The sequence below is a fragment of the Pristiophorus japonicus genome, chromosome 20 (genome assembly GCF_044704955.1).
Source record: "Pristiophorus japonicus isolate sPriJap1 chromosome 20, sPriJap1.hap1, whole genome shotgun sequence".
Taxonomy (NCBI): domain Eukaryota; kingdom Metazoa; phylum Chordata; class Chondrichthyes; family Pristiophoridae; genus Pristiophorus; species Pristiophorus japonicus.
Window position 1 is genome coordinate 34,082,444 of NC_091996.1, and position 144,179 is coordinate 34,226,622.

A 144,179-nucleotide genomic window follows, 5' to 3' on the forward strand; every position below is an offset into this window, starting at 1 on the left:
GCATCCACCCAACGTGCTGGCATGGAAGCTCAGACTGTTGTCATGCAATCTCAGCTTGCTGCCATGCAAGCTCAAATTGTTGCCACCATGGCTCTGGAGACCACTGTTCAAAGGAACTACCAGGGCATCACAGCACTGCAGCAATCTGCTCTCTAACAGACTACTAGCATTGCTAAGGTGGCACCCCAAAGAATGGCAGTGGTTCCATGGAGTCATCATCATTATCATAAGCAATCTCTCAGAATCGAGGAAGACTTCTTCCACTCCTGAAGTGAGTTCTTTGGTGGCTGAACAGTCCAATACGAGAGCCACAGACTCTGTCACAGGTGGGACAGATAGTCAGTGAGGGAAGGTAGTCAGTGAGGGAAGGGGTGGGTGGGACTGGTTTGCTGCACGCTCTTTCCGCTGTCTGCGCTTGATTTCTGCATGCTCTCGGCGTTGAGACTCAAGGTGTTCAGCGCCCTCCCGAATGCACTTCCTCCACTTAGGGCGGTCTTTGGCCAGGGACTCCCAGGTGTCAGTGGGGATGTCGCACTTTATCAGGGAGGCTTTGTGGGTGTCCTTGTAGCATTTCTGCTGCCCACCTTTGGCTTGTTTGCTGTGAGGGAGCTTTCAGTAGAGCACTTGCTTTGGGAGTGTTGTGTCTGGCATACGGACTATGTGGCCTGCCCAGCGGAGCTGATCGAGTGTGGTCAGTGCTTCAATGCTGGGAACGTTAGCCTGAATGAGGACGCTGATGTTGGTGCGCCTGTCCTCCCAGGGGATTTGTAGGGTCTTGCGGAGACATCGTTGGTGGTATTTCTCCAGCAACTTGAGGCGTCTACTGTACATGGTCCACGTCTCTGAGCCATACAGGAGGGCAGGTATTACTACAGCCCTGTAGATCATAGCTTGGTGGCAGTTTTGAGAGCCTGGTCTTCAAACATTCTTTTCCTCAGGCGGCCGAAGGCTGCACTGGGGCACTGGAGGCGGTGTTGGATCTCGTCGTCGATGCCTGCTCTTGTTGATAGGAGGCTCCCGAGATAAGTGAAGTGGTCTATGGAGTATGAACCTGCTGTCCTCTCGCAGGGTGACAGTATTTGTGCTCATACTCCTGCCACACCACCAGTGCCCTTGCTGTTGCCTGTCAGCCAGCCAACTCAGACTGCTGCAGCCCAGGCCGAGATGGTGCAGTCTGCAGTCGAGCCTATTAGGTCCAGAGCTGCTCAAGGTCACCCTCCAAGGCCATCTGCAGTTGTCTCTGCTGAAGGTCAGCAGCCTTGCTGTAGCCACTGAGGAAGCACATCAGAGGGGCACTAGGTCAGGCAAAGACACACGGAAGACAGGGATTGCACAACAGTGATTTGTTTATATTTGTCTGCGGTATGGCATGTTTTAATTTATAACTTTTATTTTTGCACAGTGGGGAAAAGGACAATGTGATGGTCAGTGACAGAGGAAAGGTAAGGAATGTGTGACTGTTGATGAATGGGGAATTGGGGTTGAGCTTAGTGGTATTGCTCATTCATTTTTTGTTCACTTAGAGGGACTGTCTGGGTTGCAACCTTCCTTCCTCTTCTGCCTCCACGTGGTCCTGCTCCTCAGATTTTCACTTGATAGGTGATGGGCAAGGGCTATTCCCTCATAATGGAAAGGTTGTACAGCACGCAGCAGAACATGAGAAATCCTGAGACCTGCTCAGCCGAGTACTGCAGGTGTCCTCCACAGTGGAATTGTTGCTTTAGTGTGCCAATGACCTGCTCTATAAGATTTCTTGTGGCAGAATGACTCGCGTTGCATGCCTCTTGTGCACGTATGCGTGGGTTACGGATTGGAGTCGTGAGCCACGTTGCCAGCGGATAACCCTTGTTGCGCAATAGCCACCCTTTGGTTCGCCATGGGGATTGAAATACAGCTGGCACAGAGGACTGCCGAAAAATGAATGGATCGCGATTGCCAGGACACCAGGCATTGACCTGCATGATGCGCTACCTGTGGTCACACACCAACTTCACATTGAGGGAGTGGAATCACTTTCTGTTCAGGTACTTGGCAGAGTTGACATGAGGCGCACGCAATGTGTGCGCAGTCAATGGGACCCTGCATCACGGGGAAGCCTGCAATCCTTTGTGCTAAGTCTGCCTGCTCGTCTCTGGCAAGCCTGAATGAGATGAAGTTGTCTCTCTTTGCAGTGACATCTCTTATTCAGCAGTGCACTGGAAACTGAGGAGCCAGATGAATAGTTCAGAGCTGCAGACACCTCGACAGCCACAGGCTGTATCAGGTGGCAGATTTCAGTGACAACCTCTTTAGTGAAGCGCATATGTCTCGAATATTGGTCGTCACTGAAGTGCAGATAGAGAATTACTCCATAAACACCCTCTGTAGACATAGCCTCCTGCCGAGAGCCCTTCTTCTTCATCTCCTTCTTCTCCTAGCAGCTTGACCTACTCTGTCTGGCCCCTGCTCACTGATCTGTGCAGAAGCCTTTGTCAGCAAAAAAGTATTTCAGCACCTGCCACACCAGTCCCTGTAGACTATTGAAACTTTAACCTAGAAAACATCCAAAATGCATAGAGTTGCAGAAACAGTCGGAAGAAATAAACCAGCAATTAACCTGCAACTAATTCATGATCCCTTTAAATAGTGCTGGTGGGGGCGGGGCTGGTCCTTCATACTGTTTAACATCGTGTGCAACTGTGCAAGTTTAAGTTATAGCAAGGCTGAAGCGTGGAGCTCCAAAATGGAGCATTGGCATCAAATCAGCATTACACATTGATGCCATGATCTGCCTGCTTTGCATGCTGTCGGCGGATGTTAGGTGCACGCAGGGTAACACCTTTATGAAGATGGCATCCTCAGGAAGAGTGCGTGCCATGGATGCCATTTGACACTCAAGGGGCCTCGTGCGCCCGAAAAAATGATCTCAATTATCTTTGAAACTGTGCTATTCATCAGGTCACCAGCGGCAGGCCAGGGCCATAAAAGGCGAGCGGACCCTGGAGCAGCGTGGCGGCATACCACTTCAGGGAGCAGTGCAAGCTGGTGCAAGAGGGCGACTGGATTGGACATCACTATGGTCCAGGTCGGTGATTGGAATGTGGGCAGGTACAGCAGGAGCGGCAAGATCGTGGAGTGACACGTTTGGGGCCTCGGAGAGGTGTGAGTTCGGGGCCCAGCAGAAGCGAGGGTTTTAGGGCACCCCGGCCAGCCCACACTGCGATATGTGTGCGTACAGCAGAACTGGTCTCCAGTCGTCTTGGTTAATCCTTGCCACTGGACCAAGACTAAGCTCTGTCAAGCCCGTGTGGTGGCTGGTGTGCAATGGCCACCACACGTTAAAAAAATCCACGCACAGGCATCGTCCACCTTTCAGAATGTAGTTCGGGACCGGGAATATCAGGTCCTTCATCGAAACACCTATGAACTCATGTCTTTTTGATGTGGAAGTCATCCTCGATACGAGGGACTGCCTAGGAGTTACATACAACTCCTCCATGATTCAATACAACTCAAAACAGACATCAATAGCACCAAACCCGCAACTGAAGAGTTATGAAACTGGCTGATCAGCAATTTTTAGTCAGATTTTGTCTTGAAACTGGATGACCAAAGCTCGAAATGGCCGATAGAAACGTTTCCATAGTCCTGCGATTGCACTTTAATCAAACATTTATTCTAATTATTTTTGGAAGTTAAATAACTGTACATTTATCAAAGTTTAAAGACAAGAAGTTTCAACAAGTTAAAAATCATAAAGATTTATTCACAGGCTTTTAAGCTTAAACATACAGCTTCTTTTACATGCAATAGAGTCATCCTTTAAAGTCATCATTATAGGTACAAAGTGAGTATGTCATATAATTAAAAAAAATTGTATCTCATGTGCCAAACTAAGTGCTTTTTTTTGACAGAAAATCTATTGAGTAGCTTTATTTAAGAAAAAATTACAACTTTATTGTGCCCTTCAGTCAAGTTAACTTTATAGTGTTACACCCCTTTTTCATTACCACAGTGACTATACTTGAAAAGTGCTTAATTGACTGATGCGCTTTGGAAAGTCCAGAGGTTGTGAATCACACTATATAAATACAAGCTGGACTAGACTATTCCAACACACTCCTGGCTGACCTCCCACATTCTACCCTACGTAAACTAGAGGTGTTCCAAAACTCGGCTGCCCGTGTCTTAACTCGCACCAAGTCTTGACCACCCATCATCCCTGTGCTCACATCCTACATGGACTTCCGGGTAAGCAATGCCTCAATTTCAAAATTCTCATCCTTATTTTCAAATCCCTACATGGCCTCGCCCCTCCCTATCTCTAATCTCCTCCAACCCCACAACCTTCTCCCCCCCACATCCCCGACATATGTCTGCGCTCCTCTAATCCTGCACTCTGGAGCATCCCTGATTATAAATGCTCAACCATTGGTGGCCATGCCTTCTGTTGCCTGGGCCCTAAGCTCTGGAACACCCTGCCTAAACCTCTCTGCCTCTCTTTCCTCCTTCAAGACGCTCCTTACAACCTACATCTTTGACCAAGCTTTGGTCACCTGCGCTAATTTCTACTTATGCGGCTCGGTGTCAAATTTTAAAAACCATAATACTCCTGTGAAGCGCCTGGGGACGTTTCGCTACGTTAAAGGCGCTATATAAACACAAATTGTTGTTGTTGATTCCGAGAACTAAAGCAAATTATTTTCCTGATTTGAATGTAGCAATGTATTTATTGAAATCTTTGTGATGTAAACCGGAGGGGTAGCGGTACACAAATAAAGTAAGCAAACATTTTTTTTGTTCAGGAGAATTTAGACAAGAAAAATTGAAATTTAACTGCATTATTTCTTGCCTAATATGTATTTACAATTTAAAATTTTTTGGTACAAAAATGGCAGCCTGAATCACTTTAATGTAGCTCTAATATCATGGTATAATCGTGATACTAAACTGATTTCTGCTGCCATTTTGCATGTAAAATATTTAAAATTTAGTTGGAAAGGAAAGTGATGTTGCAATCAGTATGGATCAAATACACACACAAATGTACTTAGGCCAACTATTTTTAAATACATTTAATTTTAGTGATAATTTTCAAAAAGATAAAACAGGCATTACAGAAAAGAAAACTTGTTATACCAGTCACAAAATCTAGAAAAAAAACCAATACATTTCCTCCATTCTCCAATGTTGATGATTTGAAAGTCTAATATTTTTACCTAAAAATGTTTAATTGCAAGTCATAAATAACAAATTTTACACAAGGAATGACATTAACATTTTACCATTATTAGCATGGACTAACAAAGTCTTTAAAAAGGGATTCAGTCATAAAATCTACACAAAATACAGTTTCTAATTGAAATCATGATCCGTTCCAGGACTGACTCATCAATGTATAAATAGAAAGCCAGGGTTAGGTATGGGCCCTTCGCTAAGTCACAAGATTCAACCCACTGTGAATGGGAGTTATCCAGTCACTTTGGCCTGATTGTATACCAAGGATTGGAAAAAATAGGAAGCAATCTTACCACTTAGGGTGGTTTACATTAAAAAAAAGGCCAGTCAGTTCCTGAGATTGAGTTAGTGGCTTGGCTAAAGTAAGAAAGGCTCACTCTTCAAAAAGTCAGGTCATAGTGCTCAAGACATCTGGCTAGCTACAACATAAAATCTGTACTTCAACCCCCATAACATGAACCAATTTAACTCCAAGGCTGTATAGAGTAACAATCAATATTTGTAAATATTTACAAATCCAAGTTCACACATTGATAATACACAACCGAACTATGCTCATGTTACTGTCGGGCAAATATTATGTTACAAATGGTTTAAATTGTTCGAATGTCCCCCTTGCATGTAAGGGAGAAAATTAAATGTAATTAAATGCAGAGGATGATAAACCTCTTATAACATGCTGCAAGCAGTGCATCATATCACCATCCCCTACGGCCAAACTCAATTACACATCACGTCCCCATAGCAAGAATGTGCCGGTCAGGGTCCTCACTAGAAAGTTATAGGCTCCCAAACCAATCTCCCCCAAAAATATACACAAATCTGGTCTTATAAAAAAAATTTGGAGTGTATGTTTCAGATTTTCGTTAGTGATGTCCATCACATACTATACCTGCCAATCGCAATGCATTTATGAATTTCAAAGCATGTGAATAATGAACAAAGACAAAAAGCTAATGATCTTCAGGGTCAGTGAAGATAATGTGTGTGAGATGCTTTAGTTACATGTATTGGATGTTGGATCTATAATCATTAACAATTGCACAATACTATGGATCATGACCTCCTTGCAAACCTAACCAGTATCACAAGTTTTATTTTAATGACAGAAGTTTCACTAAATTCCACCATTTTCATACTGATCTGGATCACCAATGTGCATTTTGCTAACGGATTAAAACAAATTATACCCCAGCTACACAAAGTGGCAAAACTTAGCCTGCCCCTCATCTGATGTAAAAGCAAAATAGTGTTGCCACGTGACTCACCTTTGCTGTATCATGGAGAAGAACAGCACGTACTATTTTACAAATATCAGTTTGTGATCTAACAAGCTCTCAGTTCATTTTGAACAGTCAAAATAAAACTTTTGTATCATCACCGGACTCTCCATGATGCTCTTTGCTGCCAAATCTACAACTGTATTTGCGTTGCAATTCTAAATTTGCAAAGAAATTTGGAAAGAGGAAATATCACTTTATAAGCCAGGGCCTTTTGTGGCAATCTTACAACCTAAGTTACATAGAATATTGCAAGATTATCATTGCGTCCTTCATGATGAACCACAGCAGAAAATCCCTGTGCCACAAATTGCAAAAAGCTGTTAAGTGACATTACTTAAATAACAGACGTGTGTCAACCCAAAGTCATGGGCACAGAGCCTTAAACAGCATGGCCAAAATAGACACCCGGATTAGGGAATCAGCTTTCTAGAGTGCAGAGTAGAAGCAGTTGGCACTCCTAATGACCCCGCTGGAATATATTTGAACCACGTGCTATAAAGACAAACAGCTTAAATTTGTTCCCTTAGAAAAATAAATTATATCATATCAAGTCACTGTACAGGAGTTGTTAGGTTTTACAGTGTCACTGAATATCATGAAGAAATCTGATGAAAAAGATCTGACTGAAGTGAAGCTCTCGTGGTCTCAGTCATCGCTTGGATTTACGAGCAAGTCTATTATAGGGAGCAGTTCGTGACTTGTTACCCGGTACTTTGTCTGCAGGCTTATTATATGAATAAGCTGGGGGTCCTGTATATTCGGCATCTGGGTTTTCAGCCATCATTTTAAGCTTGGTTTCAATTGCTTTTATTTTTGCGCTAATGCTGCAAATAAAAAGAGAAGGCCATTAGAACAAGATTAAAGCGCTTTAATCTACATTATATCCTGTGGCTTTGATAAGTCAATAGCAACGTGACTTTCAAAATCAAGTAGTTGGCTATTAACATAATAGCTTAACATATAATTTGGCAGACTTCAGTAAATGCAGATATCTAATGTAATGCACCAAAATGAAAGCTTTCCTAAAATGTTTGAAGTTTTCAATTGAATACAAAAAATATACATTTTAAATGGAATAATCTTGTTGGCAGAAAGGGTTACATTTTATCAGAACAGCAATATCTAGAATTTGATTCAACCAAACTATATGGCAAGATTTTTTAGTAATTGTTTAAATCCTGAAATATCATGCATCAAAACACAGTGCCGTCAAATCATCAAACTATAGTTAGTAAATGGCACCCATTTTGTTTCCTTCTTCTGTGGACCACGCTTCAAATTATAGCTACTGTAGAGGGATGTGATCAGGGCCCGGGGGAGGCGTGAGTTTGGGGCCAGGGGCAGTATGGGCCAACCCACACTGCTATATGTGCGCGCACTGGGTCCGTGCAGCAGAGCTGGTCTCCAGTTGTCTTGGTTAATTCTTGCCACTGGACCAAGGCCTAGCTCTGTCAAGCCTGTGTGGTGGCTGGTGTGCAACGATCACCATATGTTAAAAAAATCCAAGCACAGGCATCTTCCACCCTTCAGGATGTAGTTCGGGTTCTTCATTGAAACATCTGTGAACTCATCCTTTTTTTGGGGCGTGGAAGCAAGTCATCCTCATTTCGAGGGACCGCCTATGATGAATGTAGAATTGATTATTTTTGTGATTAATTTAAATTTGATCTTTTTGCCCATAAAAATATATTAATTGTAATAAATTTAGAGCAATGACCCCCATGTCCCATCCCCACAATATTTTTTAGAACATAAGCTTACAATTCCACAGTATGGAGTTGGAGACATTCTATTGGGACTCCACCAACGTAACACTGCACAAGAAACTCACTCGGGCGAACTATGTAATTTCTCTAAACAGGAACTCATCTAGTTGTAGGCTAGAATATTCAAGTATGGTGCAATTTTATAGTAATAAAAATAGTCACTGTTTAATATGGATCTACAAAATGCATCACACCATTTTTAAACTAGATTCACATATCACTGTGAAAGTTTACTACTCTTTCTGTAAGATATCAAATAGCAAGAGGCTTTAGTCCTTATTCTGCTCTTGCACTTTTTTGATTGCTACTGCCTGCTAACCATGAACATCTCAAACCACAGAGGCCAGAAAGTATCTGTCTCTATATAGTCTAATAACAACTTATTTATTGGCTGCGAAAAACCTTAAACCACTGCCTGCATATTCTTGTGTTAGCTTCTCAGTGTAAATAGCATCTGGTTTATCATCTCCTACCATGCGCCATCAGAAGCACTGGTTAGAGTGAATAGATGTGTATCCTGTGTGGCGGGGACGTTAGAGTCAGGCTCTTCTCAAATTTTTTGTTAAATGCATTGAGGTTACATTAAAACACTCCAGTGGGCCTATGTGGTACATAATATACTTTAACTGGTTGATTTGTCCCCTCTGTTTTGAAGTTTTACAGAGTTGCAGAGAGGGGGAAAAATATCAGGTGGCCAAAGCAGGAGTTACTATCCTTTCACCGTGTCCATCTAATTTATATTTGACTCCCCGTTGGAGTGGAACTAAACTACAGAACCAGTGGAAACCTGTTCAATCTTCGTCATCTCCAGACCAGATCCAAGACCACCCCAACCTCTGTCATCGAGCTACAGTATGCGGACGACGCCTGCATCTGCGCACATTCAGAGTCTGAACTCCAAGTCATAGTCAACATCTTCACTGAAGCGTACGAAAGCATGGGCCTTACACTAAATGTCCTCTACCAGCCTGTCCCCGCCACACAGCACTACCCCCCCCCCAGTCATCAAGATACACGGCGCAGCCCTGGATAACGTGGACCACGGTCCATACCTCGGGAGCCTCTTATCAACAAGGGCAGACATCGACGACAAGATTCAACACCGCCTCCAGTGCGTCAGTGCAGCCTTCGGCCGCCTGAGGACAAGTGTGTTCGAAGATCAGGCCCTCAAATCTGGCACCAAGCTCATGGTCTATAGGGCTGTAGTGATACTCGCTCTCCTGTACGGCTCAGAGACGTGGAAAATATACAGCAGACACCTCAAATCGCTGGAGAAATACCACACCAACGATTTCTCCGGCATATCCTGCAAATCCCTTGGGAGGACAGACGCACCAACATTAGCGTCCTTGATCAGGCCAACATCCCCAGCATCGAAGCACTGACCACACTGGGCGGGCCACATTGTTCGCATGCCTGACACAAGACTCCCAAAGCAAGCATTCTACTTGGAACACCTCACATGGCAAGCGAGCTCAAGGTGGGCAGAGGAAACGTTTCAAGGACAACCTCAAAGCCTCCTTGATAAAATTCAACATCCCCACCGACACCTGGGAGTCCCTGGCCAAAGACCGCCCCAAGTGGAGGAAGTGCATTTGGGAGGGCGCTGAGCACCTTGAGTCTCATCGCCGAGTGCATGCAGAAACCAAGTGCAGGCAGCGGAAGGAGAATGCGACAAACCAGCCCCACCCACCCTTTCCTTCAATGACTGTCTGTCCCACCTGTGATAGAGACTGTAATTCCCGTATTGGACTGTTCAGTCACCCAAGAACTCATTTTTAGAGTGGAAGCAAGTGTTCCTCGATTTCGAGGGACTGCCTATGATGATTTGACTTCCTCCTTCCTTCACACATTTTTTGTTAGTTATGGCCTTGCTCAGTTCTGGTGTGTGCAGCTAAAACCGATCTAAAATGCTTTAAAAACACACAGTTTCATCCCACCCCCCACCTCGCAACACCAATTAACTCACCTCCTGAAGGTCTTGCCTTCTCGTTGGGCTAAAGCTCCGTGGGCACTGGTAATCTAAGTGGCCCATTATTTCTGTTGGGAGTCTTGACAACGAATGTCAGCAGGCTATTTGACTGTGGCTCCATCTTTGCTGAGCCCAATCCTGTCCTCACCAGAGATCTACACATGGACATTTCCTATAGGATTTATTGGGTATTGACCAGGAGCAGAAATTCTGACTGATTATTTACCCCTTTCTAACCCGGGGTACCAAGGCCAATTTTAGCATAGCTATCGTCACTCCAGCAGAGTTCAGCTAAATCCACGCAATTCTTGGACTAAATCTAGGACCTTCTTGGTCTGTAAATTCAACTACTCACTGAATAGACTCAGTGACCAGAGAAGCTCAAGATATGTAGTTCTTGCAATAAGGGAATAAAGCATTTCTACCTAATTTGCTAAGTCAGTTGGTAGCACTCTCTCCTCTGAGTCAGAAGGCTGTGGGTTCAAGTCCCACTCCAGAGACTTGAGCACATGATCTCAGCTAACAATCCAGTGCAGTACTGAGGGAGTGCTGCATTGTCAGAGGTGCCATCTTTCAGATGAGATGTTAAACCAATACCCCGACTGCCCGTTTAGGATGTAAAAGATCCCATGGCACAATTCTAAGCGTTCTCCCCCGGTGTCCTGGCCAATAATGATCCCTCAGCCAATATCTCTCAAACAGATTATCTGGTCATTATGTCATTGCTGTTTGTGGGAGCTTGCTGTGTCCAAATTGGCTGCTGTGTTTCCTACAATACAACAATGACGACACTTCAAAAGTACTTCATTGGCTGTAAGCACTTTGGAACGTCCAGGTCGTGAAAGGCGCTATATAAGTGCAGGTCTTTTTTTTATATTAAAAGCTCCACAGGAATCACTACTCCCATTTGTCTAAAGGCGACTCAATTAAACAATGGTGTTTCTTTTACTAGACACAACTCACATTGCATTCAGTAGAATATGAGTGAAGACCAGAGACAAATGTAATTAGAATGGGCACTTGGTTAAATTTGCAATGAATCAGTTTAGTTTCTGTTATTGTTTTAAATAACATTTTATTCATACAACAGCATACAGCTATGTGGATGTATGAACAGAAGCACTGAAGCACAGCAGAGGCTCTGTACAGTGACTGCCTGCACCCGTCAAAGTTCTAACTTGCATCAAAAAATGAGAGAGGAAGAGAAGATATTCGGGGAAGAAAAGGAAAAAAGAAAATGTATTTATAATCGCTTCTTTCACATTCTCGGGTTGTACAAAAGCACTTTCTAGCCCATTAAGTACTTCTGAATTGTAGTCACTTGCAATACAGTCAAATGCAGTACAGCAAGGTCCCATAAACAGCAATGATCAGATAATCGAGTTTGGTGGTGTTTGTTGAAGGATAAATGCTAGCCAGGATACTGATAACACTTTCATGTCCTTCTTCAAATAGTGTCATGGGATCATTTACATCAATCTGAGAAGGCCTCAACTGAAAGACGGCAAAGTGCTGCGGTACAGCAGGACCTGGGGATACTTGTGCATGAAACGCAAAAGAATAGTATGCAGGTACAGCAGGTGATCAGGAAGGCCAATGGTATCTTGGCCTTTATTGCAAAGGGAATGGAGTATAAAAGCAGGGAAGTCTTGCTACAGCTATATAAAGTATTGGTGAGGCCACACCTGGAATACTACATGTAGTTTTGGTTTCCATATTTACGAAAGGAGATACTTGCTTTGGAGGCAGTTCAGAGAAGGTTCACTAGGTTGATTCCGGGGACGAGGGGTTGGCTTATGAGGAAAGGTTGAGCAGGTTGGGCCTCTACTCATTGGAATTCAGAAGAATGAGGGGTGATCTTATCGAAACGTACAAGATTATGAGGAGGCTTGACAAGGTGGATGCAGAGAGGATGTTTCCACTGATGGGGGAGACTAGAATAAGGGGCCGCCCATTTAAGAGAGAGATGAGGAGAAATTTCTTCTCTGAGAGTTGTAAATCTGTGTAATTCGTTGCCTCAGAGAGCTGGGACATTGAATAAATTTAAGACAGAAATAGACAGTTTCTTGAATGATAAGGGGATAAGGGGTAATGGGGATTGGGCAGGAAAGTGGAGCTGAGTCCATGATCAGATCAGCCATGATATTGAATGGCGGAGCAGGCTCGAGGAGCCGTATGGCCTGCTCCTGCTCCTATTCCTATTTCTTATGTTCTTATGCAATCTCCGATAGTGCCACATTCTTTCAGCGCCACACTTAAATGGCACCGTGAATTATATGCTCAAACCTCGGTAATGGGGCTTGAACTCTCAATCTTCCACAAAACCAAATTTGTGCTACTGGAAAATTAGATGTTCCATTGTAAGTATATACACAATATAAATTGAACACTGCCACTTTTCAGTTCTATAGACTTTCCAGGACCGAAATTGCCCCTCCCGATAAAGCCTCTGGTTGACTGAAAGCGGTGACCACAAAATGGCGGCCATTTAAAAAAATTGTCCTTCCTCAGGGTTGGAGTGATGCAGGGGACCCACTCCGCCAGTTTTTTCACTGTGGCGTGCATGCGCCGACCGCTTACCAACTGTCGGCGACTCCTTCCCGAAATTGCCCTGCAGCCAGGCACCTCCGCTTGGGTGCCAGGCCCCTGGCCCAGCGAAACCCCCGCTGGTGGTCCACTGAAAAATATGCAGAGCTCACAGCGGCCCTCCCATTTGTAAGGGGCGACATGTTGTTATGCGCCGGTGCAACGGTCATCGGCACAACGTTGATGACTGGTCGGGGTGGCTGAGCCACTGCAAGGCACTTCCGCCGCGTCATCCGCCCCGACCAAAAAGAAAATTCAAAGAGACGAATATTGACGGTATCTCTGCCTCATAGATTGCGGCGGAGAAAAACTTCAAAATGCGGAGGGTGCGGTCTGTTTCGGGCGGTGGGCAATTTCGACCCCTGCATACTTGTGACTAACTGGCTAAAGAAACATTCTCTACATTACCTCAGATTGGACTGGACTGGCTCAGTGCTCGAAGAAGGCTCCAGACTTATTGGAAGAATCTTGTCATTTTTGTACTGATCATATCGCTGCATAAAAAAATAAGAGGAAGAAATAAAGATGATGAGCTTTTGTTTGGCCAAAACCTCTATGCACTTTCTATCAGTGGATAAAAACTCAAGCCTGAGATCTGCTTTTATCAATTTGGAGCAGACAAAAACAAAGACTGACTAAACAGTAAAGACCACAGTATATTGTAGTGCAAGAGCAGTTTGTTTCTGCCAAGTAGTTACCCAACTTGCTCGCAGAAACACCAACAGTTACAATGGAATATAGAAGAACATAAGAAATAGGTGCATGAGTAGGTCATCTGGCCCCTCGAGCCTGCTCCGCCATTTAATAAGATCATGGCTGATCTGATCATGGACTCAGATCCACTTCCCTGCCTGCTCTCCATAACCCTTTATTCCCTTATCGCTCAAAAATCTGTCTATCACCTCCTTAAATATAGTCAATGACCCAGCCTCCACAGCTCTTTGGGGCAGAGAATTCCATAAATTTACAATTCTCAGAAGAAATTTCTCCTCATTTCAGTTATAAATGGGCTGTCCCTTATTCTGAGATCATGTCCCTATGAGTGGAAATATCCTCTCTGCATTCACCTCTCATTATCTTATATGTTTCGATAAGATCTCCTCTTATTCTTCTGAACTCCAATGCGTATAGGCCCAATCTACTCAACCTATCTTCCTCAGTCAACCCCCTCATTTCCAGAATCAACTTAGTGAACCTTCTCTGAACAGCCTTCAATGCAAGTATATCCTTCCTTAAATATGGAGACCAAAACTGTACACAGTACTCGAGGTGTGGCTTCACCAATACCCTGTACTGCTGTAGGACTTCGCTGCTTTTATACTCTATTTCCCTTGCAATAAAGGCCAATATTCCATTTGCCTTTCTGATTACTTGCTATACCTGCATACTAACTTTCTTTGTATCATGCACAAGAACCCCCAGGTTCCTCTGTACTGCAGCACTTTGCAATTTTCTCCATTTAAATTATAATTTGCTTTTCTATTTTTTCTGCCAAAGTGGATAACCTCACATTTTCCCACATTATACTCCATCTGCCAAATGTTTGCCCACTCACTTAGCCTGTCTATATCCCTTTGCAGATTTTGTGTGTCCTCCTCACAACTTGCTTTCCCACCCATCTTTGTATCATAAGCAAATTTGGCTACATTACACTCGGTCCCTTCATCCAAGTCATTAATATAAATTGTAAATAGTTGAGGCCCCAGCACCGATCCCTGCGGCACCCCACTAGTCACGGTTTGCCAACCGGAAAATGAGCCATTTATCCCGACTCTGTTTTCTGTTAGTTAGCCAATCTTCTATCCATGCTAACATATCACCCCCAACCCAGTGAACTTTTATCTTGTGCAGTAACCTTTTATGTGGCATGTTATTGAATGCGTTCTGGAAATCCAAATACACTACATCTATTGGTTCCCCCTTATCCACCCTGCTCGTTACATCCTCAAAGAACTCCAGCAAATTTGTCAAACATGATTTCTCTTTCATAAAACCAGGCTGATTCTGCTTGATTGAATTATGCTTTTCCAAATGTCCCGCTACTGCTTCCTTATAGCCCCTTGATTATCCACTATTGGGATGTTTTTAGTGTCTTCTACCATGTATATTCTAAGTGTAAACTGTGTCATAGAAACATAGAAAATAGGTGCAGGAATAGGCCATTCGGCACTTTGAGCCTGCACCGCCATTCAATAAGATCATGACTGATCATTCCCTCAGTACCTCTTTCCTGCTTTCTCTCCATAGCCCTTGATCCCCTTAGCCGTAAGGGCCATATCTAACTCCCTCTTGAATATATCCAATGAACTGGCATCAACAACTATCTGCGGCAGGGAATTCCATAGGTTAACAACTCTGAGTGAAGAAGTTTCTCCTCATCTCAGTCCTAAATGGCCTACCCCTTATCCTAAAACTATGTCCCCTGGTTCTGGACTTACCCAACATCGGGAACATTCTTCCCGCATCTAACCTGTCCAGTCCCGTCAGAATTTTATACGTTTCTATGAGATCCCCTCTCATCCTTCTAAACTCCAGTGAATAAAGGCCCAGTTGATCCAGTCTCTCCTTATATGACAGTCCAGCCATCCCTGGAATCAGTCTGGTGAACCTTCGCTGCATTTCCTCAATAGCAAGAACGTCCTTCCTCAGATTAGGAGACCAAAACTGAACACAATATTCCAGGTGAGGCCTCACTAAGGCCCTGTACAACTGCAGTAAGACCTCCCTGCTCCTATACTCTAATTCCCTAGCTATGAAGGCCAAAATACCATTTATCTTCTTCACCGCCTGCTATACCTGCATGCCTACTTTCAGTGACTGATGAACCATGACACACAGATCTCGTTGCACCTCCCCTTTTCCTAATCTGCCGCCATCCAGGTAATATTCTGCCTTCGTGTTTTTGCCCTCAAAATGGATAACCTCACATTCATCCACATTATACTGCATCTGCCATGTGTTTGCCCACTCACCTAACCTGTCCAAGTCACCCTTGCAACACCTCAGCATCCTCCTCACAGCTCACACCACCACCCAATTTAGTGTCATCTGCAAACTTGGAGATATTACACTCTATTCTTTCATCTAAATCGTTAATGTATATTGTAAAGAGCTGGGGTCCCAGCACTGAGCCCTGCGACACTCCACTAGTCACTGCCTGCCATTCTGAAAAGGACTCGTTTATCCCGACTCTCTGCTTCCCGTCTGCCAACCAGTTCTCTATCCACGTCAGTACATTACCCCCAACACCATGCACTTTGATTTTGCACACCAATCTCTTGTGCGGGACCTTGTCAAAAGCCTTTTGAAAGTCCAAATACACCACATCCACTGGTTCTTCCTTGTACACTCTGCTAGTTACATTTACTTTGGTATAGAAATGGTACCACAGTTCTCAAAAGGGTTAAACATTCACAGGTCTACATATGGCGCCGGCACTGAGCTTCCAGAACCTAACAATTGTCCATGGCAACCAATATAGATCTGCAAACAAGTGACATGAAAGTAGCAATACAAGCACAATCCTGTGCTTCCAGCAAGAAAGCAGTACTTGAAGGAAGTGCAGATCAGAGGTAGGGATACAATACCTGATTTCCAACCTGTGCTCCCTGCGAGTTCTCAAACACAGAATTTCTTGGGAAAAAGCTGCATTCACATTACTGGAATGCATATATTCATCCATGTTCAGATCAAGTTGACTGAGTAGAACATTATGTTCATGCACCTCTAGGTAAATGGCAATCATGCATAATTAAACAGCAGGTGATTCTGAAGCTGCACTGAATGTCAAATTGGCATGGTGGTACAGTAACTCAAACTACTCTTAAAAGTCAATGGGTATTTGATGGATTTAAATCTCTACACAATGCGATTATATATGGTGTGCATGTTTATGTACAATTTGTATATCATTCAAAAATCTACAAGATTACATGCATTTTGTAATACGATTAGATGTGAAAAAGGAGAGATTGTAAAGTATGTATGGGGCATTTGGAGGATTGTGCTGATCTACAAATATGTAATTGGCTAGCTCTTCACCAGTGCTATTGCTGAACTGTCTCCTCCTGCCTTAGTGAGCAAGTGACTACTGATCAGATTAGACTATTGGCTTAAGTATCCCCACAGAAATGCATTTGGTATCCTTGCTCGGAAAACATCCATGATCTGCATTGAGCCCTGACTTTTAATAATTATGAGAGGTGTATTCTAAATAGAGTTGGCTAAATTTAACTAAAATTATGTATGTGTAATCCACTGGATATCATATATCCTAAGTTATGTATCATTTCTCACTGCTTCCTTTGTTGCTTTTGGATAAGGCAAATGTATTAAGCAACAATGTTTAGCTTTATACACATAAGAGCTAGGACATTACTTTTACTCCTGGTCTGTGAAGTAATAATCTCCCACTGTACATAGGGTATTAGTTGCGTACACAATTGCTGAACAGATTGCAGTGTTAAAGAGTGTCTATCGTTATCTAGCATATAATTATTTTGGAACATTTACAAAAGAAAAAAAATAGGTAGAACACAATTAATGAATGAGTAAAGACACCATAATGATGTGTCTAACTGAAATTGACATCTGAGTGTTTAAGCAAAAGATATAAAAAACTAGTTACAATAGTTATCAAAATGGAGGCTAGAATTTTGAATTTAGCTGTTGGCTTCCCCACCCTGAAATATGAAAGTTAGGGTCCCTGCTCCTAGTCTGGCATTGTAGGGCCTCCTGAAACAGCATCAGCACACTTGGCTTCCTCAGAAATGTTTTATTTGGCAGTTGTTCAAACTTACTTTCCAGGCGGAACTTTTGAAATGTCCTGCAGCTGTTAACTGCTCCTTACCCATGCAATTTTCATGAAAATAGCCAGGATCCCCAACATACCCAAGTTATAGGTCATAATTAGAACTCTATACAATGTTCCCCATTATTTACGACAGCATTCAAACAGAAATTAGCATAGTTCGATAAATTAATCAGCCTATATGACTGCTGCAATCAACAATACTGAACATGACAAAAACAATCTTTGCTGGGAGTCTGTTGAAAGGAACTAGAGCTGCTCTCTTGCTTTCTCCATTTCATCTGAGTTAACCTTTTAAGAACCAGAATTAATCAATTTTGAAAACACTATTGATTTAAGGTACAAGACCAGTTCCCCCTTTCTCCTCCCCTCCACCACCCACCACAATGCAGACTCAGATCGCTGACCAGCTACACAACTCATTGTGACATATTCCCATGTTCTTACCTCAACAGTTTTAATCTGAAAATTGATTGCAATGAAAGCCTTGTCTGAACTTACTCACTTTGGTATACACCAGACAGCAGTGCGCTACAGTCAGTATAATGCACTGCTGCATTCTACAATTTGTTCATCACAGCTGTTGGACAGATGACAGTACTGACAAACTGTGCATTTTGGGTAGAACTTTCCACAATGACTAAATTTCCACATATATTTCACTAGTGAAATGTTCTGTCCATGAGACACTAGACAAGAGTACCGGCACATCTCCTCTCCTCCCTCCTTCCTCCTTCCTCCTTCCTCCTCCCTCCTCCCTCCTCCCTCCTCCCTCCTCCCTCCTCCCTCCTCCCTCCTCCCTCCTCCCTCCTCCCACCCCCCCCCCCCACCTACTTACAAATCGCTTCTAACTCAGACTGTTTAAGGGGAGGTAAGATAACCATATAAGGGGGATGGGAGTAGAGGGTTATGCTGATAAGAGTTAGACGAGGAAAGATGGAAGGAAGGAGGTTCTAGTGAAGCATAAACGCCACATGGACTGGTTGGGCCGAATAGTCCGTTTCTGTGCCGTATATTCTATGTAATCCTATGTTCGGGTACAAGTATCTTCCAACATCAAAAATAGAAATTTAGCTAACAGATAGACCTGAAGTAGTTAAAATGTTGGCAAGGTTAAGGATGGGATGTCAAACTGATACTTTAGGTATGAATTGTAATTTTATTTTTGGATAGATATCAGAAATGCTTACAAAATTAAAACCTGAAGTAGGTAATGTACAGACAAGAGGGTTGAAGAAAAGACCTGGATTGTTTAAAGGCACATATTACAGCACTTAGTGCTAACCATATGGGGCTTCTGTTCATTCAGCATGGTAAGGGTTAATGTAAGCACTCAGTGACTAAAATTATAGCCCAGAAAAGCAAACCAAAAGACTGCACTTTTAAATCTCAAATCCCTTCTCAAAAATCTACAGGATAAGACTTTTATATGTTTATGACAAATTGAGAAAAGTTCAACAATAGTATTCACCTTCATTTGTGCATGTGCCCAACGCACTACCAGTTTCTTAGAGAGAGCAAGCTTGCCATTTAAGCACTGAATGGCTCGCTCGGCTTCCTAGAAAAATAAAACAAGGGGGAAACTAAGTTAATAGTGTTTGAATAGACAACATTTGTTTCTTAAAAACCTCAACACTGATGTATAATTTATTTGAATAACTCTAGGTTTAGTAGGTGTCAGCCTTGGCTCAGTGGTAGCACGCTTGCCTCAAGAGCCTGAAAGTCGATGGTTCAAGTCCCACTCCAGAGATTTGAATACATAATCTATGCTGGCACCTCAGTGCATTACTAAGGTAGTGCTGCACTGTCGGAGGTGCAGTCTTTCAGATGAGACGTTAAACCAAGGTCCTCTCAGATGGACGTAGAAGATTCCATGGCACTATCTGAAGAACACGGGAGTTCTCCCAGTGTACTAGCCAATATTTATCCCTGAGTCAACACCTAAAACAAGATCATCTATTTCACTGCTGCTTCTGGACCTTGCTATGCATAAATTGGCTGCTGTGTTTCCTACATTACAACAGTGACTACACTTCAAAAGCACTTCATTGGCTGTAAAGTGCTTTAAGACGTCCTGAAGTCATTAAAGGAGCGTATAAATGCAAGTTCTATCTTTCTAGTAGATGAAAGTGCAAAAATATATTGAGGAATGGCAGGAATTGTGTAGCTCTGTACAGATCCAAAATTTTTAGCAGTACCCTACAAGAAGGCATTTTATAAATTTACCCAGGAAGTGTTTTGACAGATGGTTTCAGAAACAAAAATGATTCAAATGTGATAAGAAAAACAAAAGTAAGCTGAAAATGTATTCATGTAAAATTTATTGAGGGCTATATCATTTAGTATTTTAAAACAACTTCAGTATTTCCTAGAACTATAATATAATGTTTTGATTACAATGATAATTACTAAATAATTATTGAAAAAAATCCAATTGGAGGTTGAACTATTGTAAACTAAATCAAACACATGACTTTTAGTTAATGAAAAAAAATGATCAAAGCAAATTTTTTATGTCCCAACACCATTCCTCAACCACTAGCCATGTGCCATATGATGGATTATATCTGAAAACTTTCATTAGACAGAATGCTAACTCAATCTGGACAGGTGACAATCGCCAGCATCCTCAGACGGCTACTTTCAGTGTACTTTCCAGTGCAGGAACTATTGCAAGTATAGAAATAACCCAACCATTTTGATTATACAACACACTCCAGTCGTGAGCTGCAACAGAATCATGCTACTCAGACAACATTTACAAGCCACTTGAGGTGCAATCACTGTTTAGGATGTCATCTTAACCCCCTTAATTGTTACAGCTTGGATATACTCCAGGCCAGATATACAACACTCCAGCTCAACTGCTATTTTATATTAAGTATATTCTGAACGGTGCACGAGACAGTATTAAAATTAGACTCTAGAATCGAGTTTATAAAAGATCATCTATGCTGACTCCACTTGGAATCTATACATTATCTATCCTGCTAATTTTAAATACTACAGTTACTTAATCTCAGACCTATCCCCAGAGCAAAATAACCATTCAGCCTATAACATGCAGATTTTGGATCAGGGCTTAAGGCCAGTACAGCAAGTTTCTTAATGGACTCGCAAATCAGCTTGCTTTGTCAGCTTAGGGATCAAGCCATTTTTCTCAGTGGAGCTGCTCAATGTAGAGAACTTGAGAATAGTTAAGTAGTAGGCTTTATGCAATGCTGCTTTTAGTCATCATCACAAAACAAATCCAATAGAAATCATCCCGACTGGACCACCAATGCTAAACTTCTAATTCTGCCAAGATGCCACTTTCACCATTTAAAAAGGTGAAGCTGCAGCCAGTATGTTTTTAAAATTAGAAATTTTGGAACAAACAGCCAGTGCGAAAGAAATGCAAAAGAACCAGCACCCTGGATATCCGTGGCCTAGAGCTCACGGGGCCAGCAGCTAGTAATTCATGAGCTCATTTGTTTTTAATCTCTCAACATTAAAAATTGAAGAACTTGCCAATGCATAGTGGTAAGAAGATAATCTGATAGGAACGTTAAGAGACAAAAGTGGCAAGCTTGTTGTGAAGAGTAGGTGATGGCAGACATAATAAGCAAATACAACGCCTCAGTTTTTAGAGGAAGTGGATATTGGGTATTGGAGAACAGTTGGTGGATACTATTTAATAAAGAGACAGACATAAAGAAGTTACTCAAGGTAGACAAATCACCTGGATTCTGCTGGCTCACATTCGTCCATTGAGAAACTGGTCAAGAAATAGCAGAGGCGGAATATAATTTTCCAAAATACTTGGACAACGGTAAATTGTGCTAGAGTCCTTCAAAACGGAGGTAAGCCAGAAAATTATAGCCCAGTTAGTCCAACCTCAGTTGTTGGTAAACTGCTCATCGAGACATTACTAAGCAGGTGGAGAAACTGGAATCATTGCGACTTAGCACAGATGTCCAAAGGTTGTGCTTGATCAACCTTATAGAATTCTTTGAAAAAATGACAGAGAATAGAAAAAATAAAATTTTGTTGATCTGGTACAACATATGGTTGATATGGATTTTTAAAAATCATTTAAAAAGGTACCACACAAGAGACTGACGGCAAAGATAATGGCCCATGGAGTTAAAGGGAATGTAGCCACATGAAGAAGTAGTTGGAGGGTAAGAGTAACAAACTTTCTGTGACTGGAAAGACGTGCCAAGTAGTGTTTCACATGGATCGGTGTAGGATCTGCTCTTATTTACTACATAAATAAATTATCTGAATTTAGGGATTGGTGGACCAATACTGAAATTTGCTAATGACCCCAAATTGCACTGTAGGTTGTGAAATATTGTAAGAGGACAAAGAAAGACAATGGTATAGAATGGGTCAGAGAATGGGCAGATGCAGTTCAATGTAAAATAATGTGAAGTAATACATTTTGAAGGAAGAATATTGAAAGCAAATACACAGGTCCTTAAAAAAGGGGGCCAACACAAGTACACAAGGCCATAAAAAGATCATTGAATCCATGGTATGTCTTGAGGTATAGAATACAAAAGCAAGGTGGTAATATTGGAATTGTACAAGACCTTAGTTAGATTGTACTTGGAAGTACAGTTCTGGGAACCCTAGAATAGGAAGGATATAAAAGTAATAGGAAAGGTGCATTGTAGGTTCACTCGGATGTTACCAAGGATGAGGAGATAGAGTTATGAAGAGACTTGAGAAGTTTGGGCTTTTTTTTACTAAAGCTGCAAAGTTTAAAGTGTTACCCAATAAAGGGCTTCAGGATTATGAAGGGCTATGATAAAGGTAATAGCAATAGATTGTTTCTACAGCTTAGCAAGACAGTTAACAAGCGGGCAAGAATTTAATGTGATCACAAAAGGTATTAAAAGGGAGGATAGAAACTATTTCTTTACTCAGGCAGTGGTTACAATGTAGAATGCGCTGTCACAGACCATTGTTGAGTCAAATTTCAAAAATGCTTTTAAAAAAATTAGATAATTGCTTGAAAAAAAATATTAAAAGGGTATGGAGAGCAAGGTAGAGGAATAACCACCAACTTGATGAACCAAATGGCCTATTTCTATGCTGTGATAGTCTTTGTAAATAGGCAACATATAATTATAATTAGACAAATGCCATCTTAAATATTTTAACCGCTTGTTGCCCCCGGGCAACCAACCCAGATAATTCCAGGAATGAGGAATCGAAGTTCTAAATGAAAGGAAGTTCAGGTTGTTTTCTTTGGAAAAAAGTCTTTAAGGTGACCAAATTATAATTTCCAGAAGTCTGAAGGACTGACAATGCTAATCAAGGCAATGTTCTTAATACTAAAAGACTTGCATTTATATAGCACCTTTCATGACCGGACATCTCAAAGCGCTTGACAGTCAATGAAGTACTTTTGGAGTATAGTCACTGTTGTAATGTGGGAAACGCGACTTCTTGAAGAATGTTTTCATACAAAAGATGTTAGTAAAAAAACTGGTGCAGTAAGTCACCAGAGAAGACTATTGAGGCAAATAGTATAAATTGGGTCAAGAAGCAACTGAAGGCATTTCTTAATAGGGCTCAAAGGATATGACAGGTCAGTCCCAAATACTCTACCTTACAAAACATTGGGATCCACTCCTGCAACATACACAACCCTAATAACTTGACTGCAAGCGAGTGAATCGTATCTTTTGCTTTTAAACACAACAGGCTTTTTGTACCTACACTTGTTGAAAACAGGTCTAGAATGTGCAAACAACATAACTAACAAGTCTCATTTAAACAATATGGTAAACATAAATCAATATTCAAAACAAGACTGGTTGTCCTCCGCAGCCAAAGCTGGTTTTGATTTGACGTTTTTTTTCTTTGAAGGAAAATGCTAAATACATCTTATTAGCATGGAGAGGAAGTGAAGTCAATCGAAAAAAAATACCTGAGGGAGGGCACCTAGGGTCACCAATTATTAAGGGCTGTACAGTTGACTGGTAAACAGACTTGCTGAGGAGATTTTCCTCATGTTCACTGCAAAGGTCATCTGGTCTTTAATTTCCTTTGCTGCTACTTGTGTTCTAATATTTGAAACCATTTCCAAACCAATGGTTTACAGAATCTCCAAACTTATATACGAGTGGTTTGTGACAAATATAAAAAGGAACCAGTTTCTATATAAATATTTTATGAATGCATTCATTTTCAAACATCCACAGATTGTGAATTTTATATTACATCTAGTTTAACATTTAATACTGGAATTAAGTCAAAAATAAAATCTCATTACCAACACACTACTCAAAAGTGAGGTTTGAAAGAGTAGGTAGCTAGTTGAATTTTTTTTTTGCCACTGAAGTAATAAACATTAACAAAAATTAATCTTAATTCAAAAAGTTCTAAGGGAGTAATATTAAAGCAGCAAGTTTCAAGCATCAAGTCATTACAAATTAGAAAGCATACAGTATATGCTGTAGGCGAAGATGGTATTTGGCTAATTAAACTTAATATTTAATTACCAAGATGTTGTACATTCATTCTTAATTCTCCTCCTCCCTTGCAATGGTATGGAAATGCTATTGCAGCAGGGACTGTCTACAGAAGTCTGTACAAGTCATCTTGCTGGTTGTTCTCAAAGCTGGGAGCTGTGTTGCTTTTTTTAAATTTCCTGGTATGAGCCATTTCATTACAAGTTAAGCCACAACAGAGTGTGTGACCTACTTAATCAACTAATGTCCGAAACTTTATCGAATTAATTAAGTTTTCAGGATTATGAGGGGTGATTGGCAAAGTTGTTTTAGGCAAATTGTTCCAATACTGGGGAACTAATAAAATGAGAGTGAAGTCGGAGGCAATAGGCTGGCAAGTTATTTAGGAAGGCCACTAATGTGAATAATAAGTGGGTGGAAGAGACAACTGGATAGATCTGTGGCAAGAGAAGGGATTGAAGAACATGGTGAGAAGATGGGTGGATGAGAAATTAAAATTACACTGTAAATATGATGGCTGAAATGAATGACATTAAATATGCACATAAAGCAGGTATTTGGAAAAAAAACGATGCAGCTCCCTAGTTAAATAACATTGGAGCACTTCTTGGATTGGGGTTTCACATAAAATTTAATTGCATTAATAGTTATAAGTCCGGGTACACAACAGTATTACGAACCAGACTTCTCTAATTCCAAGTAAGTAGAACCAACATAAGTAATGAATTAAAAAGCCATGATTGATCTGAATCTTTAGTGGCCCCAAAACAATATTACTGTTGGAAAAAAATACCTACCTCTTTTGTCTCAAAGTTGACAAAGCAGTAGCCCCTAGGCTGCCCCTCAAGTGGACCCGATTTGTGAAACAGAAAGTCAAATTGCTTTACTTTTCCAAATTTCTGGAGTAGCTTTAGAAGGTTATATCTGTAAAACAGGTGGGAATGCTGTTAATGTGATTGCGGTTGTTGAGTCAGAATTGAATATTCGCACCACTGAAGAAAGCTGTAGATCCACACATAATTTGAGTAAACCCATACAATGTAGTCCGAATTGTAAATTCAAATAGGTGGTTTTCTGTATTTACTGAAGGCTCTATTTAGGGCTGTGCTCCTTTCTCAAACTGGAACATTTTGTTAAGCTTAGGTAATACTAATTTACAGAAACCGCTTGCCAGTGTGAGGGATCAGTACTATGCTACTTATGGTCATCAGATAAAAAAAACTCAAATATGATTCAGGCAATTGTTCAATGACCAAAGCAGACATGTTAGCAGCATAGTTACTGTATGGGAGATGTCACAGGAGGGGGTGGTTAGTGACAGGAAAGCATATAGAAGTGTAAAAGGTTGGGGAGAGATATTTTTTAAAACCGAACCAAAAGGACAGAGAATGGAAATATGTGCTAAGGATAGCATGACAGGGAAAACATATTTATTGTACTTTTTCCTGCTGGCAAGTTTACAGTAAAATGATTGACCAATATCCTTGCATGTAATCTCCTTCATGTGGAGTCAGCCGTGGCTCAGTGGGTCCCACTCTCGCCTCTTAGTCAGAAGATTGTGGGTTCAAGTCCCACTCCAGAGACTGGAGCACATATATCTAGGCTAACATTCCAGTGCAGTGCTGAGGGAGTGCTGCACTGTCGGAGGTGACGTCTTTGGAATGAGGCATTAAACCGAGGCCCCGTCTGCTCTCTCTCAGGTGGACGTAAAAGATCCCATGGCACTATTTTGAAGAAGAGCAGGGGAGTTCTCCCTGGTGTCCTGGCCAATATTTATCCCTCAATCTACATCACAAAAAACAGATTATCTGGTCATTATCACATTGCCGTTTGTGGGAGCTTGCTGTGCGCAAATTAGCTGTCGTGTTTCTTACATTACAACTGTGACTACACTCCAAAAGTACTTCATTGATTGTAAAGTGCGTTGGGACTTCCTGAGGTTGTGAAAGGTGCTATATAAATGCAAGTCTTTTCTTTTTCTGCCTTTTTCCCTCCCTTCAAACAAGAAGCAGAGCGTTTTCACTTGCCAAGACTTCAGACTGTTTTGGTTTTTGAGTAGCATCAAGTTTGGGATTCTGCACATTTCAACTCTGGACTATTTTCAACTCATTTCCTCTTGTTGCCCCTTCCCCCCACCAAAAAAAAACACTACTGTTTATACATTGCAACATAAAACAAGACACACTGGATTGTTGTTGCATTGAAAAAAAACGTATCTTGGTGAATCTTGGACAAAGGTTTCTGGCTAGCCTTTGATCCTGCAGACTAGCCTGGCAACAACAAGCTGACAGTACACTTCCTACCGTGCCATTTCCAGTAACAGTCTGACAGAGAAACAAGGTACAGTTACAATCTAATAAAATCAGTCCAATGACATCCCCTGTCCAAATCTTTCTGGAAGAACAAGTTAAATTTTTTTTTTTTGAGTGCAGCCATTGATTTTCAGGCCCAATCTTGTGTTTCCAGGACATGGTCAACAGCAGCAATGGATTAAACAGCTGCAAACACAGCTTGTCGATCAAACAGGTCATTTCCACACAATTCACTGCCAGGTTTCAAAAGCACTTATCAGCCTCTAATTTTAAAAAGCTATTGTAGTGAAGGTGACCCTCTTTTGTTCAGCCATTAGACAGCAAATTTCTATAACTTTTTGGTATCACAATGCAAAAGCCTCAACTGGGATGTTGATAACAGATCTATATTGAAAGCTGGTGATGAAAAAGAAAAAACAGCCAAACACGACATTTAATAAGACTCATTTTACCCTGGCTGACATGACCTCACTAATAAACATACGTTACAAATTTCAATCAACACAACCTTATTTTTGTAGTTTTTCTTCCATTCTTAGTATACAAAGGATTCCCATTCTCTTGCTTAGAATCAAACCGTACTAACATGACTTAAACAGTCTAACTGTGTTGATAATCCAGATGCAGTAGGTTTGGTGGGTATATTAACAGCTTCCCTTATTTTCCCTCTAGCAATGACCTTCACGTAGAGGCGCTCACCCTTCCCAGCTACCACCCACTGTGGCTGGGCAAATTTGTCGTTTTCCCAAAGGGAGCTCAAGGCGTAAAAAGTTGCAAGGAATGCACAACACAAAAAGTACAGATAAGGGTGTCAAGAGTCTAGAGACAGACTGAATTTTAGATCCATTGATTTATGGCTCGTGTCATATTTTAATAAAAGCTACAGAAAGATTGCATGCATGGCAGAGATCATCAGAAGCCAGGGGAGGGTTGGGTAGAAAGAGCGAGCTCCGGTTGTGAGATAGAGACAGGCATTTCGAAAACAGATGGGGAAACAAACACTTCAAGAAAGGAGAGAAGGCAAGGCACCGGTTTAAAAAAAACAGGGCGTAGACAAATGTTCATAATATACAACACAGATTGCAAGATAGAATTGTTAGAGAGATAATCATACACACAAAAAAATAATAGGGAGTGAGGGGTTAATGAAGGACAGCCATACCTACAGGTAACAAGTCAAGGTAGCGACACATTTTTAGAAGAGATGGCGATATAGAAAGATACTGGTGATACAGATTAGGGCAACCAAAGAGACACAAGGAAGATAAAAGATCACAAACAAATCAAGGAGCAGAAAGAAAATCGGAGGAGGGGATGGAGGGATAGATAAATAATGAAATAAAGGGGGACCAAGAAAGACAAAGCTCACGGCACACAACACAGAGATTGGGGCACACACTCATTGTGAGCAACATCACAGGAGATCTACCGGTCTATTATTGTCTGACCATTCCATTGGCCCAGAGTATGCATCACCTTCTAGCAATTTGAAACTTCTTTGGGAATCACATGATCAATGCCATTACTTTTCCAGACAACGATGATCCCTGTGCTCCTTTAGCAATTGATTGCTCCACCGGACTCGGGTTTCTTCATCTCCCTGTAATGGCAGCCACTCGGGTCTTCTCTCTTCCCAGTCCTGCTCCCACCTTGACCTTACTGGCCCTGCACTGCTAGTCCTTCTTGGGGATATTAGGCTTTCCTACTCAAACTAATATTTAAAAATTAATACAGCGCTTGACGTCAGCCACCTGGCCCAAACTGCAAAGAGGCAGGAACTTGCCCATCTGTGTTCTCTGTTCTGCCCATCAACAATGCTGAGCCACAGCATGGGAGAGCTATTCTTGCCTTCCTTTAGTTCCCAAAACCCCGCAGGGTTCCCATATGGTGTTCAGAGGCACTATTTTCAAAAGATTTATGGAGAGGGAGTTCTCCTGACATTTATACAACACACCTAAATACAAACTGCTGAAGTAGACAAAATTTTAAAAAGATATTATGGAGCAGTCCCAAGTTGTACAATATTTGCACAAAAAGGCTTTTTGAAAGAGCTTGAGTATTTAACTTAAATATCTGAACAACCAACATTGCTTTGATCTGCTTCTAATAACAGTCATAGCTGCAGTTACTGTGAAGTATCCAAGAGCAAGTTATGGCAGTGTTAATATAGTGATTCATTTAAGTTATTTCAGTATAGCAAACATGACAACCATCGGAATGTTCTCTCTCTCTCCTCCCCCAACAAAAATCTCTCCACGATCCTCTCCTCCTCGAAGACCGGAATAAAAGCCACCTCTTTGACCAACCCTCCCATCATCATACAAAAGCAAAATACTGCCGATGCTGGAATCTGAAATAAAAACAGAAAATGCTGGAAATCTCAGCGGGTCAGGCAGCATCTGTGGAGAAAAACAGAGTTAATGTTTCAGGTCGATCATCATCAGAACTGGTAAAGTTTGAAATATAACAGATGCTGAAGGAAATGCAGGGGCACTGAAAGCAGGAGGGGAGGAAAGAACAAAAGGGAAGGTCTTTGATAAAGTGGAAGGCAGGAGAGATTTGACACACCAAAAGGGATGTTGGGCCAAATTGAGATGGTAATGGAATAAGTTAGCAAACAAAAGATTAGTCTACATAGAGTGTGAATGGTGGAATAATTACCAGCTGCCGTGGGAAATAGAAAAAAATAAAAAGGGGCCGGGGGGGTGGGTGGAAATGATTGTAAAACAAAGGGAGGAAAGGGAACAGAAGATGGGCAGAGGTTACGGTCTGAAATTGTTGAATTCGATGTTGAGTCCAGAAGACTGTAACGTGCCTAAACGAAAGATGAGGTGCTGTTCCTCGAGCTTACGTTGAGCTTCATTGGAACAGTGTAGCATTCCGAGGACAGAGAGGTCAGAGTGGGAGTGGAGCAGGGAAATAAAGTGACAGGCGATCGGAAGCTTGGGGTAACGTTTTTGGGCTGAACGAAGGTGCTCCACAAAGCACCAGGTCATCGACCTGAAACGTTAACTCTGTTTCTCTCCACATATGCTGCCTGGCCCGATGAGATTTCCAGCATTCTCTGTTGTTACCTCCTATCATCATCTTTGGCTTGACATCCATTTTTTAATTACAACTCTGCGAAATGCCACGGAACATTTCTCCATGTTAGAAATGCTACATAACGGCAAGCTGTTGTTTTTTTGAAAACACAGGAAACATTTAAAAAAACAACTAGGCGCAACATTAGGGTGTATTTAGGGTCTTTTGGGAATGTATAAAATAAGATAGACTAAATGGCCTTGGTCATCCATAATTGCCTTGTGATGAAGGACATTATACGAGCACCCCAAATGAGATCAACTAACTCTGAACCAAACCTAGCATCTTCTGATCCGTATGGCTTTCTTTGGAATAGAGGAGGCTGAGGGGAGATTTTCTTTGAGCTGTATAAAATTATGAGGGGCCTAGATAGAGTAGAGTGGAAGGACCTGTTTCCCTTAGCAGAGAGGTTAATAACCAGGGGGCATAGATTTAAAGTAATTGGTAGAAGCTTTAGAGAGGAGCAGAGATTTTGTGTCACGCAGAGAATGGTGAGGGTCTGGAACTCCCTGCCTGAAAGGGTGGTAGAGGCAGAAACCCTCACCGCATTCGGATATGCACCTGAAGTGTCATAATCTACAAGGCTGGAATCTACAAGACCAAGAGCTGGAAAGTGGGATTAGGCCGGATGGTTCTTTTTCATCCGGCACAGACACAATGGGCCGACTGGCTTTCTTCTCAGTCATAAACTTCTATGAACCACTCCAGGCAGCGCCTTTCTCACTCAGCGAGTTCGCAAGTAACAGAGACAATAATTAGCTAAACATTTTTGAACAAGGAACACCAACTCCTACTAAATTTTCTAAAATCTTTTTGTTACTAGAACTTCGAAAATGGAATTTCACCTGCCATCATGGATAGATGTTATTTAAAGAGTCTAAAAAAAAAAAAGAGAATTGCAACTCAGCCTTGGCTCAGTGGTAGTGCTCATGTCTCAGAGTCAGAGGTTCCACTCCAGAGACCTGAGCACATAATCTAGGCTCAGTGTGGTATTGAGTGAGCGCTGCACTGTTGGAAGGTACCTTCTGTTGGACGAGATGTTAAACAGTCTGCTCTCTCAGATGGATAAAGGAGATCCCATAGAACTATTCAAAGAAGAGCAGGGCAGCTCTCCTGGTGTCCTGACCAACATTTATTCCTTAACCAAAACCACCAAAAACAGATTGTCTGGTCATTTATCTCACTGCTGTTTGTGGAAGCTTGCTGTAAGCAAATTGTCTGCCTCATTTCCCTACATTGCAACAGTGATCACACTTCAAAAGTACTTAATTGGCTGTGAAGCACTTAAGAACATTCCGAGGTTATGAAAGACACAAACTATATAAATGCAAGTTCTTCTTTCATTGGAATGTTTCAGTACAGCTGATAGATGTAGAAATTAAGATGCTAGTGCTGACTGGATTAAAGGCAGTTAAAAAAAAAACTGTTAAAGAACGACTGCAAATGCACAGGAAAGTGAAAAGTTTAGCAAGAAAAGATATGCTCCAGGAAATATTCCTACGTGGATTGGTTATTGAAGTAGGTGAGGATTTAAAGATTTCACTTTAAAAAAAAGCATATATTCACGACAGTTATTTCAAATTATCTTCAGCATAAAGCCAAATGCAATAGGCTTAATTCAAAGCTGACAATCAGAGAATACATACACCTGCTTTCTAATACATCCAACTTTTAGGTGACCAATTTTCACAAAATTAAAAATGTGAAAGCCTTAACAAGGGGAAATCCTTCCTGTGCATCTGTCCACATTCCTTGTGCCGTTGTTTGGTGTTTTTTCCCCAAAGTTTCAACTTTCAGTTTCTCTCCTTAAGGCAGTAACATAGACTTTCAACGCGGAGAGAAGAGGCAGAGCCTTATCCTTTCTTCGCCTGGTATCCACAAGTATGCAACTCCAGCAGGGATTTCTGGTTAACTATCTAATATGGGAACCTCAATTCTTCCCCACTCTGGTCCAGGCAGGTCACCTTGCTGCTCTCTGGTGATTGGATAACCTAGCTGAGGTCAAGGATTGATCTGGAAGCTTCCTGGTCCACATGGCCAAGTTTCACACCACACATTGATTGTATACAACGAATGAGCTTTAGCAGGAGTGAAGTCAAATTCATGTTGACACCTTCTGGGAAATTCTTAAAATGATGAGGCTTTTTTTTTAAATCATATTTTTTGGATTTTTTTAGGCTCCCCTTTGCATGTTATTTACATATTTCTTATTCCTATTTCTTATAGAAACATAGAAACATAGAAAATAGGTGCAGGAGCAGGCCATTCAGCCCTTCTAGCCTGCACCGCCATTCAATGAGTTCATGGCTGAACATGAAACTTCAGTACCCCCTTCCTGCTTTCTCGCCATAACCCTTGATCCCCCGAGTAGTAAGGACTTCATCTAACTCCCTTTTGAATATATTTAGTGAATTGGCCTCAACTACTTTCTGTGGTAGAGAATTCCACAGGTTCACCACTCTCTGGGTGAAGAAGTTTCTCCTCATCTCGGTCCTAAATGGCTTACCCCTTATCCTCAGACTGTGACCCCTGGTTCTGGACTTCCCCAACATTGGGAACATTCTTTCTGCATCTAACCTGTCTAAACCCGTCAGAATTTTAAACGTTTCTATGAGGTCCCCTCTCATTCTTCTGAACTCCAGTGAATACAAGCCCAATTGATCCAATCTTTCTTGATAGGTCAGTCCCGCCATCCCGGGAATCAGTCTGGTGAACCTTCGCTGCACTCCCTCAATAGCAAGAATGTCCTTCCTCAAGTTAGGAGACCAAAACTGTACACAATACTCCAGGTGTGGCCTCACCAAGGCCCTGTACAACTGTAGCAACACCTCCCTGCCCCTGTATTCAAATCCCCTCGCTATGAAGGCCAACATGCCATTTGCTTTCTTAACCGCCTGCTGTACCTGCATGCCAACCTTCAATGACTGATGTACCATGACACCCAGGTCTCGTTGCACCTTCCCTTTTCCTAATCTGTCACCATTCAGATAATAGTCTGTCTCTCTGTTTTTACCACCAAAGTGGATAACCTCACATTTATCCACATTATACTTCATCTGCCATGCATTTGCCCACTCACCTAACCTATCCAAGTCACTCTGCAGCCTAATAGCATCCTCCTCGCAGCTCACACTGCCACCCAACTTAGTATCATCCGCAAATTTGGAGATACTGCATTTAATCCCCTCGTCTAAATCATTAATGTACAATGTAAACAGCTGGGGCCCCAGCACAGAACCTTGCGGCACTCCACTAGTCACTGCCTGCCATTCTGAAAAGTACCCGTTTACTCCTACTCTTTGCTTCCTGTCTGACAACCAGTTCTCAATCCACGTCAGCACACTACCCCCAATCCCATGTGCTTTAACTTTGCACATTAATCTCTTGTGCGGGACCTTGTCGAAAGCCTTCTGAAAGTCCAAATATACCACATCAACTGGTTCTCCTTTGTCCACTTTACTGGAAACATCCTCAAAAAATTCCAGAAGATTTGTCAAGCATGATTTCCCTTTCACAAATCCATGCTGACTTGGACCTATCATGTCACCATTTTCCAGATGCACTGCTATGACATCCTTAATAATTGATTCCATCATTTTACCCACTACTGAGGTCAGGCTGACCGGTCTATAATTCCCTGTTTTCTCTCTCCCTCCTTTTTTAAAAAGTGGGGTTACATTGGCTACCCTCCACTCCATAGGAACTGATCCAGAGTCAATGGAATGTTGGAAAATGACTGTCAATGCATCCGCTATTTCCAAGGCCACCTCCTTAAGTACTCTAGGATGCAGGCCATCAGGCCCTGGGGATTTATCTGCCTTCAATCCCATCAATTTCCCCAACACAATTTCCCGACTAATAAAGATTTCCCTCAGTTCCTCTTCCTTACTAGACCCTCTGACCCCTTTTATATCCGGAAGGTTGTTTGTATCCTCCTTAGTGAATACCGAACCAAAGTACTTGTTCAATTGATCCGCCATTTCTTTGTTCCCCGTTATGACTTCCCCTGATTCTGACTGCAGGGGACCTACGTTTGTCTTCACCAACCTTTTTCTCTTTACATACCTATAGAAACTTTTGCAATCCGCCTTAATGTTCCCTGCAAGCTTCTTCTCGTACTCCATTTTCCCTGTCCTAATCAAACCCTTTGTCCTCCTCTGCTGAGTTCTAAATTTCTCCCAGTCCCCAGGTTCGCTGCTATTTCTGGCCAATTTGTATGCCACTTCCTTGGCTTTAATACTATCCCTGATTTCCCTAGATAGCCACGGTTGAGCCACCTTCCCCTTTTTATTTTTACGCCAGACAGGAATGTACAATTGTTGTACTTCATCCATGCGGTCTCTAAATGTCTGCCATTGCCCATCCACAGTCAATGTATTAATAGCTTTGGCAAATGTTAGAGGTGTCACTAATCTTCATGATTTAGTCAGAAATATTCAAAAACAAAGACTGAAATCAAAAGCATGTTTTTATGTATTGGCACGATCTCCTGATGGCAGTCAATAATAGCACTGCCTGGCATGGTACCGAATTACAGATTAGGATTGTCCCAGACTACTTGAGTTAGCTAATCTCGGTAATCTCATCGGAAGCAGCAGTTCGGGTGCTAAAACTGGCTTCAGCACTCGGCGTTCGGGCCGGCAGGGGGAAAGAGAGAAAAAAAAGATGGGAGGTCCACTTCACATTGCTATCCACGAACGCCAGGAAAGCCACCACGCTTAGATGGTACGCATCTTTCAATATTGATGGAGCTTAGTGGGGTGGGGGGAGGAGGAGATAGCAAAGGCACTAAAGAAAACGGTGTCAAAGACTTAACAGGAGGTGTCCCAAAATGGTGATAAACGTTACATACACCCTTGATCAAAAAGAGAGAAAGGTATAAGCCCAAGAAGTTATTAACTAGTTAGTTTTAGGACTGCTGCGGGTAAACTTCCAGAATCCATCACACAGAATGCAATTAGTGAACTTTGAGAAAAAAATGGGATAATTGGGGACAGTGCATTGGTGCAGGACATGTCAATTACATTTTTGGAAGAAATTAGTATATAACGGGAGTTGTACATATGGATTTTCAGAAGGCATAAGTTAAACTGCCACATAAGCAACTTGCTGTGAAAATTAAGGTACATAGCATGAAAGGAAATATAGCTGCATGGAAAGAGGGAAAGCTATGGAAGACAAAGCAGAAAGTAGCGGGGTGGGGTAAATTAATGTTTCTCAGATTGGCAGAATGTGGGTTGTGGTGTCTCCCAGTAATCTGTTCTGGGCCTTTATTTGCTTTCCATTTATATACAAATCATTTGGATATAGGCATGAGGAATATAGACGTTTGCTGATTAGGGGGTATTGTAAATTGTGAAGAAGAATGCAAGAGATTTGCAAGAGAACAGACAGGGTAGAAATGTGTTGTAAAAGTTAATGTAGCCTAAGCGGCAAGATTTTTAACAGATATCGAGGGGTGCAAATACTTGGAACTTTAAAAGCTGGTAGAATAAACCAATGAAAGGCAGCAAATGGGATTTTACAAAGGTATATAAAGGGACATTGCATACAAAAGCAAAGTGGTGGTGTTGCTGAATTTGTGCAAGACGTTTGTTAGACCAAAGTTATATCATTTTGGGTAACCCTAACCTAGTTACAAGAAGAATATTAGATTCAAGGGTACAAGATATGTTTGAAGAAAGGCTTCCCCACCCCAGCAGACCCCCCCCCCCCCCAACCACCACCCACCCCCAACTGAATGGAGAATGACAATCAGGGAATCTACTAGACTTTTTAAAATTATGAAAGGTTTTAGAGAGGGTAAAAAGATGGTTTTTACTGGCTGATGATATAGCAACAAATGCACAAGCCGAAACTGAAACATGATGGATGGCCCCATCTGCACTGCAGGAATAAAAGGCAGCCTTTAAGAGAAACAGAGTCAGACATAAACAGCATGTGTGGGGTAAACAGCGTGGATGTAGCCAGATTTGCTGACGATACAAAGATGGGAGGAAAAGCAATGTGTGAGGACACAAAAAATCTGCAAAAGGACACAGACAGGCTAAGTGAGTGGGCAAAAATTTGGCAGATGGATTATAATGTTGGAAAGTGTGAGGTCATGCACTTTGGCAAAAAAAAATCAAAGAGCAAGTTATTATTTAAATGGAGAAAGATTGCTAAGTGCCGCAGCACAACGGGACCTGGGGGTACTTGTGCATGAAACACAAAAGGTTAGTATGCAGGTACAGCAAGGCCAATGGTATCTTGGCCTTTATTGCAAAGGGGATGGAGTATAAAAGCAGGAAAGTCTTGCTACAGCTATACAGGGTATTGGTGAGGACACACCTGGAATACTGCATGCAGTTTTGGTTTCCATATTTACGAAAGGATATACTTGCTTTGGAGGCAGTTCAGAGAAGGTTCACTCGGTTGATTCCGGGGATGAGGGGGTTGACTTATGAGTAGGTTGGGCCTCTACTCATTGGAATTCAGAAGAATGAGGAGTGATGTTATCGAAACGTATAAGATTATGAGGGGGCTTAACAAGGTGGATGCAGAGAGGATGTTTCCACTGATAGGGCAGGGCAGACTAGAACTAGAGGGCATGATCTTAGAATAAGGGGCCACCTATTTAAAACTGAGGTGAGGAGAAATGTTTTCTCTCAGAGGGTTGTAAATCTGTGGAATTCGCTGCCTCAGAGAGCTGTGGAAGCTGGGACATTGAATAAATTTAAGACAGAAATAGACAGTTTCTTAAACGATAAGGGGATAAGGGGTTATGAGGAGCGGGCGGGGAAGTGGAGCTGAGTCCATGATCGGATCAGCCATGATCTCATTGAATGGTGGAGCAGGCTCGAGGGGCCGTATGGCCTACTCCTGTTCCTATTTCTTATGTTCTTATGTACCTCAAGACAGAGGGCTCAATTTTTCCCAATGCCGTTTTTTGGCGTCTTGCCAGAGTTACGCCCAACTCCGCCCCCAAAAAAGTATCAAGTTTCCCCGTTCTATTTTTTTTAATTGGCGCAGTGCAGCCTGTCCTTTAGCTTCGGGGGGGCGGTGGATCCTAATGTCTGTACTGAAAAAAAGGATGCCCCCTGCCCCCTCTGTACATGCGCGTGAAAAAAAGAGGACGTTTTTGATGCGATTCTGATGGGCGCGCATGCCCAGTACAGCTCCCGCTCTGCATTCGGCCATTTTTAAAGAGTTAGTTGTGTGTGAGAACTTTAATTCTCATTGGAAAAAAATCAGGGCTGCAATACAAGATGCAAAGCAGCTCAAGGACCAAGAATTTCTTACAGGATGAAGTGGAGGCACTGGTTACTGTAATTGAGGCCAGATAGCACGAGCTGGACACCAGCAGAGGTCACATAAAAAGTTTCACCAAAAGAAAAGAAGAAACACTGGAACCAACGTGCAATGGTGACCACCCAGAGATCTGGAGGCCAGTGCAAAGAGAAGTGGCAGGACATTGGTCAAGTAGTTAGTGTAAGTAATATTCTCATTTATTCAATGGAATTGCAATTGTAAATGTGACCAGCTGTGTATGTCCCACCCAGCAGAAAGACCCCCTCCCTAAAATGTTATGTTTCCATCTTTGCAGAGGAAGGTGGCACACAAGAGAGAGAGCACTCAAACAGGAGGAGGCCCGGCAAATCTTCACCCACTGACACCATGGAAGAGAGGGTCGCTGCGTTGATGGGTCTTGCCTGGTGAAAAGCAACCACCACTGCACAAGCTGGGCCCACACTCGAGGGAGGGGGCAAATTCCACAGTCTGGCTTTGCTAAATGTTAAGTACTGCGCAGGCTAGCCATGCTTCGGTTCATGGCGATGTCTCAGTCAGCTACGCTTCAGTTGATGCAACGTGCTATCATTCATCGGGCCCTTCAAATCAGCCTGCTGCCTGCACTGTGTGAGCCTACGCATGTCAACCTGCCCCCTCCTCTGCTGCTAACCATTTGTCTTTTGGATCTTTTGCAGACTTGAGGCCAACCCTAACGATGCAGAAGATTCAGAAGCGGACGAGCCTGAAGAGGAGAACATCTTCCGATACCACCTTCCAGACCAAGAGCATGGGGGTTAGGGTGAGGTGATGTATGAAGCCCCCCACTGTTGTACTCACTTTGGAGGAGGTGTAGGTGCCGCCCATTGAGCTGCCAGCCCCTTTCCTGAGTGGTACGAGTGTTACTGGGACATTCCATGGTTTCGCACAGTCCAAGGTTGCGGGTCCCAGTGGGATGCAGCAAGGCACACCCAGGGCCCCACTGTCCGAGGCTGCAGGTCCCAGTGGGATGCAGCGAGCCACACCCAGGGCGAGGAGGGGAAGGAGAGCTCAATGGCGTTCTCCTGAGGTGCAGGATTTAACAGATGTGTTTCAGACGATGGCAATGAGTGCGGAGAGCATTGACCTTACGCGATCACTCATGGACACCATCAGTGGGGTGGGTGATGAGGTATCGGGACTGTCGGGAGAAGTAACAACACTCTCACGAGAAATGGGAACACTGTCCGGGAACATGAGGGAGGGAATGTATCAGGCAGCAGAAACTGTCAGTGAACATGAGGGAGGGAATGTTGCCGGTAGTTGATACACTGTCAGGGCACATGAGGGAGGGAATGTTGGAATTAGCTGCTGCAATAAGGGAACACACCCAGACCCTGTGCCCATTGACAGAATCAACTGCCACTCCCATCCCTAGACCAAGCAGGGCCCTCCACATTACCGCCTGCCCCCGCCCTCCCCAATCAAGAAATGCGCATACCCAAGATGTTTGAAAGAATAAGCTTAGTACCAACCAGAGAAACGCTGCGCCACCGCCTGCGGGCAGGGGTGGAGTCAACAAGACCAAGCGTAGTGGGCTTTCTTAGAATAAGGTGGAGGAGAGATGGGTGCAGCCTTTCTTTGCTGCTGCTGTTGTTATTGTTCTTCAATTAAAAGTGTTGTAAGTTATGTAAATTTACAAGTTTAAAAGTTTGTAAGTGATCTTAACTGAAAACTTTAAAGTTTGATACAAGAATATTTTTATTAAAGTTACGTACCATCAAATGTTTGTTAAACTTTTGAATAAAATATATTTTAAATTATAACTGAATCATTTACATTATTGTTCCATTATTAACAACTTTTTGAAGTAAACAAGAATAATTTCTATTATGTGTTCCATTAACACAACACAATATTACGGAACAGATCCAAACAGTAAACATGGTCCATTTGGAATAGGCTTCCTCGTCCTCCTCCAACTCGTCATCTGCATCTTCCTCCTCATCATCAGCCACTCTCATCTCAGGTGGGTCTTCTACTACCAGCTGCTGCAGCCTCATGATGACTAAGTTATGCAGCATGCAACACACAACAGTGAACTGACTGACAATCTCAGGGGTGTATTACAAGTAGCCTCTGGAATGGTCCAGGCATCGGAAACGCTGCTTCAAGATGCCAATGGTCCTCTCTATTATGCTGCGCGTCGCAATGTGCGACATGTTGTATTCCCGGTCAGCTTCCGTCCAGGTTAGGGGCGTCATGAGGCAGGTGGCGAGGCCGTATCCTTTGTCTCCCAGCAGCCAACTCTGTCCTTCTGGCTGCTGCTGAAACATGGCAGATATAACACTCTCGCATAGGATGAATGCATCACGGTTGCTCCCAGGGTGTTTTGCATCAACTGACATGATGTGATGCATGTCGTCACACACGAGAAGCCCACAGCCCTTTCACGCAATGCCTGGGCGGTCATAGGGAACTCTGTGTAGTCATTCCTCTGGACATATAGTGCAGCAGTCATCTGCCGAATGCAGATATGTGTTGCATGTTGAGAAATGGCGCACACATCCCCAGTTGTGGTCTGGATCAATCCAGATGCATAGAATGAAAGTGCAGCTATAACCTTGACTTCAACTTACAAAAGCAGTCCTCCTGATGCTTCTAGGTTGCAGGTCTGCTTTTACTAACTCACAGATCTCAGTTACAACTTCTTTGTGGAAACGCAGCCTTCTGACACAGTCTGCATCACTCAGGTGCAGGTACGAAAGCCTGTCTCAATATACCCGACATGGGTAAGGCCTCCTGCCCATCATCCTACGTGCTCGGAGGTTCCTCATGCAATGACGTCGAATCAATTGTCTCCTTTGCAGCACCATCATGCAGAAGGCTGGCACGAGGTATGGTGTGGTTGGTATTGCCCCCATGATTAAATTGTCCCTTTGCAAGAAGCTCAAAGCGGCAGGCAGGACAACGTTCTCTCTCTCCCCAAGGTCGATGCTTTAATATGGACCACACCCAGGTCTGAGCAGGCACAATGATTGGGAACCCACCCCCGGACTTCATTTGATGCATAGTGTAAGGCTTCTCATTCTTTCCGTTCGCCTTCCACAGCACCCCCCACGATCCCTGGGCTTCTTTTCAAACTGAGCCCCGAGCCCGTGTCCGCGCGAGGGACCGATTCTGCTGGCCGACACTCCGATGCTCGAGCTCGGTTTGGAGACGTTCGGTGGGGGTGTGTCAGTTAAAAAAAAATCAAAACTTAATTCCATTAAACTTCCATTTCCTGCATTTTAAGTTTTAAAAATTTAAGCTTGTTTATGCACATGTGTGTTCTTGACTCCTTCCAAAATTTTGCATAAAAACAATGGCGTTGATGTTTTAATGTGCGCTGGTTTTCCTCAAGTGGCCAGAAGGATTTTCGGGAGTGGTCATATACGCTGTCCTAGGAGAAATTTAAATTGGCCAAACTTGCATAATTGTGAAAAACTGCCGCAGACATCTGGTTATTCCCCCTATGCGCAAAAAAAACTTAACCTAAAAAATTCGTAACTGAGTTACGCAGGCGCACAAAGATTGGGGAAACTTTTAAAATTTAGGCCAAAAAAAGTGACGCGTGACAAAAAAACGGCGCAAATCACCGGGGAAAATTGAGCCCAGAATCCTGAGAAGTCAGTGAGAAATTACTACAATGTATTAACAATTGGCTGCATCCCCGTAGGCAGAAAGTTGTTATTAACGGTTGTGGATCTGTTTGGAGACCAGTTACCAATGGTGTCGCACAGGAATCGGTGTTAGGGCCATTGATTTTTACTAACTAAATGACCTGGATATAGGTGTTGGGGAATGGTCCGTAAGTTCAAGGATGATGCAGCAATTTGTGCAAGTGTTCGGACTGTGGAGAACAAATTTCTGCAAGAAGCTTTAGATGCACCGTGAGAATGGGTCAAACACTGGAAAATGGTGTTTAATGTACTCAAGTGTAATGCCAAGCATGTGGGAAGGACCAACACCAAGTATACTTGCACTTCACATGGAACAGAACTCACATTGGTTGAGAAAATAAAGGACCATGGTGTTACAATTCAGAATTCTATACGGGACATGACCAATGCCAAGAAGCCATAGCCAAAGCAAATAAGGAATTAGTATGTTAACAGGACTATTTAATATAAAACAAAGCACACCATTTTGTCTTTGTATCAACCTTGATTAGACCACATTTAGAACACTGCGTCCATTTTTGGACCCCTCATATAGTTGGTGATGTAGAGGATTTGGAAAAGGTTCAGAGGAGGGCCAAAAGAATGGTTCCCAGCTTAAACAACCATAGTTATTCAGATAGGCTTTAAAAACTGGGTCTCTTTACTTCAGAGATACATAGACTGTGGGTGAGGTATATGCAATAGTTAAATGGCTAGACTGTATTCCTACTGATATACTCATGATATACTTTGGACCCCAATCTAAGTTGCACAATGGTAGGACTAGGTTATTTGTTGGGCGGTTCTTCTTTTGCCAGAGGACAGTAGACCCATGAAACAAGCTACTGGTTCATGCAGTCATGCTTCAAGGAGAGCTGGACCCGTTTGTGGCTCGGGTGGCGATCACGTCTTATAAAAAGGTAGGTGAAATATCAAGCAATAGAAGCATGATCAAGGTGGTCACCCGGACTAGTTTTGGTTGGCTAAGAGATCGGAGGGGTTTTCCAGATTTTCTCGTCCCTAATTGACCATGGGTTTTTATTTGACTATCCCAGGAGATCACAAATCATGACTGCGTGGGGAAGGCTTGATAGACCAGATGGTCTATTCTGTCCATCATTTTGTATGTTCATATGTAAATACTATACCTTAGTTGCTCTCAAAACTATCATTTAGCAGCCAGCTTCTCAATGAAGTGCTATGTGCTCTCATTTACTACAACTTAAAAAGATAGCAGTGCAAACATTTTGACTTCTTATATCAGAAACTTGTCAGAATCGGAGACAATAAAATATGAACCTGATAAAAGCTGGCTAAATTGACATCCAAAATGTTATTCAATGAAATCCAGGTCATTCTGCCACTTGCATGTAACAATAGATTTTGTCAGTAATATACACCCAAACACCGTTCCATTCTCTAAAAGCAAGCTTTAGAGTGACAGCAGTCACAGTTAACAAGCTCCCAGCTGCCCAGAAAGGAGTGGTCATGCACGTTACTGCTGGCCAAGTTTGCCTTCTACTTCCTGACAACTGATGTGAACGTGAGTCACAACAGCGGCCTTCCCAATTCGCCTCTTTCCTCTTCCTCTGGCTTTCCGCCTGGCACTACTACAACTATTCAAAACTTTTTGCCATTAGAGTCAAGGCTTCTTTCAAAACAATAATATCCTAAACACCGAAAGCAATAAAACAGCAGTCAACCACATAAGCTAAATCAATCATCACCAATGATTGTACCCTGAGGAACAATGCTAGTTTATTCTGACATAGCCCTGCTACAACTTCTTACACTATGAAAGCCGGGGTTTAATCTAATAATAGCAACTTAAACCTACCTCGACATACTTTGGGCCGGGAACAGTTTCTGTACAGTACTATCGATCTTTTTTCTTAATCTAATAATTAATACATTAGCCTTTTGAAAACTGGAGCAATATTCCTACACCAAATAAATTATAAGTTTCCTAGTTTATTTAGATAATATTGCAATTATGAAGTATTTCATACAGTAATTCAATTCTGCTAACCACTTGTAGAAATGCAAACATTTGTAATACAGATATATTAAGATGGTAGATAGATATAAAGGGTTCAATTTTCCCCAGTTATCCGCGCCGTTTTTTTTGGCCTAAACTAAAGTATCTAAGTTTCCCCAAAGATTGTGCGCTAGTGTAACTCAGATAGTTATAATTTTTTTAGGTTAGTTTTTTTTGCGTCATTGGGGGCGTAACCTGCCGCCCGAGCTAATTCTGGCCATTTAAGCAAGTTTGGCCAGCTCCGATTTCTCCAATTTTTCTTAGGACGGCGTATATGACCACTGTGGAAAAACCTTCTGGGCAGTTAAGAAAATCGGCACAGGTAAGAAAATTAGCGCAGCAGATGCAGTTCTACAGCCCGGACAGCAGCAGCAGAGAGGGGGAAAAGAGGAGAAAGGCCTTTCGGCCAGGGCTAGCAGCAGTAACCGGCATCAGGAGGCCCTTCGTCCAGGGCGAGCAGCGGTAACCAGCATCGGAAGGAGGAGGCCCTTCGGCCAGGGTTAGGAACGGCACTGGGAGACCTTTCAGCCAGGGTTAGGAGCGGCACTGGGCGGGAGGGGGGTGGGGATAGATGTTTGGCATAAATACTTTAATAATTTAATGATGGAATGCTGCTGCAGTGTGCAAGGTGCTTGTGCAGGTTGCTGTGAGCTGGCCAGAATGTGTTGTACATTTCACTTTCCAGCTTCAGCCTGCAGTGTGTCCCTGGTTACCCTGGCAACCCAATCTTTTGGCGCAGATTTTAGGCTCCACCCCTAAAGCTAAAGGACAAGCTAGGCAGCGCCAAAATGAATAATTCAAACAGGGAAAGTTGGATTTTTTTTTGGTGTACTTGGGCCCCCAAAAAACGGGTGTAACTCTTCAAGTATGCCAAAAAACGGCTTTGGGTAAAATTAAGCCCAAAATGACTAAGTAATCCATTGCCCGAATGGTTAATTTTAATCACAAATGAGATGCTGAACTACCAAGATACTGGTATCACCCTTTGATATATTACTGTACGACAATCAGCTGTGCCTCATCATTTTAGTGGCCATTGCGACTCACATTTTAGGATGGCTACTGAATCCCAACGATAACCACTGAGTCTGCAGAGCTGACACAATCATTTAAGAGTTCACATAGTCTATCTAATGTAAATGCAGCTCGTTACATTTTTTTTTTCACGCCGAACATTTCTCAGGTTCAGCATCTCCGGACCACACCTGCAGGCAAGCCCTCACTCCTTCATCTGCCCAATAGCTGGGTAACACTCAGTGAGCTCCAGAGTCAAACAGAAAACCTCTGGTGACTGTATTTCAGCTTACTGATAATATCACATGTCCTCGCATGATCTTCCTCAACTTTGTAAGGAAATAAACACCAGACTGTGGCTTAGGCAATAAAACTGCCAAGGAGATTTTTTTAAACAGTAAAAAGATAAGCGAACAGCAGCAATAAAACACTGTACAGTCCCTCCTCAGAAAATATCTAAACTTCAATATGAACTGGACCACAAAAATTGTCCCTGAATATTAATCATGTATGCTGTTTTATTGCTGACTGTCCATGGAGTCTCGCTGGCCCAGCTCTCACTGGTGGTTTCAGATAGACCATTAAATTAGAACAAGATAAGAAATGTTTTAAATAACCAGGACACAGGAAATTTAAACATGTATGTATATTAAATTCAAATAGAGCTGCCGAACACAAATTCTAACAAAACCCACAAGATGCTTGCATTGGAATTGAATGGCCTAGTCCCTTCCTCAGATACCCAACCAGACAAAACAAATATTCTGGTACTATCATGTATTAAAACAAGTTGGGTCGTTATTTTACATACCGTATGTACCATGACAGAAAGAATGAAACCAATGATGTGATACAGGCAAAAATTTTTTTGTCCGTGCAGTGCTGAATTCACAATATGAGATTTTGAGACAATGCTTAACATAATACTAGTTTGCTACTGGAATTGCAGTGAAAAGTGGCTTTGAGTGGAGAAGGTTTATTTTGTTCTGATGAAACATCTTACTCTACCTCAATATGCTTCTGAATTCTTATTTTTTGCATCCATACAAAATATGAGTATATATGAATATGTTTCTCCAGCCCACTTTTGTAAAACCAAATATCAGTAGTGTTGTTTGATACCCAATAGCTGCACACCTGGATACTTAGAAATATTCTTCCAAACGCATTACAGTAGAACAAAAATCATCCTATGTAATGCTTTTATACTTAACACTAATATCTTGGGGGTTACTGGACATTATAAAAGGCAATTTAATCAACACAATGAAGTCAAATAGCAAACATGTAGGTTCAAAGGGCCTTCCATAAAGGTACCACACAGTAGGCTTATGACAAAGGCTAGGGCATGTGGAGTCAGGGAACCAGTAGCTGAAAGGATAGCAAATTGGCAAAAAAATAGAAAGCAGAGAGTAGGGGTAAAGGTAGTTATTCAGATTGGAGGAAGGTAGAAAGCGGTGTTTCACAAGGATCAGTGCTGGGTCCTGTTATTCATAATTTATATTAATGATTTGTATTTAGGAACAAGTAACTTAATATTAAAATTTGCAGATGATACCAAACTTGGGGGGGGGGGGGGGGCGGGTGGTTGGGGGAAGTACAGCTAATACTGAGGAAGAATGCAAAATAATACAACAGGACATTAGAAAACATGTAGACCGGACAGTTAAGTGGCAAATAAACATTACAAATGTGAGTTGATATGCTTTGGTAGGAAAAATAGGTACATCACCTACACCGTAGAAAATAAGAAATTGAATGTGATAGAAGTGCAAAGGGATCTAGGGATACAGGTGAACAGATCATTAAAAGTATCATTACAGGTCAGCAAAGCAATTAAAAATGCTAATAAAGTGCTGGGATTTATTTCTAGTGGTATAGAATTCAAAACTAGTGAAGTTATGGTCAGGCCACACTTGAGTACTGTGCACAGTTCCAGTCTCCATACTACAAAAAGGACATAGAAGCACTGGAGAAAGTACAAAAAGGATGGTGCCAGAACTGAGAGATTACAACTATCAGGAAAGAGTGAACAGGTTGTTTTTTTCCCTTTAGAAAATAGAGAAGACTTCGTGGTGACCTGATAGAGATTTTTAAAATTACGAATGGGTTCGACATGTGGAAACTGTTTCTACTTGTGGGAGAATCCAAGACAAGGGACCATAAGTACAAAATAGTTACTAATAAATCCAATCGGGAAATAAGGAGAAATGTCTTTACACAGAGCGTGGTTAGAATGTGGAACTCGCTACCACAAGAAGTGGTTGGGACAAATAGCCTAGATGCTTTCAAAAATAAACTAGACGAGTACATGAGAGATAAGGGAATAGAAAGATATACTGAAAGGCTGTACATTCTATGTAATGTAATTCTATCTAATCTTGTATAAAAAAAACTTAGCAATGTGTTCCTTATAATTTAGTGGCTTCATAATTAGTTGCAGCTTCTTTTTAAAATAATTTAAAACCTCACTGTGTTGTGTCACTGCTGTAAGAGAGGAACCCTGGAGTTTGTTGAAATATCTGATTATTATACCATGATGGGTAACACTGTACAGACATTAGATTTTTCATTTTGATCCTGCTCCACAGAAGACAGGTGTAACACAGAACTGAAAATATGTATATGACCATTTATTTAGCAGCTGCATCGAATTATGAAGTCTTTGACTAACCCAACTGATTTGCTTAAGTTGGATAAGTCAACTGAGCAGTTTCCACTAAAAGGTAGAATGAAACAAAGGGGAAACATGTAAAATGAAACAGGTTATGACAAAAAGAGAGAATCTGTGTCAAATTATGGGTGAATGCATGTTGTGAACATGTATATTCCATTTTAATTTGAATAGATGAATGATTTTAAAATCAATATTTAATTGGTATCAGTCATGGTACAATACTGTACAGACATTAGATTGAAGTAATGTTCATCCTGCTCCACAGAAGACAGGTGTAACAGAACTGAAAGTATGTATTCGATATTTATTTAGCAACCAGCATGAATGTGGGCATTAAAAAAAGTTTTCTTTAATTCAGCATAATGCTTATAGATAGCAGTGACAACATTTTGAATTTGAACCCTCTATTTGAAAACAAACCAACAGTTATCGTACTTACTCAGTTAACCTGGAATCAAGATTGCCAATCCAGAGTCGATGTCCCTCTTGTGAGGAGCTTTCAGACAGAATAGATGCATTCTCCAATGGAAGAGATTCATTTTCAGTCCCCATACGTCACTACAAGAAATAATTTGCATTTATCTATCACTTATCATGAACTCCCAAAGTGCTTTACAGCCAATTAAGTACTTTTGAAGTGTAGTCACTGTTGTAATGCAAGAAATACTGCAACCAAAATTGGTGAATAGCAAAGTCCCACACACAGTAATGAGATAGATGACCAGATCATCTGTTTTTAGTGATGTTGGTTCAGGGATAAATATTGGCCAGGTCACCAGAGAGAACTCCCTGCTCTTCTTTGAATAGTGCCACGAGATCTTGTGTCCACCTGAGGGGGCAGACGGGGCCTCGGTTTAACGTCTCATCCGAAGACGACACCTCCGGCAGTGTAGCACTCCCTCAGTACCACACAGGAGTTTGTGCTCAAGTCTCTGGAGTGTGACTTGAACTCAACAACCTTCCAAATCAGAGGTCTATCACTTAGCCAAGGCTGACATCTTAGGAAGAATCAAAGGCCACATTATTAATTCAGCCACTTTAAGAATTCTCTTTTCATTTGACTTCAAATAAAGACAGGTATAAGACAGAACAAACTATTCTTGACTACTTTAGTAAAACCAAACTTACTATTCATACTACTTTTAGCATTAAAATAGGCACTGACTGAATTAAACTGCCATTTTCCAACTGACTCGAGGAACAGTGCTATTTTGACTACAAAATACGGTGCAGCATGCTTTATCATTTAACATAAGAAATGGCCAATACACCATAACCTCCACCCCCCCCCTCCCAATACCCTTGACCACTGTGTAGGTACACACACAAATCTAGCTCCCTTCTCCAGTGGGTCATTTGCTAATTTTATGTCCAATGTAGCTCAGCCATACAGATCAGTAAAGCAATTAGTGCAATCGTGCCTGTGTTAGCTGATTTTACCAGACCACAGGCAGAATAGCTGCTTATGATCGCTAGCCAGTGGTCGCAGCTGGAATGACAGGGTCTGGCTCATCTGTAATTCTCCCACAGAGGCTCACACATGAAGAATACTGATTTAGAAAGAGATATCAGACGGTGGCCAGCACCAGGATTGCACAAGACTTACAACATTTAGGAAACAGGAGACGACATTTGAATAAGGGGGTGGGGAAGGGAGGAGGGAAAAATTAAAATACAGATACGTGAACTGTTTTGTGCAGTTAAAAAAAATGATATACATAATGAATTATGTCAGAATATCCATGAGTAAAATTCAGGGAATGGTAGCATAGTGGTAATGTTACAGTACTAGTGATCCAGAGGCGTGGACTAATAATCCAGAGACCAGAGTTCAAATCCCATCATGGCAGTTGGGGAATTTAAATTCAGTTAATTAAATAAATCTGGAATTAAAAAAAGCTAATATAAGAACATATGAAATAAGAGCTGGATTAGGCCATTTAGCCCCTCCAGCCTGCTCCGCCATTCAATAAGATCATATCTTATCTTGGCCTCAACTCAACTTCCTTGCCCACTCCCCATTACCCTTGACTCACTTGGTGTAGCACCAAACATGCAAGGCACAAGGTTAATCCTTGTTTTGTGCCAAGATAGCTGAGGGCCGAAATTGCCTCTTAACACTGGAAATCGGCGGCCACGCTGTGGAGTGCAATGGTTGCCAACTTTTCGTGTAATGGCCGCCATTATCAAAATTCCACACCTGTGGTATCCCAGCGCTGACCTGCTCCCCCCCACCCCACCCCGACCAATCCGTGCTAAATGCATCACCATAGTGCACACTGCCGATGTCCCCCCCGCCGCCAACGGTGAAATGCCGTTGTGAAAATCTTCCTCGCGCTGGGCGGTGCCAAATCCTGCCTTTTCCTGACCTTAAAGGGGAGGACACACTGCCGCTTCCACCATGTTTTTTTTTTGTCGGCCGACGACCATGTCGGGTCGATAATTATGCCCCCGGGTTCGAAAGCCTCCCTGGTGGCCCAGTGGACCGAACTTTAGAAATCGCGGAGGCTCTCCCCTTTAAGTGAAGGGGAGAGCTGCGGTGACGCGGCGCCATGATGATATCATCATCACGACGCTGATGACTAACAGCGGCGGACGCCCCGCTCCACCCTAACTTTCGCCCCTCCAATGTGTACTCACCGCCCCACTTCCGCCCCCATTATGAGCGGCTTCCAGTCCACTGAAAAAAAAGCCAAAAAGCGGAATATCGCCCGAGGCCACCTCAACCACCGCGCCAGTAAAAATGGATGTGTGCGCCCCGTTTCGGGCGGGAGGCAATTTCGGCCCCCTGATCTCAACTAGTGGAGTTTCTTTCCAATCCTTACTAGCTTCCTCACGCTGGCAATGGAAGGAACAAAACAAATGCAGAGTCAGGATTTGCACTCACATAAATTTGCACATGTGGACATGGCATGGAAATAGAGCGGGCTTAGCTGTGATGACATCATGGTAACTAGTCTACTGACATTCACTGTCCAGGTTCATAGAAAGAATGGCGTATCTATGGAACTATATTCCAGCAAGAATTGCTGCTGTCAGAATTGTTTGGGGGAGAAAATTGGAATATCAGTAATGGTAACCATGAAACTACCGGATTGTCATAAAAACCCAACTTGTTCGCTAATATCGCTCGAGGTCACCTCAAACCACCGTGGCAGTAAAAACAGTAGAAAAGGGGTGCATCACTGGGCACGGAGCAAGGGAGAGTAGGAAAATAATTTTGTGAAACCTTCATGCGTGGATAGGGGATTTTTTTGGTTCAGTGGGTAAAGCTCATTATCATCTCAAGGTAATAATCTGAAAATACAGTTGAAGAGAATCTTTCAGAAGCTTTCAAAGGCAAGGAGGAATGTGACAAGATAGAGGTGTTGAAGGAGGTCCAGGGGACAGAGACAGAAGCTGAAGAACAGCCGTCAGTGCTGCAGCAAAAGGACCACAAAAGAAGTTGTTGACGTGTGCTGGATGCAAGATTGAAGATCAGGGGTAGAGTGAGGTGACGACATAAAGGGATTTGAAGGGGAGAAACTTACATCAATTCACTGGAGAATGGGGGAATCAGAAGCTTAGTGAGAATGTGGGCCACAATTGTAATTTGCAGAGAATGGAAGCATTGAGGCTATCAAATAAAACAATGGGAAGGAAATAACACGAGCCTCATGGAAATTGTTATTGCTTTACGCTTTGTCTTGTTTCAAATAATCAATGGGATAAAAAAATCAGAGGAGTTCTGTAATGGGTGAGCAGGTAATCCATTCCCTCACCCTCCACCCCCACAGCTGAAATTAAAAAAATACTCCCCTCTGTTTTAAATGAATTTTAATTTACAACAGCAGCTTGCATTTATATAGTGTCTTTAATGTAGTAAAAACATCCCACAGTGCTTCACAGGAGCGAAATCAGGCAAAATTTGACATCGAGCCACATAGAGAGATATTAGGGCAGGTGACCAAAAGCTTGGTCTAAATGGTAGGTTTTAAGGAGCAACTTAAAAGGAGAGAGAGGCAGAGAGGTTGCAGAGAGGAATTACAGGGGTCGGGGCCTAAGCAGCTGAAAGCACAGCCACCAATGGTAAAGTGATGAAATTTAGGGATGAAAGAGGCCAAAATTGGAATGAGTGCAAAGATTTAGGAGGGTTGTAAGAGGTTATAAAGATAGGGAGGGGCAAGGCCTTGGAGGGATTTGAACATAAGTAAGATAATTTTAAAATCAAGGCATTGGTGGACCAGGAGCCAATGAAGGTCAGCGAGCACAGGGATGATAGGTGAACAGGACTTGGTGCGAGCTAGCATACGAACAATAGAGTTTTGGATGAGTTCAAGCTTAAGGAGAGTAGAATATTGGAGGCCAGCTAAGATAGCATTGGAATAGTAGGGTCTAGAGGTAACAAAAGCATGGATGAGGGATTCAGCAGATGGGTTGAAACAGGGGCGAAGACAGACATTATTATGGAGATGGAATTAGACAATCATGGTGGTTGAGGGGATTTCTAAAAAAAATTCACAGGGTGTGGGCGCTGCTGGTAAGGCATTTATTGCCCATCCCTAATTGCCCCTTGAGAAGGTGGTAGTGAGCCATTTTAGGGGGCAGTTAAGAGTCAACCACATTGATGTGGGTCTGGAGTCACTTATAGGCCAGACCGGATAAGGATATTAGTGAACCAAAAGGGTTTTTGCGGCAGTCTGTAGTTTAATGGTCACCATTACTGATGCCTACTTTTTATTCCAGATTTATTTATTTAACTGAATTTAAATTCCTGAGCTGCCATGATGAGATTGGAACTCGTGTCTCTGGATTTTTAGTCCAGTAATATAACCACTATGCAACCGTACCCAGGAGTTCCACTCAGAGTCAAATAGGCCACTGATGTTGTGAACAGTCTGCTTCAGCCTGAGGCAACATACAGGGAGGGGAATGGAATTGATGGCCAGGGAACGGAATTTGTGGCAAGGGCTGAAGGCAATGGCTTTGATCCTACGAATGTTTAGTTAGAGGAAATTTTGGCTCATCCAGGGCTGGATGTCAGGCAAGCAGTCTGACAACACAGAGGCAATAGAGAGGTTGAGAGAGGTGGCAGTGAGGTAGGGTTGGGTGTTGTCAGCAAATTACAGAACCTGTCGTTGTGTTTTTGGATTAGGTCATTGAGGGGAAACATGTAGGTGAGAATTAGGAGGGGGCCAAGAATGGATCCTTGGGGGACTCGAGGTAACCGTGCCGGAGCAGGGAAAGAAAACATTGCAGGGAATTCACTGGCTACGACTGGATAGGCAAGAGTAGAACCAGGCTAGGGCAGTCCCACCCAGCTGGACAATGGAGAGGCATTGGAGGAGGATGGTGTGGTCTACAGTCTCTCAGGCTGCAAACAGTTTGAGAAGGATAAAGAGGGATAGTGTACCTCAATAAACAGTCACATAGAATGTCATTTTTGCCTTTGATTAATTGGAGATAACATTAAAGTAAGTTACAATGCATACTGCTCTTGCATAAAATATTTGCATCATTTTTACAACAGGTGCCAAAGTCTGACCAAGGGACCCCAATAGTAACGTTAAGCTGACCTTTCATAGAAAATAGAAACATAGAAAATAGGTGCAGGAGTAGGCCATTCAGCCCTTCTAGCCTGCACCGCCATTCAATGAGTTCATGGCTGAACATGCAACTTCAGTACCCCCTTCCTGCTTTCTCGCCATTTCCAAAAAGAACATAAGAATTAGGAGCAGAAGTCTCGAGCCTGCTCCACCATTCACCTCAACTCCACTTTCCTGCCCGATCCCCATTATCCCTCGATTCCCTGAGAGACCAAAAACTCTATCTCAGCCTTGAATATACTCAATGACTGAGCATCTACAGCGCTCTGGGGCAGAGAATTCCAAAGATTCACAACCCTCTGAGTGAAGAGATCATCATCACATCATAGACAGTCCTTCAAAGCAAGGATGACTTGCTTCCACACCAAAAAGGGATGAGCTCACAGGTGTTTCAATGAAGGACCTAATATTCCAGATCCCAAACTACATGTTGAAGGGTGGAAGATGCCTGTACGTGGATGGTTTTAATGTGTGGTGGCCGTTGCACACCAGCCACCACAGTGAAGCGACCCCTCCCTCATCTCAATCCTAAATGGCCGACCCCTTACCCCGAGACTGTGACCCCTAGTTTGAGACTCCTCCGCCAAGTGAGACAACCTGTCAGCATCTGCCTGCCAATCCCCCTCAGAATCCTATGTGTGCTCAATGAGATGCTGAAGGAGCTGCGTTGTTTTTCTTTACAACCTCCTGAGAATTGTCAGTACAGGAACCTCAATGGCACACGTTTTTCCAAGCGCTGTCACATCGACAGGGGGTGGGCTTGAAATGTGGGGGGACGGGGCCCGAGTCGCTATTACCCCGGGGAATTGAGGGGGAACAACCCGAGGAGTGGCGGGAGGGTGAAGCCAATACCCGAGGGAGTGGGAGAGAGTGTGTGGGGAGGCCTCGGTCAGTGCGGCAGCAACTCCCAGAGACACACACAACCCTCGCCCTGAGGCGGCGGCGGCCAAGCCGAGCCCCCCACCCCGCGGGCGGGAGGAGGAGGAGAGCCCCTGTGTCCGCTCACCCGGCCACAAGATGCGGGCCATCGCCTCACAAACGGTGTGGGGCGCCATTTGCTTTATTTAACCGAGCGCCCACCGCTACCGCTACCGCCATCGCCACTACCGCCGATCCGATTGCCAATAAGACTCAGGCCTCCGAACTCGATTCGACTCCCGCTTTCCCCCCTCACGCCGCCGCCCACCCATTACCTCGGGTGAAGCTTTCATTCCCGCTCCGGTCCCGCCGCCGCCTCCTCCTCCTGTCACCGACATCCGGTCAAGACAACGGGCCTGACCTCTCAACCCGCTTCCGGTCGGTGCGAGGCGCGGGCGGGCGGCGGACTACATTACCCGGCAGGCCGCACGCGGCGACAGTGCGCGCTCACGCACGCCGGCCTGCTGGGTAATGTAGTCCTCAGGCGGAGCGGGCCGGGCAGGCGAACTCAGAGCGGCCTGTGCTCCCAAGCAGGCGAACGGCAGCGGGAGGAGCGGGGGAAAACCTGGAACCCACGGGCTTTCGAATCTAATGGTAGGAAGATCGAGCAGAGGCAGTATAAACTAAAGGGTACAGTTCATCAACAGAGAGACCTGGGGTATGTGTGCACAAATCATTGAAGGTGGCAGGGCAGGTTGAGAAAATGGTTAAAAAAAAGCACACGGGATCCTGGCCTTCATAAATAAGAGGTATAGAGCAAGGAAGTCACGATGAACCTTTATAAAACAATGGTTCCCCCCTCAATTGGAGTATTGTATCCAACTCTGGGCACTGCACTTTAGGATGTGAAGGCCTTGGCGAGGGCGCACAGTTTCCAAGAATGGTTCCAGGGATGAAGGGCTTCAGTTATGTGGATCGACTGGAGAAGCTGGGATTGTTCTCCTCAGAGCAGACAAGGTTGAGAGGAGATTTGAGAGAGGTGTTCAAAATCAGGAGGGTTCTGGATAGAGTAGATAAACTGTTCCCATTGGTGGAAAGGTCAAGAACCAGAGGACGTTGTGCGCGGCCCCTTGGGGAAGAATGGCCATAATATGGTGGAATTCTACATTAGGATGGAGAATGAAACAGTTCATTCAGAGACCATGGTCCAGAACTTAAAGAAGGCTAACTTTGAAGGTATGAGGCGTGAATTGGCTAGGATAGATTGGCGAATGATACTTAAGGGGTTGACAGTGGATGGGCAATGGCAGACATTTAGAGACCGCATGGATGAACTACAACAATTGTACATCCCAGTCTGGCGTAAAAATAAAAAAGGGAAGGTGGCTCAACCGTGGCTATCAAGGGAAATCAGGGATAGTATTAAAGCCAAGGAAGTGGCATACTAATTGGCCAGAAATAGCAATGAACCCGGGGACTGGGAGAAATTTAGAACTCAGCAGAGGAGACCAAAGGATTTGATTAGGGCAGAGAAAATAGAGTACGAGAGGAAGCTTGCAGGGAACATTAAAACAGACTGCAAAAGTTTCTATAGATATGTAAAGAGAAAAAGGTTAGTAAAGACAAACGTAGGTCCCCTGCAGTCAGAATCAGGGGAAGTCATAACCGGGAACAAAGAAATGGCAGACCAATTGAACAAATACTTTGGTTCGGTATTCACTAAGGAGGACACAAACAACCTTCCGGATATAAAAGGGGTCAGAGGGTCTAGTAAGAAGGAGGAACTGAGGGAAATCCTTATTAGTCGGGAAATTATGTTGGGGAAATTGATGGAATTGAAGGCCGATAAATCCCCAGGGCCTGATGGTCTGCATCCCAGAGTACTTAAGGAGGTGGCCTTGGAAATAGCGGATGCATTGACAGTCATTTTCTAACATTCCATAGACTCTGGATCAGTTCCTATGGAGTGGAGGGTAGCCAATGTAACCCCACTTTTTAAAAAAGGAGGGAGAGAGAAAACAGGGAATTATAGACCGGTCAGCCTGACATCAGTAGTGGGTAAAATGATGGAATCAATTATTAAGGATGTCATAGCAGCGCATTTGGAAAGAGGTGACATGATAGGTCCAAGTCAGCATGGATTTGTGAAAGTGAAATCATACTTGACAAATCTTCTGGAATTTTTTGAGGATGTTTCCAGTAGAGTGGACAAGGGAGAACCAGTTGATGTGGTGTATTTGGACTTTTAGAAGGCTTTCGACAAGGTCCCACACAAGAGATTAATGTGCAAAGTTAAAGCACATGGGATTGGGGGTAGTGTGCTGACGTGGATTGAGAACTGGTTGGCAGACAGGAAGCAAAGAGTAGGAGTAAATGGGTACTTTTCAGAATGGCAGGCAGTGACTAGTGGGGTACCGCAAGGTTCTGTGCTGGGGCCCCAGCTGTTTACATTGTACATTAATGATTTAGACGAGGGAATTAAATGTAGTCTCTCCAAATTTGTGGATGACACTAAGTTGGGTGGCAGTGTGAGCTGCGAGGAGGATGCTATGAGGCTGCAGAGTGACTTGGATAGGTTAGGTGAGTGGGCAAATGCATGGCAGATGAAGTATAATGTGGATAAATGTGAGGTTATCCACTTTGGTGGTAAAAACAGAGAGACAGACTATTATCTGAATGGTGACAGATTAGGAAAAGGGGAGGTGCAACGAGACCTGGGTGTCATGGTACATCAGTCATTGAAGGTTGGCATGCAGGTACAGCAGGCGGTTAAGAAAGCAAATGGCATGTTGGCCTTCATAGCGAGGGAATTTGAGTACAGGGGCAGGGAGGTATTATACAGTTGTACAGGGCCTTGGTGAGGCCACACCTGGAGTATTGTGTACAGTTTTGGTCTCCTAACTTGAGGAAGGACATTCTTGCTATTGAGGGAGTGCAGCGAAGGTTCTCCAGACTGATTCCCGGGATGGCGGGACTGACATATCAAGAAAGACTGGATCAACTGGGCTTGTATTCACTGGAGTTCAGAAGAATGAGAGGGGATCTCATAGAAACATTTAAAATTCTGACGGGTTTAGACAGGTTAGATGCAGGAAGAATGTTCCCAATGTTGGCGAAGTCCAGAACCAGGGGTCACAGTCTAAGGATAAGGGGTAAGCCATTTAGGACCAAGATGAGGAGAAACTTCTTCACCCAGAGAATGGTGAACCTGTGGAATTCTCTACCACAGAAAGTTGTTGAGGCCAATTCACTAAATATATTCAAAAAGGAGTTAGATATAGTCCTGACTACTAGGGGGATCAAAGGGTATGGCAAGAAAGCAGGAATGGCGTACTGAAGTTGCATGTTCAGCCATGAACTCATTGAATGGTGGTGCAGTCTCAAAGGGCCGAATGGCCTACTCCTGCACCTATTTTCTATGTTTCTATGTTTCTATGACACAGATTTAAGGTGATTGGCAGATTAATCAAAGGCGACATGAGGAAAAACATTGATACGCAGCGAGTGGTTAAGATCTGGAATGCGCTGCCTGAGAAGTTGGTGGAGGCAGATTCAGTCGTGGCTTTCAAAAGGGAATGGGATAAGTACCCGAAGGAAAAATATTTGCAAGGCTACGGGAATGAGTGGGGGTGTGGGACTAGCTGAAGCGCTCTCATAGAGAGCTGGCACGGGCTTGATGGTCGACTGGCCTCCTTCTGTGCTGTAACCATTCTATAATCACTCCCAAGACAACAGCAACAATCATGGGATATTGGCCATTTTAGTCAGATGAGCTCGGTAAAGGTGAAAACATCCCTGCTTGGATGTTTCCACGCCCTTAACATGCCATGGCTTCAGTCCAGATGTCTTTTAGTGGCATTTCTGTTCCACTTTAGGAGGTCATGTTACTTACAGCTGACAGAGACTTACCCCTTGTGATCATAAACTATTATTCTTTATAGTAATTGTTGTGTTCCAAACACAGATAAGACTGCACACAGGGATGTTAAAGTAACAGTCTTTATTAAGACACTCCAGAGTCAGGAACAGGCATTAGGGGCCGGCTTATATACAGTGGTCCCAAGGGATGCTGGGATCCCTTGGGACTTCAGGGGATGCGCTCTCTGGTGGCGGAACATGGGAGTGCATGCTTTACAGATACACAACATCACTCCCCCCCCTCCCCCCCAAAGTCAAAGTGAAAACGATTTACAAGGTGAGGCGGTCTTTCCCTGGTGGACCGCTTCGGTACAAATGTCTGTTCTGGTGTGTTGGCTGTGCGCTCGCTGGGCTGGCATGTTATTGGCCCTGCAGGGCTGCTGGGCGTGATGGGTTCGATTTCCTGGTCCGCCGTGGTGTCGTTGATCCTTTGGGTGTGTGTTGTGGGCTCGAAAAAGGTGGTGTCTGCTGTGGGTTGTTCAGGGCATTCTTTGAACCGCAGCCTCGTTTGGTCCAGGTGTTTTCTGCAAATTTGTCCATTGTCTAGTTTGACTACAAACATCCAATCCCTTCTTTAGCTATCACCGTGCCCGCGATCCACTTGGGACCATGTCCATAGTTTAGCACATACACAGGGTCATTCAGATCAATTTCCCGTGACACAGTAGCACGGCCATCGTTTACATTTTGTTGCTGCCGCCTGCTCTCTACCTGATCATGCAGGTTGGGGTGAACCAGCGAGAGTCTGGTTTTAAGTGTCCTTTTCATGAGTAGCTCAGCCAGGGGCACCCCTGTGAGTGAGTGGGGTCTCGTGCGGTAGCTGAGCAGTACTCGGGACAGGCGGGTTTGGAGTGACTTCTGTGACTCGTTTGAGGCTCTGTTTGATGGTTTGTACTGCCCGCTCTGCCTGCCCTTTGGAGGCTGGTTTAAATGGGGCCGAGGTGACATGTTTGATCCCATTGCGGGTCATGAATTCTTTAAATTCGGCACTGGTGAAACAGGGCCCGTTGTCACTGACCAGCATGTCAGGCAGGCCGTGGGTGGCAAACATGGCCCTCAGGCTTTTAATGGTGGCGGTGCTTCCTGACATTATTTCACATTCAATCCATTTTGAAAAAGCATCCACCACCACCAGGAACATTTTACCGAGAAACTGGCCCGCATAATCGACATGGATCCTCGACCATGGTCTGGAGGGCCAGGACCACAAACTTAGTGGTGCCTTTCTGGGCGTGTTGCTCAACTGAGCACACACGCTGCATTGCCGTACATAGGACTCGAAGTCAGAGTCGATGCCGGGCCACCACACGTGGGATTTGGCTATCGCTTTCATCATTACTATACCCGGGTGTGTGCTGTGGAGATCTGAGATGAAAGTCTCCCTGCCCTTTTTGGGTAGCACTACGCGGTTATCCCACAACAGGCAGTCTGCCTGAATGTACAGCTCGTCCTTTCGCCACTGGAACGGCTTGATTAGCTCCTGCATTTCAACAGGGATGCTGGCCCAGCTCCCATGCAGTACACAGTTTTTTTTACTAGGGACAGCAGAGGATCTTGGCTGGTCCAAGTCCTAATCTGGCGGGCCGTGACAGGTGATTTATTATTTTCAAATGCTTCCATGACCATCAGCAAGTCTGCGGGCTGCGCCACCATCAACAAGTTTGCAGGCTGCGCCATTTCCACCCCCGTGGTGGACAATGGTAGCGGACTGAGAGCATCTGCACAGTTCTCGGTGCCTGGCCTGTGGCGGATGGACGCTGATGGCGCGAGTGCCCACCTTTGTATGCGGGCTGAGGGATTAGTATTTATCCCCTTGTTTTCAGCGAACAGAGATATGAGGGGCTTGTGATCGGTTTCCAGCTCAAATTTGAGGCCAAACAAGTACTGATGCATTTTCTTTACCCCGAACACACACGCTAATGTCTCTTTCTCAATCATGCTGTAGGCCCTCTCGGCCTTAGACAAGCGCCTGGAAGCATAGGCGACAGGTTACAACTTCCCCGCAACGTTAGCTTATTGTAATACACACCCAACTCCTTACGACGATGCATCGCATGCTAGCACAAGTCTTTTACACGGGTTATACAATACAAGCAGCTTGTTGGAGCACAAAATGTTTCTGACTTTCTCAAAAGCAATTACTTGTTTTTTTCCCCATACCCAGTTCTCACCTTTATGCAATAACATATGTAGGGGCTCTAAGAGGGTGCTTAACCCCGGTAGGAAGTTACCAAAATAGTTGAGTCCCAGGAACGATCGCAGCTCTGTGACGTTCTGTGGCCTGGGCACATTCCTGATAGCCTCTGCCTTGGTGCCTGTGGGCCGAATGCCATCCGCCGCGATCTTTCTCCCCAAAAACTCCACTTCTGTTGCCATGAAGATGCATTTCGATCTCTTCAGCCGCAGCCCTACGCGATCCAGTCACTGGAGGACCTCCTCCAGGTTTTGTAGGTGCTCGACGGTGTCCCGATCCATGACCAATATGTCGTCCTGAAAAACCACCGTGTGTTGTACCGACTTGAGTAGGCTCTCCACGTTTCTCTGGAAGATCGCTGCAGCCGACCGAATTCCAAACGGGCATCTGTTGTAGATGAACAGTCCCTTGTGCGTGTTGATGCAGGTGAGGCCCTTCGAAGACTCCTCCAGCTCCTGCGTTATGTAGGCTGAAGTCAGATTGAGCTTGGTGAACATCTTGCCTCCTGCCAGCATCGCAAATAGGTTGTCTGCCTTTGGTAGCGGGTATTGGTTCTGTAGCGAGAAACGATTAATAGTTACTTTATATAATCGCCGCAAATCCTGACCGTGTCATCACTTTTGAGTTCTGGAACAATCAGGCTGGCCCACTCACTGAATTCCACTGCGGAGATAATGCCCTCGCGTTGCAGCCTGTCCAACTCGATTTCCACTCTCTCCCTCATCATGTGAGGTACCGCTCTCGCCTTGTGGTGAATGGGTCATGCCTCTGGAACCAAGTGGATCCGCACCTTCTCCCCGGAAAAGTTTCCAATGCCTGGCTCAAAAAGGGAAGGAAATTTGTTTAGAACCTGGGTACATGAGACCTCATCGACATGTGATAGCACTTGGATGTCATCCCAGTTCCAGCGGATTTTGCCCAGCCAGCTCTTTCCAAGCAGTGTGGGGCCATCGCCCGGGACAATCCAGAGTGGCAGTTCGTACACCGTGCCCTCGTAGGTGACCTTGACCAGGGCAGTGATAAGCTCTTTGGTGTACATTCTCAGTTTCGTGTGGCTGGGGCTTAGGGCTGGTCTGAGTGCCTTGTTGCACCACAGTCTCTCAAACATCTTTTTATTCAGGATGGATTTGCTAGCGCCAGTGTCCAGTTCCATGGCTATGGATAAGCCATTCAATTTTATATTTAGCATTATTGGTGGACATTTCATTGAAAATGTGTGCACCCCATGTACTTCAGCATCTGCCACCCCTCTCTGAGGCTTGAAATTGCTTTGATCCACCATGGACCGATCTTCCTCTGCCACGTGGTGGTTAGCAGGTTTTGCAGAGCTTGCAGCTCGTCTGCAAGCTCGTTGGAGGTGCCCCATTGTTCCACAGTTCTTGCAAACATACCCTTTGAAGCGGCATGAATAGGCTGAATGAAAGCCTCCACAACGCCAACAAGGTGTGAATTGCCTTGCATTCATCCTTTGTTGTGGACTCTGAGTCATCTGGGTCACCTGAGGCCTGCTGGCAGTTGCAGACTCGTGGTTTCTGCCCTGTAGATTTCTGATTGCAAACACCGTTCCAGTTAATTTATGAACATTGCTAGCAATTGTGTGCTGAGAGATTTGTTTGGTGTTATCACTGGTGGACATAAACGCCTGTGCTATTGCAATGGTCTTACTGAGGGCCGGTGTCTCTACAATCAAAAGTTTTCGTAGGATGGTCTCGTGGCCAATGCCCAGTACAAAAAAGTCTCTGAACATTTGCTCCAGGTAGCCATCAAACTCACATTGTCCTGCAAGTCACCTTAGCTCGGCGCTGTAGCTCACCACTTCCTGACCTTCAGATCGCTGGCACGTGTAGAACCGATACCTCGTCATCAGCACGCTCTCCCTCGGATTAAGATGCTCCCGAACCAGTGTACATAGCTCCTCATACGACTTATCTGCGGGTTTCACCGGAGCCAGAAGATTCTTCATGAGGCTGTAGGTCGGTGCCCCACAGACCATGAGGAGGACCGCTCTCCATTTTGCAGCGTTCCTTCTCCATCCAGCTCGTTGGCTACAAAGTACTGGTCTAGCCGTTCGACATAGGCTTCCCAGTCCTCACCCTCCGAGAACTTCTCCAGGATGCCCACAGTTTGCTGCATCTTTGCCTTGGATTCGTGTACTCGTCGCCAGTTGTTGTGTTCCTAACACAGATGAGACTGCACACAGGGAGGTTAAAGTAACAGTGACCTCAGTCTTTATTAAGACATTTCAGAGAAAGTAACAGGCCTTCCGGGCCGGCTTATATACAGTGGTCCCAAGGGATGCTGGGATCCCTTGATGACTTCAGGGGATGTGCTCCCTGGTGGTGGAATATGGAAGTGCATGCTTTACAGATACACAACAGTAATCATATAATTTAAATCAGGGTGGATAAAGGGGAACCAGTGGATGTGGTGTATTTGGACTTCCAGAAGGCATTTGACAAGGTGCCACATAAAAGATTACTGCACAAGATAAAAGTTCACTGGGTTGGGGGTAGTATATTAGCATGGATAGAGGATTGGCCAACTAACAGAAAACAGAGTGTCTGGATAAATGGTTCATTCTCTGGTTGGCAACCAGTAACTAGTGGGCTGCCGCAGGGATCAGTGCTGGGACCCCACTATTTACAATCTATATTAACGACTTGGAAGAAGGGACTGAACGTAACGTAGCCAAGTTTGCTAACAATACAAAGATGGGAGGAAATGCAATGTGTGAGGAGGACACAAAAAATCTGCAAAAGGACATAGACAGGCTAAGTGAGTGGGCAAAAATTTGGCAGATGGAGTATAATGTTGTAAAGTGTGAGGTCATGCACTTTGGCAGAAAAAAAAATCAAAGAGCAAGTTATTATTTAAATGGAGAAAGATTGCAAAGTGCCGCAGTGCAGCGAGACCTGGGGGTACTTGTGCATGAAACACAAAAGGATAGTATGCAGGTACAGCAAGTGATCAGGAAGGCCAATGGTATCTTGGCCTTTATTGCAAAGGGGATGGAGTATAAAAGCAGGGAAGTCTTTCTACAGCTATATAAGGTATTGGTGAGGCCACACCTGGAATACTGCATGCAGTTTTGGTTTCCATATTTACGAAAGGAGTTTGACATATTATTCCGACTTCGATTTTATCGTTGCTGTGTATAAAATGTTGAGCAAACAGTTCCCATTTTAAGTAATTTATGCAGTTCTGGTCACCTAGTCGTAGGAGACCCATCAGCCCTGAAATTGTGGTCTCTCTAATGGCGTACTCTTAGAGTACGCCGTCGTAATCCATTTGAAAGGCCCCGTAACTTCTGCATGCACGAAATCCGGAACGTGTGATCTTTCAAGGTACGTCTTGACAGGTCATCCGAACCACATGGAAACTCGGTATTGCTGGCGCAGAATTGGGCTGTTTGCCCAACAACTGCCCACGAAACTCCTACGGCTGGTAAAAGGAGGCATAGAGCCTGCTTTAATGAGTGTAAGTGTATACTTAAGCTGTAAATTTAAAAATCAAAAATTAAGTGCATACACTTTAAATGAGTTTATGCAAATATTGGCCCGGATTAAGATGTTTAAAATTACTTATCAAAAAATAAAATTTTTATTGAGGTTGGTGCAATGATGGGAGTTTTGAATAAAACTGCAACTTAATCCGAGCCAATATTTGCATAAACTAATTTAAAATGTATGTGCTTAATTTTTGATTTTTAAATGTTTAATTTACGGCTTAAGTATACCCTTATGCTTATTTATAATCATTAGAATTCTATAAATTGTATAATTATTTGAGGATTCCATTGCATATCATTGGAGGATTCCCTTTGTAAATGACTCCTTTCGCATTGGAGGACCCCGTGATTCCAGGGATGCTTCTGAACTGCCTATGTCCCTGGGATCTGTGGGTCTTTACGCTGCCAAATGCCTGGAGGACCAAGACTGCTTCTCTGTGCAGCCTGGGCGATGGAGGCAAGTTCGGATTTGTTTCGCGGGTCGCAGGCGTACTCCGGAGTTTCTAGCCCACGGTTGCCCTTGAGATTCTGTACAGATGATTCTGAGTATTAAGGATCAAAGCTATGAGGGAAGGTTAATGAAATTGAGCTAATTTACTTTGGGGGGCAGAAAAGAGACTTTTACCATTGTCAAATGGATTAATAATGCTGATCAAGTCAAATGTTTCACTGATGAAGAGTTCCATTACCAGGGACACAAGTTTAAAAGTTAGGAGCAAGAAAGGAAATCCAGCAGATTTTGTTGGATAGGTATGTTTCTGGAGAAAAATAGGATTGAAGAATATGGCATGGAGATGTATAGGTGGAAATTAGATTATTCAAAAAGGGCTGATTGCTTTACCCTGCTCCTAAAAACTCTTTTGTTGTTATACAGGTACATGCATTTATTTACAAGCATGTTACGCAGCATGTTAGAGTGTTTCTACAGTTGAGATTGCAATATCTGTGTGTCTACTTTGTCATCATCATAGGCAGTCCCTCGGAATCGAGGAAGACTTGCTTCCACTCCTAAAGTGAGTTCTTTGGTGGCTGAACAATCCAATGTGAGAGCCACAGACCCTGTCACAGGTGGGACACATTCGTCGGGGGAACGGGGGAGGGGGTGGCGGTGGGACTGATTTGCCGCATGCTCCTTCCGCTGCCCGCGCCTGACTTCTTCACGCTCGCGCCGTTGAGATTCGAAGAGCTCAACGTCCTCCCGGATGCACTTTCTCCACCTAGGACGGTCTTCAGCCAGGGATTCCCAGGTGTCAGTGGTGATGTCGCACTTTACCAGGGAGGCTTTGAGGGTGTCCTTGTCACGTTTCCGCTGCCCACCTTTGGCTCGTTTGCCGTGAAGGAGTTCCACATAGAGCAATTGCTTAGGGAGCCTTGTGTCTGGCATGCATACTATGTGGCCTGCCCAGCGAAGCTGATCGAGTGTGGTCAGTGCTTCAATACTGGGGATGTTAGCCTGGACGATGACACTGATGTTGGTGCACCTGTCCTACCAAAGGATTTGCAGGATATTGCGGAGACATCGTTGGTGATATATCTCCAACGACTTGAGGTGTCTTCTATACATCGTCCATGCCTCTGATCCATACAGGAGGGCGGGTATTATGACAGCCCTGTAGACCATGAGCTTGGTGGTAGATTTGAGGGCCTGGTCTTCGAACACTCTTTTCCTCAGGCGGCCAAAGGCTGCACTGGAGGCGATGTTGAATCTCCGTATCAATGTCTGCCTTTGTTAATAAAAGGCCCTGTCACCACTTTTACTTTATAATTATGACTTAATTGAAGCGCTTTGGAACATACAGAGGATGTGAAAAGTGCTATATAAATGCAAGTTCTTTCTTTCAAGCACACCCATTGATCTGTAACTTTCAGATTGCAAACTCAGCTGTAGGACTGGTTACAGCACTGACGCTTGACCTCTTAGACCCAAGTCCAGTCAGTCTTAGTCTAGCCTTTTGTAGTCATAGGTACTTTAAATTAATGCTGAACAGTTAATCTTAGCCAAAAGCAATTGGAATGATATGTGAAAAATGGAAAAAAATGTCATATACTATAGCAATATTGTGTACTCTTCTGAAGCTGAGATTAGAAAATGGCATTGAGGCAATTTTTTTCACCCAGTTGCATTTCCATTGTTTTTTGATGAAAGGAGATTTTTCATCAGTAATTAAACAATGGGAGGCCTTTGGGTACAGAGTGGACACATTCCCACGAGGGGGAAAAGAAGGATATCCACAGCTAGAACTCCCTGGATGATTAAAAATATAGAGATTACAATGAAACAGAAAAAAGAGGCTTATGACAAATGTAAGGCTCATAATACAGTAGAGAACCAAGCTGAATATAGAAAGTACAGAAGAGATCTAAAAAAGGGAATAAGGGGGGAAAAGAGCGAGTATGAGAATAGATTAGCCACGAACATAAAGGAACTCAAAAGTCTTTTCTAGCCATATAAATACTAAAAGGAAAGCTGGGGCTGATTAGAGACCAAAAAGATTACCTTGTGGAGGCAGAGGTACTAAATGAGTACTTTGCATTGCAAATGATTGCAATGTTACATCCATGTTCAAAAAGGGGGAGAGGGATTAAAACCAGCAATTACACGCCAGTCAGCCCAACGCTGGCGGTGGGGAAATTTTTAGAGACAATAATCCGGGACAATGTTAACAATGTTGTAAAATTTTGAGCTAATAAATGAAAGTCAACACGGATTTGTTAAAGAAAAATTGTGTTTGACTAACTTGATTTGAGTTCTTTGAAATAATGGAGAGGGTTGTGTATATGAACTTTCAAAAGGCGTTTGATAAAATACTACATAATAGACTTATTAACAAAATTAAAGCCCATGGGATTAAAGGGACAGTGGCTGCACGGCAATGATACTGACTCAGGGGGAGAGAAAGTAGAGAGTAGTGGTGATGGTTGTTTTTCAGACTGGAGGGAAGTATACAGTGTGTTCCCCAGGTGTCGGTATTAGGACTTCTGCTCTTTTTGATATATATTAATAACTTGGACTTGGGTATACAGAGCATAATTTCAAAATCTGCAGATGACACAAAACTCGGAAATGTAATAAACAGTGAGGAAGATTCTAACAGACGTCAGGAGGACATAGACTGGTGAAATGGGCAGACACATGAGACGATGAAGTTTAGCACAGAAGTGTGAAGTTGGTAGAAAGAGTGAGGAGAGACAATGGGCTAGAAATTGCGGTCAGAGGCATCCCTCCGGAGTACGCCTCCGACCCACAAAACAATTATGAAAGTACCTGCTGACAGCCAGGCTACGAAAAGTTGAGGTCTCGGGCCTCTGGGTGAAGGGCAGTGTAATGGCCCATGGATCCCAGGGACGCAGGAAGTGCGGAAAAGTACCTGAGATCACATGGGCCCGGTCCTCCAATCAATAAGCAGAATTCCATTTCAATCATTTATGATCAATGATATGCAATGGAATCCCCAAACCTAATAATTATACAATGTACAGAATTGGAATTTTATTCATAAATACCTTGATTGCACCAACCTCACTAAAAATTTAATTTTTTTATAATTTTTTACATTATTAAAAGTGTAATCCAGGCCAATATTTGCATAATCTCATTTAATACAGTGTATGTGCATAATTTAGGATATGAACGTATTTAATTAAAACTTTAAACCTCCCCTTATGCTGATGTAAACAGGCTCTACACCTGCTTGCATCAACCGTAAGACTTCCGTGCGCAATCAATGGGCAAATAGCCCAACTCTGCGCCAGCGATTGCTTTTTCGAGGCCCCTGCAGAAGACCTGTCAACGCATACGTTGACAGGCCGCAAGTTTTGCATTTCGCGCATGTGCAAACACATGCCGGAATCCCAAACTTGCGGGGCATTTCAAAGGGAATACAACGGCATACTCGTGAGTACACCATCACAGACTCCGCAATTTCAGGGCATAATTTTAAAGGGTATAATTTTAAAAGGGGTTCTGGAACAAAGAGACCTAAGGGTGTATGTACACAAATTGAGAAGGCTGTTTAAGTGTATGGGATCCTTGGCTTTATTAATAAAGGCATAGAGTACAAAAGCAAGGAAGTTATGCTAAACTCTCACTGGTTAGAGCTTAGCTGGAGTATAGAAACGTCGAAACATAGAAAATAGGTGCAGGAGTAGGCCATTCGGCCCTTCGAGCCTGCACCACCATTCAATATGATCGTGGCTGATCATGCAACTTCAGTGCCCCATTCCTGCTTTCTCTCCATACCCCTTGATCCCTTTAGCCGTAAAGGCCACATCTAACTCCTTTTTGAATATATCTAACGAACTGGCCTCAACAACTTTCTGTGGTAGAGAATTCCACAGGTTCACAATTCTGAGTGAAGAAGTTTTTCCTCATCTCGGTCCTAAATGGCTTACCCCTTATCCTTACACTGTGATCCCTGCTTCTGGACTTCCCCAACATCGGGAACATTCTTCCTGTATCTAACCTGTCCAGTCCCGTCAGAATTTTATATGTTTCTATGAGATCCCCTCTCATTCTTCTAAATTCCAGTGAATATAAGCCTAGTCGATCCAGACTTTCTTCATATGTCAGTCCTGCCATCCCGGGAATCAGTCTGGTGAACCTTCGCTGCACTCCCTCAATAGCAAGAATGTACTTCCTCAGATTCGGAGACCAAAACTGTACACAATATTCAAGGTGTGGCCTCACCAAGGCCCTGTACAACTGTAGTAAGACCTCCCTGCTCCTATACTCAAATCCTCTCGCTATGAAGGCCAACATGGCATTTGCCTTCTTCACCGCCTGCTGTACCTGCATGCCAACTTCAATGACTGATGTACCATGACACCCACGTCTCGTTGCACCTCCCCTTTTCCTAATCTGTCACCATTCAGATAATATTCTGCCTTCCTGTTTTTGCCACTAAAGTGTATAACCTCACACTTTTCCACATTATACTGCATCTGCCATGCATTTGCCCACTCACCTAACCTGTCCAATTCTGGGCGCCACACTTCAGGAAGGATGCAAAGCCTTAGTGAGGGTACAGAAAAGATTTATTAGAATAGTACCAGGGATGAGGGAGTTCAGTTATGGGGAGAGACTGGAGAAGCTGGTGTTGCTGTCCTTAGAGCAGAGAAATTAAGAGGAGATTTGATAGAGGTGTTCAAAATCATGATGCGTTTTGATAGAGTAACTAAGGAGAAAGTATTTCAAGTGGCAGAAGGGTTGGTAACCAGAGGACACAGATTTAAGGTGATTAGCAAAAGAACCAGAGGCGACATGAGGGAAAAAATATTTATGCAACGAGTTGCTGTGATCTGGAATGCACTGGCTGAAAGGGTGGTGGAAGCAGATTCAGTAATAACTTTCAAAAGGGAACTGGATAAATACTTAAAGGGAAAGCAATTACAGAGCTATAGCAAAAGAGCAGGGGAGTGGGACTAATTGGATAGCTCTATCAACAAGCTGGCACAGGCGCGATGGGCCGAATGCCCTCCTTTTGTGCTGTAACATTCTGTGATGTGCTAGGTTGCATTATAAATGCATTTGCCCATTTAACAGCTCCTGTTCTGATGAAGATGAGTAACATTCTTGAAATATGTAATATGCACTAAATTATATTTAAGGTTAAATGGCAAAATAAAATAAATAAAAAGCCTTTTTGTATTTCCAGGAGACCAGTTAGTGCATATTTTCCATTTTAGTGATGTTTGCATTCAGTGTTAAACTTTTTATGCCTTGGAAAAGCATTAGTGATGGATTTATAAATAAGCTGCAAGTACGGTTTTACTTTTAACTCTTATAACTTCAATTGTTAATGAGTATAGTTTTTCTGAAATAAAGGACAAAATAAGACTTGCATTTATATTGTGCCTTTCACAACCACTGGACGTCCCAAAGCGCTTTACAGCCGATGAAGTACTTTTGGAGTGTCGTCACTGTTGTAATGTAGGAAACGCGGCAGCCAATTTGTACACAGCAAGCTCCCACAATGTGATAATGACCAGATAATCTGTTTTACTGATGTTGATTGAGGGATGAATATTGGCTGGGACAATGGGGAAAATTCCCCATGCTCTTCTTCAAAATAACATCCACCTGAGAGAGCAGACAGGGCCTCGGTTTAACATCTTATCCGAAAGACGGCATCTCCGACAGTGCAACGCCCCTTCAGTACCGCAGCGGAGTGGCAGCCTAGATTTTTGTGTTCAATTCTCTGGAGCATAAATAAAATTTATATGCTAATGCACTGTGTCAAGACTGATTCCTAACAAAGAGCAAGGGTTAGTTTGTGAGCCAATAAGCTTGTGCACAACCTAACACCCAAATCGTGTGTTTCGAGAGAGCATTGCCTGTAGGTCAGCTGCTTAGCCTCTCACTCACAGAATGGTGAAATGAAAGAAGATAGGGAGACAAATTTTTAAAAAGGCGAAATAAAGTATCAATTGCAGATTACAGCTTCAGGTAAAAACAACAAGTTATGCGTGCTGATAGAAACATACTTATTTTGTTAAATAAGAATGAAATAATACTTATTTCTGAAATTTGCGGAGCTCAGCCTTGTTCTGTTAACTCAAAATGCAGGTTCAGGTGGAGAAAAGGATATGGTTATTATGATGCATTTTGCTTGATGTTGTCTTCAATGACTTCAATCATGGGGCTAATGCACTTACCTGCATAATGCATGGTTAATGTTTTCCAGAGAGATGCAAGCTGAATTTGGTTTCTATTAAATTGGACTTCAAAAAGATAAAAGAAAAGCAAACTCACTTTGTTTCCAGTTCTGTTTGGTTGGTAGTGTTTGTAGTAAGTAAGCCTTCAATTTTTTTTGTGCAGATGTGTCTTCTTGTACCCAAATTCTGTAGCATCAGTGAAGGAAGATTTAGCTTTTAGAGCTGCAGGTGCAAAGTCTTAGGGGCCGAAGTTGCCCCCTATTTTTAAGAGCAACGGGAATGAGTTTCCACCCAGTCGGGGCGGACTCTCCGACAATCGGGACATTGCCCTTGTGATTTTTTGAGGCGGAGAAGATATCCGCTCCTATGCGAGCGGCGATAATAATGTCATTAGAGCATGCACCGCCTGGTCCCTGCCCCTCAAATAGTCGATCGCCCACTTGTCGGTGCCCCCCGACAGCTTTGTGTGGCAGGAAGCTGCCGGTGGCTGGGCAGCACGTCCGCTCTTAAAGGGGAGGGCGCCCGCCACCCCCTCTTGGGTGCTGAGCTGCTGGCCCGGCCGAAGCCCTCCCTGGTGGCCCAGTGGGCACCGTGGGCCTCGCAGCGTCCCTCCCTTTTAAGTGAAAGGGAGGGACAAAGCTAAGTGTCAGCGTGACGCGGCATGTCTGCGTCGCGTTGACGTACTCAGCCTGGCACTGATGACACCGCCCGCCTTCTGCCCAGCTGCTGACTCGCTTCCGCTCCTCTGCCGCCCCAAACACCGCTCCGATGATTTTTGAAAAGAAAAGAGGGCAATTTCGTTCCATTCCCCGCCCCATCGATTCAGGCGGGAACTCGCCAGATAATTCGAATTATCTGTCCCAAACAGGGCGGAGGGCAGTTTCAGCCCCTTATATGTAGTGCTCCACAATAATACAAAAGCAAAATGCTGCGGATGCTGGAATCTGAAATAAGAACAGAAAATGCTGGAAATACTCAGCGGGTCAGGCAGCATCTGTGGAGAGAGAAACAGAGTTAATGTTTCGCGTCGATGACCCTTCGTCACAACTGGCGAATGTTTGAAAGAACAAATTTTTAAGGAGGGGAGGGGGGGAAAGAACACAAGGGAAGGTCTGTGGTGGGGGGGAAGACAGGAGAGATTTGAGAGACAAAAGGGATGATGGGCCGACTTGAGATGGTAATGGCAGAAATTAGAAAAAGATTAGTTTAGATAGGGTGTGAATGGAAGGATAATTATCAGCTGCCATGGGAAACACAGAGAAAAAATATATAAGAGCAAAATATGAGCAGAGGTTAAAGTCTGAAATTGTTGAACTCGATGTTGAGTCCAGAAGGCTGTAAAGTGCCTAAATGAAAGATGAGGTGCTGTTCCTTCGAGCTTGCGTTGAGTTTCAATGGAACAGTGTAGGAGGCCGAGGACGGAGAGATCAGAGTGGGAGTGGAGCGGGGAATTAAAGTGATAGGCGATCGGAAGCTCGGGGTCACGCTTATAGACAGAACGGAGGTGTTCCGCAAAGCGGTCACCTAATCTGCTTTTGGTCTCCCCAATTAGAGACCACATTGTGAGCAGCGAATGCAGTATAGTAAATTGAAAGAAGTACAAGTAAACCGCTGTTTCATCTGGGAGGAGTATTTGGGGTCCTGGATAGCGGGAAGGGAGGAGTTAAAAGGAGCAGGAGTAGGCCATTCAGTCCGTCGCGTCTGCTCCACCATTCAATAAGATCATGGCTGATCTTCTGCCTCAAACTCCACCATCAGTAACAGCACTCATGAATGTGTTCTCTGCGGCGTCCCTGCTGATGGCCATGATGATGCCACTCACTCTATGGTACAATGCACTTTCATAAATTCCTCAACCACCAACTGCTCAGGGTGGAGTCAAAAGACGTTGCAAGTACCTTTTGCTCCTCCATTAACCCACTGAGATTTCCAGCATTTTCTGTTTTTATATTAGCGCTCCACACTGATTGATTACAATTCAAATGCTTTTGGATTTTTGAAGTAATAAGTTGTTTTTCTCTACTCCCTCACTCTTGGTATTTCTTCAGCGACTTGAGGTGTCTACTGTACATGGTCCATGTCTCTGAGCCATACAGGAGGGCGGGTATTATTACAGCCTGTAGACCAGAGCTTGATGGCAGTTTTGAGGGCCTGGTCTTCAAACTCTCTTTTCCTCAGGCGGCCGAAGGCTGCACTGGCGCACTGGAGGCGGTGTTGGATCTCGTCGTCAATGCCTGCTCTTGTTGATAGGAAGCTCCCGAGATAAGGGAAGTGGTCCACGTTGTCCAAGGCCGCACCATGGATCTTGATGACTGGGGGACAGTGCTGTGCGGTGAGGACAGGCTGGTGAAGGACCTTTGTCATACTGATGTTTAGCATTAGGCCCATGCTTTCGTATGCCTCAGTAAATATGTCGACTATGTCCTGGAGTTCAGCCACTGTATGTGCGCAGACGCAGGAGTCGTCCACGTACTGTAGCTCGACGACAGAGGTTGTACTTTATAAAAGGAACTTGTCATATTCCAATACTTTGCTCGAGCACGAGTGTGCAATCTAACAGGCTAACCAACTGTGCAGAACAACATATTGAGTGTAAGCTTGCACACACACATGCAGTTTCGGTCAGGTTGCTGTGTGGCATTCAGGAGTGGCAAATGTGGCTTATTTTTCCATTCCGTAGCCCACTGGTACAATTGTATCACCCTAAAATCTGCAGTCTCCGCACAGTTCTGATACTGAACCTGAACCTGGGATCTTCCTGTCCCAGAGACAAGGATTTCACCTTTATGCCACCAGGTTATGCATTCTGTTTGACTGAGATGGAGATGGAGATGGAATAGATCTCTGTAACCTTCTCCAGCCCTACAACTCCATAACTGCCCATTGTGCATTCCCCTCTCATTGGCGACCGAGCCTTCAGCCGTCGACGCCCCACGGCCTTGAATTCCCTTCTTAAATCTCTTTGCCTCCTCTCTTCCTTTAAAACCCATCTTTTTGATCAAACATTTAGTCACCCTTCCTAATATGTACTTCTTTGACTTGGCATCGATGTTTGTCTGATAACACTTTTGTGAAGCTCTATGGAATGTTTTTCTACATTAAAGACACTATGTAAATCCAGGTTGTCAATGTAGTAGAGGAGGCAGCAGAATTGGGATTAGCATGTGTGCAAGCTGTATGCATGGAGGTCATGAGCAAGTGACTGTAGTCTCCCTGGGTCTGTCACACCTGGGAGCAAATGAGTGAAAAATTTACTGGGATCAGAAGTGCCAAGATAAGTGTAGGTATCACTCAGAGCACTTTGGCACGGCTTTGGGTTGAGGGGTAGGACAAGTACGCCTTATAGAATCACTAAGATAAAGCACCCGTGTAGGATTCAGAGAATGTTTGCAGTGTAAATATCAGAAAAAGTAGATCTTTTTATTTCTTAGTATGAACAATGTTTGTTGGCTAAGGCAGTCGAAAGGGAATACATGCTAGGACGCGTCTGAATGATGGATGGTCAGCATGCGCTTGAATTGACTGTGTGTGAAAGTTCATACGGTCAGTAACCGGAGATGTTCATTACGGGAAACAGTTGTTTATAACAGAACTCCACTCCAAACTTACAGCCAAGATATCATTTCTGTTGATGTCACCCTTTTCCGATGATCTGCAAAGGCATGGCCTCCACCGTGTCCTGCTTTCTGCTTGCTCTCCGTGAGATTGCAAAATGAAGCCGTGTTCAGCAGACAGTGATGACTTTTGAAGGCTTTGAATGGCCTGTAGAGCAATACCAGGCCTGAGGGGTCCAACAAACAGAATTGTTGCCTTACCATCCCGATGGTGAGCTCCACAGTATCTCGGGTGGTAGCATGGGCAGTGTATGCACTCTGCCTGTTGTGTGTGTGGGGTTCTGAGATCATCAACCCTGGCTGCAAACTGTAGTCCTGGTGACATGAAAGGCCTTCATTCATTCTCTGTTTCACCTTGGCTCAGTGGTAGCACTCTCAGCTCAGTCAGAAGATTGTGGGGTCAAGCTCCGGTATAGAAATGAGCACACACTCTAGGCTGGTCCTTTAGTGCAGCACTGAGGGAGTGTTGCATTGTAGGAGGCAACATGTTTTGGATGAGACATTAAAACGAGGCCAAGTCTGCTTGTTCAGGTGGATGTAAAAGATCCCATTACATTCAGGAGTCCTCCCAATATCCTGGCCAACAATTATCCCCCAACCAATGCCACTCAAAAAATAGATTAACTAATAATTTTTGTTGTTTGTGGTACTTTGCTGTGCATAAATTAACTGCCACACTTGCCTACATGAGAGTGACTACACTTCAAAAGTAATTTATTGTCAGTTGGACATGACAAGTGCTATTTAAATCTTTCCTTCTCGGGTCTGTCACATAACATACACACTATTGACTGCTAAATAGTAAAAGCTCATTCGCCCTCAGGATGATGGGTATTAATTTGCAGGATAACTTTTGCGTGGTGCGGGATGGGGTATTCTTTTCAGTTGTTGTATTTGAGTTGACATGTGGACCAGATGGGTTCTGTCTATGATTTCTTGCGAAGCCCTGTCCACTGAGTGTCTACTTTCCAGTGGGAAAGTGACAAAGTGCCTTCCCGATAAACCTGATGTCAGTCACTTCCTTAATACAGGAATGAAGAGCAGACTGGTTTATTGGCCAGGTACCCCTGCAGTAGGCTGGAAAGATACTATGGCATAGAAGCTTAGTAATAGGCAGTCCTTTGTATCGAGGATGACTTGCTTCCACACCAAAAAGGTATGAGTTCACAGGTGTTTCAATGAGGCATCTGACATTCTAGGTCCCGAACTACATATTGAAGGGTAGAAGATGCCTGTGCATGGATTCTTTTAACGTGGGGTGGCTGTTGCACACCAGCCACCACATGGGCTCGACAGAGCTAGGTCTTAGAAACATAAAAACATAGAAAATAGGTGCAGGAGCAGTCTATTCGGCCCTTCGAGCCAGCACCACCATTCAATACGATCATGGCTGATAATGCAACTTCAGTACCCGACTCCTGCCTTCTCTCCATACCCCCTGATCCCTTTAGCCTTAAGGGCCACATCTAACTCCCTTTTGAATATATTCAATGAACTGGACTCAACAACTTTCTGTGGTAGAGAATTCCACAGGTTCACAATTCTCTGGGTGAAAAAGTTTCTCGTCATCTCGGTCCTAAATGGCTTACCCTTTATCCTTAGACTGTGATCCCTGGTTCTGGACTTCCTCAACATCGGGAACATTCTTCCTGTCTGTAATCTTTCCAATCCCGTCAGAATTTGATATGCTTCTATGAGATCCCCTCTCATTCTTCTAAATTCCAGAGAATATAAGCCTAGTCGATCCAGTCTTTCTTCATTTGTCAGTCCTGCCATCCCGGGAATCAGTCTGGTGAATCTTCGTTGCACTCCCTCAATAGCAAGAATGTCCTTCCTCAGATTAGGAGACCAAAACTGCACACAATATTCAAGGTGTAGTCTCACCAAGGCCCTGTACAACTGCAGCAAGACCTCCCTGCTCCTATACTCAAATCCTCTCGCTATGAAGGCCAATGTGCCATTTGCTTTCTTGATCTAGTGGCAAGGGTTAACCAAGACGACTGGAGACCAAGCTCTGCTGCGCGGACCTAGTGCGCACACATACAAAAGCTTAATGCAGTTGTGACCCTCATAATATGGGAAGAGCCATCCCAGTCATAGAGTAGAATCATAGAATAGTTGCACCACAGCAGGAGGCCATTCGACCCATCGAGCCCATGTCGGCTCTCTGCAAGGGCACTTCAGCTCGCCCCAATCCCCCGCCCTTTCCCCGTAGCCCTGCAAATTTTTTTCCTTCAGTTATTTACCCAGTTCTCTTTTGAAAGTCGCGATTGAATCTGCTTCCACCACCCTTTCAGTCCTTGCAACAGATTGCCGAGCTGAATCAAGGCCTCTGCTGTGAAGGGACGTTGCCGAAGACAGGTATATCTGACATATCCATGTAGGAGTGGTTGTAAACATGGGTGCTTGGGTGTTGCCAGGAGAAAACATACTGCACAAGATATCGTTGTGCCCTTGTTAATTAGTCCTTTTCATGCAATTTATCCAGCAGTGTGGGAGCACCGATGGGGATTCCCCTCCTCCCAACTTTGCTAGCTGTAACTTGTCCTGCAGCAGTAATTACCCAAACTCCAGATAAGTGTGCGTTAGCCGATTGTTGCCTTTCAGCAAAGATGCAACAATGTAGAGGGAGGAAAAGTATACAGGATGTTTGATCACAAACTAAGAAATGTTCACTGCCAATAAACTAGACTTCAACACACTCAGTGTAACAACAGCAACCTTGCTTTAAGAGATACTCCAAAGCTGTCCAGACCTGTTTCTATGATGCGCATCATCTGAACTCGTAAAATTCAGTGTGGGACCTCATTTGCCTAAATATACTATTTAAACGAGGCTTTTCATGTCTGTTTCCCTCAAAAGCGTGGCGCAAATAGAGGTACAGTAGATTGGTCCAATTTTCCTACCCAGGTTTGCTGCCAGCGAGTGTCGAAAATGAAGGCTATGATGTATGTTGTGTATTGTTTCTGAGCACACATTTAGCTGCTGTCTTCTTTAGCATAGTGAGGCCCTTTCATGTTTTATGACGCACGCACGCACACACACACACGCATACTACGCACAGCATACACGCACGCGCACACGCACAGACACACGCCCTCGCGCACACGCACACACCATACACACAGACAGACACACACGCACACCGCGCACGCACTCGCGCACACACACACGTGCACAGACAGACACACGCACACACGCAGCCAGTCTAAGTGAAGGGCATAATACAGTATCACTCTTCTGTGAACACTTTGGTAAAACAAATCTATTCTGTTCTAAGCATAAAAGATCATGCTTTTAAACGATTTATTGAAATATTTTATGTACTCCATGACTTTCACAGCTCGTGACATTTTATGGATTAGGCTGAAGTAAACAACAGCGACTTTCATTTATATAGCGCCTTTAATGTAAAACATCTAAAGGTGTTTCACAGGAGAGTTAAAAGCTGTGGTATTAGTCAATCCGAGTTCACGTGTCCTGGAAAATTTGGAAAAGCCCTTGTTGCTGTGCCCCATGACAAGTTCCCGTTCGTGGCCACAACATTGCCAGGTGGTGACTGGAGCCCAGGGCCTTTCTCCCAGGAATACCAAGAGGAGATCCGCAAATGGATCACCTTGGGTCACTCACCTCGAAGCTGTCTCAAGAAGAAAAGCTGGGTGCCCAATTGCCATCTGGAGAGATGGTATCTTAGAGGAGAAAAGAAACAATGAATTATAGGGGGAGATGAGGAAAGTGTTTTTTTTTAATCTGCTAGAAGAAATGTCTGACATGTTCTGAGGCATAGTACTTTTACAATTACTTAATTGTACAGTTGGAAAAATACTCATTACATATTGGGGAGCAAAACTACAAAGTTACACCTATTACGCATTCATTTACAGGAGGAAATTGCACAGTAACGTTAGAACCAGAGATGTAAAAGAGCTGCTTCCAGAATGGGGTTCGAGCACAAATTCTAATTGTTAATGACTAGAATAATGGATAAGTTACAAACAATGACAGTGACTGCCTTTAAGCATCTAGTTTCAGGAAGAAAGGGTTAAACGTGCAGCTGCACGAATACAGTGATTACAGATTTCATTGGGAATTAAGATTGTTAATGAGCCTTAAATACTTAATGCGGATGCCCCACAATTGGGCCATTCTTCTCTTGTTCTGGTGTTTCACTTAAAAATACTTTTACACAACGTATTTGCTCAGAAGTAATATTAACAACCAACCATATGGTAGGTAAAATGACAAAAATAGTTAGAAAAATACATGAAATGATTTGAATAAACCATTATGAATAAAGGGAAGAAAACATTAAAATGTGCATCTCATTTGTTTCTGAAGCACTCTATACATGATTGCTTCTGTATTTGAAGAAGGTATTTAGAAAGGTTTTCAGTTAAAACTTTGCATGTTATTTTGTACAGTATAGTAAGTTAAAACCAGGTTGCAAAAGTTAAAACGAAGCTTCTATGGATTGGGGAGTCATCTGTGCGTGATATGATGCTTTTATTCAAATGTGTTAATAGCAAATTTGAAGTAGTTCTTTCAAAGTAGATTTTTTGGGGCATTACTGCTTGTATAGTGTTTCAACCCATTAACTACAATGGCACTTCCAGTCTGCTGGGATATGTTTTCCCAAATGACGAGCTTCTCACCTCAGGTTGCCTATAATGGGGAGGGGTGAGAACTGAAATTAATTTATTTTCCACAGAAGAGCCACCCTGGGTCACTGTTGTGCACCTCCTAGTAGTGTGCACCTCCTAATAGCCAGATCCAGAGCAGCATTGACCTGGGAGAGGGTTACTTGACAACCCTTTTGGTAGGCAAGCGGAGAAACATAAACCCAGTGATATTGTAGCAATACTTTTTCACCTGATTCTAAGTCAAATTACGTGTTTTGTCCCATGCAGTATGTCGTTCGTATTAGTAGTTAATGAATGATATCTGTAGTGTACATGTTGAACATTTAAAATCTTGGAGGGTATAGTGAGTTACCCTCATCCATGCCTTTGTTACCTCTAGTCTTCATTACTCCAACACAATCCTGGCTGGCCTCCCACATTCTACCCTACGTAAACTTGAGGTCATCCAAAACTCGGCAGCCCGTGACCTAACTCGCACCAAGTCCTGCTCACCTATCACCCCTATGCTCGCTGATCTACATTGGCACCCGGTTAAGCAAAATTCTCATCCTTGTTTACAAATCCCTCCAGGGCCTCGCCCCTCCCTATCTATGTAATCTCCTTCAGCCTCACAACCCCCACCCCCGAGATGTCTGCGCTCCTCAAATTCTGCCCTCTTGAGCATCCCTGATTATAACTGCTCAACCATCGGTAGCCGTGCCTTCAGCTGCCTGGGCCGTAAGCTCTGGAACTCCCTCCGTAAACCTCACCGCCTCTCTACCTCTCTTTCCTCCTTTAAGACGTTCCTTAAAACCTACCTCTTTGACCATGTTTTTGGTCACCTGCCGTAATTTCTTCTTTTGTGGCTCGGTGTCAAATTTTTTTTCTTGTCTTATAACTGTGAAGCACCTTGAGTCGTTTTGCTATGTTAAAGGTGCTATATACATAACAAGTTGTTGTTGGTAGCTCATCAAGGGTTGATAATGATGTTGAACTCTAGAGCAGGGAGTGGCATCCACAGTACTTGATCATTTGAGACATGAACTCATCATCATCATCATAGGCGGTCCCTCGTATCGAGGATGACTTGCTTCCACGCCAAAAAAGGATGAGTTCACAGGTGTTCCAATGAAGGACCTAATATTCCAGATCCCGAACTACATCCTGAAGGGTGGAAGATGCCTGTACATGGATTTTTTTAACGTGGGGTGGCCGTTGCACATCAGCCACCACACGGGCTTGACAGAGTTAGGCCTTGATCCAGTGGCAAGGATTACCCAAGACGACTGGAGACCAGCTCTGCTGCACTGACCTAGTGCGCGCACATATAACAGTGTGGGCTGGCTCGTGCTGCCCCTGGGCCCTCGCCTTTTCTGGGCCCCAGATTCACGCCTTTCCTGGGCCCCGGTCACTTCCCTCTACAAACTCTTGCCGCTCCTTCGCCCCTCCTGCTGTGCCTGCCCGCACTGCAATCAGCGACCTGGCTTCGCAGCCATTGCCCTCCTGCAGCAGCACATGTTGCTCCCTGCAGTGGTATGCCGCCGCACGCTGCTCCCTCCAATGGCCCTGGCCCGCTGATGGTCTTGCAGGCCGAGACCGCGCCGATTTCTGGGCCGGAACCAGATAACTGACTGTTGTTAATGTGCTTGCCAAACTGCTCATAGTCAGTCCTCAAGTGACAAAGATGATGCATAGGATTCCCATTATGACCCACTCCAAAAATAACAGGCACCCTCCTACTCTGGTAAGAATGAGCAATGTTTATCCTCATACTTTCTTTACCTTGTATCTTTATGCAAAGTGACTTATATGGTTATAAAGTTTGCATTCAAAGCAGAGCTACGCCACCCTCTCTTCCAACCTGCAATATGAGTAGCAGTCCAGATGACTGGCATGATTGTTTGCAAAAAAAAGCATAACTACAGAGAAATACACATTGTGTAATTGTCTCTGCACTCCCTTATATGTTATAACAAATTATATGAAACAAATGAATGAGTGTAAGAAGATAACTATATCCAATAATTATTTTGAATTTTGTGGCACATTCCTGGACCTAATGCCATAAAGGAGAGGCTTCATCTTGGCACCAGCAACTTAAAAATGCTTGTGATACATGTTCTGCCATTTCAATCCATTAGTCTTACCCCCCCACCCAGAAAAAAATCTCTGTTCAAATGGTATGATATTTTTCTATTGGATTATGTGAATGATAATAGTTCATACTTTGGAAAATATTTTTATTTTAAAAGTATTGTGTAGGTTTCGTTCACTTCCCCACTTCTCAAATAGAATTCAGTGAACAAGGTGTGCAACACATTGATGCTGTGAGGCTGAAATCAGCTTTGGTGTGGATTCTTCAACTTGGTCACCAGGTTTCACTCATCGCTGTTTGCTGTGCATCCTGCTCGCTCACTTTGCAATATCCTGCCTCCTGTCCTTCTGAAAATGGCAGGCATCCTCCTGTTGATCCATTTCCACTTCTAAAGTCCTGCTCCTGCTTGCAAAGCCACTACCAATCACACTTGCCCTTTGAACCCCGCTACTGACATCACATGTAAAAGGTCAGAAGCCACACTTTAGCTTTGGAAGAGCTGCATGCGACTCACCACAGGGAATCGCGAGCCTCTTTGTTCTGGAGTCAGCTCAGGTTTTAACTTCGGACTTGCACGACAAAGATGCAGCCTTGTCTCACTGATACCAGGAAATACCATGCTTTGTATAAATAATAAATACCTGGGAGTCATTACAAGACAGTAATCTATTTGCGGGGGAGGGGTTCAGATGGCTTCATCGAACCACATGTGAGCGGAGCTGGCGTCTGAGCTCCAAAATAAAATGACTGCTTCAAAATCACTCCTGCTTCTGTTTATTTTTCTAATGGCTTTAGTTTTCTGTGCGGATTTTATCTTTTGGATGTGTTTTTCTGCCCTCTATGTCTTTAATACACAATGATGTTTATACTAAATGATTAATAATTCTGACATGCTTACCCCAGGTTTACTGGGAATTACCATTCAATTCTGTGACTAGTCTGCATTTATTATTGTAATGTTCTATACTGCGTTTAAATAGATTCCGCCTTAGGTGCTTGTAATTTTATACAGTAGCACCATTCCTCGCTGCTGAGCAAGCGTTAAATCAAGGATCCCTGTTATAAATTTTATTAACAACTTTCCCAGGTTAGCATTAACACAATTAGTGAATAACAACTTTGACGAGTAATTAATTAAGATTCTTGAGTTAATTTGACTGAGTTAATAAGGAATTATTAATAGTTTGTGATGTAATGTTTGTTACGTTTAGAACTCTGTTCACAGTATGCAGAAAATTATATATTCATTCAGAATATTCGCAGAATCAGTTAAGTAACAAACAGCTGAGATTTTAGTAACACTGACTGATGTAGATAATGAATACTGATAAATGTATGCACTAAGCTAGTGTAATTTATCCTCCCTTAACCAAGTGAAATCTTCATGGCTATGACTTTTAAGTGTTACTGAAATTCATACAGTCTATTTTCGGAGACTGGGTGGTACGTTGTGTTAAAACCTGTCCTTTGATCTGTGGGACTTGCATTCAAATCCAGTCCAGACAGAACGGATAAATGCTTCCTCTTTCTGCTATAAAGGTCCTACATAAAATGAGTTTGGGTAGTTTGAACCCAGTTCCTACCGGGCATAGACCCACAGCACAAAGCTGCTCTTACTACAGCACTAATTAGCAATCTCGCTCCGAGGCCACCGGGATGGCTTGTGTGAAAATTGGAAACATTCACACCCTTGCAGTAGGGCTTGCTGCTGTGAAAATTGGTTTAAGGTGCATCAAAAGGATATCGTGGAATGGATTTTATTCTGCATCTGCTCTGTGTTATACCTGAACTGGAAAGTGCTTGAATGGTGTCAAATGTGGAAAAGGTTTCCATTCCTCAGCACTGGCATCAGTCACCTTGATCAGCATTAAATTCAACCAAAAAATTGTATAGAATTACAAGGCCTACCTTAATTATCAAAATACTAATATAAATTATTCAAATTTGCAGGATTTTTCCCTTTCCCTTTACACCGAGCGCTAATGAAAATGCGCTACAGCTTTGGTTATGCACAAGATAGCAGCTGGTGGCAAACACAGCTGAAATGTTCAGTGTGAGAATTGATTGGCAGTACTTTTTTAGGGCTGTATGTGGCTGAATGTTACACTGAGTTGGAAAATGATATTTAAGGCCACATGTTTTTTAAAAAAAAGCTATTAATGAAAAAAAAACCTAATAAAATAAGAATGAGCAGTTTTGTGAATATTGAGAGATGTTGAAGGAAAAGTTGTTTTTATCTGCCGTGCAACATTGGAATAGGTAGGTGTCTTACTGACAGAGGCCTGGGAAAACTAAAGCGACTGGGGAAAACTAAAGGGAGTGAGGAAAATCACATTTTAAGTAACTTTAACAAGCCGCTGAAAGCTTCTCTGTCTTGGATCTGCCTTACTGACTCTTTTTGAACTTTTCTTCAACCCTGAAAATGCCTTTCTGCTATACTCTAGGTAACAATTAAAAGCGGTTTCCTGCACAATGTCGATTGTGCTGAGACAGATGTACCAGCTAAGACCTACGCTCTACAAATTCCGGCCGCTTCTCTTGCGATCAGCAGTGGAGAGCCGGGGAGGACCCGCAGCTCTGTTCTTAGACAACTGCAAGCAGTGTGGGGTCCTGCATGTAACCCCAAGCCGACCGCTCGCTACCAAGAAGACCAAAGGTAACCACCCTCCCTTTTTACTTCTCCCTTTTTTTCTAAGAATATATAATATATAGAAATGGAAGTAGTGTTCGTGTAGTTGTTGAGATAATTTGCTTCGTAATTGTTATGTTTATGACATTATTATAGAAAGTCATCTTGTTCAGTTCAGTTCCTGTAATTCAGCTAGTAATGGTTGAAGTATTAGTTCTCCATGATCAGAGTTATGGTTTAAAATGTAATCTTATGTTGGGCTTGAAATCCTATCATCTGGTAACCTATTTTGTGGTGTGTAAACATGTACAGTACAGACACATTTTTTGGCATCCATCTCTGAACTCTGGGTATACACCTAATTTACTATGAGATGGAAATTTTTACCAAGCCTTTCCAAGTGGTCGATAAAAATATCTGTTGGTTACACAACCAGCAAGATGCAAATATAACCACTGCAATGCCATTGTAAGGTGGTTATCAAATGTGAATATTTTGTCAGGTGAGATCAATGACAATTTGGTAAAATACTATCGTACTGCATAAATTGCAGAATGCTTATAGGCAGTCAGCAAACAAGAAAACATCATACTTAATTAGATATACAGAATATAGGAGTAAAAAGAAGTAGCCAAATTACTGAAATGTCCTTTATCCCAGCCCCTTTGCTATACAAACACAAAATGACAGCCTCAATATGACTGCTGCGGCAAGTAAATCTATGTACATTTAACTGATTTCAGCTGTTTATAGATGTGCTCCCAATGCCTTGTTACATCTGTAATCTCCTGCAGCCTCACAAATGCCCGAGATATCTGTGCTCCTCAAATTTTGCCCTTTTGAGCATCCCTGATTATAACTCATCATCATCATAGGCGGTCCCTCGAACAAGGATGACTTGCTTCCACAAGAGTTCACAGATGTTTCAATGAAGGACCCGATGTTCCAGTCCTGAACTCCAATTGAAGGGGTGGAAGATGCCTGTGCGTGGATTTTTTTAACGTGTGGTGACCGTTGCACATCAGCCACCACACGGGCGTGACAGAGATAGGCCTTTATCCAGTGGCAAGGGTTGAACCATAACTGCTCAATCATCGGTGGCCGTGCCTTCAGCTGCCTGGGCCCTAAGCTCTGGAACTCCCTCCCGAAACCTCTCCGCCTCTCTACCTCTCCTCCTTTAAGACGCTCCTTAAAACCTACCTCTTTAACCTGTTTTTGGTCATCTGCCTTAATTTCTCCTTGTGTGGCTCAGCCTCAAATTTTTTTCTTGTCTTATAACACTGCTGTGAAGCACCTTGGGATGTTTTACTACGTTAAAGGCGCTATATAAATACAAGTTTCTGTGGTTATTTTTTAGTACCTTTATACTTGCAGTGCAATGTACCTGAACTGTTGCTGGTTGTAACTTGTAGTGAAAGCAAAAGGACAGCCAGGACCGCGAGTGAACATCAATGCTGCTTTAGTGGAGGACATTATTAACCTCAGCGAATTAAAACAAGAACTGTTGGAAATCATAGAGAATCTCAAAGATGATTATGGGAAAAATCTAAATATAAGAACCTCACCAGGTAAGCTTTATGGATGTACAGTGTATTTTGGAACACTAAAATATTAATTATAGCTCCTGCTCTCTAAAAATATAAAATGAAAAAAACCTACAGGTTTTAGAACTATTGCACATTTTAATTATACAATGTGTGTGTGGGCGTATTCATGCTGGTTTATTGCTTGGCTGGAACTGATAATTCCTATAGCATGATCCTTCCAGTGTGACTGTACATGTGCTACCACAGGTCACCCAGAATTTTGCTGTTGTCACTCACCACTTCCTTCATCAAATTAAGCAGCACATTTGTTTAAATGCCACACAAACAGCTAGCAATAGTCCACATAACATTACAGAGGAATCTTACGCCACTCTGCTGCTGTGGTCAAAGTGGCTACCAGCCCGTTACAATGTGATCAGAATGTCTCTCCTCATCAAAATCACACAGTCATAATTTGCAACAGTAAGTTGACCTCCATTTTACTTATTTTTATTCATTATCCAACAAGCTGATTTGGCTCCCTGCTATGTATCCAATACCTAAATCGCTGCTCAAGTAATCACTCATTTTGTTTGGCAAAATTGACCTTCATTTTCACTGCTGTGCATTTGTGAGGCTGTTCTTTTGCTGATGCGACACTATTTTTATAGTCAAGTGCCTGAATTAAGTGTTCCTGGGTTTCCTGAACCCTGCCCCAGGCTAAATTTCATTACATTCTTTTTCTTGAGTGGTCGAAGCTAAAAAGCCAAGATGAGTAATTAGCCAAACTTTATATTTAAAAGACCTGTAGTGTGAAATCCTAATAGCTTCCAGAAATGATTGTCTGAAGACCATAGCTCTGTGTCTGTACCAAAAATGTTCAGTGTTCTATTTTCACTTTTGGAGAATATTGCTACTGAACAGGAAGTTATCTATAATTATTAGCTTTTCACAGAACTATAAAGAGCACAATTTCACTTACTGTTCCCAAATTCACTAAAGAACTGTACATAAAACATTGGGTTTCTATCATGTTGCCAGTCTGTTAACTGATATTTGTGTGTGTGTGTGTGAGATGCTTATCTGAAGCTCAACACAATTTGGCTTTTACTGTTTGATTTTTTGTTTTCTTTCGATTGTTCTGAGTACTGTTAATTAAAAATGGAGCATACCCCTCTCTCCTACCTGAGTGCACTTTATAGTCTTATGAAAATTATAAACATTGTATTTCATTAATTTTTTCCTACTTGTACATGTCAGTAATATGAATTTGAAATTTACAGAAAAGTGCTGTGGAAAGGTTCATTGTGAAAGTTATACCAGACATTTAGTGCTCAAAATGTTTTAAAATTATCAATTAAAAAAAGAAATGAAATGGTGTCTGCTATCCTGCATGCAAGATTCCTAATTCTTGCTATTCCACATTTAACTTTATAAAATTCACATTTATTTTGAGTGCCTAACCATGCTACATTATACTTTGGTCGCCCTGCATGACCTTCCACAGCCCCTCTTTACCATGGTCTTGACCAGGAAGAATCCATTTTTGCTAATAGCTTCCTGAAAATGGTTTTCGTAGGAGGCACATGTCAAAACCGTCTAGCAGAAGTGTTTGCAGATGTGATGGATTGGTTTTCCATGTAGGCTGACAGGTAACTGCATCCCAAGGCAGGAAAAATCTAATTGTCATGAATCCATTTGCAAAAAAACAACTCGGTTGTGTTCCAAATATCAAGCATGTTATCAAATACGGAGTTCTATTATTTAAGGAGTTTTTTTTTCCCCCTTCGCTGATGACATAAAACTTCCAAATAAAAAATGGTTAGACTGAAGTGAAAAATTTATGAGAATGAGCTGCCAGTTGTAAAATTAAATTTTATTTACATGTTTCTGTCAAGAAGTTAAGTGTATAGGAATTTATGGCATGTGGAATAGTAGGAGCAAAATATCATCCACCTTGTAACATGCTGAAGCACCAGCCCATGTTGTCCTACTTATTTTTATCAGACAGAATATAAATTTTGACACCTCAAGCTTTAACTGTATGGCAAATAATAAGTAATTCAATGTTTATTTACTGTACTCTGAGTTCAGTGATATGTTCAACAAGTCCCAATAATAGTTTTATCAGCTGTATGTGAGTTGAATAGGAAAAATAATTAAAGAGACAGAATGTGACTGGATGCTGGACTGTAATGCTGAGCCCTTGATTTATTTGTACCTATAGCAGAACAATCTTCCAATACCAAGGTTCTTTTAGGATCGATTGTAGGATCCTACATCTAGAGTCTCGTGACATCAGTATTTCTGTTCAGGTTTACTATAAATAAAAAGGATTATTAAAACCATTATTATTGTAGTGTTGACTGAATAGTTAGGCTTCATTTACTATCAGAATTGATTAACTAAAACTCCTATCTACTTATACTATTAAACCAACATTTATTTCAGTCATGTCTGTATAAGGGAACTGTTCATTCAGATGGATTTACAGAAAATATTCAACTCATTTTGCCTGATGAAGGCTATTCAGATAATCAAGGAAGACTTTCTGGAAATATATATAAAATTTAAATCATAATGGCCTTTTCTTACAAGATCAAACGTCTACAGGAGATTCCTCCTCATTTGGATTGACAAGAAAATATCCTACTATCCAATATGATTCTCCCATATAGTTACTGGAAGAAGACCAATTCCTCGGTGATTCTTTTGTATCTGACTCATTTTCACAATGACATCAGGAGTCAGAAACAGCATTAATATTTCCATTGCTGCATGGTGCAGGGATGATGTGAGAAATCCTGGGATTTGCAGGGTTACATCAAGTAATTGATATATGTCGACAGCAGTCCACAAGCACAATGGTCTAACAGCTTGAGACTTTCTTGTATTTCAGAGGAAACTTATTTCAGAGCTGATCACAGGAAAGAAAACAGCAAATCTGTAGAATTGGCAATTTTGGGTTTCCATTGTTTTCTGCCCATTTCCAAAATGGCTGCATTATAGTTCAGAAGCAGTCAGTGACTAGTAGCAGGCCACCCTGTCACCAATTGCATTTGACATATAATTGACTGCGTGTTGCCAGTAGGCAACCTGTTAAGAGATACAATTGAGCTGAATTTGTATTTGCAGGAGATTGTGTCTCAGGACCTATGTTTATTTGATATGGACAAAGGTATGAGAATTTTGCAGTGGATTTACCAGGACAATTCTAAATTGGAATACAGTGAAGCCCAGTTTGTGATCTATGAACATTCAATTTAAACGAGTACATCTATAACTATAGAAACATTATCTAAAAATGCTCCATTTTACAGTTACTTGATCTTGTTTGTTAAATACTGTCAGCATATGTTGAAAACATGATATTTTCTTTAGGTGCTTTGGATCATATAACAGTTACGACTAACGATGGAAAATTTCCATTAAACCATCTGGGACAAGTCTCTCTGAAGTCACCTCAACTCATCTTGGTAAATATGATGAGTTTCCCTGAGGTGAGTGAATGTGTAGAATATGCACAATGTTTATGTATCATAAGTGTCTGATGTTTGGGGGTTCAATTAGTGGTTTGTGCCTATTTAATCGTTACTTGGTATATAGCTAAATAATGATCAAGGTAAAACAATTTTAATTCTGTATGTACAACACTGATTATTCAATTAAGAAATTGCATTTTGGCGATAAAATGTAGTAACCCTTTTATAGCTTATGTAATCTATAAGAGCAAAATATACTTAAAAAAAATGTTTTATAGACTTATGAACTCTTGAAAAATCCTAAAAGTACCAAGCATAAGAATCATGCAGAACTTTGATTTTTAATTGTCTTCTAAATTGCCATTCAGAATTTGACTGCCATTTCTTAATATATCCCACTTTAAATCAAATGTGCAATAGGCATAAAACTAAATAGAGGTACAAAGCACTTATCTCGCTCTCTCCTCCCCTACAGTGCACCCCATTGACTGAGGTGGGAGGTTTGCTGCCCCAGTCCGTTGCCAAATCTGCCATCTAACAGGCCACCAGGAGTTGTGCTCTTCCTCGTTCTCAGTGGGAAGTGCACCTATTCCTCACAACCTCCTGAAAATTGGGAACGTGTGTTTGGGGAATCATGGGCAACCTGTTGCAGTAGCTCAGCGTCTTGATACACTCGTGTACCGCTGTGCGCTTTGCATATGGTGTGTAATATTTTCCAATCAGTAAACGTATTATGAGCCTGTTAAATACATTTTTAATTTTTCAAAATTATGTAGGGTTTTGATAGGGCTTGAACAGTGAAAGATAGTTTCCACTGGTTGCTAAATCGATAACAAGGGGGCAGAAACTCAAGATTGTAACTAGAAGATGATTGTTTTTAATAGAGGTTTATTAAATCATGGAATGCTTTATTGTAATTAGCTATTGAGGCAGAGACTATATCATTATTTAAGAAGGGAATGGAATACAGAAGAATATAAAAGGATAATGGGGAAAGCTAAAAGAAATGTGATTAGAGTAGATAACTCCAGTTGAAGAGTTAGCATCAGCCCTGGTGCGGTAGGCCGTATAGCCTCTAATAATACTACAATTTGTATGATTACGTGATCTGTTTTGATGCTATGATTGTACCATATTTCAAAGGCTACCACCATGAAAAGAGCAGAGGGCTATTCAGTTAAAACTCAAATTCTCAATTGCAATAAAGCCTGTTGTTTATTGTATGACAAGTTGATGGATTGTTCAATGCTGACCAACTTTTAAGTACTCCATTCCAAAGCATCTTTCATGCGAAGGAAATGAGCCACACTTCCACCTTGTATTGTCGTATTCGGGAACATGTTTGCTTGATAAACAGAGCTTTCACTACAATTGTGTAAAATTGCTCTGCCTACTCTGATAATGTATTTTACTGTTATGAATGTGGTTGCAAAGACAAAAGTGTTGTGAATAGGACTGTCATTACAACAATGAGGGCTCTGCTATTTTCCTTTATCTTCGTGAACTATAAATTGTTCCAACACACTGGCACGCTACAGTTTGGTAGCACAGACTCTATTTCTCTCTTGAAGTTGCTGCCTCATGGTGGGATATAGTTTTATTGCACTGGCAACTGCCAGTAATTCACCCAATAAACCATGCTTAATGTCTGAGCCTAAATGGAGTATTGGTAGGCTATTGGACCATTTTTGTCCTGACCTGATGTCCGCAGACATATTTCCCAGCAAGAGATAGTGAGGTAGAAAACAAGATTGGGGCTGATAACTTATTTTATTTTCTCTGCCCTAGCTCAGGGAAGCTGAGGAAATTAATAGTATCCTTTCCGATTAAACATATGCTATGGTTTGTACTTCACACTTTCCTGATTTCTGTGATTCACTACCAAACCAGAAGGTGCATTTAGCCACAAAGCCATGGATGGAGTAAACTATATTTAGTCTGAAGGAAAATGCTTTCTTTTGTAACATATCTGTTGTGTGTGCATTACTGTTTCTAGGTTATCAGATTAAAGTTCAAATCTCACCATCAACATTGAAAGTCAACCATGTAGAAAATGCATATTTTGGACTATGAGTGATGTTTTTCCAGTGCCTATCAGTAAATATGGAAAACTATGGGAATAGACAGTTATATATGATGGAAACATCTTAGATTTTGACACGTTCCCAATTCAATTAGAAGGTCATAGAATCATAGAAAAATTACGACACAGAAGGAGGCCCATCGTGTCTGTGCCGGTGTTCTGGATTTATGTTTTGGAATCACTTTTTTAGTCCCGACGAACAAAGTGCAACATTTATAGCTTCTTACAACAGCCGAAAGATGCTTTTGAATCAGTTACGGAGTAACCCTTTGAATACTGAATTGTTCATGCAGCTTGTATCCTGCAATTGGGTTGAACAATATTTAGAAAATTGTTTTGAGCAACTTCAGAGTGAGGGTAATGATTGCACTGAGTGCCCTTTGTAGCTTTCAAAATCTGATGATGTTTTCTTATATTTAATATGTGCGAAAATGATTGACTTAAAATTTCTGAAATACTCCAAAGGTCAAGCATGGCATTGATCAGGTACCCTTTCACCATTTCCTTGACAGAGTGTCTGCATCATGGGACTGTGAGCTGTCCAGTTTGTGCATGGTCCTTAATGGCCAAATAGGAATGCAAAATTACTGCCAGCCAATGACACGTCAGTGAAATTTAGAGTATCTTGAATATTGTGAATAGAACCAGTCTATTTAACAAAGACTGCTGTTCCATATTGGTGTAACTCCATAGATTTAAGTTTCGTAACTTTAGTAGTTGTACAGTTAATGCAAGGCGTAAAAGGTGTAAAGTGGTTTATCTTTATTTTATCACCATTTTCCTGTCTGCTGGTGACAATTTGTCATATAACGACATTGGCCTTTCTGCTTTCATCACCAGAAAGGCAAGCTGAGCTTACTTATTACATTCTGATTTCTCTTTGTGTTTGAATAAAAGGGAGCTGGTCTGTCCAAACAACCCAGATCGAGATCTGCAGCGCAGAGATTTGTACGAGGACAGCATTATATGGAATTATTTTGTCTCCGAACAATTTGGCTGTTTTATTCAGTGCTAAAAACATTGAGCGTAAAACTGTAATTGTGTCGATCTATTTGGAGTCACTCCAACATTCAGAAGGCAATTAACACTACTCCCCCTCATTTTTATTCTGCACCAAGCTAGAAAAACAGTTTGTATAAAAAGTGAAAATCTCAGTTTGAGTTTTCTGCAATAGTCAACCTACTTTTTATTTTTCCTAAATGTATCTAATATTTTTGGAAAATCCATTGAACACTTAAGAGAGTAGGTCAGGGTCTCAAAATCGTCTGGCTTTTTACATTATTGCCATCGGCTTACACAGATGTGGCAAATGGACCAAATAGCAACTTTAAATGGGAAATACCTCCTCTGTATTGAGAGCCAATAACATTCAATTATCACCCGAGGTGGAGAAAGTGCATCCGGGAGGGCGTTGAGTTCTTCGAGTCTCAACGCAAAGAGCGTGAAGAGGTCAAGCGCAGACAGCGGAAAGAGCGCGCGGCAAACCAGTCCCACCCCGCCCACCCCCCCTTCCCTCGACGAATGTTTGTCGCGCCTGTGACAGGGTCTGTGGCTCTCGTTATTGGACTGTTCAGCCATCAGAGAACTCACTTTGGGAGTGGAAGCAAGTCTTCCACGATTCCGAGAGACTGCCTATAATGATGAAATGCTTTCCCAACAGCATCAACAAACAGACAGACAGAAAAGAAAATGGCCCCAGTTGGTGTTTAGGACATTTTAACGAATTAACTGTTTAATCCCCAGTTGCTTGCGGGAAAAAGTGAGGAGGTGCAAAAATGAGCAGTTTAGTTAGTTGGCCCCAGAATAGGGTTCGGTCAACTTGCAATATCTAGCTGGAGGTAGCACAAGCAGCGATGATGATGTTTTCTTCTCCCTTCACCCCACCATTAGCAGCCGTGCCTTCAACAGCCTAAGCCCCGTGCTCGGGAATACCCTGTGTTTCCTCGTTTAAGACTCTCCTTATAGCCCACCTCTTTTACTAAGTTTTTGGCCAACCCCCTCTTAATATGTTCTATGATTCAGCATCCATATCTTTCTGATTACGTCTCTGAAGCAGCTTGGGATGTTTCGCTAAGTTAAAAGCAGTATATAAATGCGTTGTTCCTGTTATATCTGGCTTACTGGCATGTCATTTCTGTTGCAGTGTGCTAATTAAAAAAAAAACTTTCTGCCATGTTAGCACTGTTTTCCATTTGGTGGCTGACTGTCTTTCACAAGAATGTGCCACTATTTCGCAGTTTGAAAACCATCACTTTAGAAGAGGTTGCTTTGTAAACATTATGTACATGTCCTGCTCATTCGTTTGCCATGGGAACCATTAGCACAGTACAAGCAAAGTGCAAGATCTATACTGAGATTTACAAGTAACTTTAGCTTGGTTTTTAACATCTGGCTTATAAACCCCCTCTCTAGGAATGTTAAAAATATCCCTCAGGATATCAAATGTTTTTATTTGTACTAAGTGCCAGCATCATTAACATTCTTTTTTCCCCCATTTTTCTTTCCAATTTCTCTGCTTTTCTCCTGAAGGTTGATTTTTCCTGGAGTATTGTTTTGCCGGGATAGCAGCCTTCTGGTGCCACAGCCAAGTGGTCATTTTTTAAATGCGTGAGCCTAGACAACAACAACAACAACTTGTGTTTATATAGCGCCTTTAACATCCCCAGGCGTTTCACAGGAGTGTTATGAGATAAATAATTTGACACCGAGCTGCATAAGTAGAAATTAGCATAGATGTCCAAAAGTTTGGTCAAAGTCAGTGAGTATTGGCAAACTGTTTGACCATAAAAGGCTTCACAACTGAGTCTGATCCCATCTGTACTTGCATTTTGCAGTAAGAGTCATTGGATGGTGAGCAGGAGTGGGGAAACCTGGCTAACTTTTGTCTGCCTTGTTCAGGGATGCTGGGGCTAATTGCGTTTCCCCAGTTGCAGCCGTGACTGAAATTGCCTGATGTTGCCCAGAGTGGGCATTAGACCCAGGACCTTCTGTCTCTGTGACCTGGTGCTAACTTATGCACAAGTTACCATTTACCCATTGGGGTACTGGGGAGCTAGCATAATCGTAACTCCATTTAACCACCCTTGCTCCAGTTCATCTGACATCCTTGCCCAACAAAAACTCACTGATCTCAGTCTTGAACGTTTCAGTTGACCCAGCATCCACAACCATTTGGGGGAGAGCTCCAGATTTCCATGATCCTTTGTGTGAGAAAATGCTTTCTGATCTCGCTCCTAAATTGCCTACCCCTGTTTTTAACATTATGCTCTCTTATTCTGGGCTTCCCCACCAGAGAAAATAGTTTGTCTTTATCTACTCTATTGAATCCCTTTACCATTTTAAACACCTCGATTAGATCACCCATCAACTGTCTAAGGTCAAGAAAATACAAGCCAAGTTAATGCAACCTTTCCTAATTTTACTCTCTCAAGCCCTGGTATCATTATGGTGAATCTGCACTGTACCCCCGCCAAGGCCAATATAGCCTTCCTGAGGTTCGGTGCCCAAAACTGAACACAGTACTCCAGATGGGATTTGACCAGGGTTCTGTACAACTGTGTTTGGAGAAGGAAGTGACCGGGGCCCAGGAGAAGCGAGTGCCCAGGGACAGCACGAGCCAGCCCACACTGCTATATGTGTGCGTGCTCGGTCCATGCAGCAGAGCTGGTCTCCAGTTGTCTTGGGTAATCCTTGCCACTGGACCAAGACCTAGCTCTGTCAAGCCCGTGTGGTGGCTGGTGTGCAACGGTTACCGCACGTTAAAAAATCCAAGGACAGGCATCTTCCACCCTCCAAGATGTAGTTTGGGATGTGGGATATTAGGTCCTTCATTGAAACACCTATGAACTCATTCCTTTTTGGCATGGAAGTAAGTCATCCTCGTTTCGAGGGACTGCCTATGATGATGATGTACAACTAAAACCAAATCTTTGAATTCCAGCCCCCTTGAGGTAAAGGCCAAGATTACATTATCCCTTTTGATTATATTTTGTACCTAGGACAAGGCAGAAAGAAAATATCAGAAGAGGCAGTACTTGGGGCTTCTTTTGAACATCTCGCAGCATATGGATTTAGAGAAGCATTGGTGGAGGCTTCGGAGCAGGCCCACTGCTAAGTCCATGACGTGTGGATGATATTTGGTGCAGGGAGACCAATGAACAAGCAGAATGGACAATGAGACCAAAGTTGAACCCAAGATGAGATGAATAGCTGGAAATCAGTCTCACTTATTTATTACCTTCTATAATACATACACTTAGACATGCGGGTGCTCCTATTGAAAGTTTTGAATTCATATTTGTGTTGGCAAGGAGTGCCGCTGTGTACACCAAGTTTCACTGCTGGATGCTGTTGATGCATATCATTATTGCTACTTTATCAAGAAATAATTTGTAGTTGATTAATGAGCAATTCTGTGCCCAGTACATAATAAAATAAATGTTTAACACAATTAGGAGGACATGTGGTTTTGATTATGAAGTCCTTTCTGTTCATTGCCTTTAGATCAGCCCAAAAATTACTCCTTATAACAATTTACCTGTGTTTTTATTGATGTCCGATCAGTACCCTTTAACAATTATGTACGTTACTCCTTTTTATATAATTAAGTTCTGTTCTTCAACTTAATAGTCTGTTTGATATTTTAGAAAACATATTTATTTAACAGTTATAACTAATACCGTATAAAACATCTACAGAGATACCCAATTTAAACTTTGTTTTAAAAAAAACTTAGATTTAAAAAAAAAAATTCTTGGTTTTGTAACTATTCCCAAGAGCATTAATTTGTGGTTTCTAAAATAGATTGCCTCAAACCATTGAAAATATGTTCAAAGAGGCAGAACTTTTTTTCCTTTAAATTTTTTTCCCTTCCTTTCTCCTCCTCTACAATACCACAATTTTATCCCTCTGTGTGCAAGGGGACTTAGCTTGCAATTCGCAGTGGGATCAAAGCTGCTTGGACTGAATCTAACTTCCTGATATTCTTGGTGAAAGAGGTAAACGTTTCCATGTTCTGGGCAAATAGATTAGCCGGACGGAGACGGAACAGTCATCTGTAAGTAATTATTCTGCTAATGCCCTTTACCTTTTGATCTGGTTCACAGGCGACGGTGGCTGCCACCAAGGCCATAAGAGAAAGTGGAATGAACCTGAACCCAGAAGTGGATGGGACTCTGATCAGGGTGCCAATTCCTAAGTAAGTAATTTGAAGGTTATGCCGAAGGTTTCCATCTTTTGTCTGCTGACTATCATTACAGGGCACTTGCTGGCAAAAATACTTACGGCTGAAAATTAAGTTTTTGAATCATGATGTGGAATTTCTCAATGAAGATGATTTCTGTATAAAATGCAATGTTTTGTTTTCTCTTTTCAGAAAATAAGGTGAATTAAATATTTTACTTTCCTCTTGCTCTAATTTAGAATACTTTGTAAAATCCAGAGAAATAATACGTTACAAAGCCAATTTAAGTACGAAATTAAACTTGCTGGTGATTCAAAAACTCACCAAGAAACTCCACTTTTAACAATTTAAATACTGCCAGGATAAGATGATTTTTTTAAATCCCTAGTCTTAAATAATTTTATTGCTTTTGCTAAATCTATAGTTTTCATTCCTGATTCTTTGTCAAGCTTGCTGATCTCTTGGAAGTGTGTCTTAGCATGTAGTATATTTGAATTTCCAAAAGGCATTTGATAAGGTGCCACATAAAAGGTTGTTAAGCAAGATAAGGGCACATGGCATTGGGTGTAAGGTATTAGCATAGATAAAGGATTGGTTAACAGACAGAAAACAGAGGGATAAACGGGTCATGTTCAGATTGGCGGGATGTAATTAGTGGGGTGCTGCAAGGATCAGTGCTGGGGCCTCACTATTTAGTTAGATGAAGGGACCGAGTGTAATATGTCCAAGTTTACAAAGCTAGGTGGAAAAGTAAGATGCAAGAGAATGCAAAGAGCCTGCAAAGGGATATAGACAGGTTAAGAAGTTTGGTCAATAAGGTGGCAGATTGAGTATAATGTGGAGAAATGTGAGGTTATTCACTTTGGTAGGAAGAATAGAAAAACAGAGTATTTTTAAGATGGTGAGAAACTATTAAATGTTGGTGTTCAGAGAGATTTGGGTGTCCTAACAGGAGTATAGACTGTTGCAAAATAGTCATTTAACAACTCTGCCATAACCCCAGAATCTGTTTGAATCTGCCCTTCGGTATCTTTTAGTGTCCATATAGGATCCTTAATGTATTATCCTTTTGTTATTCCATGCCACAGTTGATCAAATATCTCATCAGACGAAGATCTACTGGTTAATTATAACAATATTCATTTATTGGTTGAGCCAATTGTCCCCTTCAAGTTGCAAATTTGATTATGATTTTTGTAATGAAATAGAAAGTAACAACAGCTTGTATTTATATTATGTCTTTACATAATAAAATCTCTCAAAGCGCTTCACAGGAACACCAAAAAAATTGACTCCGAGCCACATGAGATATTAGGACACGTGACCAAAAGCATGGTCAAAATATATTGGTTTTAAGGAGTTTCTTAAAGGAGGAGAGGGAGAGAGGCGGAGGTTTAGGGAGGGAGTTCCAGAGCTTAGGCTGAAGGCACAACCGTCAATAGTAGAGCAATGACAATTGGGGATCTGCAAGAGGCTGGACTTGGTGGAACGCAGATATCTCGAAGGTTTGTAGAGCTGGAGGGGATTACAGAGCTATGGGACAAGTAAGGCCATGGAAGGATTTGAAAACAAGATGAGAATTTTTTAATCGAATCGTTGCCGGACCGGAAGCCAATGTAGGTCAGCGAGCACAGGGGTGATGGGAGAACAGAACTTTGTGCAAATTAGGACTCGGGCAGCAGAGTTTTGGATGAGCTCAAGTTTACGGAGGTGGGAGGCCGGCCAGGAGAGCATTGGAATAGTCAACTCTAGAGGTAACAAAGGCATGGATGAGGGTTTAATCAGCAGTGTTCAGTTCTCTCTTTGATATATTTCATAGTTTATTATGCTTACTCAATTGTGATATTTAATCAACTGTACTATGGGATCCCTCGGTAATATATTAATTTGTAGTAGAGTGGTGTAGCGTTTGGGTGCTCCAACATCCTGTAATCATAGGATGTAGGTTAACACCCACAGTTCCACACGCACTTTCCTGCTGTGAGAAAACCACCGAGTGGAGGCCAGCTGTAAGCAGGGAGAAGGGGAAACTCGGTATTGAGGCATACCTGTCATACAGTTCCTAGCAACCAGCTAAAAGCATTATTGGCAGAGGCCATGGAATTGTTGTCTTCCTGCTGCTGTAAGATGCTGCAAAGCCCAGGGCTAAAGAGAGGGGGAGAAAATAGGAATGTTCATTTTATTACACATAATGTAGCATTCTTAAATACTTAATACTTTCATTAAGTGGTGTTTTATCATGTCAAAATGTCTCAAAGTGCTTCACACAATGAATTACTTTGGAAGTGCAGTGATTTATGTAGGCAAACATATCCCAAATATCTCATTTCCCAAATTTTGTTGATTTAAAAGTATTCAAATACTTATTTGTAATGGTAGGTTTGGAATATTACATTGTATAAGATATATTTTAGCACTGTTTTCATAAGGATTGTTTTGACAGCTAATCAAAACGAGGTTGTCGTGAATTGATTGATTTATTGAATAATAATTACAAGTTTCCTAGTTTTAATTTCACTGATCAATTCTAAATATAAAGAATCTTGGGATTTAAAAAAAAATTAAAATAAATTAGATATTGGAGAAGGATATAAATGTTTGTCTTCTAATTTCCTTTTGACAAAAAATTAAAATGAGGAATATTCGTACCCCAGTGATAAAATGCAAAGTGAGTGTTAAATTTAGAAATCCATTATTTCAGCCTTAATATTGAAAAAGGCAAAGCAATTTACAATCAGTATATTTTATTTTAATCCATGCGTTGTGAAGTACACTGTGTATAATATGTCCTATTGTTAGCCAAATCAAAGCTTGTTATTCATGTAAATAGAAATGTAACAAGTGTTTTCACATCCTAGAAAAGAATAGGAACTTTAGATACTGTCTAATCATAGTTATTAAAGAAAATTTGTATTTTAAATTCAAATTGCTTCTTCATAATTTCAGTTGGCCCATGGTAATTATACTAGATGAAGTTCAGAGTCAATTCGAACCACAGATCTTTCAGGGCTACTATTACTATGCGAGATTGTTTTTATAATGAATCTGTAATTCACACTGAGCTGGTGCCATAATGAAGAACAGTGAAATGTCAAGGTCTAACCCACCAATACAACCGACAGACATTTTTTGTAATATGTGTAGTGACTAGTTTACAAGATGAAGATTGAATGCAAATTTGTGCTTGCATTTCAAAAATAAGCTTTTGAGGCTTAAGGGCATAAAATCACCAAACCATCCGAAGCAAAAATTGAATTGAATTGAATTTTTGAACTTTTTCACTATTAGTTTTACATGTAAAGACACATGCTTTTGGTATTTTACAAGAGCATAACAAAGAAGTTAACCCTAGAAACACTGAAGGCCCATTTCAGCTAAATATTAGCAGTTTCCTTTTTTTTTACAATATTTTCTTACAAAAATTTAGACTGAAATTGGAGCATCATGCCTTACAACACATTTTTAATGCAGTATATTTGAAAACTAGGAATGATGCTTTTAAACTTTTGGTACAGAAATGTGCTGAGACATGGTGGAACAGTGGTTGGTGCACTTGATGTGGCGTGCCTGGAATGGATGGACACAGATTCTTATTTACAGCTCGTGTTAATCTCACCCGCGCTGCAGGAGACATGCTGAATGGAGGCGAGGTACCGCCACAGAAGGACGGAAAATCCAAACACGAGTTATCTCACACCATTCTCACTCACCTACTAGCAGGCCATAGAAAACCCCAGCCAATAGTGGATCCTATACAACTCTACAATTCACACACAAACAATGTTTTTTATTTCCTTTATTGATAATAGTTAAAAATCAGAATGAATGTCCCTGTCAGCAATGTAGAGCAAAGGTGGCGTGTTGTTGGTGCAACATTAAAGAAACATTTGCACGTTTGATGTAAAACATTTAGAGTCGAAGAATCTACCATTGGAAATACAGGAGATAAAGCAGTTTATGTATACGTGTACAGTTAATCTAGCAAGATTCTTAATGCAGTGTTTTTTAAAAACATGTATTGTGTGTGTTTATACATGAACTCAGTCTTTATATTTCTGGAATTTGCTTTGATATCTGTAACCATTTCTGCAGGGTGACCAGAGAGCACAGGGAAAATCTAGCCAAACTTGCCAAACAGTTTACAAACAAGTCAAAAGAATCACTGCGAAAAATTCGCACTAATGCCATTGCTCATGTAAAGAAATCAAAGGACTCTGTCTCTGAAGATACGATCAGACTACTAGAAAAACAGGTCAGTGTAGTGTCTTTCAACAGAATATGGTTACAATCTTCCCAACCCCTTTTTTTTCCTTTTAATGTTTTCAGTAGACCATAAGGGTTTCTTAAATGTTTCTTAAAAGAAGTGTAATAATGTTCTGACTGAAGATATTTGGTGTTCCCAATTGTACTATAGGACTAAGTACCTGACAAGAATTTGGCAGATGGAGTATAATGTTGGAAAGTGTGAGGTCATGCACTTTGGCAGAAAGAAATCAAAGAGCAAGTTATTATTTAAATGGAAAAAGATTTCAAAGTGCTGCAGTACAGCGGGACCTGGGGGTACTTGTGCATGAAACACAAAAGGATAATATGCAGGTACAGCAAGTGATCAGGAAGGCCAGTGGAATATTGGCCTTCATTGCAAAGGGGATGGAATATAAAAGCAGGGAAGTCTTGTTACAGCTGTACAGGGTATTGGTGAGGCCACACCTGGAATACTGCGTGCAGTTTTGCTTTCCATATTTACGAAAGGATATACTTGCTGTGGAGGCAGTTCAGAGAAGGATCACTAGGTTGATCCCGGGGTTGAGGGGGTTGACTTATGAGGAAAGGTTGAGTGGGTTGGGCCTCTACTCATAGAAACATAGAAAATAGGTGCAGGAGTAGGCCATTCGGCCCTTCTAGCCTGCACCGCCATTCAATGAGTTCATGGCTGAACATTCAACTTCAGTACCCCATTCCTGCTTTCTCGCCATACCCCTTGATCCCCCTAGTAGTAAGGACCTCATCTAACTCCTTTTTGAATATATTTAGTGAATTGGCCTCAACAACTTTCTGTGGTAGAGAATTCCACAGGTTCACCACTCTCTGGGTGAAGAAGTTCCTCCGCACCTCGGTCCTAAATGGCTTACCCCTTATCCTTAGACTGTGACCTCTGGTTCTGGACTTCCCCAACATTGGGAACATTCTTCCTGCATCTAACCTGTCTAACCCCGTCAGAATTTTAAATGTTTCTATGAGGTCCCCTCTCATTCTTCTGAACTCCAGTGAATACAAGCCCAGTTGATCCAGTCTTTCTTGATAGGTCAGTCCCGCCATCCCGGGAATCAGTCTGGTGAACCTTCGCTGCACTCCCTCAATAGCAAGAATGTCCTTCCTCAGGTTAGGAGACCAAAACTGTACACAATACTCCAGGTGTGGCCTCACCAATGCCCTGTACAACTGTAGCAACACCTCCCTGCCCCTGTACTCAAATCCCCTTGCTATGAAGGCCAACATGCCATTTGCTTTCTTAACCGCCTGCTGCACCTGCATGCCAACCTTCAATGTCTGATGTACCATGACACCCAGGTCTCTTTGCACCTCCCCTTTTCCTAATCTGTCACCATTCAGATAATAGTCTGTCTCTCTGTTTTTACCACCAAAGTGGATAACTTCACATTTATCCACATTATACTTCATCTGCCATGCATTTGCCCACTCACCTAACCTATCCAAGTCGCTCTGCAGCCTCACAGCATCCTCCTCGCAGCTCACACTGCCACCCAACTTAGTGTCATCCGCAAATTTGGAGATACTACATTTAATCCCCTCATCTAAATCATTAATGTACAGTGTAAACAGCTGGGGCCCCAGCACAGAACCTTGCGGTACCCCACTAGTCACTGCCTGCCATTCTGAAAAGTACCCATTTACTCCTACTCTTTGCTTCCTGTCTGACAACCAGTTCTCAATCCATGTCAGTACACTACCCCCAATCCCATGTGCTCTAACTTTGCACATCAATCTCTTGTGTGGGACCTTGTCGAACGCTTCTGAAAGTCCAAATATACCACATCAACTGGTTCTCCCTTATCCACTCTACTGGAAACATCCTCAAAAAATTCCAGAAGATTTGTCAAGCATGATTTCCCTTTCACAAATCCATGCTGACTTGGACCTATCATGTCACCTCTTTCCAAATGCACTGCTATGACATCCTTAATAATTGATTCCATCATTTTACCCACTACCGATGTCAGGCTGACCGGTCTATAATTCCCTGTTTTCTCTCTCTCTCCTTTTTTAAAAAGTGGGGTTACATTGGCTACCCTCCACTCCATAGGAACTGATCCAGAGTCAATGGAATGTTAGAAAATGACTGTCAACGCATCCACTATTTCCAAGGCCACCTCCTTAAGTACTCTGGGATGCAGTCCATCAGGCCCTGGGGATTTATCGGCCTTTAATCCCATCAATTTACCCAACACAATTTCCCGGCTAATAAGGATTTCCCTCAGTTCCTCCTCCTTACTAGACCCCCCGACCCCTTTTATAACCGGAAGGTTGTTCGTGTCCTCATTGGAATTCAGAAGAATGAGAGGTGATTTTTGTAGAAACGTATAAGATTATGAGGGGGCTTGACAAGGTGGATGCAAAGAGGATGTTTCCAGTGGTGGGGGAGACTAGAACTAGAGAGCGTGATCTTAGAATAAAGGGCCGCCCGTTTAGAACTGAGTTGAGGAGAAATTTGTTCTCTGAGGGTTGTGAATCTGTGGAATTCGCTGCCTCAGAGAGTGTGGAAGTTGGGACATTAAATAAATTTAAGACAGAAATAGACAGTTTCTTAAACGATAAGGGGGTTATGGGGAGCGGGCAGGGAAGTGGAGCTGTGTCCATGATCAGATCAGCCATGATCTTATTGCATGGCGGAGCAGGCTCCAGGGGCCAAATGGCCTACTCCTGTTCCTATTTCTTATGTTCTTTATTGTACCCCTGTGCTGTAGGTTGACAAAAGTAGAATAATGCATAGATAGGATGCATTACATTACTGTGTAATTATGATGATGATACGGATCCACTGAACAGATTTATAAACTCTTCCCTTTCTTAATCTCTCTCTTTCCTTATTACTTCTTGTTTGTTTACTTACAAATTGGGTGGTGTCAATCCAGAGTAGATTGCAAAAACAAGATTGCAGGCTAGATCTGGACGAGGAAGACCATTCAGTTCATCCATCAATCCAGAGAAAAATACTGCTGTTCTCCACCCTCCACAACGCCATCCCATTAGGATTAGAGGATGATGGTGGTTTAAAAATACAATGTAAGTGTAGGGAAATGATATTGGCCCCGGTTTTGCTCTGTAAGGCTTCAGGCGTTCACCTCACGTACAGTTGCCCAGAGACATTTTGCGGGCTTGTCACCAGAGACTTCCAGTCATGCCATGTCTGATCCAGTTCGGCGCCCTCTACAGATGACCTGTGAGCAGGTCAAGTAGGAGGGAGGCTCTTCAACCAATCAGATCGAAGAATCCTCACAGAGACACACAAACTGAAAACCGGGAAGTAAAAAAACAGAAAAAATATAAATTAAATTTAAATCATTGTACAGTAAAGATTGGGACATTCACAATAAAGATTTGGACATACACATGGGATTAAGGGAGAGACAAAACAGAAAAATGAAAACAAAATTATTTGTTTAACAATCTGGCAACGTTAATTTTTTTCTGAGGGAATGAGACTCTGCCTTTGTAAAATTATTTTTTCCAGGCCAGCGAGGTTGTTCAGCAGCAATTATCACTTATTACGCCATTAAACACTCACTTATTCCTGATTGCACTAGCACTAACTTTAGTGCAAGACCAGTGGGTAACTACCCGAATTTCACAGTATTATTGAACTCAGTGGGAATCGGGGGGGGGGGGGGGGAGAGGGCGGGGGAACTCTCCACTGGCTGGACTAATACTTAGCACAAAGGAAGATGGTGTGGTTGTTGGAGGTCAATCATCTCAGCCCAAGGATATTGCTTCTGAAGTTCCTCAGGGCAGTGCCCTAGGGCCAACCATCTTCAGCTGCTTCATCAATGACTTTCCCTCCATCATAAGGTCAGAAGTGGGGATGTTCACTGATGATTGCACAGTGGTCAGTTCCATTCGCAACTCCTCAGGTAATGAAGCAGTCCATGCCTGCATGCAGCAAGATCTGGACAACATTCAGGCTTGGGCTGATAAGTGGCATGTAACATTTGCGCCACACAAGTGCCAGGCAATGGCACTTCCAACAAGCGAGAGTCTAACCAGCGCCCCATGACATTCGGTGACATTACCATCACTGAGTCCCTGGGGGTCAACATTGACCAGCCGCATAAATACTGTGGCAACAAGAGCAGGTCAGAGGCTGGGTATTCTGCAGCGAGTGTCTCACCTCCTGACTCCCCAAAACCTTTCCATTTACAAGGCACAAGTCAGGAGTGTGATGCAATACTCTCCACTTGCCTGGATGAGTGCAGCTCCAACAACACTCAAGAAGCTCAACACCATTCCGGACAAAGCAGCCCGCTTGATTGGCACCTCATCCACCACCTTAAACATTCACTCCCTCCACCACCGGTGCACCGTGGCTGCAGTGTGTACCATCTACAAGATGCACTGCATTAACTCGCCACGGCTTCTTCGACAGCACCTCCCAAACCCACTACCTCTACCGCCTAGAAGGACAAGGGCAGCAGGCACGTGGGAACACCATCACCTGCAAGTTCCCCTCCAAGTTACACACCATCCTGACTTGGAAATATATTGCCATTCCTTCATCGCCGCTGTGAAAATCCTGGAACTTCCTCTCTAACAGCACTGTGGGAGTACCTTCACTGCACGGACTGCAGTGGTTCAAGAAGGCAGCTCACCTTCTAAAGGGCAATTTGGGATGAGCAATAAATGCTGGCCTTTCCAGCGATGCCCACATCCCAAGAAGGAATAAAAACAAAATGACAGTGATTTCTGTGCGGATTCCATTGGCGAAGATTGGCACAGCCCATGGAGGAGCCAGGTATCACTGACAGCAACTTCCAGATTTCCGTGTTTAACTGTGTTTGTGCGTATGCCAGAAGTTGCTGTCAGTTTTATCTTGTAATATGGCGAGCATTGACACCCTCGCCATTATTAGTATAGCAAAATCCAGGCCCTTGTACATTCCGACCAACAATCATGCAAAATATAATTTGCTTCTTCATCCCGCCCCCCGTGAAGGCGATACCTGTACATGAATAAATTATAGACAAATAAAACAGTGGGGAAGCGACTGAAATTAAAGATCACTCTTGACTAGAGTGAACCTCTGTTTATGGCTTTATGTACTCGTGTCTAAATAAATGTTATATAGAAAAGTATTGTATACACATGGTACAGTATCTAATTGCCAGAATGTCAGTGTGCTGTGACATGACCTGTAGTGTTCCCGCTACTGTAAACAAGGAAGGTTTGCTGCAGTTTGTCTAAAGATGAATTTACTTGGCAGTGGAACTTAAGGTTTCCTACATGGTGGCCCAATTAATTTGTGTTGAAAATGAAGAACTGCAATTTAAAGTTTAAAAAAAAAATCTTAGATCCCTTGTGGTTTTGCTGATGGTCAGTCAGACATTACATTGTTGAGGGGGAGTGGCTGTGATGGGCTTTCTGACTTTGCAGCAATGCTACAGATTGTGTAAACTAGGTCAATTGCAAATCAAATCAATCTGCAAATGCAACCGTCTACCACAACACCTAGTGGTACCAGACCTGAACTGCAGATTTCAGACTGCAATGTTGATGCAGTCTTCTGCACTTCAGGTTCCAAAAGGCTAGAGAGCTAAGTCTAGGGATGAAAACCTTTTTACTGATTTGTGAAATCGTTGCTACATTGGTTACCCCTCCTGGGCTAAAGTTAAACATAATTTCAACCTCCCAAGCGTACCTGTTTGGTTGTGACATTGTGACACCTGCGCACCACATGGCTGTTTAAATTTAGCGGGAGTTGCAACCAGCAAGTCTTGGCACAAACAGCGACTGATCAGTCCTGCATTCAAATCAAAAAAATTGTAGGAATTGAAGCCATAGATGCATGTTGGGAGAAAGTCTGTTACGCTGTCGAGTTTCTTCAGGCGTCAGAATAATAGCCTTTGGTTTATCAGAGAGAGACACAGGGCTCCAACAAAATATTGTTAAATGCTTCAACACAGAATCCTGCTGCACAGATGCAAATATTCAATTTCATCCCATTAATTAAATTACAAGCCCTAATCATGAATGGCAACCCTACATTATTGAAAACAAACTAAGTATTAATATGAAGGAAACTAATTTCAATCCAAAAACCACAAGAGACTTGCCGATAAATACAAACCTCGATACTTCTGTAGTACTTTGAATAAGCCCACATCCTTTTCTCTCTGAGCCAAGTGATTATGGCTGATATCTGTTGTTATCCATGAAATCAGTGAATAAATCCCACGGCTTGCATTTTGGCTTCCATTTTATTGATAGTGTGACGCACAGACATGTCAGCCTATTGGGAAGATGGTACACATTCCCGCCTGATACTTTCCAGAAAATTCAGTTGCTGTTTGTGGAAGATCTCCTAAAGAATCAGCAAGTCAGTAAGTCAAATTGACCCCTCCATCTCCAAATTAAACCCAAAATTAAATTCTCCAAAGGACTGAGTAAGTGGAAGTTATCAAATCCTCTTCAACAAATCCAGGCTGTGATTGAAGATTACATCACTAGATATTGACCATAGTCATCGAAAACACCTGAATGTGTTGTTGGCTGCAGAGCTCAGTATTATTTTTGTTTGAAGCTTGAGTTTACTGTACATATTCATATTTTGAGGTGTCAAGATCCAGTTTGCAGAGTGCTTGTGGAAGAAATGTTTTTTGCAGACAGAGCTGTGCATACTCTGGAGGCATTGAGTGTTTAAATAACAAAGGAATTTGTTTGATCAGGTTCCCTGTGTTTAGTTGAGTTGGAGAAGGGGTGACGGGGGTCTGGCCTATAGATTGGACGTCATGCTGAATTAGGTATTGTCCTTAGTTGAGGATTCTTCTCTCCTATCTTGGCTATGACTTGGCCTTCCCCTGCCAAAATCATTCACAGTTGGGTCAAGTAATCCACTCCCAGGCATCTGCCAGTGTGCCAATGTGAATTTGACCACTAGCAGAGGCACAACAGACCAGCAATGATTCTTCCTCAGATTTTTTTCTTATTTCCTGTGGGGAAGCACCTGGCCCTGCCGACTGCAGAAATCTTTATAGAGAAGGCCAATTAATGTTAGTGTAGATATCGTATATATCAAAGATGAAATACATTCTAAATAAAACAAGATGTAATTATCCTGGCATTGCTACATTAATTTTCTGGTAAATGATATTCCAGCCTAAAACTCATTGCAGATCACTGTATGCAGTCTCTTGCATGACTTCCTGTAATTACTTCCTTCTGACTGTTTGATTTTGTTCTTCATTTTACAGTTCTTTAAATTTTAATTACAATCGTCTTTATACTGGTTGGTCGAGTTTGTAATGTTGTTCTGAAATTAATAAATAAGCCTTTTAGAAAAGGCATGTTTGTGTATTGTGGAAGGGTGTCACTTTGCTTTCTGTCATTTTATTTAAAGTTTAGGGAATATTTTTCAAACTGTGTAAATTGTTTGCGGTGCAGGAGTCTAATAATTCCGCCTGGGGAATCATCCTTTAAACAAATTTTTTCAAACTTGGGCTCTGAAAATATTCTGAAAGTTAAGTATTGGTACACTGATATTACACAGAGTAATTCAGGGTCCGAGTGTTAGTATTCTGGAATGGTTTAACTGAATAATTGATCTAAACATGTTGATTCTGATATTGTGAAGTTAGAGAGGATAACTATATAATGCATGCCAATTGAGAATAATCCCCTCAATTATATTTAAATGCTCCAGTACAGATAAACTAACAAAATATCAACTGTACATCTGAATTTTAAAACTACTTTTCAGTTATTTTCGTACCTGTACCATAACATGTACAGCAAAGTAATACAGGTTGAACCCCTCTTATCCGGGACTCATTCATGCCTTTGTTACCTCTAGACTTAATTACTCCAACTCACTCCTGGCCGGTCTTCCACATTCCACACTACATAAACTTGAAGTCATCCAAAACTCAGCAGCCCGTGTACTAACCCGCACCAATTCACGATCACCCATCACCCCTGTGCTTTCTGACCTACATTGGCTCCCAGTTAAAAAAACACCTCGATTTCAAAATTCTCATCCTTGTTTACAAATCACTCCATGGACTTGCCACTCCCTATCTCTGTAATCTGTAATCTTTTTCAGCCTCACAATCCCACAAGATGTCTGCGCTCCTCAACCTGGAACTCCTGCTGGAACTCCTGCAACCACAGAGCAGCCATAGCTCCACTTACGCTGGGTGGGCTTGCTCTGACTGCGATCCCGGATCAGCACACGGATTGCACTGAGTCCCATCGACCTGCTTCCTGTGCCCTGGCCGGGGTTGGGCCGGTGTGCCGCGACCTGGGGCCGGCCGCTCCTCCCCTCCCTGCTGCCCTCGGCACTCCCTCCGAGGTCGGGCCGGTGTGCTGCGTCCTCAGATCAGCCGCTCCTCCCCTCCCTGCTGCCCTCGGCGCTCTGCCAAACAAAAAGAAAAGACCTCTTCTCTACTTTGAATGTCCTAGGAGAGAGTCTTGGCCTGTGGGGTAAGCCATGGCGGGGCAGAAGGAAGCCAAGCGCCGCGGAGGCACCGATGCCGGGCCCGAAATGCTGACCTCCCCTCGTCTGGCAAAATCCCTTATTTGACACAGGCCAGGTCCCGAGGGTGCCGGATAAGAGAGGTTCAACCTTTATAGGATTTAGTAGATCCAGTCCAATAAAAGTTGGCTGTGAATAAGTAGAAATCATGGAATGGATTGACAAGTCATGCTGGATCTTTCTCAAGGTGAAACGTATCACCCAGTGATTCTGAATTAGTTGATTTCTATCAAGCCATTGCTTAACATGTACATTTCCATATTCTCTGCATAGAGTCATACAGCACAGAAGGAGACCATTTCGCCAATCGTGTCTCCGCCGGCTCTTTGAGCTATTGACTTAGTCCCACGCCTCTGCTCTTTCTCCATAGCCCGACACATTTCTCCTGCATGTTTCTATTGACACTAACTTTTATTTTGCTGATTACCAAACCCAACAATAGAGTGCCCCCAAAAGGCCAGCTCATTCCATTTATCAATTGCCCACAGTAAGTTATGTTTTATAAATTGACTATTCATGAGTGAATAAGGGCGAGGGCAGGAGCAAAACAAATCATTCGGACAAAGCTGCTAACAACTGGCTTCTGTGATGTTTGCAACATCTTATGAAAATCACTGCTCTTTACCAGTGATGGATAAGCGTTAATTGTTGGAAGAAGGTGCATTTGAATTAAATTACACAGATTACAAAAGAACGAGGTCTGTTACCAATGTGGTGCTGTATTTAGGTCTGAGCATTTTCTGAATAGTATAAAAAGCTCTCTCATTATCTTTGTATAGTTAATAAAAAAAATATTGGGCAATCGATGTTGTATGAACCTGGAGTATATTTTGTTCTGTGTAAAGTTAATTACATTAGGGAACTTTAAAATTATGACGGAGTAAAATATTTTTATTTATTTCAAACACAGAGCAAAATATATACATTGGTGTCCAGAAAGTCAATGCAATTTAACAAAAAGTTGATTCAGATTACCATTTATTTGCTAGTTAATCTTATTTTAACATCAAATATAATGTTCCAAAAAACTGCATTCAGTGCTATAGCAAAGGTTCTCAATACACACACTGGTTCTGAGAGGTTAGGCAGTGGTTGTAGTTGGTAAATTCCTTTGTTATTCTTTGCAGATTCAACAGATGGCAGACGATGTTGCTGCTGATCTGGACAAACATCTGATGGCAAAAAACAAAGAGCTCTTAGGATGAGCAAGATGGGGAGTATATGAAATGAGCTGGAGATAAATAATTCAATTTTTTCCCCCACCTCCTTTCCCGAAAATGGTTGCTCATGTTGGATACAGTTCCACCGGTACTGGCAGTCATCCATCTGCTTGTTCCAAAGACCATTCTTTGTGTGTTAATCAAGAAAGTTGTGCATTTACATAGCACCTTTCACCCATTCCAAAGCTTACAACCAATGAAGTACTTTTGAAGTGTCGTCACTGTCGTAATGTAGGAAACGCAGCAGCTAATTTAATGCACATCAAGCTCCCACAAACCGCAATGAAATAGATGACCAGATCATTGGGAAATAAATGTTCGGCGCTGGGAGAACACCCCTGTTCTTCTTCAAAAGTGGGATCTTTTACAGTCACCTGAGAGGGCCGACAGATCCTCGGCTTAACGTCTCAATCTGAAAAATGGCACCTCTGACAGTGCAGAACTGCATCAGTACGGCACAGAAGTGCCAGCCTAGATGATATGCTCAAGTCTCTGGAGTGGGACTTGAACCCATGATCTTCTGACTCAGAGCCAAGAGCCCCTGAGCCAAGGCTGACACCTGTTAACAAGGTATTTGAATATGGTACCATTTGTCCTTCCAGCAGACACAGAAACCCTGCCCATCTTTCTCCCTCTGCTGTCAGTTTGGCTGAGATCAGTTACCTGAGCACAGACCATTAATCAAACTTGGGATGTTCCTGATCTGTTTGCCTACATGACAGCAGTGATTGTACTTCAGAAGTAATCTATTGGTGGTGCTTTGGTATGTCCTGAGGAGATGAAAAGATCTATATAAATGCACGCTCTTTCCTGTCTTCTTTTGTAAGGCTTTGTATCACAGGACATTGTGCATTGGTAACTGAAGATACATTGTACGTTCAAAAGACTGAATGTATTTTCATTCTACATCTTTGCTATTTAGAATTGCCGAAAATGAAATTGACCCATTCCGATTGGTGTGTCTCAGTAACTGAAGTAGGATAACTTAGTTTAACCGGCACAAGTAAAAGACTACATCATTTTGTCACTTGAATTATGTGAATGATTGAGAAATCCTTTTATAGTGCTGTTGTCAGAAAATGAGACTGTAAATTTTGTCTTTAAAATAAAAAGATGCAGTTTCTTCACAATATTCTCTGTAAAATATATGAAACCACATGTTAATTTAAGAAATTTATTGGAAGTCATTTGCACAAAATGATAGTTCTGAACAGGTGGCTATTTAAGAAAATGAACACAAACAGCATTAATCTGACTATACTTAATATTTTGCATTAACATATTTTACATCAAAATTAAAGTATGGTAAATTAACTATTTTAAAAAAATATTCTGGGGCTGTGTGCAAGTCTCCAGTTTTAATTTATAATTAGCATAAATGTAGAGAATTTTTTTTTGCAAATGTTACAACTTTTCAAAAATTCAAAGAACATTTTCACCCTTGAAGCTTTTAAGTTCAAGTTGGCACAACTGTTCATTCACTGGGCTCCTGGAAAATGCTGAGTTTCTTGAAGATGAAGGGGTAGATTTCTGCAATGGTTATAAATGGTGGAGGAGTGTTGCTGAGTGGGCTTTATAAAGGTTTATAAATGTCCAATTCCAGTTAATCGTCTGGGTTCAAATCTAGTTACATATTCAAAGCAAACTGCTGGTGTAACTCACCAGGGAAGCTCGTCGATTTAGGGGTGGGATAGTTAGTGTTGCAGCAATGGTTGGTCAATTTTTGTAGGTGTATCTTGAGAAGAGGATTTCTTGACATGTTTGCAAGTTGCAGGCTAATAATGCTGGTGCAGAATTAGGTAGCGGATTATGGTAGTTTAGGTAGTGCACAGGACAATGATGTTGATTCTGTTTGTATCCACTGCATAATACACATGAGCAGTTCAGACACTTAGATGAAATGTTATCTCTGAGAACTTAAGAACATAAGAACATAAGAATTAGGAACAGGAGTAGGCCATCTAGCCCCTCGAGCCTGTTCCGCCATTCAATAAGATCATGGCTGATCTGGTCGTGGACTCAGCTCCACTTACCCGCCCTCCTCCCTTAACCCTTAATTCCCCTATTGCTTAAAAATCTATCTATCTTTGACTTGAAAACATTCAATGAGCCAGCCTCAACTGCTTCCTTGGGCAGAGAATTCCACAGATTCATAACCCTCTGGGAGAAGAAATTCTTTCTCAACTCGGTTTTAAATTGGCTCCTCCGTATTTTGAGGCTGTGCCCCCTAGTTCTAGTCTCCCCCACCAATGGAAACAACCTCTCTGCCTCTATCTTGTCTATCCCTTTCATGATTTTAAATGTTTCTATAAGATCACCCCTCATCCTTCTGAACTCCAAGGAGTAAAGACCCAGTCTACTCAATCTATCATCATAAGGTAACCCCCTCATTTCTCGAATCAGCCTAGTGAATCGTCTCTGTACCCCTTCCAAAGCTAGTATATCCTTCCTTAAGTAAGGTGACCAAAACTGCACGCAGTACTCCAGGTGCGGCCTTACCAATACCTTATACAGTTGCAGCAGGACCTCCCTGCTTTTGTACTCCATCCCTTTCGCAATGAAGGCCAACATTCCATTTGCCTTCCTGATTACCTGCTGCACCTGCAAAGGTCTCTCTGCACCACAGCATGTTGTAATTTCTCCCCATTCAAATAATATTCCCTTTTACTGTTTTTTTTTCCCAAGGTGGATGACCTCACACTTTCCGACATTGTATTCCATCTGCCAAACCTTAGCCCATTCGCTTAACCTATCCAAATCTCCTTGTAGCCTCTCTCAGTCCTCTACACAACCTGCTTTCCCACTAATCTTAGTGTCATTTGCAAATTTTGTTGCACTACACTCTGTCCCCTCTTCCAGGTCATCTATGTATATTGTAAACAGTTGTGGTCCCAGCACTGATCCCTGTGGCACACCACTAACCATTGATTTCCAACCGGAAAAGGACCCATTTATCCCGACTCTCTGCTTTCTGTTCGCCAGCCAATTCTCTATCCATGCTAATACATTTCCTCTGACTCCGCGTACCTTTATCTTCTGCAGTAACCTTTTGTGTGGCACCTTATCGAATGCCTTTTGGAAATCTAAATACACCATATCCATCGGTACACCTCTATCCACCATGCTTGTTATATCCTCAAAGAATTCCAGTAAGTTAGTTAAACATGATTTCCCTTTCATGAATCCATGCTGCATCTGCTTGATTGCACTATTCCTATCCAGATGTCCTGCTATTTCTTCCTTAATGATAGTTTCAAGCATTTTCCCCACTACAGATGTTAAATTAACCGGCCTATAGTTACCTGCCTTTTGTCTGCCCTCTTTTTTAAACAGAGGCGTTACATTAGCTGCTCTCCAATCCGCTGGTACCTCCCCAGACTCCAGAGAATTTTGGTCGATTATAACGAATGCATCTGCTATAACTTCTGCCATCTCTTTTAATATCCTGGGATGCATTTCATCAGGACCAGGGGACTTGTCTACCTTGAGTCCCATTAGCCAGTCCAGCACTACCTCCCTAGTGATAGTGATTGTCTCAAGGTCCTCCCTTCCCACATTCCCGTGACCAGCAATTTTTGGCATGGTTTTTGTGTCTTCCACTGTGAAGACCGAAGCAAAATAATTGTTTAAGGTCTCAGCCATTTCCACATTTCCCATTATTAAATCCCCCTTTTCATCTTCTAAGGGACCAACATTTACTTTAGTCACACTTTTCCGTTTTATATATCTGTAAAAGCTTTTACTATCTGTTTTTATGTTTTGCGCAAGTTTACCTTCGTAATCTATCTTCCCTTTCTTTATTGCTTTTTTAGTCATTCTTTGCTGTTGCTTAAAATCTTCCCAATCCTCTAGTTTCCCACTAACCTTGGCCACCTTATACGCATTGGTCTTTGATTTGATACTTTCCTTTATTTCCTTGGTTATCCACGGCTGGTTATCTCTTCTCTTGCCGCCCTTCTTTTTCACTGGAATATATTTTTGTTGCGCATTATGAAAGAAAAACTTGGTGCACTATTTCCTGGTGCAAAGCTCCTTTGAGGCAATATCGTCCGGCTTATCATCAATGTCCTCTAGTGCTGGCTCAGATGGACCACCTCCTCCATACTAGGCCTCTTTGGGTAGAAACATTATGAAGCATGCATCAGATGACTGTAATCTTGGAGACACTTGTGGGATGCCTCAAGCCATCCCTAATGTGTCCTGACATCCAAAGCATTATTTCTAAAGCATTGTTTCATGGTGTCAATGATCTGTCCTATAATCAACCTGGTGGATGCTTACACATCATTGTATCTGTATTCACTTTCTGACTTATAACCTGGCTTATGATAGCCCTTTTCTCCAGGGAGCCATCATTTAAGTCTACATTCTCTTTCAAATCACATAATACAGAGGATGACCTTAAAATAAGAGAATTGTGACAGCTGCTCTGGAGGCTGCCATTAACTGTATGCTTCTGATAACTAAGCACCTGTAGTGGAAGGCCTTACAGTTCATGAGCACTGTATTTCGGGCCGCATGAGCACTAATTTGACCCTAGACTTTGGGGAATCTGATATGGAAGGATTACAGTGCTCGATCATTAAATGTCATCTTGCTCAGTTGGTATCCATTTTGCCTTTAAATTAGAAGTTTGAAAGTTCAAACTCATATTTGAGCACATAATCTAGATTGCATTGTCGAGATGACATCTGGGACATTAAAATCTAGGTCCTGTCTTTTCGGATAGACAGAAAAAATCCCATGGGCAATATTCAAAGAAGAGCATGTCCTCGCTAATATTTCTCCCTCAACACCACCAACAAAAAAACCTCAGATTAACTGGTGATTCATCTCATTTGCTGATCGTGAGACTTTGCTACATGATAAAGGTGATTGCATTTCAAAAATTAATTCTTATGAAGTGATGTGAAGCATTCTGAGATCATGATAAAGGATTATAACAAATGTAAATCCTTTCTTTTAGGAACATTGGAACAGGCCATTTAGCCCCTCGAGCCTGCTCTGCCATTCAGTGAGATAGATCATGGCTCTACATACCCGCCTTTGGTCCATATCCCTTAATACCCTTGGTTAACAAAAATTTATCAATCTCAGATTTAAAATGAACAATTGATCTAGCATCAATTGTCGTTTGCGGAAGAGAGTTCCAAACTTCTATCACCCTTTGCACACAGAAATGTTTCTGAATTTCACTCCTGAGAGGCCTGGCTCTAATTTTTAGACTATGCCTCCTAGCCCTAGACTCACCAACCAGCGGGAATAGGTTCTATCTAGCCTATCAGTTCCTCTTACTGCTTTTCTCTGTCTAAAGTAATGAAGGCCTGGTGAATAAAAAGGTCAATAACCTGCTTGATCCATCTCTATACCACCGATTGAATGAATTTGCAAATGTCCCTCATAGCAGATGGGAAGGATCTGGAGGTGCAGATGTTGACCTTGATTGGCACTCTGTGGTTAAGGTTCTCTGCAGGTCAGCTCCCAGCAGGGGAAGGCAGCAGGTAACTGCACCTCTATCTTTAAATACATTTCAGTACACAATGACAGGTGCAGATAGAGCCCTCTGGTGTAAACAAATCTCTCTGGCATTTTCTTCTTTATCGGCCTTTTGGCCTCCCAAAAAGCATTGAATGCATGCGCATCTTCACAATTTTGCTTGGAACAATGACAATTCAAACTTTTAAGAAACCACTTCCTGAAAGGCAAGAACAAGCCTGGCTTTGAAGGCCCATTTTATTTAGGCAGGATAACTGCACAGTGGGATTTATGGATTAAAAATTTGGATTTGCACAAGTAAATTTACATTAAATGAAGCTCTCAGCAGAGAACCTGTATAATAGGATAGCATGCCATAGCCAGGACCCTACATACATACCCCTTCACTGATGGAAACTATCCAATTGAAAAATGCACCCCAAAATGTCTAGAATACCTTCCACACTGAACTTATTTGATACTTCTTTATTAACTTTAAAGGTTTTGCTTTGCTTTCTTATAAATGAATCCAGAAGTATTTGCAATCGCCTTCTGGTGAAATATTGAGGTTGGATCTAAATTGTGAGAACCAATGCAAGTATTTTTTTTAGGAAATTAATAATCGTGCATGGAATTAAAGTTAAATGTTGCATGCTACAACTCTGAATTATTGTATTGTATGAACGAGATGCAACGCAAAGCAAAATAATGGGTTCATTTCCTTGGTCATTTTTGTCAATGTACTGAATATTTTCAGTTTAAAAAAAAAAATCAGGATGAATGGGGTCAGGTCTACCATTTATTACCAGTTTGAAAGAAAAACTGAAATCTGCTCATATACTTATACCAAGTACAATTTATGGGTGGTCCTGTAGCAGAAAATTGGATAAGAGTCTGCTTCACCGTGCACCTGCCCCTCCTCACACCGATTTGATCCACCAACAATCTTCAATGCAGACAGATGTATTGAAATCATATTCCAATGATGAAAATACATCATCTGATTAATTTCCCTTCATTTGTCCCATAGTTAATTGGCTCTAAAAGCGACACACTTGATCACAATTGCAGAGGTTTAGGCGCCAAATTTTTAAATGAAAAACTTTTTTTAGATTGACACTAGCAGCACAAGGGCAACTGGCAAAATAATGCAAATGGATCTGAAGACAGAAAATTGGCTGCGGTTAGAGGCACATCTTTGTGGCCGGTGGAAGTATAGTGACACAATGAAAATGTGCCCCAATTCCACTAAAGCAGGAAATCAGTTTCACACTTCAGATCTCAGTTTATAACCGCTTTCTAAATTGAATGACAGCGTGTGCAAAAATAGGATTTCAATATGAGGAGTGCTCTTGCTGAGCTAGGAGTAAGTTAGCGAATTATTCGGATCTGCACAGATCAGCTTTTTCGTTGCATTTTGTAAAATTGTAAGACTCGGACAGCAAATCGCCACACAAATTGTCGAAGTTCCCTGAATTTATTCCAGGCTGTGCTGTGCAAAGTCACGCTGGGTAGACATAACTTCAAATGGTGTGAGGCATATTAAAGATGAAACTGCTATTTCTTGCATAGCGAATGCAGTCTCCTTTTCTGCTGGGCCCATAACCCTTAAACCTCTAGAGATGCAGACTTGACAAAAACAGCCTCATCCCTAAAGGAGTGTCCCAGCATCGGAACAGAATTTTCATCTGTAGAAGCACAGTTTTTTGGATGTTCTTAAACTTTATAAGAAAGTCGTATTTACAAGAATGTAAAGGGCTCTGAATAAAGATCTCCACTTTCTCCATTTTAAACTAAGTCGAAAAAAATCTTGCTTAGTGCACCACCTGAACTCACGCATAGGCTGTTTTGTAGCTAAGGATACAAGTTCAACCAGGAATGACAGTCACAATCCTTACCATCCTGCACCGGTAACTTGCTGTAAACATCTCACAAATTCCCAGATCAGCATTACTGCCTTTAAATGGTAGGTAGACCTGGTGATGTAACCTGAGGTGCACTAAGAACTTCTGTTTACATTGCTGTTACAAAACAAAAATTGCAGGACTCAGAACAACATTGCTGAATTATGCTTTGGGATTTGCTTCATAATCGCGCTAATAATGTCCGAAAGGCTAATTGTTCCAAAAAAATGTTTCTTGGAGCTAGTTTCAAAAAGTAACATTTTGCTTATGAGAATAGCTTTTATTTTGTTCATGGATTGCAATAAGTTCTTGATCAGATTTAAGCCTAAAAAGGGCAAGATGGGTAAAATGTAATCTTATAATGGCTACTTTAAAAAAAAAACACTGCCAGATCTTTCACCCACTTTTAAATTCACCTCTTCCCCTATTACACTAAAATCTGTGCTGGGCAAGTATGAAAATTAAGTTCTGGATGAATGTGCTTGTGAGAAAAAAGGCTCTTCTGTACTATGAATGTGCTGTTCGAATATTTTCCAGTGAAATAATTAAAGACTATAATTATTTTACAAATGAGTTTAGAACAAACATAAACGACATTTTATGAAGGTATTAGCTAACCTTTGCAGCATCAAAGTCCCTCTGACATTTACAAACTGCATAATTTCAACCATATAGCTCCAACGTGCTTCGTAAATTTTAAAATGTATAATTCTCCATCTAAAATATCCAGCATAATGAACTGTTTGCTAATGTACTTCAAAATACAATTACATCAATTGGCATTAGTTCTAACTGCTGATACCATAATTAGAGAGTTAAGAGCTCAAAGCCTCTACACAACCCTCCAGAGTAACAGTAAGGTAACGATTTTAAAAGTTTATTTTAAGTATGATGTCATTATGTATTATATAAAAGAACAGATGCCAAGGAGTTAAAAGCTGCAATTAAATCTCGGCATTCTGCTGATGTCTCAATGACATCACTATAATCCCTTCGCCGAGTTAGATTTATAGCACCCTTCCAGTACAGTATCTATTATACTGTAAACACCAGCTAAACACTCGCACTGGTGCATGCACCATACTAAAGCTGTATGTGATTTGTACAGCATATTTACACAGTGGGACACACGTTATTTATCCAGCTGCTGTCCCTGCCTATACTGTAGTTAAATAGAATACTGGCTCCTCCTTCACCAACACAGCTCGTTCTGCTATCGGGTATCAGTTATTTTTTTCTGCTGTGCTGGGCATGCAATTTAACACACAGTTTGCAGCAAACATATTTTTATTTGACACAGTGCTACAACCTAGAATGTCAAACACGACTGAATCATTTGCTTTTAATCTGTGTACTGGCATCTAATATGAAGTAGAATTACAGAAATGCACACAGTAACAGTCTATTCTTTTGTTTGGATTATTCAGTAAATAAAATAAAAAGGTGGATGCAAATAAACAAACCCCTTTAGTAGGCTGCACCTCCTGATCCGCATAAGCAGGGTGGGATTAACAAGCTGCTGGCTCAAAGCTTTACCTGTTCCTTTCTCTTTGTTAAATGTCAGTATAAAACCAATATGAGGGGAATTATAAATTACTGCAGAGATTTCACTTTTCTCTTTGAGCTCTGCCTTGAAACACAGTCCTATCAAATTGTTGCTATTTGGTGCTGTTGAACTTGAATTGATGTACAATGCATTTTACAATTGTTTGGATTTCAAGTCTATGCACAGGTTAAAACATGCTGTTAAAAGACTGTAATATTATCTTGCAAATCAAGCCATGGCTGTAGTCCTTCCTAATAAACTGAGGAAATTGCACATTGTTTAAGAATTGCATTAAAAAAACATCTTTGCTAATAGCGAGAAAATGCTTGATGGTCTTCAAATAAACAAAAGTTTATTTTGCCCAGGCACAAGAAAAATGTGGGGCTTTTTTTTGCAGTTAGTCTACATATGTCAGCAATTTTACTGCTTTGTGTATTTTGGCTAACAACAGTATTTCATGATAGATGAATGAAGGAAAATCATAAGCCTCAGGCAGCCCCAGGGCCATGCAAATTGCTTTCAGCTGATTACTTTATTTCATTTGACATTTATCAAATAGTTTTCAATGGATACATCATTTTACTACTGTGCAAGAGATTGTTAAAACAATAAAAAAAAAATCAACATAATTGTGTTAATAAGTTTAGCCAATGCAAAAATGTTAATCTGCTGCAGTTAAGACACAGCCAATGACATTTCTACAAGACACCAGAATCTTTCAAACAAAACTTGCTGCTTTTGTGGGCCGACTGCTTCTGTGAAGTCTTTCCCTGATTCCCACCCCCACCCCGTCATCATTTCAGGCTCCAACACTAAGAAAGAAAGACTTTGCAATGATATAGCGCCTTTCACGACCACCGGACGTCTCAAAGCGCTTTGCAGCCAATGAAGTACTTTTGGTGTGTGGTCACTGCTGTAAAGTGTTGAGCGAGATGAAGATGGCAAGCAGATGGGAAGTTGTGTTAAATGTTGAGCCTGTCACTTGCCCAAGGACCAGCAGGCAAGCTAGCTGTTCGCTTCATGTCTGAACAACGTGATACATCTTCATTTGGAGATGTATTGGCACACTGGCAAGGGTCTCTTCTCGGGTTTAAATTCTCTCCCCTCCATTAATTGGCTCATTTTGGGAAACTGTCTCGGGGGTGGGGGCGGGGGGGTACTGGAGTATCGACGACAGTTAAGATTAGAATTTGAAGCTGAAAGATTCCCTTACTAAGATTAGTTTTGGGAGTGTTGAGAAGAATTTGGGTTTCACGCCCCGTCCCCTTAGATTTGGAGGGAGCGGTTCAGATATTTCTTAAGCATAGTCATTCTCCTTAAAGTATGCACAAATACACAAATTTTTCATTTGTTTCTGATGTGTCCATTTTCCAATCTCTTTAAGTTCTGCAGTTTTTTTCAATTTTTTTCTAAGATTGGAATTTGAACAAGGTTTCCTAATTTTTTTAATTGGAAATAAAATGTTCTAGTGGTGTAGCTACTGAAACATTTTAGTCGAGGTTTAAGTGATCGGGAAAAATGAGAAAAGCTGCAAACAAAATATTGCAGAAAAATCCCTTTTATGTGTAAATCCTCAGGACTTGAAAAGGTGGACATACCTGAATTTTATACAGCAAGGCAAGACAATGTAACACATTCTAACACTTCCAACATATGGTAGCGGATTGGTCAGATATCACACTGGCAGTAAAATGGCCTCAAATCTAGAAGAGCGAGGCTGAAAAGACAGTTAAGATTTCCTTTATGCAGAGGGTGATGAATGTATGGAATGAACTGCCAAAGCAGTGAGTGCTGATTACCTACGCAAATTCAAGAGCAAGTTGCACAAGTACCTGCTGAAAGATTTGATAGAGAGGGGATGAGAGGTATTGTGGGCTGAGATATATCCTGGGATTGGTCAGATGGACTGCAATGTTTTTTTTTTTCTAGTCCTCCATATTCTTAAGAGTTTGATTTTGACTTTTGGCACCAGCCGGTCACCCATATCTGTGGGGAACGAGGCAGCCATGATTTTGAGGCTCATTTGCCTCATTTACATCAGGCCGGTGAGCGGTGAGTCAAACGGGTGTCCTGATACTACTCGCCAGATTAAGGCTGGCCAACCCCAACACTAGGTGGGACGTAATGTGCTGCCACCCAGATTATTTTTGTGGGGCCTGGAGGAGCACTCCGACTACTCCCCGACACTATGGAAATAATTTGAGACAGAAACATAGAAAATAGGTGCAGGAGTAGGCCATTCGGCCCTTTGAGCCTGCACCACCATTCAATATGATCATGGCTGATCATGCAACTTCAGTACCCCTTTCCTGCTTTCTCTCCATACCCCTTGATCCCTTTAGCTGTAAGGGCCACATCTAACTCCCTTTTGAATATATCTAACGAACTGGCCTCAACAACTTTCTGTCACAGGTTCACAATTCTCTGAGTGCATCTAACCTGCCCAGTCCCATCAGAATTTTATGTTTCTATGAGATCCCCTAAATTCCAGTGAATATAAGCCTAGTCGATCCAGTCTTTCTTTATATGTCAGTCCTGCCATCCCGGGAATCAGTCTGGTGAACCTTCGCTGCACTCCCTCAATAGCAAGAACGTCCTTCCTCAGATTAGGAGACCAAAACTGTACACAATACTCAAGGTGTGGCCTCACCAAGGATCTGTACAACTGCAGTAAGACCTCCCTGCTCATCTACTCAAATTCTCTCGCTATGAAGGCCAACATGCCATTTGCCTTCTTCATCGCCTGCTGTACCTGCATGCCAACTTTTAATGACTGATGTACCATGACACCCAGGTCTCGTTGCACCTCCCCTTTTCCTAATCTGTCATCATTCAGATAATATTCTGCCTTCCTGTTTTGCTGAGCCTCGTTGGTTCTATCGCTCATGGAACTGATCAGTTTGAGCGGCGCGTGCAACTTAAAATGGTAACCAGGGTCCGAGGACCAGGTGGGCGCTTCGGATGCCCAATGGTAGGCCCCTTTTAAAATGTCAGCTGCATCGTTGGGGTTAGTGAGACGGTTAGGTTACCAACCCTGTTTGAGGCTGTTACTGCCCTGTTCACACCAGGCGAAACAACCAACTATAAAATGCCATATTTATGCCGTTTTGATTTGCTTGGTGCTGATCATTGGTGGTAGGATAATAGAATCTTACAGCATAGAAAGAGGCCGTTCGGTCCATCGTGCCAGTGACAGCTCTTTGAAACAGCTGTCCAATTTAGTCCCACACCCCAGATTTTTCCCTATAACCCTGCAAGTTAGTCCTCTTCACATGTCCAATTGCCTTTTGAAAGTTCCTCTGGAATCTACTTTCATCACCCTTTCAAGTAATGCGATCTAGATCTTGGCAACTCTCTGAAGAAATTTCTCCTCGTGTCCCCTCTATATCATTTGTCAATTTTTTAAAAATCTATGACCTCTGGTTACTCACCCACTTGCCAGAGAAAACAGTTCTCTCTACTTGCTCCATCAAAACCCCTCATAATGTTGACAACCTATTAGGTCTTCCCTTAACCTGCTCTGCTCTCAGGAGAACAATCCCAGCTTCTCCAATCTCTAAACATAACTGAAGTCCCTCATTCCTGGTGAACCTCTTCTGTACCTTCGCCAAGGGTTTACTACCGGTGTGACTGAGACAACTAAGCTCAAAGAGGAGCTACTATGACAGGAAAAACACACACATCCATTTATTTTTAATGATAAATTTGAACATTAAGTATGGGAATATTTATTCCAAGTTGTAGTTGGCCTTTATATTGCAAGAACACTATAAAGTGTTCACTAGAATAACATCCCATTCTAGTCACTGAAATATTACAAACTATATACACCAAGATAACGATGATTCCTGAAAGAGCAGCAAATACTTTCATGAATTACTTGATTCCAACTGAGGTGTAATTCTGAATGCTTTTTAGATTCAGTCGACAACTCAATCTGGGCAGCTAACTCAAAGCTCAGAACTGTGCAACTATAGCACAAGCTGGACAGTCTCACTGGGACTTGGGTAAATCAATGTGGATGTGGTAGACAGTGCTTTTCGAGGCTGGCCTTATGGTAAATTGTTGGTGAGTAAGAGGAACTTTACTTGAGCCCCAATTTAACTCGGGGCGGGAATTGGGAATCAGGGATGCAATGTCGAAGTGATCTATACCTGACCTCGGAGTGTTTGTTGGTAACACTTAGTACTGAAAGTGGGAAGGTTCTCCATTTCACAGTATTTACTTCACTATCAATTGATCACAAAACAATTAACCCCTAAATATAAGTAATTTAAATTAATACACCAGTGGATTGGCACTTGCTTTAAAAAATATATAGCTTCCATATCCTCAGTACCCTAGCAGAGTGACTATTTTGTGTGCGGGTGAGTTGGGGAGACTGAATCTGCCTGTTACTGTTCACCTGTAGTTTATGTCCATTTTACAGGTGGCAAAGTGCCAGACATAATCGGTGCACCATCACATCATTGGAGGGAGGAGGGACCAACCTATTTAGTGTCCTCAGCACTGATGTGAATACCTTGTACTCTCATATAAAAATGATTACAAAATAAAGCCTACGTCTCCTTTAAATAAATGTACCCTGAAATTGGAACAGCAGAAGTCAACAACCAATGTTTTGTGTGTGTGTGTGTATGAGTGTGTATGGGTGAGTGTCTGTGTGTGTGTGTGTGTGTGTGAGTGTATGAGTGAGTGTGTGTATGAGAGTGTGTGTCTGTGTGTGAGTGTGTGTGTGTGTGAGTGTATGAGTGAGTGTGTGTATGAGAGTGTGTGTGAGTGTATGAGTGTGAATGTGTGTATGAGAGTGTGTGTGTGTGAGTGTATGAGTGTGAGTGTGTGTATGAGAGTGTGTGTCTGTGTGTGAGTGTGTGTGTGAGTGTATGAGTGTGAGTGTGTGTATGAGAGTGTGTATGAGAGTGTGTGTCTGTGTGTGAGTGTATGAGTGTGAGTGTGTGTATGAGAGTGTGTGTCTGTGTGTGAGTGTATGAGTGTGAGTGTGTGTATGAGAGTGTGTGTGTGTGTGTGACTGTGTGTATGAGAGTGTGTGTGTATGTGTGTGTGTATGAGTGGGGACGGTGGTGAGAGAGGAGAGCATTCAGAATAGGTCTCAGATCTCAGCTCAGGCAGTTTTTGCACTGAAGCCTTGGTAATTTCAAAGCATTTTTTATGGGCCCATGAATAAAGATAACAGAAAACAAATGCAGCCCTTGTGATGCTATTGGGAATATATTATCAACCTTTCGTAATTTGGTACGTTTGGCATCCTGCCCAGGTAGCTCACAGAAAGGATACAGTGTCTTATATTTGTTGCACATATACACTTACACATTTTACTCATTATTCTACCTAGTTTCCATTTTGACAGTTATTATAAGCTATTTTTAATTTGGTGCCATGTTACACACAAAATAATCCTCATTCAAAAAGGTTAAAAGGTAATGTGATTTATTGAGTTGACAAATATTATGAGAGAACACAGCACCCGAACAAATGCCCCCAACTTCCTCATTCAAAACGTGCCTGGTGGTATATCGCCAAGCAAAACTGATCTTTGACAAAGCCACTGTTGCAGGCTCAGCAGAGTCTGGATGGGCTTTTAAATAACATGAAAATAAGTCATCATTGGTGTGGCCAAGCTTTTTCATTATCCTTGAGCGAGCCCAGGGAATTGCATTTATCTATTCTTATATTCTACATTCCCCCCATTTTTAATAAGGAGAATGCAATTGTTTGGTCTTCAGAAATCTCCCTGATGACATCACTACCAGTCCATAGCTGACCAATCGGGAGTTGTTCTTGAGCAGTGTTTTGTTACATTTTGGGGTTTTAACAGTGGATATTTTTCCAGAGTTGAATGTCATGAGACCAATCCCATGAATGAGGCCTCGCTCCCTATGACACATTGCTCAATATTCAGATAAATGTAGTGAGCCCAGTGGTTGAATAGAGATTTTGACCTACTGGATAGATCACTTGCTGTCATATAGTTTCCTCAACTTGAGAACAAACAGTCTATCAGAAGTAGCTTTGGTTATGAACTATTATAGACAGATATATTAAACAGGTAAATGAACAGTATTAAATGCAAACAGTAGATTTACAGTTATTACTAATTTTATTGTTCCTCCTTGGAATATCAAAAACAACAAAAGCAGCTCTCCTGCTCTAACTTTCACTATAAACTGTATCAGAAACATGGTACCTGATGTATCGGCGGATCAACCCACACAGTCTCTGACATGATCCTCTCAGGATGGCTCCGGATCCAGAATCGGGAAAAGGCTGCAAAATATAAACTCACGTCAGACAGCTACTGGCTACAGGTCTGTGAATCTAATGGTCTACAACAATCATAGAGACCCTCTCCACACAGACCTGACTCTGGACAAAAGGCATAACGAGCGGTATGTGCCCATTCAAATACATCTGTCATTTACAGTAGGTTCAAAATACATCTCTCAGCACATGCTAGAATTGAATCGCTTGAACCCCTTCCTGGAAAACAGATTAATCTATCCTCAATTAGTCTAGATGACCTGTGAGTCAGGTCACCATTCATAGAAACATAGAAAATAGGTGCAGGAGTAGGCCATTCGGCCCTTTGAGCCTGCACCACCATTCAATATGATCATGGCTGATCATGCAACTTCAGTACTCCATTCCTGCTTTCTCTCCATACCCCTTGATCCCTTTAGCCGTAAGGGCCACATCTAACTCCCTTTTGAATATATCTAATGAACTGGCCTCAACAACTTTCTGTGGTAGAGAATTCCACAGGTTCACAATTCTCCGAGTGAAAAAGTTTCTCCTCATCTCGGTCCGAAATGGCTTACCCCTTATCCTAAGACTGTGACCCCTGGTTCTGGACTTCCCCAACATTGGGAACATTCTTCATGTATCTAATCTGTCCCGTCCCATCAGAATTTTATATGTTTCTATGAGATCCCCTCTCATTTTTCTAAATTCCAGTGACAATGGTGGTTCTAAGTATTCATGTGGTAAGCCATCCTTCAACAATCCTGCTTCTCAAAACTGGCTTCACATGTACATCAACCAGACAGCCATTTTCTGCATTTGAACCTAATTTTAACCCTGCATATCCTGTGACCAGCAAGACAGATGTGAGTAATGTAATCTATCACAGACAAAGATTCTGTCACAAGTGTAGAAAAAGATCACCGAGGTTGGGGAGTCACTTATTGGGAGGAGCCTGAATATAAATATCTGGAGTTTTCTGGAATGTTAAAACCACAGGGCTTCAATGAACATCTCAGTCAACAGCTCCCCTCTCCGCCCCGTCCACCATGTGCTTGAACCAGTTCTGGCTGCTAGAACAACATGACTAATTGTAGGCCAGCTAATGGCACCAGTCGCAAAGGCTTCATAAATGGTAAATCCTTGCTTCATTGCAACAGCTACTGAAATACAATAAATGGCAACAAGCATTACCTTACATTTTCTTTTGGGTGAAGCAATCTAGTGAATTGGAACACATCACATCTAAGGAAACATTCAACAACATGATTGCAACAAGTCCAGGAACTAGGAAAACATGTTATTAATTCAGTAACTAACTAAAATGTGCGGGGAAACCAGCTTTACACTGAAAATTTATCAACGTATCTGCTTCGGTTTATTTTGAGTTTTAGAACACAAGTACAAAAGCGAGTGAATCATAAGAACATTAGAATTAGGAGCAGGAGTAGGCCATTCGGCCCGTCGAGCCTGCTCCTCCATTCAATAAGATCATGGCTGATCTTCTACCTCAACTCCACTTTCCTGCACTATCCCCATATCCCTTGATTCCCTTAGTATCCAAAAATCTATTGATCTCTGCCTTGAATATACTCAAGGACTGAGCATCCACTGCCCTCTGGGGTAGAAAATTCCAAAGATTCACCACCCTCTTGAGTGAAGAAATTTAATCTCATCTCAGTCCTAAATGGCCGACCCCTTATTCTGAGACTTTGACCCCTGGTTCGAGACTCCCCAGCCAGGGGAAACATCCTCCCTGCATCTACCCTATAATAATTTTGTATGTTTCAATGAGATCACCTCTCATTCGTCTAAACTCCAGAGAATATAGGCCTAGTCTACTCAGTCTCTCATAGAAACATAGAAACATAGAAAATAGGTGCAGGAGCAGGCCATTCAGCCCTTCTAGCCTGCACCGCCATTCAATGAGTTCATGGCTGAACATGAAACTTCAGTACCCCCTTCCTGCTTTCACGCCATACCCCTTGATCCCCCGAGTAGTAAGGACTTCATCTAACTCCCTTTTGAATATATTTAGTGAATTGGCCTCAACTACTTTCTGTGGTAGAGAATTCCACAGGTTCACCACTCTCTGGGTGAAGAAGTTTCTCCTTATCTCGGTCCTAAATGGCTTACCCCTTATCCTTAGACTGTGACCCCTGGTTCTGGACTTCCCCAACATTGGGAACATTCTTCCTGCATCCAACCTGTCCAAACCCGTCAGAATTTTAAACGTTTCTATGAGGTCCCCTCTCACTCTTCTGAACTCCAGTGTAATACAAGCCCAGTTGATCCAGTCTTTCTTGATAGGTCAGTCCCACCATCCCGGGAATCAGTCTGGTGAATCTTCGCTGCACTCCCTCAATAGCAAGAATGTCCTTCCTCAAGTTAGGAGACCAAAACTGTACACAATACTCCAGGTGTGGCCTCACCAAGGCCCTGTACAACTGTAGCAACACCTTCCTGCCCCTGTACTCAAATCCCCTCGCTATGAAGGCCAACATGCCATTTGCTTTCTTAACCGCCTGCTGTACCTGCATGCCAACCTTCAATGACTGATGTACCATGACACCCAGGTCTCGTTGCACCTTCCCTTTTCCTAATCTGTCACCATTCAGATAATAGTCTGTCTCTCTGTTTTTACCACCAAAGTGGATAACCTCACATTTATCCACATTATACTTCATCTGCCATGCATTTGCCCACTCACCTAACCTATCCAAGTCACTCTGCAGCCTCATAGCATCCTCCTCGCAGCTCACACTGCCACCCAACTTAGTGTCATCCGCAAATTTGGAGATACTACATTTAATCCCCTCGTCTAAATCATTAATGTACAATGTAAACAGCTGGGGCCCCAGCACAGAACCCTGCGGTACCCCACTAGTCACTGCCTGCCATTCCGAAAAGTCCCCATTTACTCCTACTCTTTGCTTCCTGTCTGACAACCAGTTCTCAATCCACGTCAGCACACTACCCCCAATCCCATGTGCTTTAACTTTGCACATTAATCTCTTGTGTGGGACCTTGTCGAAAGCCTTCTGAAATTCCAAATATACCACATCAACTGGTACTCCTTTGTCCACTTTATTGGAAACATCCTCAAAAAATTCCAGAAGATTTGTCAAGCATGATCTCCCTTTCACAAATCCATGCTGACTTGGACCTATCATGTCACCATTTTCCAAATGCGCTGCTATGACATCCTTAATAATTGATTCCATCATTTTACCCACTACTGAGGTCAGGCTGACCGGTCTATAATTCCCTGCTTTCTCTCTCCCTCCTTTTTTAAAAAGTGGAGTTACATTGGCTACCCTCCACTCGATAGGAACTGATCCAGAGTCAATGGAATGTTGGAAAATGACTGTCAATGCATCCGCTATTTCCAAGGCCACCTCCTTAAGTACTCTGGGATGCAGTCCATCAGGCCCTGGAGATTTATCGGCCTTCAATCCCATCAATTTCCCCAACACAATTTCCCGACTAATAAAGATTTCCCTCAGTTCCTCCTCCTTACTAGACCCTCTGACCCCTTTTATATCCGGAAGGTTGTTTGTGTCCTCCTTAGTGAATACTGAACCAAAGTACTTGTTCAATTGGTCTGCCATTTCTTTGTTCCCCGTTATGACTTCCCCTGATTCTGACTGCAGGGGACCTACGTTTGTCTTTACTAACCTTTTTCTCTTTACATACCTATAGAAACTTTTGCAATCCGCCTTAATGTTCCCTGCAAGCTTCTTCTCGTACTCCATTTTCCCTGCCCTAATCAAACCCTTTGTCCTCCTCTGCTGAGTTCTAAATTTCTCCCAGTCCACAGGTTCGCTGCTATTTCTGGCCAATTTGTATGCCATTTCCTTGGCTTTAATACTATCCCTGATTTCCCTTGATAGCCACGGTTGAGCCACCTTCCCTTTTTTATTTTTACGCCAGACAGGAATGTACAATTGTTGTAATTCATCCATGCGGTCTCTAAATGTCTGCCATTGCCCATCCACAGTCAACCCCTTAAGTATCATTAGCCAATCTATCTTAGCCAATTCATGCCTCATACCTTCAAAGTTACCCTTCTTTAAGTTCTGGACTATGGTCTCTGAATTAACTGTTTCATTCTCCATCCTAATGCAGAATTCCACCATATTATGGTCACTCTTCCCCAAGGGGCCTCGCACAATGAGATTGCTAATTAATCCTCTCTCATTGCACAACACCCAGTCTAAGATGGCCTCCCCCCTAGTTGGTTCCTCGACATATTGGTCTAGAAAACCATCCCTTATGCACTCCAGGAAATCCTCCTTCACCGTATTGCTTCCAGTTTGGCTAGCCCAATCTATGTGCATATTAAAGTCACCCATTATAACTGCTGCACCTTTATTGCATGCACTCCTAATTTCCTGTTTGATGCCCTCCCCAACATCACTACTACTGTTTGGAGGTCTGTAAACAACTCCCACTAATGTTTTTCCCCTTTAGTGTTCTGCAGCTCCACCCATATAGATTCCACATCATCCAAGCTAATGTCTTTCCTAACTATTGCATTAATCTCCTCTTTAACCAGCAATGCTACCCCACCTCCTTTTCCTTTTATTCTATCCTTCCTGAATGTTGAATACCCCTGGATGTTGAGTTCCCAGCCCTGATCATCCTGGAGCCACGTCTCCGTAATCCCAATCACATCATATTTGTTAACATCTATTTGCACAGTTAATTCATCCACCTTATTGCGGATACTCCTTGCATTAAGACACAAAGCCTTCTTTGCCTTGGGTTTCTCTGCCCTCCACTTTTCCTCATCTCCTTTCTGTCTTTTGCTTTTGCCTCATTTTTGTCTCCCTCTGTCTCCCTGCATAGGTTCCCATCCCCCTGCAATATTAGTTTAACTCCTCCCCAACAGCACTAGCAAACACTCCCCCTAGGACATTGGTTCCGGTCCTGCCCAGGTGCAGACCGTCCGGTTTGTACTGGTCCCACCTCCCCCAGAACCGGTTCCAATGCCCCAAGAATTTGAATCCCTCCCTGCTGCATCACTGCTCAAGCCATGTATTCATCTGCGCTATCCTGCGATTCCTACTCTGACTAGCACGTGGCACTGGTAGCAATCCCGAGATTACTACTTTTGAGGTCCTACTTTTTAATTTAGCTCCTAGCTCCTTAAATTCTTTTCGTAGGACCTCATCCCTTTTTTTACCTATGTCGTTGGTACCAATGTGCACCACGACAACTGGCTGTTCTCCCTCCCATTTCAGAATGTCCTGCACCCGCTCCGAGACATCCTTGACCCTTGCACCAGGGAGGCAACATACCATCCTGGAGTCTCGGTTGCGTCCGCAGAAACGCCTATCTATTCCCCTCACCATTGAATCCCCTATCACTATCGCGCTCCCAATCTTTTTCCTGCCCTCCTTTGCAGCAGAGCCACCTACGGTGCCATGAACTTGGCTGCTGCTGCCCTCCCCTGATGAGTCATCCTCCCCAACAGTACTCAAAGCAGTGTATCTGTTTTGCAGGGGGATGACCACAGGGGACTCCTGCACTATCTTTCTTGCACTGCTCTTCCTGCTGGTCTTCCATTCCCTATCTGGCTGTGGATCCTTCTCCTGCGGTAAGACCAACTCACTACACGTGATACTCACGTCATTCTCAGCATCGGACAATCCCCCAATCCCATGAATCAATCTGGTCAACCTTTGTTGCACTCCCTCTCTGGCAAGTATATCCTTCCTTAGGTAAGGAGACCAAAACTGCACACAATACTCCAGGTGTGGTCTCACCAGGGCCCTATATAATTGCAGTAAGACATCTTTACTCTAATACTCAAATCCTCTTGTAATAAAAGCCAACATGCGATTTGCTTTCTTAATTGCTTGCTGTACCTGCACGTTAACTTTCAGTGATTAGTGTACAAAGACACCCAGGTATCTCCGAATACCAACATTACCCAATCTCTCACCATTTAAAAAATACTCTGCTTTTCTATTTTACCTGCCAAAGCGGATAACTTCACATTTCTCCACATTATATTCCATTTGCCATGTTCTTGGCCACTCACTTAGCCTGTCTATATCCCCTTGAAGTCTCTTTACATCCTCCTCACAATGCACATTCCCATCTAGTTTTGTATCATCAGCAAACTTGGATATATTACATTTGTCAAATATATAAAGGCCCAGAAATCCCGGCTCCCGGGTCCGTACCAAGTGTGTATGGACCCGAGAAGGCATCGCAAAAGTCGGTTTTCAGCGCACAATGCGCATGTGTCGAAAACCGGCTTTTCCGATCTGTCAAACTGGAGCTCGACAGATCGCACACATCTTGGGAGCGAGGACATTCGGACGGGCAGGATTGCAGTATTTACCCATATCTTGCCCAGTGGATGTCCTGAAAACTCTTGCGCTTGATAAAAGCAGGCACATAGCCTACTTTTACAGGCGAAAGAGTTTTAAAATACACTTAAAACATAAAAAATTAAATTAAAAAAACACATTATATTTTTAAAAACCCTGCCCACTATGTTAAATTTATTTGAAAGCATAATTTAAAAAACTTTTTAAAAAATGGGAAAAAAATTAATACATAAATAATTTTAATTTAAATTAATGTTAAATATGTAGTGTATTTTTTCTATTTTTTATTAATGTTTTGTGTGTTTGGGGAAGGGTTTCTCATTCATAATAATGGGAAGTCCAACTTACAGAGTTCCCATTATTATGAATGAGAACATACTTTACCTGGATTGGCTGCCCAGAGCCATGTGACTGCAGCTCCAGCCCTGCGCATGTGCCGACGTGCACGTGCTGCGATGCGCAGTCAGTGGAGGCCTCAGAACCGGGAACTCGCGTGGGCACAGCAGGAACAGGTAGGTGCTCTTTTTTCTAGAATCCAGTCGAATGCCCGCGGGAAGGAGAAAGCGGGATTTCTGGGCCATATATATAATCAGTCAAGCACCCTCTTCTCCTTCCTTAAAAAGCCTCATCGGCTCAACTAATTCTAGGATATGTCGCCAAATAGTAATGTTATAAAACAGATTTGGCCATAGCTTGTACGCAGGAGAAAGCGTATTTTTAGGAATGCCTAAATAGATAAATGTGCAAATATGTATGTCTCACGTCGATTGCTGACTATTTGCCAACTGTAGCTGGTTGACTATTCTTTTGTTGTTAATCTGTTGGTTTCAAAGCATGAATCCCATGATCACAGCGGATTTACAGACTGATCTTTGGCTAGATTGGCCGAGGTTTCTGGATGCGTCACATTAAATTTCAGCAACACATCCTGCAAATACTTTTCCTGTCATCAGCTAGTTGTAATATGGCTTCGGAAGAGCCAAATGTCAGAAATTCAAACATTTTCAGCCCACCAGAGCTATCCCTGTATAATCATAACTTGGATATTAGTCATATTTGCGCATTGCACGATTTCGGTGTCCATCATTCTGTCTTGTCACTTCATTTTCATGAGCAATTGTGTACATCTCAAGTGAAATTTTATGAGCTACTTCACATGGAAAAAAAACAAATGTGGTGAGCACAATTGCATTGTACATCCACAGTGATACCTTTAGCTGTAGGTTGCATTGGTTCCAAATATGATGGGCTGTTGCTGCATTGGTCTTGATGATGTGGCTGTGCTCCCATTGCATCATCATCATCATCATAGGCAGTCCCTCGAAATCGAGGAAGACTTGCTTCCACTCTAAAAGTGAGTTCCCAGGTGACTGCACAGTCCAACATGGGAATTACAGACTCTGTCACAGGTGGGACAGACAGTGGTCGAAGGAAAGGGTGGGTGGGGAGTCTGGTTTGCCGCACGCTCCTTCCGCTGCCTGCGCTTGTTTCCTGCATGCTCTCGGCGACGAGACTCGAGGTGCTCAGCACCCTCCCGGTGCTCTTCCTCCACTTAGGGCGGTCTTGGACCAGGGATTCCCAGGTGTCAGTGCTCCCATTGCACACTGCAACCAAGTGCGGTGTTCACTGCATTTAGCTTCATGCTCCCTGCCATGATCTTGGGCCATTGTAAAGGTGACCCAGTCTAGTTTGTGCATGGCTTCAAACTTTCTTTAGCCTGATGGTCAACTCATAATGCAAGGCTGACCTAGCATACCTGTCAATAATATGCTGCAGATTAGTTACTACACAGCCGTTGCCAAATAAAACCTGTCGCATTACTGCGTTCCGTTTATTTGCTTTGCACATTTCAGCTATAATAAGTGGTTCATCGTGGTCTCCTCTCATTGTCTTTATTTGATCATGTCTATTGCTTTTGGGATAATTGTGGAAGATAAATTAAAAAGCAAGCAGAAAGGGGTTGTCTTATGAGGAAAGGTTGAGCAGGTTGGGTCTATATTCATTCGAGTTTAGAAGAATAAGTGGTGATCTTATTGAAACATGTAAGATTCTGAGGGGGCTCGACAGGGTAGATGCAGAGAGGATGTTTCCCCTAGCGGGGGAATCTAGAACTAGGGGGCATAGTTTCAGAATAAGGAGCCGGCCATTTAAAACGGAAATGAGGAGGAATTTCTTTTCTCAGAGGGTCGTGAATCTTTGGAATTCTCTACCCCAGAAAGCTGTGGAAGCTGGGTCATTGAATATATTTAAGGCTGTGATTTTTGAACGATAAGAGAGTTAAGGGTTATGGGAAACAGGTAGGGAAGTGGAGTTGAGGCCAGGATCAGATCAGCCATGATCTTATTGAATGGTGGAGCAGGCTCGAGGGGCCAAATGGCCTACTCCTGCTCTTATTTCTTATATTCTTATGTTCTTAAATGTCCTTTCCAACTAAGTAAAATGCCTATAATATGTGAATTGTACTGGTCAGCAATGCAAACCAGAATTCTCAGGGTGTCAGAGAGCTCTTTGTGATCTTTTTGAATTCTGGTTGCCTTGCTGCTCCAACATATATCTTGCAACTTTTGAAGCAGATTTTGCAACTTCTTACATGCTTTGGTGTGCTTTTCCGTCTTAGACTGTGTGGCCAGTTGAGGCAGGGCCACCTTTGGGTGGGGGGGTCTCGGGCAGGTCCAGTTGCTCTGAAAATACTATGTTACAGGCACTGCATTACCTACTGGTAATTTTATACTGCAGTGGATGTGACGAGCTGCAAGTTAAATCATTTTCACGTGGGTCTGACTTCTGCGCATTTCTCGTCCACACTTTTGCTGTAAAGATTCAATCGTCACAACTGCTTCTGTCACTTTCGTGAAAATGTGCCACGAAAATGGCCTGCAGCAAAATCAAAGCTGGACAAAATATTTTTGTTCAGCTTGCTCGTGAAAAATACTGCAGCGCTAACTTGAAATGTAGCTTTTGTAAGACTTTTTTTTTACACAACTGGAGATGCAGTGATGCTGTTGCGTTGTCTATTTATAAACACCTGGTATAATCCCATTAAATTAATAGAACAGGGGATATTTAATATTTTACTTATTTCAGTTCTCTTATCCTTCTGCTCGGTTTTCTTCACCCATTATCAGTTATTAATAGTCAGATCATGCGGCGATGAGGGTGTTGACGTATGAAGAAAGGTTGAGTAGGTTGGGCCTCTACTCATTGGAATTCAGAAGAATGAGAGGTGATCTTATCGAAACGTATAAGATTATGAGGTGGCTTGACAAGGTGGATGCAGAGAGGATGTTTCCACTGATGGGGAGACTAGAACTAGAGGGCATGAACTTAGAATAAGGGGCCGCCCATTTAAAACAGAGATGAGGAGAAACTTCTTCTCTCAGAGGGTTGTAAATCTGTTGAATTCGCTGCCTCAGAGAGCTGTGGAAGCTGGGACATTGAATAAATTTACGACAGAAATAGACAGTTTCTTAAAAGATAAGGAGATAAAGGGTTATGAGGAGCGGGACGGGAAGTAGAGTTGAGTCCATGATCGGATCAGCCATGATCTTATTTGAATGGTGGAGCAGGCTCGAGGGGCCATATGGCCTTCTCCTGCTCCTATTTCTTATGTTCTTATTACCACGTGGTCTTGGGGAGCTCTCTCTCTGTGTTACAAAGTCAAAGCTGTAAATGCTTCATTATTTTATGGGCTGCTAAGCAGGATCAGACAGTTGAAGCCATAAAATTGCAAATGCTTTCACAAAAAACACATTACAGCAAACACATGGGCGGCTCCCATCTTGTTGATTCGTGAAAAGAATTCAACCTTTAAGGACAGTTCATCGGGTCCGCAGTCTGGGTAACATCTGATAAAATGTCCCAAGTTACTGAGCGAGTCAGGCACTGTTAATGGATACTCTCTACACATGTGGGCACCGGGTATCTCAGCATGCTTCGCTTTGGGGAAACCATTCAATGTCTAATGAGAAGATGTTACAACTTAGGATGTGTGATTCATATCCAAGTGTTTCACATTCCGGGTTAATACAGGCCAGTGCTCAGAGTGGACAGGCAGCACCACAACCAGAGTTGTTAACATCTGGAATTCACTGCCTGAAAGGGCGGAGGGAGCAGATTCAATTGTAACTTTCAAAAGGGAATTGGATGTATACTTGAAAAGGAAAAGAATTGCGAGACTGTGGGGAAAGAGCAGAGACCTGGGACTAATTGGACAGCTCTTTCAAAGAGCCAGCTAAGGCATAATAGGTGAATGGCCTCCTTCTGTGCTGTATAATTCCATGATTCAATGATAACAGATGATCACATCATCATCATAGGCAGTCCCTCGGAATCGAGGAAGACTTGCTTCCACTACTAAAGTGAGTTATTTGGTGGCTGAACAGTCCAACATGAGAGCCACAGACCCTGTCAGAGGTGGGACAGACATTCGTCAGGGGAAGGGGGTTGGGGGGTGGCACTGATTTGCCGCACGCTCCTTCCGCTGCCTGCGCCTGACCTCTTCACGCTCGCAGCGTTGAGATTCGAAGAGCTCAACGCCCTCCCGGATGCACTTACTTCACCTAGGGCGGTCTTATGTTATGTAACATAATACACACACACACACACTTTTTTTTTAAAGAGACAGGGTATTAAAAATGTTAACTTTGTTATAAAGTGTGGATGTCCAAAATCTATTACCCTGAAGAAAGGGAAGGGAAGAGGACCACTACGATAGTATGGGACCCTTTTAGGTTTGCTCAATAAAATTTAACGTTACTCAAATGTGAATCACTTTGGCTTGGAAGAGACAAAGAAAAAACTTGCATTTATATATATTAAAGAACATCTTTGACATCCTCTTGAAGTGCTTTTTAATCAATGAATAATATTTGAAGTGTCTATAAGGCAAGTGCACCAGTCAATCTGAGCACAGAGAGATCCCACAAATAACAAACAACCAGTTCGAGGTGTTGGTTGAATGATAAATGTTAGCCAGGGCATCAGGAGAACTCCCTTATCCAAACGTTTGTATGGCGCTACACATGCATTGGAGGTTTGTTCACCTTAATACATTTGGTTCTTTTATAAATGTTCAAACTAAAAGGATGTTTCATTTAAATTCAGGATCTCAGTGCACAAATACAATGGCACGAGCACCTCTGATCGTAGCTGCTCCTCATTTTGCCTTTGCAGCAACTGCACCAAGCTTCAGTGCATCCCTCAGTATGTGGGCCTGGACCACGGAGTGTGCCTATCTGCAACACTCTTATGTATAGGGCCTTGGTCTGGAAGAGAAGCAGGTTTTCAGGCAGACTTAAAGATATCTTTTTGCCAATTGATGGCTTGACAGCAGTTGATTTTGTCTGTGTGTGTGTGCGTGTGCATGTCTGTGCGCGTGTGCGTGTGTGTGCGCATGTGTGTCTGTGTGTGTGTGCAACGTGTGCGTGTGTCTGTGTGCGTGTCTGTGTGCGTGTGTGTGTCTGTGTGTGTGCGTGTGTGTGTCCCTGGGAACAGTCCATGTTATGGAGATGCCTGGGATGAAACTCGACAAAGATCACTGTCCCTCTCTCCAGATTTTTACGTTCCCTTTTAGTCCAAGAGGTGAGATGAATCTGCCTTTTCTGGAGGAGCTGCTAAGTTAATTGCTCCAGAAGGGAACCGACATTCAGTCCCAGGTGTGCAGGACTCACTTACATATCCCAAGGGCATGACAAAGGAAGAGGAATGCGCCATGTTTCCTGGCAATTCAGGGAGACTTCTGCTTTGATTTCAACAACAGCTCTAAAGGAGAAGTTATTAAGACCCCTGAAGATTTAAATGCTCATTCCTGGCTGTTGTCATAGAAATAGTAATATAAAAAAAGGTGGATGCAGATGCACATATTATAATAAGAAATGCCAAATCAACCATATGTCTCACAAGCCAAAGAATCCTTGGCAGCACAGTGCATTCAAGTTTGATATTAGACAGCAGCAGTTTTGGGCAAGCGTCTGCAAAGTGTTTGCTAAAATGGTTGTTACACTGATGGCCATTACAGTACAATTCAAATGAACATTATTATTCTGTTGGTAAGAAGAATGAACTTGCATTTATAGTGCTTTTCCCACTACGTTTTATAGCCAACTAAGTACTTTTGAAGTGTAGGCAGTGTTATAATGCAGAGAGTACGGCAGCCAATTTGCGCACAGGCAGCAATGAGATAATGACCAGATCAACTGTTTCAGGTGTTGGTTGAGGGCTAAATGTTGGCCGAGGGCTTAATGTTGGCCAAGACACTGGGAGAACTCCCTCTACTTCTTCAAATAGTGTCATGGGACATTTTACCTCCACCTGAGGGGGCAGACGGGGCCTCGGTTTAACGTCTCATCCGAAAGACGGCACCTTTGACAGTGCGGCACTCCCTCGGTATTGCACTGGAGTGTCAGCCTTGATTGTGTGCTCATGTCTCTGGAGTAAGAATTTGAATCCACAACCTTCTGACTCAGAGGCGAGAGTGCTACCCACTGAGCTAAGGATGACACCTGAAGATGGCACTTGAAAAGAGTTAAACGATAGGTGTTAGGCTCAATTTGGAGAGTTAACTTTCCTATATTTTTTCTCCTGAGCACAGGTATCCAATCCATGAAACTGTTATCTACGTTCTAATGCATTAATTCACCTTTAAATAAGGACAAGCACATTTGCAGGAGAGCACAAGCTTTTTAGCAGCTATGATTCTGATGGATTAAAACAAAATGAGGATGGGTAACGGCATGGAAGCACAGTTTCCTGCCATTCCCATGGGCACTGCGCCTATCAAATTGGAGGCTATTTTGCCTGTGATTTTCGAAGATGGAGGCTGGGTCCCTCTGCACAGGGTGGGGAGTTAAATTAGCAGTTGACAATTAGCACGGCCTTGGTAAACAACTAGGAACAGGTTGTCTAGGTGCCCACACTCTCAGCGAGTAGCTGGGACATGGCAAGGAGGGACCGAATGAGGGGGAAATACAAGACAAGACACAAAAAGGGAAGTCATTTCAGAATTACTCAATTGCATGTGAAATCAGACAATTTATATTCTTCCTAAGTCAAGTAATTAGAACCAAACACACACACGTTATGGAACCTAGCCTAGGCTACCTAGCAATAAGACTTATATTTTTACATTTTAATACCCATTGACTACTCCATGGCTGGTTAATTTGTCTCAATCTCATTTTGTTTTGATACAAAAAGCAGCATTTCAGATTACCTCACACCCTAATAAGCAAAAATTGGATCTACTTTTTAAAGGAGTGTTCCACAATGAGGCTCTGGAATGGACTTTAAAGAGGGACGTTACTCTGGAGGAGAAGTGCTTTCAATATAGAATTATCCGATAAAACAATTAGCAATGATTGTTAAAAACAGCTCCTTGCAGAGATGACATATTTATGTCTAAAAGCCTGTGGAGGCCTGCTATGTCAAATCCGACTGGAAGGCAGCACCTGGACAAAGTGACCAGAAGATCCCTCTCCAGCTGCTACTGAAGGTAGAGGGGACCATCTCCCTTCCTGCTTTTGGATGCCAACATTCTCCTCCAGCCCTCCGAAATATCTGCGCTCCTCCAATTCTGGCCTCCTGCGCATCCCCAATTTTCATCGCTCCACCATTGGTGGCCGTGCCTTCAGCGGCCGAGGTCATAAGCTCTGGCATTCCCTCCATAAACCTCTCCACCTCTCTACCCCTCTTTTCTCCTTTATGATGCTCCTCAAAACCTACCTCTTTGACCAAGCTTTTGGCCATCTGCCCTAACATCCCCCTTTTGTGGCTTGGTGTCAAATTCTGTTTGCCAATGCTCCTGTGAAGCCCCTTGGGATATTTCACTATATTAAGGGCGTTATATAAATGCAGGTAATTGTTGTTGTTGTGAAACGATGCCAGACGGTGGGAGGGAGGGTGAGAGGGTGAGTCACACTAAGCCGATGTTACACAATTTTCACAGCCTGGTTACGGAGTTACATTAGTAGACAGCGGTCAGGCAGCAACTTGCCAGTACATCTTCAGCCCAGGTATGGTGGGTCATACAGAGAGATCCACGGGACGGGGCAAGCTACAAAATATCAGATAGCTTGCAACAAAAACAAGCACTCATGTGCTGTTCCTATTTAGGAGCCATTCATACATAGTGGAATGCTTTCAAGAACACTCCGATAAGATTCATTAGACATATCTGAAAGCAAAACACCATCACAGCACTATGTAGCATATTTCTAACAGTTTAAAAATGTAAAAAAAAACAAACACGTGAAAATGCCTGGGGAATAGAAAGCAAAAATACAATTCCTATTTATAGATGTGGCTTACACACCCTACTTTATGAAAATGAAGCAACCGTGTATTTAAAACAAGATGGTTTCCCCTCTCTGGATCTACTGCTTGCTGGCCTGCCCACTGGCCTGCAGACCTCCCCAATGTCTGTCGGCATTCCGTACTAGCCTGCAGGAAGCACATTTCACTGGGCAGGTTAATCTTCAGTGCTGTTCTAATACGGAGCCCTCTGCTAGTGCAATATACTCCAACTCTTAACTGGGGACAGGCAAGTTCTAAAGTTGATGTTGGGGTTGTCCAGGGGGTCCTGAGGTTCGAGGTTCCGAACTTCATAGAAACATAGAAAATAGGTGCAGGAGTAGACCATTCGGCCCTTCGAGCCTGCACCGCCATTCAATAAGATCATGGCTGATCATTCACTTCAGTACCCCTTTCCTGCTTTCTCTCCATATCCCTTGATCCCTTTAGCCGTAAGGGCCATATATAACTCCCTCTTGAATATATCTAACGAACTGGCATCAACAACTCCCTGCGGTAGAGAATTCCACAGGTTAACAACTCTCTGAGTGAAAAAGTTTCTCCTCATCTCGGTCCTAAATGGCTTACCCCTTATCCTTAGACTGTGTCCCCTGGTTCTGGACTTCCCCAACATTGGGAACATTCTTCCTGCATCTAACCTGTCCCGTCCCGTCAGTATTTTATATGTTAACGGAGTGGAAGTTGTACACTGGCCACCACATGGGCTTAGCTGAGCAAGGTCTTGGTCCAGTGGCAAGGGGGTCCAAGACGACTGGAGACCAGGTTCTGCTGTATGAGCCTAGTTGCCTACGGCGTGATGTTGGCCGCAGGCTCGGTGCCGAGTGGCGCCCTTGATGGTAGGTGCTCCGAGGCTTGGTTGGGGGCAGGCATTGGGAGGGTCAGTGGTCCGCTGGAGCTCCATGTGGGAGGTCAGTAAGGAGTGGGAGGATGGAAGAGTCACAGCCGTGATGCTCATCAGTTAGTAGAGGCCAGGTCAACAGTGGGGAAGGAGAGGTCCAGCAGTCGACAAGGAGAGGCCCGACCCCACTGGAGGGAAGGAAATGTACACATTTCATCACAGGTCTCCTGCACAGGACTCCTGCATCCAACAGTCCAAGTGCTTAGGCTAACAACAACAACAACATTTATTTATATAGCGCCTTTAACATAGTAAAACGTCCCAAGGCGCTTCACAGCAGTGCTATAAGGCAAAACAGATCAATTTGACACCGAGCCACATAAGAAGTTGTTAAGGCAAATGACCAAAAGCTTGGTTTAAGAGGTAGGTTTTAAGGAGCATCTTAAAGGAGGAAAGAGAGGTGGAGAGGTTTAGGTAGGGAGCTCCAGAGCTTAGGGCCCAGGCAACAGAAGGCACGGTCACCAATGGACGAGCGATTATAATCAGGGAAGCTCAAGGCGGCAGAATTTGAGGAGCGCAGACATCTCATGGGGTTGTGAGGCTGGAGGCGACTACAGAGATAGGGAGGGGCGAGGCCATGGAGGGATTTGTAAATGTGGCTCCTCGTAATTTTTTAACCCAGTATTTATCATTAGTGAGGCAAAGCATTCTACTTAACACTCATCATCATTAGATGGCACAATGTCATTCATAGTGCATATTTTAATTTGTATTTGCTGTATATTATTTTGGAACAAGTCATGCTGAAATCATGCTCAGAATCTGGGACAGTCAATGCTTATGGCAAATAAGATTATGTAATTTAATAAAGTTATTTTACTCTATGTAATGATTTGGAAAATCCAGCAGATGGTGTTTACTTAGTACTAGAGTGCAGGAGTAAGAAGGCCCAATCCATACACCGGTCCGGTATCTCTGCACCTTCATAGTAGAATGACAAGAAGTCTGTAAAATCTCATTAAGCTTTCTGATTTTTGAGTTAAACTGATCAAACCCAATAACCTCTTCTTCACCCTAATGACCTTGTCAATCGCTGATTTTACTGTTATTAATGTTGCACGATGTTTCTGAGCTTCTTCCAAAGTAAGAGAAAATAATTGCACGGGGTGATTTGTACCAGAATGCACGATATTTGATGCTGTTTGCGTTGAATACAGCGAGGTGAGTAAAGTTACAGTATTTGTCTTGATTTTTTTTTTGGACAGAAAGCACTAAGAAATGTGCCACTACAAACCAAAGGGCTGAATGAGCAAAAAGCAGGTCGGGATTCTCCTCAGAGCCGCTGCTCCCGTTCTGACGTCGTAACTTGCCGGAGGTTCGGTGAAATCCCGTTTATGGACAAAGCGGGAGAAGCTATGAGGAATTTCCCGGGCTAGGTATATTGCCAGGGTTCCAGCAGTTTAGGAACTATCGTGTTCCACAGGGAACAATCCTCAGACTTGTTCCCAACTAGATATTCACCCAGCTCTGGGTTTTTAAAATTTAAGCTGAGCTGGGATTAATAACCTGATCTACTTCACATGTTCGCCACTCTGTGAATACAAAACATTATCTTAATCATACAAAAAGCAAAATACTGCGGATGCTGGAAATTTGAAAGATAAGCAGAAAATGCTGGAAGGACACAGCCGGTCAGGCAGCATTGTGCGGAGAGAAAGAGTTAACGTGGGCCAAACATTGCGCTCGGAGGTGTACCTCCGGAGTACGTCTCCGACCTGCGGAGGAATACGTGGCGACCCTCCTGCGAAAGTTTGCGGGCGGAGGGCAGTGTGATGGCCCACGGATCCCAGGGACGCAGGCGGTGTGGAAAAGTACCTGGGATCACGTGGGCCCCGGTCCTCCAATCACTAAACAGAATTAGATTTTAATCTTTGCAGAAGGGAATCCTGTAATTAGATTTAATGGAATCCCATAATCAGATTTAATTACAATGTATAGGTTTGCAATGTAATTCCTAATTAGCTTCATTCCACCAACTTCACAAAAAATTTAATTCTTTGATCATTTTCGACATCATTAAAACTCTAATTTGCAGAAACATTGAAAAACTCATTTGATACAATTAAACTGTATGATTTCCGAGATGTAAATGTTTAAAACATGCCTGAGATATGTAACCCCTTACGCTGATTCAAACAAGCATCAAACGTAACATTTCCGTACACAATTGCTGGCCAATTGGTGGGCAAATAACCCAAGTCTGCACCAGCGATTGCTTTTTCATGGGCCGTGTGGATGGCCTGTCAATGTTTACCTTGATAGACCACAAGTTTGTAGATTTTGCACATGCGCCGTCACAGGAGGAAATCCTGAAATAGTTTGTGCATTTTAAAGGAGGTATGACTGTGTACTCACCGCAAAATCCAGGCCAACGTTTCTGGCCGATACCTTTCGCCGGTTCAGTGAGTATTTCCAGTATTTATGTTTTATATATTAATCTCACATTTTGTTTGTAAACCTTACGTTTACATCCTCTAGTTTTACATGTCCTGTGTATTTTAAATAACCTGCTTGTACCTATATTATTAATTCCTCTCAGTATTTATAAAACCAGGATCATATCTGCTCTCAATCTTTACTGAAAACAAATTCAGTTCTGTGGCCTGTTGGAAGGAATCGTAAGAACATAAAAACATAAAAATTAGGAGCAGGAGTCGACCATTCAGCCCCTTGAACCTGCTGCGCATTCAATAAGATCATGGCTGATCTGCTACCTCAACTCCACTTTCCCGCACTGCCCCCGTATCCCTTGATTCCTTTAATATCTAAAACTCTATCGATCTATGTCTTGAATATACTCAAATACTGAGCCTCCACAGCCCTCTGGGGCAGAGAATTCCAAAGATTCACCACCCTCTGAGTGAAGAAATTTCTCCTCATCTCCATCCTAAATGGCCGACCCTTATTCTGAGACTGTGACCCCCTGGTTCTAGACTCCCCAGCCTGGGGAAACATCCTCCCTGCATCTAACCTGTCAAGCCATGTAAGGAATTTTGTATGTTTCAATGAGCTCACCTCTCATCCTTCTAAACTCTAAAATCGACCTTGATTGGGCCAGTGACCTTTTCGATTGGCACAGTTTATGTTCTTATGACTGGCTTGTGGGCTGTAAATGATCATTGCTCTTTACAAAGCTCACAATGCTAATTATGTACATCAGGCTCAGACTAGCAGTGAGTATGGTACCAGATCCCCTGATGGTCAAAATGGTCACCGGTGAGTCTCAAGAAAAAAACACTCGTTTGATATCCAATCCTTCACTCACCACTATCCTCCAAATCGCTCCTCTCCACATCTTCATATTGTGCTCTTCATTCCCATGAAATTTCCTCTCTCATTCCTCCTCAGCTTCAAATATGCCATCCTTACTCCTCTCTACATCCCAACTCATTCTTTCCGAGGATCCCATAAATGTGGCTCCCCTTACCATTCTCATTCTCCCCTTCCTCTAACAAGCTACAGGCTTTTAAAAGCAAACTATGGCATCATATCTTCTCTCCAAAGAAAAATCGGATCCCCAGCAGTCTCGCAGTGAATGTGCACCTGATTCCCGGCAGATTACTTTTGTCTGTGTCTCGCCTATGTGGCTAGAAATTACTGTCAGGAGAAGACAAAACCACTCCCAGGGTTTGGAGCTTAATGCACAGCTGATTTTCATGTGCCTGAAGCTGGAAGATCTTCATTAGACGCCATCTGCTCCAGGTAATACAAGCTGTCATTCATGTTGAGCATAAGATTGTGAAATAAGGCTGTCATTCGAAATAATTTGTGGTTTACTACTGAAGGTATTACTGATGGCACAGCAGTGAGAATAGATTAAAAAACACAGCAATTAAAATGAACTAATTAGTAACCACAACATCAGGGTTAACTAATAAGGTGAGACTGCAAAGACAACATGTGAAGATTCTGAGCTGTACCATTGTGCCTGTGTTTCTGCTGATTAAACGGTTTTAGTTTATCAAGAACCCCTTATTGCACTGACTATAGTACCTCACCAATCCAATCCTTCAATAGGATCTACATGGACCATTGTCCTTTTTCATTTCTACCAGCGAGCCATTGATTAGTGTTGCCTCATTCGCATCTGATTATTTAGGTGTTTTTAAAGGTAAGAACTTCCAACAATAACTTGTACTTATAAAGCGCCTTCACCCTCTCACCTTCCCTATCTCCGTCTGCCATTGTTCCACATCAACAATAACAACTGGCATTTATATAGGGCCCTTAACATAGTGAAACATCCCAAAACCTTTCACTGGAGCATTATCAAATAACATTTGATACCGAGCCACATAAGGAGGTATTAGGGCAGATGGCCAATGACTTGGTCAAAGAGATAGGTTTTAAGGAGCGTTTAAAGGAGGAGAGGTGGAGAGGTTCAGGGAGGTGTAATGTATTTGCTTCATGGGTTCTTTGCTTAAGAATTTATAGCAACACATTGCTATCAAGAACCAGTTGGTTTATTAACCCAGGTTTAACAATCACACTACACATTACCAGTTCATCCACTAGGCTCACAACTGCATACCTCATCGTGGATGACCAAGACCCAACTGACTGGGGTTTTATTGAGTCTTGTGACCATCACGTGACTGGCTAAGCCACTCACAATGCAACAGCTCCACAACTATTTTGTTGAAACTATAAATCAAGTACCCTCTTATTAAAGGTAACTAAAGCCGACAAATTAAACAAGTTAAACTTTTAACTTTAAATGGTCAAATTAAAATTTGGTTGCCGGGTGTGATGATGTACTCCAGTCCCTCCAGTGTCCACCTCTCGCGGAAGGCAGCGAGCGTACAGGTGGACACCGCGTGGTCTATCTCCTAGAACATCCTGGCTCAGATGTAACCGTGGAAGAGAGGCAGGCAGTCAGGCTGAAAGACCCCCTCGACCGCCCGCTGCCTGGACCGGCTGATGGCCCCCTTGGCCAGGGCCAGGAGCAGCCCTACGAGGAGGCCTTCCAACCTGCCAGCTCCCCTCCGCACAGGGTGCCCAAAGATCAGGAACGTGGGACTGAAGTGCAACCAGAATTTGAGGAGCAGTCCCTTCAAATATTGAAAGAGGGGCTGCAACCTCACATACTGTACATACACGTGGAACATGGACTCCTCCAGACCGCAGAAATTACAGGCGGCCTAGGAGTCCATGAACCGACTTAAAAACTTATTGCCCGGGACTGCTCCCTGCAACACCCTCCAGGCCAAGTCAAATAAATAGAGGGAGGACTGCCACGTAGAGTGCACTCCATTGGGGTCCCCCGCCTCCTCCAGATGGCAAGATGGTGCACCACGGCGTGTCCAGACGGCAGACGAGGATGACAAAGTGGAGAGTGTGCAAGA

General features: G+C 42.6%; 2 protein-coding genes across 4 annotated transcripts; one reads left to right on the forward strand and one right to left on the reverse strand.

Annotated features, from left to right (window-relative positions):
• Window positions 1-5,096: 5,096 nt before the first annotated feature.
• rbm18 (RNA binding motif protein 18) lies at window positions 5,097-53,035 on the reverse strand. The gene is made up of 6 exons (XM_070863403.1): window positions 52,951-53,035; window positions 46,612-46,730; window positions 24,899-25,025; window positions 19,106-19,192; window positions 13,233-13,318; window positions 5,097-7,324 (listed from the first exon to the last, which is right to left on the reverse strand). The coding sequence occupies exons 2-6, from the start codon at window positions 46,722-46,724 to the stop codon at window positions 7,150-7,152; spliced, it is 588 nt and encodes a 195-aa protein (XP_070719504.1). The 5' UTR covers window positions 46,725-46,730; window positions 52,951-53,035; the 3' UTR covers window positions 5,097-7,149.
• Window positions 53,036-53,131: 96 nt separating this feature from the next.
• On the forward strand, window positions 53,132-109,232 carry mrrf (mitochondrial ribosome recycling factor). Of its 3 annotated transcripts, none has more exons than XM_070863405.1 (8): window positions 53,132-53,333; window positions 81,662-81,873; window positions 83,259-83,414; window positions 86,754-86,872; window positions 94,043-94,134; window positions 98,212-98,371; window positions 101,274-101,424; window positions 108,010-109,232. In XM_070863405.1, the coding sequence occupies exons 2-8, from the start codon at window positions 81,690-81,692 to the stop codon at window positions 108,039-108,041; spliced, it is 894 nt and encodes a 297-aa protein (XP_070719506.1). In that variant the 5' UTR covers window positions 53,132-53,333; window positions 81,662-81,689; the 3' UTR covers window positions 108,042-109,232. The 3 variants fall into 3 exon arrangements, with proteins under 3 accessions (XP_070719506.1, XP_070719505.1, XP_070719507.1); XM_070863404.1 differs by having other exon boundaries at window positions 53,132-53,269; XM_070863406.1 differs by lacking the exon at window positions 101,274-101,424 and having other exon boundaries at window positions 53,134-53,269.
• Window positions 109,233-144,179: the final 34,947 nt, after the last annotated feature.

Coding starts and splice junctions, on each gene's coding strand:
- rbm18 (XM_070863403.1), bottom strand. CDS start 46,724: ATGGGGACTGAAAATGAATCTCTTCCATTGGAGAATGCATCTATTCTG. Junction 25,026..46,611: donor CTTGATTCCAGGTTAACTGA/GTAAGTACGATA, acceptor CCTGTTTTACAG/ATATAACCTTCTAAAGCTAC. Junction 19,193..24,898: donor TCAACTTTGAGACAAAAGAG/GTAGGTATTTTT, acceptor TTATTTTTCTAG/GAAGCCGAGCGAGCCATTCA.
- mrrf (XM_070863405.1), top strand. CDS start 81,690: ATGTCGATTGTGCTGAGACAGATGTACCAGCTAAGACCTACGCTCTAC. Junction 86,873..94,042: donor ATATGATGAGTTTCCCTGAG/GTGAGTGAATGT, acceptor TCTGGTTCACAG/GCGACGGTGGCTGCCACCAA. Junction 98,372..101,273: donor TCAGACTACTAGAAAAACAG/GTCAGTGTAGTG, acceptor GTGTCAATCCAG/AGTAGATTGCAAAAACAAGA.